The sequence below is a fragment of the Hetaerina americana genome, unplaced genomic scaffold (assembly GCF_022747635.1).
Source record: "Hetaerina americana unplaced genomic scaffold, ioHetAmer1.1.p SCAF_5, whole genome shotgun sequence".
In the NCBI taxonomy this organism is placed as follows: domain Eukaryota; kingdom Metazoa; phylum Arthropoda; class Insecta; order Odonata; family Calopterygidae; genus Hetaerina; species Hetaerina americana.
The window spans coordinates 70,134,981-70,237,764 of NW_027287095.1; the positions used below are offsets into that span (position 1 = coordinate 70,134,981).

A 102,784-nucleotide genomic window follows, 5' to 3' on the forward strand; every position below is an offset into this window, starting at 1 on the left:
TGGGTAACAGAAAATTCTGTTTAAACAGGAAATTTGTCCTTGTAAGATGATTCTTAACACGAAATAAGGGAGCTGCTGATAGCAAACTCAATATTAATTGATTCTGTAAAATATAATATTGCTAAGTAGTCTATTTATATCAATAAATACTTGTGCATTAAGTCACTCCTTTGATCGTTTAAGAACATTGAGAATACCTATTGGCATTCATTACTGGAGGCATCCTTCAGTTTTTAGGAGCTGAAAGTGTGCAAAGGATTTGGATTTACTACAAAATGGGAATACAGGAAAGCTTTATTTAATTACATTCGTGTTGTTGAACAAAATGATGTGACATAATTTACCAAGGGGGTATTTTATGCAACTGATTTTAAAGTCCAGTATCAATATTTCTGATACATTATTGTTTGTAAGAGTACAATAAAAAAGGATAAAAATGATTATATTTACATCGGTAATTCATGAATAGGTACTGTAGCATAACATGAAAATCACACTTACACAAACATTCACAAGATATTCATGTATTTGGAATATTAACATGAGATATCCCTTAATTCAAAATAGCAATTTTAGCATCTAACATCTCTCATCCCCACAATGTGTTGAAATACATTATTTCCTTGTGGAATAATCATTCCAAAGCTTGAAAACACACATCACAGTTACCCTATCACATATTCAAGCAGGAAAAAAATCCCAAAAGCTTAAAATATTTGTTTGGCAGGAGGCTCCACAAAGAATGCAATGCATGGGAAAAACAGTGTGTTAGTACCTTACCTTTCATATGCCAAGCTTACTATCTCTTGTCCTTACTCCTGCATACTTTCAGAAAGTATGGTTTTTGTTTATTTGCCTCAGCATAGACTGTACAAAAAAAGTATTACACAAAACGTGTCCATGCATTTAAGGAAGCACGAGGCTGAGGCCAATCATGTAAAATTTTCTATCTGCATGACCATTAACAGTTCTTGACTTCCATGATGAATGATTGATTCAAGCTGTAATCATTTGGAACACTCCAATTGTTTCTATTGGCTGACGGTGGCCAGGCATACATTGTCATCTCTCAACTTAAACCCACAAAATTCAGTATTGGTCATTTGGAAGGATATAATTGTTTTATGTAGGTGGAGAACTGATGCCACTGAGGTTGATGAAAAATCAAAGCAGGCTAGTAGGATTGTGGTTGTTGAAGAAGGGAATCAGATTAGAAATGAGGATACACCACCCACTCCAACAATATATGTAGGCCTGGAATAATTTTGCCCACCCCTTTGTCGAAAATGTGATTGCCAATAATTTCAAACCTCCCTATTAAAGTGTTGCAAGTCAATAGCATGATAGAAGCATCAAATGATGGTCATAACCGCAATTTGTATTTTTTAGGATGGTGGGGAAATGGTCCCATGTAGCCCAACACTAAATATTTATGCTCATCATGTCTTGCAACTTGCCTCTCTTTAGGAGGTAGCAAGGAAGGTGCTTCAGAGGACTGCTGACTCCCTTAAAATTCTTAAATGCTGATAAAAGCCAATATATGATAAAGAGTGTCAGAATTTACCATATTTGATGGCATATAAGACACTTTCCAAAATATGTGCGCAGAATCTTATTTTTCATGCACAGTCTAAAGGCTTTTCCGTGAACATACCCTATGGAAATGGGGATATATCTTAAATGCTGTCAAATATGGTAACGCTGTAAAATAAGTCGCCCTATTTGTTTTAAGGTATCCATTTTAAACAATAAAATAGCCCATTGATATATTTGATCACCTAATGTCCCATATTCAACCTTCATAAATGTTTCATTATCACATTCCTTGCTACCACCCTTAACAGTTTAGATGCTATTCATACCTTAAGATAGAACCTGGTTTTAGATTCTCAGATTCCAGGTTTATAGTTACTTATTATGAGGGAGGAGGGTAGGGAGGGGTGTGATCGATCCATCAACCTTAGGAACACCATCACCATCCACCACAGTATTTCCTCACACTTCAACCAAGTTCTGCGAGGACAGAGTTGAGGTCCTCCTGTAGCGTGACATACATTTCCTTCTGCTTTTCCAGCTCATCCTTTAGTCGGTCAATGTTGGCTTTTAACATGTAGTTCCCCTTCTTCAGGGCTGCTAGAGAGCTCTCATGCCTCTTAATCATCTGCTCAAAGCGGAAGGTCTTCTTCTCTGGTGGAGCCTTGGGGTCATCCTGCGGAATGGCTACGTCATCCTCCTCTTCGCTGGATTCCTCCTCACTAGATTCTTCCTCACTTGACTCCTCCTCTTCCTCCTCCACCTCCTCCTCCTCCTCTTCTTCCTCATCATCATCTCCCTCCTTCATCAGTTTTGCCATCTTGTCTACTTCCTTCTGGAGCTTCTTGTACTTGGTCTTCTCTGTTTTGAGTGTCTTTGTGAGCCGGCCATGCTGCTCCTTGAGGGCCTTCCTCTCTTTCTTGGCAGAGCCCTCCTTTTCCCTGTATGACTTTAGCTTTGACGCAAGCATCTTCATCTCCCTCTGATGCCTCCTCTCCTCCTTTGCCTCCTCATCCTCACTCTCCTCTTCACTGCCCGAGTAGCTCTCTTCTGTGTACTCCGACTCCTCATCCCCATCTTCCTTCTTCCCATCCTGCTGCTGCTGCTTGGGCAGCTGCTGGGCTGCTGCAGCTGCAACGGCTCTCGCAATTTCTTTCCTTGATGGTTGCTTTGTCAGTGGGATTACTTCACTCCCAACCACCACCACAGGATCTGTCTGGACGGCAATGGTACAGGATGGAGCCAAGGAACCACCCCCTCCCTTGCCCTTTGTTGCAGCCTCCAGTTTTTTCTCCAGCAACAGAGTCTTGTGCTCTTCATCTTCAAGGGTAGCCTTGGTCAGCTCCAGCCGCCTGCATACATCTTGGTACTTTTGCTGGTAGTCATAGGCAGTCTTTCCTGCGAGAGCCACCTGAGCCCTGAGGATGAAGCAGAATCAATATGTGATATGGGGTGTTGGTGCTAATATGTGTCATGATATCCAGCCATTGTTGCCTATCCCAGAGTTTGGTGTGATGAATGAGGGTGGATTCCACCTTATAGCTAAACTCAATGATGTACCAATTCAAACCTTCATTATTGGTTCCACTACCTTGACCACTGATGTTTTCCTTTGTTAAATCTGGCTCCCAGAAAAATCCATAAGGGCTTATAATTGGGGAGTCCAGAACAGATTCACTAGTTGGATTAAAACCCTCATTAATTACAAAGTTCTCCACACATTAGGATATACACAGCCACATTTGATATATTCCACATTTAAAAATTGCCATAAAGCAGCACTATGACCATGATACACTACATAATGTATTGACAGTGATACTTATTTTGTTTAGGCATACACTAAAGATGATGACATGTTTGTTTTACTAAGCTTTTTTAATTTCTATTTTGATTCAAATGTCATTTGAGGTTACTTGATGGCTGATCAATCTTGGACCACTTTGTTCAATTTTTTTAATGTCTTAATATTATTTATCTGCCCATCGTTAAAGATTTGAACTCACTTGCATCTCTCAAATAGCAGCAAGAAAAGAAAAGGTATTATCATCAACATTTTGAGATTGAATGCTAATTTAAAGAGGAAAAGTGCTCTACAATACTGTGGCTACTTCACTTAAAGAGCTTAATAATTTTACATATGTACAGGTGTTTTGTTGTGAAAAAATTCATGTCAAAATAGTGAAGTTAGTTAAGTGACAGGTTAATATCTAATTTTTGAATGAATAGATGTTTGAATATTAAAGCACATAAATGATGGAAATAAATTATGGATTCTGATGGAGGGTGAGGGACCAAAACAAAGGCATTTGTTAAAAAAAAGTAAAAGTAGATGTGAAAACAAAATATTCTTAGAAACCTGGAGATAATATACACTTATATTACAATGCCCTACAATTTTTAACCAGGATGGGTTTCAAAGGTGGGAATCGGGGATCTGTTGCCCTTGAAAGTGGTCCATGGGGAACCCTTCCTTCTTTCGGACCCTATAAAAATGTCCTGGTCCAGGGACTATTGACCACTTGGTCTGCAATGGATTTGGATAGGCATGTGCTCACTGATATTAATTTTGGAATGGTAATTGTATGTGAATCAGGTACAAAGGAAAGAGGAATGATAAAGGGAAGTCCACATTGACATTTGCCTACCATGGGTGAAAACACTGGAGAGATATTTTTCTATGTATATGTATTACTCTTCAAGTAAATATTGGATTGCTATTTGAAGAATATTTTATTATTAATAATGAAATTCTTGTTCACATTGTGGAATTATGTCACAATTCATCCCCATGCATATTCATATATTCTATGATATTGTCTGGAGACAACTGATATACAGATAAAATGTGGCATAATAGTTATTGTAATCTTTTCCTAGGACTCTCCTCTATGGTAAACATCTATCTTTCAGGTTAAAGCTGGTACCCTTTGACTTTGTCCATTCCATTTTTGTATCCGTTCATAATTCATTTTTAGACATTGATCCTTAAAATTGTCTGACTCTTCTCATCTCCAATTTCACAAAGCCTCCTCTCCCATTTCTCCCATTTCATCGCCTATTCACAAAGAAAAAGATTCAGTGCCCTTACTGCTCTATCCAAATATTATTCATCCCTATTCCTAAATATTACCCGTAATGTTGATCATAAAACATATTTCACTAACTAAAAGTGATTTAAATTGTAATAAATACAAAATTTAATATGGAACCAAATTGATTGTTAGTATGAGTGGTCAAGGGTAAGCTTATTTTTAAAGTAATTTGAGTGTTGGTGTTTCTAGGGTTCACCTGAGTGCATCAAGGGGATCTCCAATGCCTGGGATGCCACAGTCTGTTGCCTCCTTGAGTCGGTCTCGCTCCTCTTCAGCCTTCTTTGCCCTCTCCCTCTCCTTCTCCAGTTGCTCCTCAATGGCAAACACCTTTGCCTGAAGAAGCCGGTTCTCCCTCTCGGCTTGCGCCTTGTTTGCCAATTCCAGGGCAAGCATCTGCTTTGTGGACTGCAGGTCATCACGGACTTTATCAATGTCATCAAGCTCATCAGGCTCCACTACAGCTTCCTCCTCTGCCTGTTGGATTTGTTCCTCAATTGTCAACTGTCTTCGGAACTTGCGGAGACCTTAATGGGGAAATTCAAAGAATGACCAGTGAACCACAGCCCTTTTGGTAAGTGGTGCTTGGTATCTTGCCTACTATTTGTAAAGATTTAAATTACCTAATTTGCTTTCAAGGAAAAGAATTTGATTGTTTTTTCCTTAACAAACTTCACAGAGGGGAACAATGCAAGGATGACTTGCTTTTTAATTGAGTATTAAATAGTGTCCTATTTTTTTTGGCTATTATCCTTCCATATTTTTGGGGCATTATCTGTCAACTGTAGTTGACTTTTAATTCATCTTCTTCATGTAAAATAATTGTGACAGGAGCACCCAGAAACTTTATTAAGAGAACAATTTTTAAAATTATGGGTTTGAGAGCATGAAAAATGATTGAAGAAATGCCAAAAATGGTTATACATGATAAAAAAATATTTGTTTCACATAAATAAATAAATTTGTGTGTGTGTGCAATTTTAAAGGTTGATATTAAGTAATACATACTAATAACGAACTACTTAAACAGAAAAAGTTTTAATAGTAGTATTTGTGATTGGAAACACATTGTAGTGCCCTGGGTATTTATTTGGGCAAAATTGGCTAAATGTATTTCAATTATAACAAACCGAACGGTATTAGGGTTAACCCTGTGAAATTTATCCATGATGGAAAGGAAACAAACTATGCAAATTTCACTTGAATAGAGATTTATTCACACTGTGAAATCTCACGGTGAATAAATCTCTATTCAAGTGAAATTTGCATAGTTTGTTTCCTTTCCATCATTTCAATTATAGTTTAGTTATTTATATTTGGTGCTCTGTTATATGAATAATTTCTCACCAAATGCACTGGAAGGATTTAAACCACATTATTGTAACAAAAAAGTATTCTTTATGGAACAGATCAGGAACAATAGAATCAATCTATGAATACATATGATTTGGCCCACTCATCAATAAAATTGTTTTGTTGTCAAGTAGGTAGATCCATAGTTTCTGTAGTAATTTTAACGTAATACATACCATCCAGTACAGGTTTGCTTCGGTCATTTGTAACTGTTCTCTTGAGTTTTACTCCCTGTTGGATTTGGTTAAGCAGCTGATTGTGTATGTTCTTTTGCTCGGTCTCATAAACAAACTGGAATATTAAAACAATTTGATCAATTCCCACTAGCCATCCTTTCAGAAGTATGATATTGTACTCTTATAATTGTAGTTAATTTTTGTAACAAATAAGTTGAAACATATTAAAGTGTTCATTCATTTAGTTAATGGCAATATTTTTGACAAGATCTTTAGCATTAACAGATGCTCATTTATTGAAACACTCAATGTATTAGCCGATGGGAGGGAGCAGAGTATTTGAGATATGACTCAATAATATAATTTTATACTATTATGCAATTTTCTAAGAGCATTCATTAAATTCTCCAAAGATGTGAAACAACCATAAACAATTTGGTGAATGGAAGTCATCCATGCCATATAGTATATTGAAATTAAAAAAAGCAGGGAATTTAAATGTTATCTACAGTTCATAGAAAATGTGGTATATTATGTATGATATTTGCATGTGGTTTGAATACATCATTGTGTTATGGTATAGAGTCATTGATTTAACAGCAGATTCCAAAGTGTTTTAAGGTTCTGAGAATCTTTATTTAAATAATTTGTTTTTAATGCAGAATATTCTTTATTCTATAAAATAGCTATAATTGTTTACACACTCTTAATAGCATAAATAATAAAATGGGTAGATTCATGTGTTCCTTTGAGGTAACTATCCATACTGAGTAAACTGAGTAAAAACTATATTTCCATATAAAAGGGTGAAGAAAGTGTTTATACTTTGACACAGTAATAATGATTGCTCATTTATCATAGTTTTTCCAAGTTAGAGAGCCATAGGAGTGAAACTTGGTCATATTTTTAAGCCCATTCAAATAAGTAGCCTCTTTTCTGCAAATAAATTTGAAAAACATGCTGCATTTAAAACTAATTGCACTGATTTAGAGGCCACAATTCACTATTTAGTAGATAATATAATGCTTGGTGGACAGCAAATATTCAGAGAATGTGCCGGGCATATGAATAATATTAATTTTGAAATGTATTAAATACAAAAATATTGGTAAACAGAAACCTTGATGCTTCAGTATTTGTTTAACACCTAAGTGCTTCTAATGTTGAAAACTAAAACCATGTGCAATTTGTGAATGCACATGATAATGAAGTAGTATGTAGGTGACTCTTAATGTTCAATGAGGATAGATTAAGCCATGGGTAATTCTTGTTTGAGGTAATGTAAAACATGCATGTACATGGTAAGTGGGATTATTATTACCGGACAACTTTACTGCCTGTTTTTAATGTCTCATAAACAGGAAAATGTACCTCCATCATTGTCCCATTTCAGACTTGTGTAAAACAGTTTTGAGGTTCTTTATTGGATGGAATTTGATCAGAATATAGAAAAAAAGATTTATGAGGATCAGACAAAATTTGGTAAATTGAACTTCTGTCGTTTATACTCAAGAAACATTCCTCAAAGCCTCAAATCGTAGTAATGCAGCCATATTCTGCTTAAAGTTATGAATATGAAATGCCTGGAAAACAGTGGTGGGAATTGATTTTCTGTGTTATATTGTTTAGGATAAACATGAAAGGAAAAAATACCTTGGTGACAAAACAGCTAAAAAAGGAAAAAAGATAGGAATATGAAGATTTGAACATATATATTTTTATATGGAGTTCCATGTTTCCATGCATCCTTCATTAGTTGGTGTTAGTTCAGATTAAATGTAACCTATCTTAAAGTTGGACATGCATTAGATACCATAGCCAGTACATTGAAATAGCATACAGCCCTGGTGTAGGCATACTGCCAGCATAAACTTCAATAGAGCTATAATATGTACTGTAAAAGAAAATAAATTGGTAAGTGATGGGAGAAGAACATTTGAAGGGCGGTGTGGAGATGAGTATGTAAAGTAAAATGAAACGATGAAGGGAGAAATGTGAAGTGGTGCAGTAAAAGTGAGGGGAAAGAACTATAGAAATAATGTGGAAGAAAGCTGATATATTGGGAACATCATTAGACGTTAGTAATGACTTTAATTGAAGGAAAAATTAAGGGCAAGAGGAAGGCTAATGAAAGAGAACTGAGGAATATTTCCTGCTGACAACAGAAAATCGAAATATTCGAGAGTGGACTGAAAAAGGGCAACAGAGGGGCAAATTATAATTTCAAGTGTGAGAGATTAGAGAGATTTTTATGAGACGAGTGGTAATGAGGAAAGAGTAAGTGGCCATTGGGAAGAACAGAGAGTTGCAAGAGCCAATTTTCTGAGTGAAAAATAATGATATTTGTGAAATGCCGACACGTATCAGGAGTTGAACTTGTTTATGCCTCATACCTGTACATAATATTTCTCACTAAACTTTTGATAGGCAGTTTAGAGTCTTTGTAATAATATTTTCACGACAAAACATTGAACTCTGGGAATGAGTTTAATAGCCCAGGGCAGTGAGTCCAATCTAGAAAGGATTCCTTCTAGAATCCCCTCTGATATCTCCGACGCGTTCGTTTTGAAGCGTCAATTCGACAGCTCACCTTGTCGAATTGTTCGTCGTCCATGCACGGTACTGTCTCCTGGCCCTCCTCACATTCTGTCAAAAGCACGTCGCCGGAGTCCATGGCCGCGAGGGTGGGTGACCCAGAGGGCAAAACTTTCCCCGGAGAGAGGGCGGCCGGAGGCTATCGAGTTCAAGTCTTTGGCGTGGCGCATGAGGTACAACTGCCAACTTTTCGCGCGAAAAAATACGGGCGACTGCCAACTTTTCGTTCGAAAAATACAGAGGTTTGCCTATTTTTGTAGCGAACAATAAGGATAAAGAATAGTCACTAAAGCATGATCTGCTGTTTGGGTTTAAAGCACCTCTGGTTCAGCGGGGTTTAAGGAGGGGGAGATTTAAAACACACGGCTACGTTTTGTCCCTCCAAAGTTCCGAAGCGATTCGATTTTGCTGCCTCGAAATTCATTGAAAAAGGAAATAATTAAGAGGAGAAATTTGAGGATTATCAAGGGTTTACTATTTTTTTGGTGCTGAAAATAGTGTAAATGAAACTTAAATAACCCGATATTTGTAGTTTAAAATGTATTTAGAACTACATCAAGATAAGAGTCGCAGATGCTAACTCGTATTAATTAAATCCTCGGCTTGAATTGAGAAAAAAATTATTTTCTCGCTATTAACTGGCTTGACTCATATGAAAAAGTCATAACTGTTATTGTAAAACGCTATTATTACATTTCACATTTCTTAGTGCTTACTATAAAGAAAAGAGTACCATATTCGCTATGTGCACTGGAGATCATGGTTCACATCTTGTATAGTGTGGAGAGGCATTAGATGGCTAACCACGCAGAAGCAGCACTGAACCTTCATTGAAGAAAGAAATGTTTATTCTTTTCACTTATTTCTAGCTCGTATTCAGATATCGCTAAAAATAATGAAATTTTGTTTAACTCTTTTATTTCTCGCAACATCGACTTACGTAATTTTAAGTGCTGTTTGCCTGGAGTTAAGCAGGTTTATGCCCATAAACGCAGGACTATGAATGGACTTTGACTAAGACATCTAATGGTTTGTCATTATCAGTAACCAACAGCCGTATTTACCTCGGTTTTGGTTAGATACGTGCATAATAATTGTGGCATGCAGTGAAACGGGCAAAATTAGCTGTCTTTATTGCTCCTCCGAGGTGCTGCACGCGGAAAACCACAAGGAAACGCTCACAATTTCACTCGACAACCAACACAGTTAAAACCCTTTGATGAATATGATCGGTTCAACATGTGATGTTCAAACACCTACGACAAATTGCGAAAATAAAATCACTGGTTAACTGTCGAGAAGGTGGTCAATGATTTTGTCTCGCTGTACGTTTGATCTGTGTGTCTTTGTAGGCCATCATTTCGATCAATGTTTTCTAATTTCGAAGATCTTAGTTTGAATATGATGAAATAAATGTGCGAGCAAAGAGATGGTGTCGCAGAAAGGAATCATATTTCAGAATTTATTTCATTGGGTAATTATAATCACATCTGTTGAAGACAAAATTCCATTATGACGAAGAGGTAATTTCGTACGTGTCTGTGAACATAATTGCGTGCAAATTACCTTGGGATTGCAAACAAAGATGTTTTGAAGGACTGTTTTTTGTTATAAACTTTTCCATATGACAATGAAAGAGTAGCATCGGCGTAGTCTTTCGAGAATTTAAAATTGATTGCTCTTTTTCCGAGCGCTGCCACCGTGCCTACCTGTCCTTTGGCCTTCACTTGGGGCAAAAGTGGTTTGCTGCGGTCGTTGCATTGGACGTGCTTCAACTTGATTCCGTCCTCCACCTCCTTCATCATCTCCGCCCAGTCGGGTCTCCGCCTCGGCCGACTCCGCAGGGCCTCCAGCCGGGCCTTCGCCTCCGCAGTATTTGCCACCCGCTCTGAGGTTCCGGGGAATCGAACGATAAAATGCATTACCATCAAAATATAACGCGCTCGTTTTTATAACAGAAGAAGACGAGTAAAATAACGCCATTTGTTTTTTACCTTATTTAGAGAATTTATCCGATAGTAGAATTTCTGGGGCCGTCGACTCGACGGAAGCAAGGAAATTGCTTCTAAATCATGTTTGGGCGCCTCAAGATTTCGTAGAGAAGATTTGAGAACATTTTGGCAAAAATGAGTATTGAGATTTTTCGTCTTATTTTAATTCAAGTTAGAAGCAAGTACAAAAAGCAGTTATTTCTTAATTTATCGGGTGAAAGAAATCACAATATGGGAAAGTTTTTTCTCGATGAGCATGTTAGAATTTTTTTTATAAATTGTTAGTTCGTTTTTTATATGCATGATTTCACACAAATGGTATTGAACTTTTATCCAATAATTTGACACTCGTAATTTCTTATTACGTTTTATGATAAACATGTTTAGTAACGATCAGCCCATCATGGGCAGTGCGTGACCACAACTCTTTACATATTGTGGATACGTACTTTATGTGGATGCAAGCCCTGCCACACACCTTGCTGTTGTATCGCAAGTTATCGTGTCATTGTAGATATGTGCGCTTCTTTACCGCCAGTTGATCATACGGACCTGCATGCGAGTCTTTGATTGAGGATATTAATGGAATGATTGCACAATTTTATGCCTATAATGAGCATGAAAAGCATAGTGTTCAATTATGAAGGGCATTATTTCAAAGATGTTTTGCATCCGTTTTAAGGTAGTTCTCTTCTGGATTATGACATTCATCATAAAAATAATCAACCTTATTTTAATAGGTGAGGTTACAACTCACCCCAAAGCTAGCTTTAAGGTGTGAGAAATGCACACAATCAGGGAGGGGGGCAGAGTTCCTTTTCCAAGTGGCAAAAATCGGTTTCGCAAGAAATAATGGTAACCAGAAATTCTGATCGCTTGGATGTCTTATATGGGATTGTCAAAGGGATCACCCGGGATTTGAAACCGGTAACCTATCGTTAGAGGCCGACTGTACCATCTATTGGCCAACAGCGCCTCCTCGGAATACGAGGTAATTGGAACAAAATATAAAAGTGACGAACAATTCGCCGGGATCTTTTGGAGCTTTAAATGTCTTCAAATTTCTCTGGGGATATAATCAGATCATCAGCGAGCACCTCTTCATACCCGTCGATTAGCATAGAAAAATCAATGCCATTTTATTGCGAATGGCAATACTAAACGAACATTTTCGAAGAACAGCCTATGGCCAAATGGTTTATGGGTTCCAAAGATATGTCATTTATTTTCCACATCGTTTCCTCTACATTTTAGGCGGGATCTTCTGGTAGTGAAATGGGAAAGATAACGAAGTTTATGGGGTTGAATTCAAGGCTGCGGCCAACACGAGCGGCTGAGAAAGCCGTCGACGATGATACTTGCACTGAAAATTCGTTAGATCTGCAAGTATAGAAATGTCCTTCCTCTTTATAATAAAATGATATGTGCAGTGTATAATGGAATATAAATGTTGCATATCACGTGCAGAAAATGGAAAAATTGAATCTTTAGGATGACTTAAAGTACCCTACATAAGGTTTTATTTCGATTTTATATTAAAGACGTGTATTTTAGGGTGAAGATTTTGATTTTTCTGTTAAAATTTACTTACCAAATAATGTTTTCGTCGAATTCTATTAAAATCATGGAAATTAAGGGAAATATTCAGAGGCTATGTTAATAAAAATAAGGGTTTCCACAATATATAATTTAGATAGTGTTAGAACTATAATTAGGCAAGTAGTCTGAGTTCAGGAAGAAGATGGATGATCTTTCTGAACTCATTTATATATGCACACCCCTACTAAAAATATTTGGATCTTATCCAACTCTTTTGGCTTCCTTTCAGGCCTTGATCGGCTTTCTTTTAATTTATTTTGCTCATACAAATTTTCTGTTTGAATTTGAAGAAGTGGGTGTTTTCCAGTCTTTAGTAGCAGAAAATAGGTATATGAAAATACGTTCAAGGACAAAAATCAAGGTTATGGGTCCCAAATTTTAACAGTGTTGTTCTTTAAGGGTTATGCCATATATCAATTTTTTATTTATGTAAAGCTGTCAAACTAGTTCTCGGCGGATGTAATTACGAATCCAAGGAGGGAAGTGTTCGTACTATCTGTAGGAAACGATCACGATTATAAGGTTTCGTTTGAGAAGGTAACAAAAGAAGGGAGATTAGTAGCAAATATTTACGCTCATTTTACTGCTTGAGTGTGTATTGGATTTGTGTTCGGGTCTCCTCATTTGCGAAAGCAGCTGCTACATTGATTAATCTCCTCACCAACCAATTATTTTGGTGAACTGCGGAGTTTTTTCTCGTTAGACGCAAAAGAAAGTGGTGAAACTATTTTTGTTAGAAGTATTAATATAATTTGAGATCTATTTGGTAACTTCCTTGATACGAGATTCAAAACCTCTACAAAATTCTTTAAAATTTAATTTTAAGATGTTAAATTTCGTTTACTGTTAAGAGAATCAGCAGTTGTTTTCGTAAGGTAACTTAGCACTGAAGCAATGCCATACGACAAATGTTTAATATCGGCGTTATTATATAAAATCATTAAAAAAAATTAGTTAAATACGTTTTTAGCAAAGATTAGTCAAAGGATTAGCATGGATTATGACAACAAAGTTTTTTCAGTAAATACTTATTTCAGAGGGTGGAAATGTGGGTAATCAAACTCATTATCCTGTGCAATTACGTTGAAAGCAATTGCGATTATCCATATATTGAATTTAAAAAAATTGGATACGTCTATACGTTTCTTAATATTGAAAATTAGAAGAAATAATAGTTTCCGTCTGAACAATGTGGGACGTGGTAGTGTAGTGGGTAAAGCGTTGAGATACTGACTGGAGGATTCGATACGGGTTGGCCCCTTTGGGCACCCTCAGCTTCCCGGTAGTATAGTTTTAAGATAGCGCTAACCTCATTTATAAAACCAATGATTGGCAAAATGAAAGGTGTAGATTGATACAGGATATCATTTAAGGTTTAGTGATCATTTTAAAGCTGATCGTGGAAGCATTTTTAATCAGCTAAAATAACTATTAATGGAACTCCTTATCAAGTTACGTTACCTTGCAAACGAGAGGGTCTTTAAATGTTACCGGATAAATAATCATTATTTTTACAGAAATGCAAAACTATTTATTTAAAATTTTAAAAGTTATTATCTGCTTTACTATTGTCCCATATTACCAAGCTGACAGTGAAATCATCATTAATGAGTTCGGATGAGCTGATTCCCTTAATATATTTGCCCTGTAAGTACAATGAAATGTTTTGTTTTTAAAGTGATGCATGTATATATTCTTGCTTTATTCATCTTTGCTCAGTGGTTTTTATTTCATACGAACTCTCCAAAATACTTCTAAATGTATGATAACAGGATAGCTTATGTTCTGTAGCATGTCCCTGAATTTTAAGGGTGGAAAGTTTCCCTTCGTCATTCCGAGTCTCCAAATGTGAGACTGATATATGGGAGACGAATGGATTGCTATTTTTCAACGCCACCGAAGTCGGACGCATGCATTCCTTTAAGTATCCTGTTGGAATGTTATTCGTTTAACGTGCACCTAATTTGTTGTTTCATTTAGTTTCGCCTTACATGTGAATTATAAATCTCATTAATTCAGCGTTCGATGGAATACTCGCGAAGCGGTTTACAGCCGTTGGTGTTCAACAAAATGTCTTTTATCGATGGTGAAACAATAAGCCCTTGACGGTCAATTAATCTCAGAATTTCGATTTATTTAGGGGAAAACAGTCCTCATTTAGATAAATCACAGCCGCGTGCCGATTTCATTGAAGGTCTCGCACTCACTCGCCGCGGCGGACTCATGAATGAGCGAGCCCCTTGGAGAGGTATCTTCCCACCAAATTGCGAAAAGTCTTCCTCCTTTAAATCCACTCGTGATTCTTTATCTCCTTCCCTCTCTCGGCCACGCTCGCCTTCCATTCCGATTCCTCCAATGTTCTCGCGGCATTCTCTGCGCGGCGCTGATGCTCATTTATTTCGGGAAGAACTGCTGCAGCGACCGATGAAATCCCCCGCCTCGTCCTCGTTCCTCCTCCGTGTTCCAATTTCAACACCCCGCCCCTTCCCATCCCCTTCCTCTGTGATCTATCCATGGGACTCCCTCTCCTACGCGTTCGTTTCCCTTATTCCTCGCCACGATTTCCTCCGTCTTTCTAGTTCTTCATGCCTGCACGACTGCTTCTTTAACATGTTTCTTACGTAATTTTGAGAAAATTCTGTTGAAATATACGTATGGATTGAGTTGAGGCTGTTTTATCTATTGAGGAAAGGTGGGTAATACGGACGGTGTACTCCATTTGAAGTGTTCACAACATACAGTAACTGTAACACTCAAGTAGGGATCTGGATAACTCTGAATGATGATGCTACTTCCAGGATACGAACCCGTACTCTTAGGGCGATAAAATAGGGCACACAAACAAACGCAACCACCCGATACCCTATTTGGAATTGACTTTGTGATTCAGATCTGGAAATTCCCGTGCATCCCATGTGTCCACGAAAGAAAATCTGCTACAGCATATTTGTATTCAGTTCCTGAATTGCGAGTTTTGGAATTTTCATTCCTATCGTCGCTCTTTGCCAATGCAAATTCTTTGAAGCTATCAAACGCTTTTTCCTGGTTCTGATGAACTTTTAATATTAAATGTACGCCTTTTTACATCTTTGATTATCTTGAATTTTATCGGTACCGTTGAATAAGTATTCCAACAAAATATTGTTGGAAGAGATTAGTTATTAATGAGTGTAATTTGCCGTCAACTCAATTCCATGAGGAAGCCTGTAACATCTACCCACCCTTTCCTCATGCGGTGACTTTAGGTTGTGCCGAAAATGTTTCGAACACTATGGGAATTGATTTGATATATTTTAGTGCTTTTGCTCACCTCTCGGGTGTTCACGCAAGTGAAACGGGCATCTTGCGATCTTTGTTATGAGAGGGACCATTAGTAAATGGGGAGTGGTGTCGTGCAATACCACCGTGATCAACCCGAAGGATGGTTTGATAGGCGAGGGTAGAGCTCATCTAATAATATATGGCAAGTGAAAGCCACACATTAGGGTTCAATTTCCTTTGCCACATGTGGTTTTCCGTCAAAATATGACCTCCAGAAAACAACTCACAGCTTGGGCGAAGCAGAGGGTGCGTCGCGCGCTTGAGTGGCGTAGTTGCATTTGTTAGCGTTTCGAGATATACTATCGTCGTTGTCACAAAGTAATTAACATCATCTCGAAATTTTCGAAAGAGCGTGCAATACATTGGTAATGGATGAAGTAATGGATGAGGTTCTAAGCGACGGATGGAATTCGCTGTCACAACATCATGGAAGAAATTGGTCTAATCCTTTTCCTTGTACTTAAAGATTTCGTTAAGAATTCGACTAGCTTCAATATAATTATTCTTCTTAGTCATTAAAATGATCATTAGAATTGATTGGAAGTTGAGAAAGTTAGTATCAATTACATTAACGTAAGACAATACAGAAAATTAATTTTTATCCAAATGATTCTACATAATCTTTACTTATAGGCTTACGTTTTAAGTCACACCAAAAGGAGGGAAGGTGTCCATTAAAGTGCGGCATTGTAGGAGCAAGGATCACAGGAAGTGTTACATTTAACGGATAGTGTCCGATTTTGCACGGTTAACTTGACAATTCCAAATAAAATTATGTCTTTTTGCACTCGTCGTGGTTGTTTCGATATTCAATTTTACCCTTGACGAGAACTGATTGATGCATAATAGTACAGGGGTGGTTAAATGAGCAGGAGTAACGTAATATTATTGAGACGTGTACATATCTGACTTTACGTGATTGATGACTGATAGGAAAATACTAAAACCATGTGCTGTTATACCTGGACGTGCCACTAACATAGTTTTTCATCGTAGTATCACCTTGATTAGGTAATCTCGCTCTTCTGAATATCTTATTTCATCGCGGTTACCTCCTCTCATTAAGTTATAGTTTTTAGGTTGTGGGCTACAGGTTGCTTACCTACAACTAAAGAACGTTTGGCAGTTCAAAATGAAAAGAATACATTCAAATGTAGTTCTTTCAATTTAGCTTCTAAAGAACTCGATAAATTTTCTGAAATGGGTCTCATTCTTAAAACTGAATATTATCCTTTATTTCCATGGTAGTTTTTATCTAATCGTTATTTAAATTCAATTGGACCATCAAGATTGTTGTACGACTTCTTTTTTCATATATATGTATATTGCACGTAGTTTTGCGTAATAATATTTACCAACTTCGTACAGGTGAACTACGATACGTTTGAGTTGTCTGAACATTCAAAGCAGTTGTGCCCCTGATATATAGGCATAATTCGAACACATATGATATTCCTTAGCCTAAACTTCAGGATACTACTATCCACGCCTATTGCCTATTTGATAATTGCTGCGAGTGTGCATTGGCGATTCGAAAAGTAAGGTCCCCTATTTTATTTTCATAAAAAATCAAATTTATTCTCAACTTTGCGTACACCGTTGGAAAGTTTGAGAATTTAGCTATTTTTCTACATAGTCGCCTCGATGACCATCACTTTTTGCATCCTTGTAACCAGCTTTTTAACACCGGCTTCGTGACGCGGCGGGAGAAAGGTACGACGCCGGTATTAAAAAGCTGCTTACAGGGATGCAAAAAGTGATTGATCGTCAAGGCAACTATGTAAAAAAATAGCTAAATGCTCAGCCTTTCCTGCAATGTACACAAAGTTGAGATTAAATTTGATTTTTCATGAAAAAAATAGGAGACCTTACTTTTCGAATCGCCCTCGTACATACTCGTAAATGTCATGTTAGACCCTGAGGATTGCAGTGGGTGAAAATTGAATAGCATAAAGGATAGATAAATTGAGTTTTTTAAATGAACGAAATCAAATCAATGTTGCAATCTCAATTCACCTTAATTCATCATCGTATCATCGTAATTCATATTTACTTTCGGCCAGGGTGATTTGAAGATATTTTTGTGGCTAAAATAATTGCAACTTGCCTCATCACACTTATCGGATTCATGAGGACGACATCGATTAGGTATATAGGATATTTATGACATAAATATTTATAAATATATCCGTTAGTATACCCATCACCCCAATTTTATATCGAAGGTGCTGATAATCGAATATTAGTAAACCTATTTTTTCATTCCTACGCGGCATGTTTTGACATATACATATATGACGCAGCGCAATCTGCATAACGTAGTACCGCACATCTATGCACGCGTCCTCACGATGTCATATCCACATGAATGTTGGCTTGAGATCGCAATGGTTATCCAAGGATTGGGCATTAGTTTTAAAATCTTCAGTGGTGAATTTTGGTAATTGTTGATGTAACGAGCATTACACCAATACGCAGTGTGCATATTTAATGAGCGTCATTAAATTTTAAGTAATATCTATCTTCAAAATGAATGTTGGTTTAAATAACAGTCATTTCAGCCGGCAAAAAGCTGCAGTCAAAAGCAAAATTTTCGAAGGTTATGGTTTCTAGCCCAATGAAAATGAAAAAAAAACAAACTGCTGTTGTTTTTATAGTAATATTAATGCAGTAATTAATCAAAAATATGGCAACAAGCGATGGTAATCATCCAATAGGAAAATGAGAATCATGCCAAACCTCATTCTCGGAGGCACAACGCACATACATCTTACTTCAGTTTTAAGTTAAATGTATTTTGTAAATTTTAAGTTGTGGTAAATTATAAAGTTCGATAGTCCTGCAGTTATATTCGTACGCTCTCAGCTAGTAAATATATGTTTTCATCCGAATAAGGCAACAAATTTTTCTTAGGTTTAGTTATGTTTATTTGGCTTTCGCCTCTTTCGTTGGGTCTCCATGGACTCTTATCTTCCATCTCCAACCTTCTCCCATATCCGTCTCTCCCGTCTTCTTTCTTTTCATTTCTGCTCTTGACCGCTCTCGCAGATGTCTTCCGCGTGTTTGTTTGTGTGAGTTCGGCGAGGCGGTTTGCTAACAGAGGTTTCCTCGCGCCGAAGTGGGGGGGGGGAGAAATAGGAGGGGCGTGTGGATTGCAGCCTCAACGCTGTTGTTTCTCCCCCAGTCTTGTCTTTCTTCGATGACTCACAGTCCCAGAATAGGGTGGGGACACTGCGTCACAGGTCTCGATAACATGCCCCGCCATCAACACCAAACTACTTCCGAAAACCCTCCTCTCCCGCTCTACCCCCCTACCCACCCCCGCTCATCCACCCTCCTTGCAAATCCTTAAAACTAATCCTGAGAGAACAAGATTGGGCCTATTCATATCATCGTGTATAATCTTTATCAAGGAATCGATTGCGATGGAAGCAAAGCAGATCCGAGTATCTTCTTTGGTGAATCGATTGGATTGGTACGACGGGATTTATCATACGGAAATCCTTATCAAATTTGATTCTCGTGCTTCCGTTACTGATGAAAATCGCGTGCTATCACTTCCTTTCTTTCTCACACCAACATTGAGTCCTCTGAGATTGAATATGGAAGGTAAAACAACATCGACAAGAGAAAACTACGTCGCTAAAGTGATGCTAACTCGCATTTTCTTATTATTATTGAGAAGATACAAAAAATGTATAAAAAATTTTTTCATTAAAATAAAAAAATTCAATTGCTTTAAATTAATAGAACAAAATCTAGATTTTTAGGTTTAGGATTATTATTTCTCATAACAACTGATTGTTTATACTCAAATTTAGATCCAATTCATGCACGATCATTCCTTATGAATTCGTAACATGCTTCCAGGGTAGAGTAATTGTGGATTTTTCTACCGTGCGTACTGATATTATTAGAGATGCTGGCGTTTGATATTTAGTGACACTTTTATATTTTTGATGGAAGCCATCAATCATAAAATGTTTGACCTTCAGGAATCATATTTGGCGAAGGAATCATATTTGAACAGAATTGAATCAAAGCCGAGTTCGAATGAAAATCAATTATGTTTGATTGCCAAATTCCAATTGGAACTTTTAACTACCAGACGAAGAATTCGCCAGCGATGGTATTATGCGAGTCAATCAAATCTCACGCCCTCAATAGGGCCCGTCTCCTCCCTCCCACCTAGCCGCATTTGACGATTCCTCCTCCCGGCCGAATCACCCCTCTCTCCCTATTCTCCGTCGTCCTCTCCACCCTCTGCCGGAGACTGCCTCCCGCGCCGCCTCCCCGCCGGCCAACCAGCCGACTGCCCCACATATTACTCGGCCGCGCGCATTCTCGAGCGACCTTACGGCCGCGCGTCGGGAATAGAGGCAGGCCGCCCTCGGCGCCTGGCCTTCGGCGTGGAGTGGATTGGTCAGACGGGAGAGGGGGGGGGGTGAGCCTCCCCCTCTCCATACACCCCACCTGTCTCGCCTCCACCGACCGCCCTCCCCTTCCGCAACCCATAGAGTCGGCCGCCTCACAGCCCCACGCATTCTAGTCGAGCTCGACTATCGAGGAAGATACACATTATCAAAGACCATTTGCGCCTCCAGGAGTATCTCGATTCATTCCGGATCGTGGGACGAGTAGACCGCATGTGGCTAGTCATTGTGGTATCCAGGCTCTACATCGGAAAATTACGTTCTGTGTTCATTAAAATTGGTGGCCCTTCGGATGAATTGGCGGCTTTTATCATTCAGTAAATTTGATAAAGTTTTATGACTTAACTGTTACGATAATTAGGGTTTTATTCTGCGTCCCTTGACAAGGTTCGCTCAAGAAAAATATTGATCATAGCCTACTCCATAGCGTTTGGATAACATAACTTGCACTTCTCAACTTAAAGGCTCGGTCCTTGAGAAATAGTGCGATCAGAGAATAGCATGGGCAAAGCCTCAAGAAGGACGTATTTCAATAGATGCAACGTAAACGTTCAAGCCTTTGTGATACATTTTTTAATTGACGAAACAAAAAACTGAATAGTTCATTCTTAAGGAGCTTAAAGATTCTCGTATTTGATGGATACAAAGTTGATGCATGGGAAAAATGTATGGAAGAAAATATCAATATTTGTTTTCTGTCTCTTTAAGCAGGGGTTCTACTCGACCATGCCAAATATCAGGAAGCTTATTAAATGACCAATGTGCCGTAAAGCGGTTAAATGCTTAGGTGTTACCCTTACTCACGACTTCTCCTGAGTGAATTATACGAGGAATATCTAGACAAATTGGCAAAAAATTCGGATTTATTGGAAGAATGTTGGGAAACAGTGACGAGAAGGATTAAAGATCAATGTAATTTAAGTTTTTCACTAGTTAAGCTCATATAGAATATGATGCTAGTATATCAAAGCGAATTAGATGAGTGTTGAGGAGCTAAATTTGTAAAACCTTGTTATGATAAATTGAGTAGTGCATCAAGATCTTTGGAGGAGCTAGGTTGGAAATCACTCAATGGGCGAAGGTTAAAGTACAGATTTAATCTCTTGCATACATCGGAAACAGCTCTATTTGGTAATGATGTCGTAAATATATTATTTTCCCCATCTTTATTCGGTATTAGAGGGAATGCCAATACAATTAGAGAGATTAAGTGTAGAACAGATTGATTTAAGATTTAATTTTTCACACTAGCGATAAGGGATGAAAATAACTGTATCTGACCACGTTAAGGGGGAAAGAATTTTTCTTTTTTCATTCTAAGTAGCCTAGAATGTTGTGATTATATCTTCTAACCGTAGTTGTTGTCCTTCATCTATTATATTTTTTTGTACCATTCCTTGAAGTGTATTTCACTTAGATACCGTAATGCTTTTACCTGGTATCATAATCTACATCATTTGAATTATTTTACATGTTCATACTATTTTAACCAAAAATAAAAATAAACAGTATTTTTGATGTTGTTTGCCTAGGGGTTGAGACACCCTCTGCCATTCTAGCGGTGACTTGCAGGGTACCATGTACGAACCAAAAATAAATATGAATAGTGAGGTTTCTGCAAATAAATTACGCTCACCAAATTTGTTTTTTTTGCTAGAGAGAGCTTTGAAAGCAATTTTACGACTCCTGATGCCAGAGACCCTATTCCAAGGAGGCACGGAATATGGGAAGTGCTTTTTTTTGGGGATTTTTCACCCTAAATACGGCGTGATGTCAAATGTGGCTCATAATCGCGTTCCGTCCATATATTATTTTTTCTCCACCTTCTGCGACTCTCAGCCCTTGAGGCAGCGCCAGCGTAAACGAAATGAAAGACTTCTACCAATTACCTCCCCTATTGAAGTTCTGGCTTGACAAATCAGTACTCTGCTATGCTCTTGAGAGTCTATATAATGTCAAGAAGGAAGTGAGTTTTGGAACATATCAATCTTTCAAAGGTTATCATTAAAGTCAGTTTTTATCCAGTCTCAAACAGCTGTTAATGTACTGCGCATCGTGTAAACTTCCTCCTGTTTGCATTAAATTCTTTCCTTCTTTAGGTCTTCATCCATCTACCAGTCTTCATGTCGTTTAAAAAGCCTATTCCTCTCCGGCCTTCGAACTCCGAACCCCTTGGACGGATGTCTGGTGTGAGTACTGCTTTATATAATTTTTAATCGATAATTTGTTTATTTAATCCGAGTTGGATTAGACGGTGGTGTCCACTATTCTCCCGACTGAGGGGTCGAAAACTAGCCGAGGGCACTTGACAACGATACAACGATGCGCATCTGACCGTGCGGAAGGAATTGGTCTCCTCCTCCCGAGGGAACTCCCAGGAAGCTCGGGGGGGGGGGGGGCTCAATTTCAAGGCCACTCGCTCGTGTCGTTGAATAGGTGCACCGACGGAGGAGAGCACAGCTCAGTTAACGGCGTATTGATTCCTTTGAGATAAGGGAGCGAGTCCCCGATCGGCTTATTGCAATCTGATTCGTGTCCCCCTGAGGCCTTTGCAACCTCACGGTTCCACTGCTTCATCACCCGCAAGACGCTCACAAGTCAGCCGCGGGAAGATCAGGTTAGCTCACGTACGCAAATCTCTAGCGTGCTGTTCTTGTGGTGACCCGAGTCAGCTGACTAAACGGACACAGTGGGGGGAGGAGAGCCAAGGGACGGGAGGGAGGAAAATAATCCGTCAAGTATTACTCAAACCTCCATTTGGATATTTTAATTAGATACATGCGCGAAATCTAATAATTAGCTCAATATTCTTGCTTCCCGATCGCTAAATCTACTCTCCGTACGTTGCAATTTTTGCCCTCTAACCTCTCGTTTGATAGCGAAGGCTATCTAATATGCATATTTATATTCAATGCATTGAGGACAATTGCTTGGTTGTGATGGTTTCAACAAGTTGAATATATTATAAGAAAAGTGATTCTCGAGTCAAAAAGATGATGAAAAAGAGCTTGGTTGGTTGACAAAACAGCGATCGCGTGCCTAATCAACTTAGGAGGTTCCGCCGCCGAAAGAGTGTATTCTCATGCTTGAATGTAATCTTGGTGTGTTTGTGTTTACATTTGAGAGCTTGGATGTGTTCCATATAGATGTTCCTATACAGGAGTTTAAGTGTAAAAATCATTCACATTGACCCGGATTTTGCCTCAAAGAGCTGGTCTTGCATACAAAAAATCTCTCTGTACTGAAGTCTTTACAAATTATTTATTGGCATATTTACGTAGTGAAACTGTCATCGAATCTCTTTTTCTTTCAAAGCCTCTTTCGCCATCATAATTTTTCTCCTAATGTCCACATTAATATGCCCTTTTGATGTAGCGTGTTTTTTGAAGACTTAAAAAAATTAAATGCTTATGTTTTAATGTGTTCCTTATATTATTTCCACTTTTATTCAACTAGAAACCACTTAATCTATTGAGCGCTTTCTCACATGAATAAATATGTACCTATTGCCATGGGGGGTCAAATTTAAATCTATCAGTTATCGAATTAGGAAATATTGAGCGTACAATCTTAGATCTTCGAAATCATTTATTGCTTCGTCCCAAAGGAATGGAAATCCATTTTATTTAGTTTGTTTTTTGTTACAAGAATCAAAATTTTAACATTTGGCCTGCTTAATGATAAGATTTATTACTTTGGTGAAATATTTTGACTGAGGAGTACTAGGGATGCAAATATTTTTTATAAAATTTGAATTTACAAACCAAATGGAATTGCTATGGATATCATGGATTTTATTGAGAGAATAAAAAAAGTAACATTCCATATTCTCAGACAGGAAATGAATCAAGTGACGTATTACGAAAAAGTAAAAAAGAAGAAAGCAGTGCAGAGCACCACATGAAAATATGATGATCAGAATGGCGCCGTCCACAAATTATTGCTCCGAATAACTTGACAGTTTTCAGTTTTCGGTGACGTTTGTTCTATGTTATGCTATTGAGTCAAGTGTGATACATATTGCATCTGAGAAGATATTTCCGGAAATACTGTGTGTTGTTTAATTGATTTTCAGACCGCGACGACTATTCTGGCGGCATCAAGAGACAAAAATGGAAGATTTTAATCGGTCATCTCCTCCAAATGGAGCCTGATGGCCATTTTTGCTATTGAGATGTTTTGGTATTTTATTATTCCTTATTGATTCCCTGATGACTAATATTTATTAGTCATAGGACCTCATGAATGTTATGGTTATATAGGAGTGAAGATGACCAAATGAAGTATTTCATTCATAAATTATCGGCAAGAGATTGTACAATACTGAAGCTACACAAAGCATCAGAGAAAAAAACTCCTTAATTATAATTTAAACTTCAAAATTTAACATTAAGAGCTATGATTCACGTTACTGTTTCTTAGATAACTCTGTATGCATTTAATCCGCGAATCACAAGTATAGCCACACAATCAGTAACGCGATAATGGTACGTCCGTATGATCAAAAAACGTGGATCGAGAATTAAGTAGGTACTCACTGATGTCGCCAGTCGGCATGGGTGGCGGTGGAGGACCCATGGGGCCCATCGGGGGCGGTGGCGGGGGCGGAGGTGGCGGTGGGCCCGCCGGGGGCCCCTTCTCCGGCCTCCCCCTCTGCTGACTCAGCTGCCTCTGGAGCGGCGGTTCGGCTTTCGGTGGCGGCTTCGCCTGCTGGCTGGTCCGCCTCTCCTTATTCCCAGGGAAGCCGTTCTCGACAGGCGCGTCCTCTCGCACTCCCGAGGATCTCCTGTCGGTCTCCTGGCGCTGGAACTTCCCCCTCTGAGGTGCCTCGCTTGCCTCCGTGGGTCTCGACCGGGTGCTCTTGGGTGGGTCCTCTCGCGCATTGCTGTCCACTCTCTGTATCGGTATGACCTTCGCCTTCTTGTCCCCTTGAGGAGTCGCAATGGAGGAGATCAATTCAGTGAGAATGCACCATGCTCGATACGTTTAGTGTAAATAGAGTACGCCCAGAGAATACATCCGTATGTTAGGGAACGGGGATGAGAGGGTGGTGAAACTGAGAGGATTCTGACGGGTGGGAGCGCGGGAGATCCCAATGGCGTAATGTTAAACGCAAAGACTTATCACCACTTAGTTGCCATAATATGAAGGCTCTTTGTGATAATTGGGAAGAAACCTTTTATAATTTAGTATAAAAATAGAGATGCATTGTTTATTCCTCACGGAATGTACATATAGTCTTCATTTATTGACGTCCGATGAGATTGTTGCTGAATTAAAAATGGAGGTCCATGGTAAAAAATGACTTTTACTGGCAATTTTATTCAAATGTTCCGTCTTTTTGAGGCGGGGGTGGATGTTAATATTTTGTTAGCCCTTATAAGGTTGAATACATTTGAGTTTGGACAAAGGTAGAACAAAAGTAGTTGTGGCCATTATTTCACCTAAAGCCTCGGAGTCTTTTCTTGGTGACACCGAAGAACGAAGGGAATCATAGGAAAAAAATGATTTTCACTTTAATGTACGTGGAAGTATTCGATGATTTCTACAGAGAAAAACAGAAAAATGAAGTTCACTTAATGGGTGTTCGGAGACTTGGTTGGATTGCGAGCATGCAAGAGGAAATAGACTAGGTAGAGAAGAAGTATTTGGCAGCGCAGAGAAGTAATTCCAGTGTTATTACCAAATTAAAATGTATTTTTCGAAAAATCAACGACTTGGAAACACTACGCTTCAGCCAAATGGGAGCGTTCGCCAAAAGGAAGTAAAGAGCCGTGTCCGAGGGTACTATTGCCAGGGGAACTATTGCCTTGGAACCCTCCAGATGTTACAACACCAGTCTTGAGAATGTAGTCGCACATTAACACTTATCACTTGAAAGTGTAGTTAGTACGTATTGTGTAACTGGAAACGGTATCAAGACGGTATTTCCGCTGCGATCTGCCCTTATACACCGATAGTTCGTTTGCGCAACAGATGACTGTCTTAAGTATACGTTGGAGAGCGGTGGAGGAATTGGAATAAAAATTCGAATCGGCATAACCGTATAAAATGACTCCATTGTATTTCTCTAGAGAATTTCCTGCATGAAAATGTTTGGCCACTTTCTTGTTTCTATTTTTAATTCATTATATTTTCGGAATTCATATATAACTCTTTCGGTTTAGGGACATCACGTGATGAAAATTTCCACTTCGTAAGTCATATGGGAACTAATAACTTTTTCGATTGAACACAAAAAATCGAAACCATTCATAGTCTCGTATTTCGAGTAATGATTGAATCTTGGAATGCCTGACGTTATTTTCTTGCGTCACATTTTATTGTGCTAATTTTTTTTGGAGTTGCATATTATATCAATGGAAAATAAGTGTTTAGTTCCAACTTATTAAGATTCTAACGTAAAAATTGGACTCCCTACTCTTTGTAATTGTGGCTAAGCATTACCTAATTCATTCTTTCTTTTCAATGCCGTAGAAGGAACAACTTTTCAGTGGTTCATCGTTTAAGAAATGTTCTTGTCAACTACTCTCAGCTATGGAAAAGCAGAAAACTATTCAGCTGGAAAGGTGTTTGATTAATTGAAAGATGAGGTTTTGCTTCCGAATTGGAGCTTGATAGAGTCGGAGATGATCTTCAATAGTATTAGTAGGAGTCTACCCGGTTAGGATAGGTTTTTGATGGACCCAGGCTCTATACACTACTGTATTTCTTAGCCCTATCTAACAATACAAAAAATATTTTCCAATCCAATTCTACATATTAAAATTACTGATAATTTAGCTTTGTATGTATACTTTCTAATTCCCTTCATTCAATCCAAAATTATTATTCTTTTCCTTCTCCTACCTCGCTTTCCTAACATTCTCCCGTCATTTATCGTCTTCAGCATCCCATTGCTTTTCGGTATCTCCTGAATCCACATGTCCTGCCTTCTTCGAATTTCCCAAAACAGCCACCTCTCTTCTTCTACCACACATATAGCCTCAGCATTGGTTTTCCTTTCCATTCATTTTATTTTCCCCGTTTTTCCCCGCACAGGTCTCCCACAAAGGCCTCCAACCCACGCATATCCTCTCAGCTCAACTATCACGTTTCCGAGCCATACAAAACTACGCTCCATATTAAAGTTTTCACCAATCTTCTCTGTATATCATAATTAAAGGTGGCTTTCATAAACTCCCTCCTTTTTGTAAAAACTTCTTCATCTAACACAATCGTTCTTGTGATCACCGCACTAATTTTCCCACCTTTTTCTGAAACCCTGACCAGATAGGTGAGCTATTTCATCTGTTCTAGTTTATGTCCCCTGACTTCAATTTTTACCATAAATTTCCCATTTCCTGAAAACCTAATTATCTTTGTTTCTAATAATTGACTCTCGTTCGATGCCTACCAAACTTATTCTTTAAAAGGATACTTATAAAATGGGCGATTGTGGAACAACAGAACATTCTATCTGATATGGCCAGAATAAGAACTTATTTTTCCTGCAAGAAAAATTGCAGATATAAGCTTAACAGTAGTGTACGAGAGTTGTTTGAATAGTTCTAAGAATCACCACCAGATGTCAGCGCTAGCGCAACGAGTTTCCCGCGTAATAGTAGGTAATCCTTTATGAGTAAACACGTAGCGCGTGAGTACTTCGTACTTCTGTCTTTACTCAGCAGTAATCTATTGATTTTCATTCCATATACAATATCTAAGGTCTAGGAGAATGTTTCGAATTATACAATCATGAAATGTATTTCTATACTTTGTGAAATTTAGATTCCCAAGTGCTCCAGGAGCACATGCGAGTGTCATCATTCGATATGAATAATACTGCGTTAAATATTATCTATGTTCAATACAATAGAGTCACCAATTTTATACATTATGCATGGTGCAGTTTAATCATCTTCATTTCATACTAATTTAAATATTTATTGCCATTTTGCTTGCCATTACATGACTCCAAATGTGTTCTTAAAACGTTAATCATTTTCAAATATTGGTATATGTTTCATATGTATCCCTCTTATCTGTAATCCTTTCCAACAGTATGTGAAGGAATGATAGAAATAGGAAGGAAGACAACGCAAACAAGGAAACAGAGTCAAACAAGGAATCAAAAATATGCCATCCTATCTTATGCCTAAAAGCAATTTAATAGAATCGTGATATAATCGTGAAGACTATACAAGTATCTGAGGCATTACATTAGTTGATATTTATAATGTAACTTTCTCCATTTCTCAAGATATATTTCTAGTATGCTCTTCTCTTACAGTCTTCATGAAAATAACGTGGAAGAACAGGATATTTTGTTTCATGATGATTGTAGAAATGAATTTTTTTTAAGATTTAGAAACGTTGTTGAAAATCGTTATCATGCTTAGAATATTTTCATGTGGAGAATTTATTGCACATGATTGTCAAAAATATTGGGTAATGCATAATAAAAACCAAAAAATATTTTTGAACGTTTAGTGTGAAGGTATTAATAATTGATCCTGATTGGTGTTCAATTTGAAAACTGATTCTATATTTGGAGTTGATAGATAATAATATTAAAATCTTTTCTCTCGATTATGTGAATATTGAGTAAGTCTTCGAATATGAATGTATGCCCCCGCGAAATTCTTCGTAGAATTGATGAAATAAATTCTGAGGACATTAAGTGCTCACCATTTAACGTTAAATATCAAGGACATGACACGTTAGATCTCTGCCAACCATTCGGGGCACCCCGTGACTCTTACCGGGCGAAGCGCTGTCGTCAGCCATCCTGATGGGTATCACTTTGGCTTCTGGCGCGGAAGGTTTCCCGGAGGCCCTCGTCCGCTTCCCATCGCTCTCCGCCGCTGCCTTTCCCTCATCTGGCCTCGCTATTGGGACCACCTTCACCTTCTTCTCGACCCCTGGGGCGGTGGCCTCGGCGCCCTTCGCCGGGGTGCTGTTGTTGGTCGCGCTGCTTCCGGCGGAGGCTTCATCGGCTGCCACCCGGCTCTGCCGCCTCCAAGGCGGGCCCGTGGGCGGGGGTGGAGCCGCGGCATCCGTGTTGTCCTTGACCCAGGGTGGCCGGAAGACGGTGCGCTGGCCGGTGGCCGCGCCTCCGCCACCACCGGCTCCACCTCCCCGTCCGGCGTTCGCGGCGGGCATCTGGTAGATGAAGACCCTGTCGGAGGCAGAGGGGGAGTTGAATGAGTGGGCCTTCCTATTTTTTGCGTGGACGCGGGTCGGAAATAGATACCGTTTCGGATTATGGAATTTGTGACCGCCGCATTACCCTCATACTCCCTTTCCTCACACCTTCGTCCTTTCGCACGTTTCACAAACTTAGCGAAATACTAATATTCATGTAATTCACACATCACCGCGTGGGCTTGCTTTTCAGCCATTAGCCATGCATCCCAGTATCGGCGAAGTTCGATTTATATGCATTAAACTATTATTTGAAGTAATATTCACTTTGAGGATGGTGTGCAAGGAGAAAGTTTACTACACGAGAATAAGACGAAGTATTATATCGTGTCATTCGAAAAAGATAAATATTTACTGGCTATTTTTTGTCATAGTATATTCATTATTTTGTAAAAAAATTGAAAAAGGATAATTATTGTCATCTTGATTGGCCAAGCATTAATTACTCATGTTAAGTTAAAGGAACAATAAACGTGATGATCGCGTAGTAAATGCCTTTAGATGTACTTCCTCGAAAAGCAAGCTATTAAATTTATATGAGAATTAGAATTATTCACAGTAGTTCTCGGATTTAAACATGCATTCAATTGTAAAGATTTTCATCGCCATGTGGTGAATTGATAACAGGAAGGATATAACGATTTTTCATGGTTTTAAGTTTTACAGGATTGGAGCTAGGTGAGAGTTACGGGCAATTTAATTGACTAATTAAAAAAAAAACAAATGGTAATATGTCAAACATTTCGAGGGATTGAAATTATTAAATATTACGAAGAAAATAAATTTTCCTAGCAAATTATATCAACCGTTAAACGTTACAGGAATAGAAAAGTAAATACTTTCATCCTTAAGTTGATACCTTCGATACTAGTAAAAAAACATTGGTGTCGAGGGCAATTGGAGATTAGCGCAAGTTAACAATCTGTAGCTGGATAAAATTGTAATATAATAAACTTTTGGATAAAGTTTAGTATAACGGAGAATCAAAAACATTTCTTGTGTTCAGTCAATTCGATGTTTACCAAAATCGCCGAAATTTCAACTGACGATGTTATTTTAAAGTTACTCTTGCATCATTCAAACTGAAACACTTCAACAATTATTTCATAACTCTTTTAAAATCTTCTTTTAGGATTTCTTTTACTAAAACAGGCTAAATTAGGGTAGTTTCCACGTTTTCAGCTAGGCGAAACGGTGAAGGTTCTTTCATACCGATGAACATTTATGAGAGATGGGGCAAGACCTGGTCAGTATCTGATTTTTACCCAAAATCCTCGACCATTTTTGCAGCAGAAAAGCCGTTTTATTACTCAATTCAGGCTCAGCAACATAAATTAGGTTGAATCAAAATAATATCCTTGCATGTCAAAATTTACGCTCCAAGTTTTCCGCAAGTTCCACAGCCACCTTAAATTGAGACAGTCAAAGAAAATCACGAAAAAAGAACACGCGATTTCATTCATTTATATTTATGAAGATACGTCAATTCTGTATCTAAATAACTTTTATTTTCTAATCTGTAATGTTGGAAACATTGGCAAGGTTTTTCTCCATCGCATTCGATAAATGTACAACACAACAAGCATTTTTGTTACCTTCTACGACAAGAGTGATCAAACCGAAGTTTGCTTTAATACGTGTAAGTTGAGCTAACCTCGTTCTAAGCTCTATGCGTATAAAATGTAAATTAAAAAATTGGAACTAATGCCGTCTATTCTCTAGAAAATTTCTCCCATGATCCGAACTTTGGGGTGACTGATTAATTTTCAAAGGATTAAGAAATATCCAAATCCGAGGGAAAAAGAGAGAGGTTGGGCAATGTGGCGTGTGTCTTAAAATAGTGCCTAAGACTTCCCCCTTCCGCTAGATATTGGGTTTTTCACAAGCTCTTCATTTCTTTCCGTCAGAGGAGGCGAGAAGTTTGAATGAGTGTTTTACTTTGTTAAAGTATGGTGCAACCATTTCCAGAACTGAAAGTGCTTTGAGTTTTGGCTAGTGTGAGATGAATGGATCTAATTATATAAATAGACGGACTGTGAGAAGACATTTTTGGCAAACACTTGGTATCTGGGTTGATCCGGAGACACGTAAATTTGTATTTTGTTAGAGATCTCTCATTCATTAGCCACGAATCATTTGCTCCATTTTTCAAACTGAAGTAAACAATATTAAGACACACAGCTGAGTCTTTGAATGCTGAAAACCAACTCTTTCAAATGATCTTTTGCCCTGGCTGTAAAATATTTATTTTTTCTTTTAAAACATTATGCCGAACAGGTTTAAGTGGGAGTGCGATTAACTCACAGATTTTAAAACATTATGATAAAAATATTTCTTCAGTAGTTGTATAGTATGATGATTCCATTATCATTTTGTTTGTTAGAATTGGATCAATTTTTTCCTAGCTGAATAAATTTCCAATAAGTTCAACAATCGATGAGCAGTGTTTCTTTTAAAATAGTCATTGAAAGAAAGGAGTGATATTTTCACCTTAAAAAAGCAGCTGACTCATATAATAACTTTTCACGTAACCTCATCAATGATAGGCAATGCTGAGCTGAATTCTTTTTTCTTTTGTGAAATCGTGGTGAGTTGATGGGTTTAAGCTCAATGGAAATGCTAAACACTGAGGTAAAGAAAAAGAAAAAGTCGAAGACTCACAGTTATCCATACTACGCTATGAAAACGTGAACCGCAACCCCGAATGATAAGGAATATATAAACAGCTGAATAAATTGAACATTTTATTGCTAATTTTTACCGTACGTTGCTTGAATTTATAATTTTCTTGATGAATGCATGCGAAATGAGACTGAGTTTTATGTGCCTATTTATATAAATTGTGTTATCCGCGGCATTGTTTGTCATAATTAAGTATCTACGTTGAGGGAATAATCTCCTGCTGCGTATAAATTTTGCAAATGGATCGATCGAACAACGATGAGTATTAACCAGTAATTAGCACATATTAATCTCCCTTATAAAATATTACGGTTCCTTTGGAGAGTAAAAAGTAATAAGATTAATAATAGGCCACGGTGACCTTCAATAATATAAAAAATAAAAAGCGAAAATTGCATAAGGTGAAGTAAATCTGACGACGTAACATTTCCTTAGTCTGGTAATTGTAATATTTTCTTCCTCAATGGTATTGATGTGTTGGTGTTGAGACAATAATATCCTCTCTCTTCTTAAGCAATTGCATTATGTCGTATTAACCTTGAATCGATACCTCTTCCCTTTGTGAAAAACAGCATGCGACCATTGGCAAAAGACTTTTCATTCGCGTGACAGTAACCCCTGAGAAATTCTCAGTATGATTACCAAGTATTTTGGACGAGCAAGCTGAATGGTTATTTCATAATATCAACGAGGAATATTACTTTGACTAAAACTGGAAAAGTATTCGACATTTCATGTTGAGTAATTATTGGCAATATCAGTAAATATAGCCAATTAGATATATCAGTTATAAAATTGACTATGTATGAGCATATTTTAAACTATCCTTTCGTTTTCAGGTGAATGTGTGTATATGGTGAAAATCATGGCGATTATAAGTCAATAAAACATGAAAGGATTAATTCTTCTAATCCGCCTTGAACTAGCAATGAAATCAGCACCTAATTAGTGACTATCAATTTCCTCCTTCAATTTAATTTCTATTTTTACAGCCGTGAAGCTTAGCTTTGCTACAGAGTGTGAAAGTCTCCTTTCCTTTCTGTAGTTAATTCAAGACTAAAAGATGTTAAACGATTAAACAGAGGTTTCGGTTTGAAAGTCTGTTTAAGACGCTAATTGTATAACATGCTCACCATTTTCAGCCTATTATTCTTCATCGATAGCTTCAACATAGATATAGTTAAAAAATATAAAAGCGTAAGATATGCATGCACTCATTTACAAGACGAAAATAAAGACGATTTGGTCTGAAAGACGACGCTGCAGTCGATCATATCGGCGGGAACCCAATTGTTGGCCTTCCCGCGCGCGAACCAGTCTGTAACCCAACCCCTTGCTCACTCATGGCGGTAGAGAGAGGCTCGATTCTTGTGTTTCTCGCAGAAGCGCTCTCTCGCGCAATGCCGGTCTATGCAAGGCAAGGGACGCGGTATTTTTGGGCTCTGGCGTGGGGAGCGAAGGAATTCCTCGCGGGATCGCCTCCGTCATCAAATGCGTTTCTCTTATTTCCTCCCCCCACCCGAACGGGGTTGGGGTGGGGGGTTAGTGTTAGGGAGAGGATGGCGAAGTAGGGAAGGGGGACGGGCTGGATGGAGGGTGGTGCTCGAGATGGAGTCTTCCCTCGTCAGTTTCCACCGCGAGGCAAGCAAAGCGGCTGGGGAGAGTGCTTGGCCTGGCATTCGCCCTTCGCCCTCGTTAGAAACAGGAATCCCGCCCGCCCCTGGTGACGCAACGCCGTTGGCCCGACAGTTGATTTCCCTCGAATTTCCATGGTAGAGTTAGATGCCCAAGCCTTTACCTTGGAGCAGAATGGAGGGTAATGTACAATCGGTTGTCGCTTCAAATCTATGTATTCAGGTCCCGCGGTACTGTTTTCAGCCAATCGGCGAGTTGGTTGTTGTAACTTACTTTCCTTCTACCCCGAGAAAACCTTATCGCATATCGCCCATATGGTGGAAAGAGAAATGAAGCGGGTTTTTATGTCATGAGTTAATGCCAAATTACGTATACGTTGGCTCAGTAATTCCTCACCTATTAAATCCGAGACCACAACGGGGCTAAGGTCATCCATTAAAAGATTAAGAAGATTTAATGGCACAAATGAAGCTCTATTTGGTGCCAAAATATCCCGCGCTTCTTTGAATCGGATTATTTTTCGAATGCAATATTATTTTTCCTCTAGATATTCCTTTCAAAGCCGCAAAGGACATTGTTAGCAATTTTTTTACATTTTCGCAAGCATTTCCTAAATGATGAAAACACAGTCGCTCCCGTGCATTAAAATACTTGGCGGGTCTAATTTGGCAAATTATATTATAGAATGCAGTTCAGAAAATAGCTGATTTTTCAATCAATTTTATGCAAAAGAAAACTGATTGATAGACTGTGCGTTGACACCCAGCAGAATGGCGATTTAAGCATTCTCACAGGAGGCGTGATAATTATGTATTCAGATCCTTATATTTCAGATAGTCCATTCGGCCTAGATCCTCCGTAATGAGCATGTAATGTGTTGTTTTATCGACTCGGCGAGGTTTTTTCCTGTCTCCCAAGACTGATCTGTGCTTCCTAATATTCTCCCGTCTATGTGGACCTTTTTTCCAATATAATATAATGGGTGAAATATATTATTGCTCTAATTTGCCTAACTCTTTGATTCGGCCGTCAAAATATTTGGTTGCGGAAATATGAAGATAGGTCAGGGGCTTGTTGATAGAAGAGTAAGGTCAAACAAAAATGTTTATTTTCTGGTTGCATGAACACATTTTCTTTACAGTAGACCTCCGTACGTCGATGGGGATGAATACGCACATTCTATGAATGTAACATTCGTGTATCAATGTATCTCTTTGGAAAGCATCATAAATAGTGAATATGGTAAACGAAGTATTTTATATTTTCATATCATTTTATACTATTTGCGCTCTTAAATTCGGAATCATTTTGCACCTCATAAAACTTTTCCAAGAACAACAAAAAATCCGTTTTCTTGCATTAAGAATACGCATTTGACTTAATTCCTCGCGAATGTTTCGTGCATGCGTCTCGAGTTATTCTAGTCTGTCGTGGGCGGTGCTTTGGAAGTGGGCGAGATAACGTAGGTACCACTGGGAGGGGAGGGAGGGAAGGAGGGGAACTAGGATGGGGCGATCGTCATTTGTCCGTTCCTTGCCAAGCCGAGGGACCGCCAAAAGTGTAGGTTTTTTTAAGGGCAGTAAATATTCATACGCAGCCACAAGCCGTGCCACAAATTTTATAACTAAATGTGTGAAGAGTCTGACGGTTTCCAAAATACCACCGTCTCTTCGATTTGCGATTTCTTCTTTTTTGTGTGTGTGGCCGTTTGCCGAAAAGGGGGGAGGGGACGAAATCATTGCGACGATGACGGGGAGTGAGGATGTCGTCAACGAATTTTTTTCTGCTTTGCAATATCAAACTTCCTCCGATTGAAGGATATGAAATGATGTTCAACGGAGTTAACCGCCACTGTGCTTTTATTCTCACCTCGCACAGAGGGGATGAGGGTAAGCATTTTCGTAACAGCGCTTCATATCCACGGAGAAAGACATCCGTTTGGTATTATTCTATTCGGTTTTTGATTGGACCACTGTTCATGTTTAACTGTTTGACAAATGCCGTCATAATTCTTCAAATGTTTGATGTAATGGACATTTATTTAACAAAATAATGATTTAGGTCTCTTTTTCGTACTGGTATATTTTAAATCATTATGCTATTAAATACATTTGCGTTACAAATTCCAAAGAAACTGCGGGAGATGCCGCAACAGTAACTTATAACGGAGTTATCCGCTAATGTGCATTTCAATGCAACAATTTCAGAGTGTAAAAATCATTCACCTTGACTGGGATCTAGTTCCTGACATCTTGTTCCTTTAAAATCCCCAAATTTTCAGAGTTTAAGTGGACGCCTCGATAGCTTAAGTGGCCAAAGCACTTGACCGGATATTGAGGGATCTGGGTTCGGATCCCAGTCAAGGTGAAGGATTTTTACACTCTGAAATTGTTGCATTGACATTTGCGTTACATCTGGATCCTTCATGGCACCCGTTACGTGCCTATACCCAATCGCTGTGTGACGTCGTTTCTGATTTTAAGGATACCAATAATCAAAGAGTCGTTTTTATTATTATGGGGTAACTTGTCTAAAACTATTCCACTATAGTAATATGTAACATATTTGATAGTACACCATGCTGAAAAAATGTTCTTTTCCAAAAATCCATGGGAGTAACTCAAGAGTAAATATTAATCCCCATCCTAGTATTATTAAGAGTCTGCTGTTATTTACGCGGTTTCCGGACATATTGTAATGATGACAATTGCATCCTATAAGAATTTATTCTGATCGACTAGATTCGACATTTGGTTCCATAATAAATTGATAGTGCGTTATCCAACTATGAATGTCTAATGAGCTTTCTATGTTCCTGGGAGAGTCTCTAAATGAAATTATGATGTGCTGCGTCAGAAAAAAGTTCTTATAATTAACGATTTTCTGGTTTTAAAATAAATACATGTGGCTCTTGAATGGGCTGCTTTCGTTGCGAGTTAAATGGGGGAATTCAATGGATACCAATTTTACTGCGGGGCATTTGATTACGAATCGAGATAAGTACACTCAAAGCGCGACGTACTTAGATACGACAACTGATATTTTCGCGTGAAATTGGGGCGAGAGAGTTTTAGCAGTGTTTGTAGAAGGGGTTGAATGAGGGCCACCTGTGAGCCCTCCTAGCACGGGGGCTAACAGAGTGTGGGGGGGAGGGGCGACGACTACCATTCCGGACGACTTGGACAGACGAGTGGGGGGCTCAGAGGGAGAAAATGAATGGCCGTTAGGGGCTGCGTTAACACCATTATGATACGTGAACTGCGCGTGCGCGTGTTTTCTTGCGTGTCCAACGGAGACGTGCGTAAAATGGGATGAGGGGCAGACGCGGCTGGGCTTTCTCAAATTTTGTGGGCAATTGAATGTCGTAACATTCCACGGTCGACGCCCTCTTGCGATGCTAGATGTGAACGCGGTTTCCAAATGTTTGTAGTCACATACCGAAAAATATTTGGTTTCCACGCGTACAGAAGACTTTTTTTTCTTGCGAAACCAATCCAACCTGGTTCACGTACTGGTATTTACTAATGCCACCGTACGAAGAGATGACGACGAATATCGAATATATTTATTCGATTTTATATTCTATCATTGTATTTCACTGCTTGTTTCAATACTTTAAACTTTGTAGCCTCCGCCATTGAAAAATGGCGGCAAAATGTTTGCGAGAGTAACCAAGTTATTTTTGCCCGTGAAAATCAACACAGCAATTCTTGGTAGTGACTGAAGGAATGGTCGAAGGCGCGGAAGCATCCTGGATCTTTCCGTTTTCGCAGTGGCCTGCAGCCAACTGGCTCTATCGGTTTTTTATCAATTTTGTCTCATATATGCCAACACGGATTAATATTTTTATAGGCACCCTCGCTAAAAGCACTGCAGACCCTAATTTTGTGAATAACTTCCTTCATGCCAATAAAGGACCTCAAATGATGCAGACATGTATACAGCTTTTATTATATGTATGTATTTTTATCTCTTAGAAATTTGAACAAAGTAACCTAAATCGCTTGTCGGATTGCAATTTCTAGTGAGCATAGGAAAAATTTGATTTCTGAATGTCAGGAGAACATCATAAGGGGAAGGTTATGGGCTTTTGTCACCAAATATCTCGTCTTAATCTGAATTAAGGCACTTGCGGTTGGTTGATATGAACACTGGGCTTCTGAGGTACCCAGTCCCCAACATTTAACAGTTTACGGTCGATATCTACTCGAGACTTGGAGCACAAAGATACTTGCAACATGGATAATTTTAGCCTGCGTTATGGGGCAACAAAGGTTTAAGTAGGATAATCGGGTAACCGGATTAACAGCATGCTCATACGTGTTGCCCAAAACGAGTTTCCCAAACCCAAACGAGCCCCACCATTGACAGTTACTTCAATATCAATGAAAAATATTCAGTTCTAAACAATTTGGCACTAAGAGCTTCTCCTTAGATAGCAATTTACCCACTTGTCTTGAGATGGCTGATGGCATTTTTATAATATGCGTGAACATATTAAACAGTGATAAGATATCTAGTGCAAGGAATTCACACCGGTAAAATTGAATACAAGTATTGAACCTGAAGAATATAAGAGAGAGCTATTGAATTTGGAAATAAGTTTATTCAAGGCAGCTTTTGCGTGAAATATATTGTGTACTGGGACACTTCTAATGATAAACCCCTTATGTACCAGAAAATATGTATTTATAAATATCTCCGAGAATGGGATACAGAGAAAGTGCTTAATCCTCTTTATAGAGGCATTTGGACGTAATCGGAACACACCAGTAAGGGGAATTCCCATTCGTTCGCTTCCTGCGCACTGTTTTGAAACTTGCTTCGGGCGAGCCAAATAACCCCATTTCCGAGGGAAAAGAAAATAAAAAGACGATCAAATAGTGGTGAACTTAATTTCTTGTGTAAGAAATGTCTGAACGGGAATGGGAGATCTAAATCTGGTTTGTGTGCCACCGAAAGACATCAGGAGACGATCTCTTTTATTTTCTGCGATGAAAACTTTCCTGGATTCAGTATTCAGCCATATTTCGAGGCTTCTCTTCGCCATTAGAGGAGAGTACTGACTATGTAGGGAAACCGCTAAAGAATAATCCGCAAATAACTATGGCAGGGATGCTCAGACTTAGTGCGGGAATCGTCGTCAATTTTTTATGCAATGTGGATATCTGCAAAGTTGATTGCGATAAGGAACGACCAATTTGGAGAAAATATAAAAACAATTTTATGGCGATTGCCCTCAAATGTCATCATATGAGATAGCGATAGAAACCTGGAGCAACCCTGTTTCAGTGTTTTAATGCAGTTATTATATTTTATAGAGGGATGAGAGCGATGAAAATCACCACCCAAATTTAATTTCAAGGATATGCTGGTCAATGAACGTATTCTTTCTCCAAAAATAAATTCGTCTTGTATCGCAGATTGATGCATCAAAAAGAACTATTATATAGCTCACATCCTGCAAGCCAATATTATAGTTTTATTTGTTTCTTTATTATAAATATATATATATATATATATGCATCTGTATGACATACATATATATATATATAGAAAATATATGAATATATATTCATATTCAACACTCTACGCTCATTCAACGCTCTACTCACTGGACTACCGCGACCGGTAGTCCAGTGAGTAGAGCGTTGGACTGCTGACCGGAGGGTCCCGGGTGCGATTCCCGGGCAAGGCACTCTGGGCACCTGCAGCTCCACCCAAGCTAAGTGATTTTTCGGGTACCAGATCTTCCTGGGAAACCATAACCGGCACAGCGAAAGGAACTGACCCCCCTACCCTGATGTGTGACTTTCACACGCCGTCGGGCTTAGTACTGGGTGAACTCTACCATCAGCTACTAAACCGACCTTCGGGTTGATTACTGTGTTTATGGTTTTATATATATATATATATATATATATATATATATATATACATATATATAATATATATGTATATGTATATATATATATGTATATATATATATATATATATATATATATATACATATATATATATATATATATATATATATATATATATATATATATATATAATATATATGTATGTGTGTGTGTACACATTAGTTTAATTGCAAATTAGTACTGGCTTGCAGAATGTGAACTGATTAATAGTCTTACATCATGTATATTAGTATGACAGTACACTTACACATACATTATACATATATATATATTTGTATAATGTATGTGTAAATGTACTGTCATACTATATATATATTATATATATATATATTATATACTGTATATACCTGAAGATTTTGCGCTGTGTGTTATATATATATATATATATATATATATATATATATATATATATATATATATATATATATATATATATATATGCATACATTCAAACACGAAATCCCGCCAAACGGCGAACAAATACTCATTTACATAGAAACAGATTGATTATTTTCTAAGATAATTTTTACGAATGCTAGTATCGCAAAAAAAGTGGCTCGGATAGGTCACCGAAAATTTATCTTCGTCTATTCAGCATTTACATGAATGTTTTCCATGGAATCGAGATTTTTAACGAAGATATGTGTGTGATCCATGTCCATTAATATGAATTATATGGAATTTTATTGTATAAGCCATTTCAAATTTCTAATAATCAATTTTCAGGCAAAAATTAATAATATTTTCATTCTAGAAGTGTGCGTTGTGCCGCGTTGACTCTTTTCTCCTAAGAATTGAACTTTAAAAACTGTAGTTGTCTCTATGCATGGTATTCGTTAATTCGTTTTTATAATATCCAATTAAACAATATTTTTACACTGCGGTAACATTTTTGGCAAGAAATAAACGCAACAATTTTTTCATACTCTTTTTATTGATAAAAAATATTCCAAATCACGTTCAAATAGGACATTTAAGTATGACTTGGAAAAGAGCTGGTTGCCCTTTTTGCGTTCCCTGAAAATCTCTGAGAATTATTATGACTAATAGTATCATATGGAAATCATAACTCACTCTTACCATGGCGTGGGACAACTGTGGATACAGCAATCACTGAACGAAAAACATGTCTTTGGTAGCTTGAATCTTTCTTCCAGATCATCATTCCATTCATACTAGTATTTCCAGTATTTGAGCCAAGCATCACGTATAAAGCTAACAAATCTCTTATAAATGTCCGCAACTGCTTTACCAGACTAATTGTGACTCGGCAAATTCGTATTTTATGGATGCATTCATCGGAAAAAAATGTAAGGACCGCGGCGTGTCAATGAGGGAGCCCACCCCGCATCAAACCGTCACCTTTGGCAAAAGTTTTCCCCTTCGTCTTGCCCTACTCCCCCACGCCGATGAAAGTTTCCAAATTGGCTCCGCTCCAGAAAAAAAATATCCGTTTTGTTTATCCCGACATTTACGCCACAGTGATAGTCGTATCCAGGGAGGACTTGAGAAAGATTCGTCGATGCTTGGGCGCTGATGCATCCTGTAGGCTATCGAAGAATTGGGTTTTGCGATTTTCTTAATGGTTGATGAGTGATGCGGAAATAGACTTGAAAAAATATTTGCATTCGAATTAGCAACAGCTATCTCCCGTCAGAACCTACCCCAACAGAAAAATGTAGCATGGTTCAAATAGATGATTCTGGTTTTTCGTTTATCTTGAGAAAAAATATATTCCATCAGGGAATTATCTACTCGACGACTAATATTTATACTCTATTGCTCACTCCTCTTCGTATATTTCTTCCACAAGAAAGACTATCCTTTTGGCCGGCTCAAGGGCTAACATCTCGATAAGTATTCACTCGGAGTAAAAACAACTCTTTTCCTTTCATTTGATCACAAAAGAAACTAAAAGATATCAATTTCATTTCCACATTCCATATACAACAGGGAACTGGCCCCCCCCCTACTCTGATGTGTGAATTTCACACGCCGTCGGGCTTAGTACTGGGTGGTCTACTACGATCACCTTCCAAACCGACCTTCGGGTTGATTGCTACGTTTATGGTTTATTCCATATCCAGGTTGGGCTATTCATATTCAGGTTTATTCCATCTAGATATCTTGGTTAGATTAAAAAAAATTAATTTCCGTTTTTATTCTGCTTATTTAGGATTCTCTTAATTCTGTATTCAGGGCAATTGAAAAATACACATTTCCTTAAACATGGAGTCGTCGAAATTTCAAAGTTTGATAATTCAAGAGATTTTAATTTTCGATTGAAAATAAATATACTTGATTGGATTTTGAGCTCTTGGATGGCAGTTTGTGTATGATTACAAACTGAACTTATTAATGACTCAGAAATATTGAATGGATATTTTTGTTCTATTATAGAAATTTTTACGTTCTGCTATTACTGGAGCAAGAACATGATCGAACAAAATAATGGATTTATATTATGATACAAAGAATTGGAGACGAATTATGAATGGTAAGAATAATTGGAAGATAGCCGAAAAATGAAATTGCGTTCTGGATTGGTGTACTCAGTGATTAAGGTCTTGTTGACATCACTCACCAATTAAAAGTGAAGCAAACAAATTTATACTGAGGGTATGGATAGTTTTGGAACAGAATGACTTAAAATGTTAACGCAACCACGACTAAAGGGATCATATTAAAATCCGAATGATATTTTTATAATTCAATATTCCCGATGTGCCAATTTTCCCCGCCCTTTTTTCGAAAATGGACCGAAGAAAGTTGGGGCTATTTTATTTCCGACTTCTTGATGATTCCCGTTCAGAAATGACGAGGCTGCCGTCTCGTTCACGCCTGTTTTGCCAGCGCCTGAGTGGTCTGCGGGTGGGTGTGGGAAAAAACTACTTTGGGCGAATGACGAAGAGCTTGTGGGCTTGCGTTCTTGAAGAGAAGAGACTGCCTCGCGCGCCAGGAAGGGCGCAGATCGTTTAGCGGATAATATGGGAATGTTTGAAGTCTTGTGCCATGAATTTGAGGTACATTTAGTTTGTTTGCCAAATGTAAAAAAAACAGCAGGTGCTATTAAAAGAAAGAATAAACCAAATTGAAAATAGACTTTTCAACACATTTTGACAAATGATCTATCCAAAAACTGTCGGAGCATATTAATATCCCTGTTATGTAGGATAAGAACCGGTGCAAGTTTTCACTAAAATTTTAGTTGGATTAGTTTCATATTCGCATTTAAGTAAGTCGTCGAAATGAAAAATGGAGATGAAATAAATCCATTAAGAGACACATTGAGACAGTAATTTAATTTTAACTCTGTTTTAACAGCGTATTGATTCTCTGTTCACCTTAACGCAAATGTAATTGAGATTTACGGAATCTTATCTAATGAATTTGACCGCACTTCGTTTTAAAAGTAATGTCTATTCTCATTATAATTCATTTGCACGAGTACCGTTATTTCATCTTTACGGAGAATTGTTTCGCATTCTATTTAAAAGTTTTCTGAATCTTTAAAAAATATACTGCAAGGTTTCTGGTAAAATTGAGTTCATTTTTACGTAGCTATTGTGAATGACTGAAGCACACACAAGCCACAAAACACCGAAAACAAAACCTTGTCTATTGCACGTGGAAATAAGTTTGGTATCTAAGATTAAAATCTATTAACGCCTGTTATGCCTCGAACCTTGGGCTTGTTTCTCATAATTTGCGCGTAAAATTCACAAGTTTTCATAGTTTGATCTCCCAAATATTTCTGTTAACTACGATTATTTGATATCACTTCCACTTGTTGTGCAACAGATGTCAACATTCATAAATTGGAGATCACATTTGTAAGAGAATATTTAAATTAAATTTATCTTAGAGAAGCAGCTCATATAATAACATTCCATCAAGTTCAAATCGTAGTAGAGTAATGATGTATGAATAAATATATTTGTATATGTTATAAACATACACACACGTGTATATATATATATGTATGTATATATATATATATATATATATATATATATATATATATATATATATATATATATATATATATACACATATATATTCGAAATGGAACGCTCTTCGGTGACGAACAAATACATAAAAACACAGATGTAGATTTTTAAAACATAGAAACACAGAGGAAGGACAATCACATATGTCGATTCTGATGACGACGGTCGTGCTGTCGAAACGTCAAAACTACACATGTGAGTGTCCTTTCTCTGTGTTTCTATGTTTTAAAAATCTACATCTATGTTTTTATATATTTATATGTATGTATGTATGTATGTATGTATATATATATATATATATATATATATATATATATATATATATATATATATATATATATATATATATATATATATGCACACCCGCACTCTTAGTTTTTCTCTTCATGAAAAAAACTTCTTCACAGGTATTATGGAAGGGATTAACTAAAGAGTGAACATACCAGACCTCGTATGGGCAGGTTTCATTGATTTGACTTCAGTATTGCGTCAGAAGGAGTTGTGGCAATTTTAAACTTATTCAGCTCACATGCGCCTGCTTCCGATGACGAAAAACGCTTTTCGCAAAGGTTTTTCTCTACGCTGGAGAACATGAAAATGACACATGGGGCACACTAGATCTGGGCTATTAGGAGGAGGAGAAAAGCTCTTTTATTGATTTTCGCGAGATATTCAGCAACAAATTTTGCGATGCATGGCCGTGCTTTAAGGTAGTGTAGCATCAAGCCAGTTACTTTGAAAGGGGGTCGTATTTGGCGATCGAATTGTCCTTAGAGAATATTCATTACATCCTTATAGTGCGCTCCATTTACATTTTTGCGTGCTGGTTCTACATACTTATACAAGGGTCATCCCAGAAGTACCCGATCCAACAAAGAAAACACAAAAGTTTTGGAAAAAAATGTATTTATTTTTCAACATAATCTCCTTTCAGTTCTATAAACTTTTCCCAGAAATGTTCAATAAGTTCGATACCCTTAGTTTCATAAGAACTGTCTTGATCCTCAAAATAGCCATTAACTGCCGGCATCACTTCTTTCGGTTGTGTTTCATTACGGTTGGAAAATCTTTGACCACCGAGCCATTTATTCAAGTTTGCGAACTGAAAATAATCCGAGGGGGCTCAATCTGGCGAATAGGGCGCATAAGGTAGCAATTCAAACTTTCATGAAATACTATGGCCATTGCAATAACGGATTTGTGAGCTGGAGCATTGTCTTGATGAAACAACGCCGCTTTTGCTTCATTTCTTCGTTCAAACGCTGCAATGAGTTCGCATTATACTCTCCGTTGATAGCTTTTCCTTTTTCAAGATAGTCAAGGAAAATTATCCCACGCAAATCCCAAAAAACCGACGCCATGACCTTTCCTGCAGATGAATCGGTCTTTGCCTTCTTTGGAGCCAGTTTTCCTTTTGAATCCATTGTTCGGATTGTTATTTTGTATCGGGTGTGAAGTAATGGACCCATGTTTCATCAATGGTTATGAAACGGCGCAAAAATTCTGCTTTGTTGCTGTGAAACTTGGCTGAGCACCCAATTGAAGCATCTTCATGTCACTGGTTTTGCTTGAGTGTCACTAATATAGACACTGGTTTTGCACCCATCATGCACACAGCTTTCTCATGTCCAAATTTTCTGCTAATCTAAATGTACCACACTTTTTGAAATGCCTACTATATCTACTGGCTCGCGCACTTTCAATCGACGATCACCCAGTATCACTTAGTGGGTTTTCTTCACCATTTCTGGAGTTTTCACCTCATTTGGTCGACCAATGCGAGGCTCGTCTTGACAGCTCGTACGGAATCGTTTAAATTATGCTACCAAATATGTTACTGTTGTAAACAAAGGAGCAGAATCACCCAGGATAGAATCCAGTTCAGCCTTTTATGTTGGTTTGGCTGAGGCCTTTCAAATAAAAGTATTGTATCACATAATGATGACCAATGTTCTCCATTTTTACAAATTCACTGAAAACTTTCAATACTGATGGTTGCCAAACAAATACTAAACAACGTGGCGCCTTCAAACTTGAAGCATATGCTTAATAGATAGCATAATTTCTAATACAGTGATATTTTTCAAACAACTACCGCCATGTCTAGGTAAGACCGGGTACTTCTGGGTATACCCATGTACACCATTTCCTGAATATCTAAAATTGATATGGCCTAATAGAAGCTAACAATTTAGATTTTTTGAAGTCGGATCTTTGCTGTTTACTCGCTGGATCAAAATGATGTAGCCCAAGTTTCAATTACAGTGATACTCTTTGAGTGAAACTCCTCATCTTCCGGGGATGTCAACTAAATTAGAGCAAACCTTCATGCGAATCTTCTGTCGTCCGGGATGAGCAGTTCCGGAACTCACCGCGCATTCATAAGTCTCATGTGCAATTTTTCCGACAGCATAGGGTGAGGCACCCAATAAAAATACCAATATTTATTTATTTAGCACCTATCCAAAATAGCCTTTTTGACATTTACATCGGATTTTTTTTCATGGAATTGGGAAAAACAAATTCAAACACCCTCCGAGGTGGGAATCGAACCCGTAACCTACAGGAAGGGAATCGAACCCGTAGCTTGTATAAGCATTTCTGATAGTGCTCTTAATGTTATTCGACGATATTCACTCAAAATTACAGCAGCGGTGTTAATATTAATTTCCATAAGAGAATTGATATGGAGCTTCAAGGTCACCTCCCTCTGAAATTATCTTTCATCTTTAAACATTTTAAATCACTTTCCTATGCTACGGGAAAGGAAGTACTCTCAACATGCCTCCTGTAGCATTGCATTAGCAGCATTAAGCTGACGATTTGAGCAGGTGGTAAAAAATTTCAAGACTGCGCATTACTCTTCACGTGATAATCGTTGCCTTTGGCCAACTGAACAAGCTTCTACTTGCAACAGCCTCCGTTTACCCGATAGTAGAGTCAAATCATTAATGAAACTTGTACTACCTAATCGTGGTGCATTTAGATTACGATATAACATAAGAATACTTGCGCGATACATCATGTGAATTCAAATTTATGATCCTTCCTAATCGCTCAGCCATCATATTTAAATATTCTGTCAGAGATAAAAATTAAGTGAATTGTAAATATTCCAACAACCGAACGGAAATCGAAGGGTGGTTGAATTCAATTACGTACAATATATCTTCATCAACAAATATCACCCTTGTTACAAAATATTCCCATTAAAATCGAGAAGAACATGCATATAACTTATTGAAATGTTAAAAATACAGAGAAAATGTAGATTATTAATAAGTCTCATGCACATATTTTTTCTTGTTTTAGTTCACTTACATGGTGATTCAGCAGTAAAGCAAGGAAAAGCGGTTGGATATATTATATGAATAGGGACGGAGTAAGCACAGTTGAACTATTATTTATTTATCCGTTGTTGGCTGCGACGTCCACTTCCCAAAACCACAACAGCAACGACCAATTGAAAAGTAGAATCCTGTCGTCACTAATGCACTTCCAATGCGGCAAGTTATAAAACCTGGAAAATGTTAATAAAATCCAAAAACCTGAATTCCCATCAAGCCTTTTGGCAATAACATAGATACAGATAATATCAATAAATTTCCTTAATATTAAAAGCACGTAACAATTTAAAAATCATCTCGTTGCGTGCAGTTACAATTAATCATATATTCATGGTATAATTCAAAATATTTTGTTATTCTATATAAATATTTTCAATCATCAAACTACTTGGGCATGAAACTAATTCCAAAATGGAAAATATACAAGAAATGCATTTTTTACAACAAGCCGTTTATCTTTGTTATATACCCCTGAAGTACACCTAAATCTTTCAGTGATTATTTATGTTGTTTAAAATCAGAGTGCTTTTACAGAGGAATTTGATAGTATTTACGGATATGCTGACAATGTATGGATAAATCCTCGACTATTTCAGTTAAATTGCAAATATTTTTGTTTCGCTTGAACTATTTTCACTAATATGTACTGTTGTTGAATTTGGGGAAACTACGAGAGAAAGATTTGAAGACTGACTAAAAGTACGTAAATATTATAATTTTTTAGGTTAGTCACTCACTTAAAAAGATTAAAATATCAAAACTATATACACGCATAGATATGCAGTTCTTTCATAACAAAATATCATACACAAGTCATAAGACTGGCTTTATCGCTCAGATTTTAATTTGTTTTACATATCAATCATTTCCACTGTGAATCATAAAAAAATGACCGGAGTGAAGAGTGAGACTGTTTTTTAATTAAATCTATTTGTAAATAGGCGTTAATATGTATGTGAGCTTTCATTTTATGTTAGTGAGCTGGCCACAATATTGTTTAAATTATAAAATTTTGTTATGCTTGTAGCGTTTGGTGTGAGAGCAAAAATATTAGGTGAGACTGGAGCGTTCGCGCATGCAAACTATCAACCTTAAGTTCAGAGCTAGGTGCTGAAAAGAAAGATACGTACCCAGGGTGTATTTTGTTGATGGTGCATGTAAATGAAACCCCTCGCTCTGGTCGCGAATAGCACTAGAGTAGTATTCTCTGAGTTAGACCAACAGTGTTTTGATGAGCGTATTTCGTTAAAATACTTAAGTATTCTCCTATACATTTCTATTAATTAAGTTGTGTTTAAACTTGCCATGACATAATTAATGATGAATAGTAAGGCACAGCATTCATACGCTAGCGTGTGCACAGTTATATGTATATTTTCGGAATATACTATAAAAACCTTCCAGAAAGCCGTAACTCATAGCAGTTGTCGCAGATCGAGCCCCTACGGCGAGCATTCGCCTTCAAGCACTAAAAAAATTATGCGCTCGACAAGCTCAAGATTTGGAAAAATTAATGTTGCCAAAGTTAGATGCTTTTTGTTGATAAATATAAACGTAGGCATTTATACATTTCTTGCCAATATCACACGTAAATTCACATGACTTTGGACATGAGTGTTTTTGATGGTGCTGTTGTTGTTTTAAAAATGGAGGGAGATATTTGTTTGAGTGAAATTCACTTCTCCATAGGAAATACATCACATGATGCCGAAAACACTTACAATCTACAGGGAACCAACATAACGTACGTAGAATTGATAAAATACTTAGATGTAACGATGACTATGGATATGTCTTGGAGAAAACATATTCATGAAATTTGCGGAATGGTAAATGAAAGGTTAAGATGCATACGAAGCACACTTGGGAATTGTAATGAGAGGATTATCGAACTTTGATATTTCAACTTAGTTAGATGTTAACCTCCTCCATATGCATGTTATTCTTTTTATTAAATTGACATATCTTTTTGACAGTTCTACTGCATGCTTTGAATATATGTATCCTATTATTGAATATTGCTGCACGTAAGTACTTTCTTTCATGTGATTAAAATTTATCGAGGGCATGATCAAACTAATATTTGTGCAGAGGTAACATGATTGCGATTGTGCATGCATGGCTGGTAACACGCCCTTGTGGTAACTTGCGGGGTATTGTGTAAATTTCATGTCGATGTAGATGTTTACTGCGCCATAATTTTTATAAGAATAGAAATTTTATTTTTGCTGGAAAATTTTACGTTACGTTGAAATCTTATTCCAGCACGTGAATATTTTATACATGTTTATCTTTTCAAATACCGAGGGACACAAAAGTTTAACCAGCTCTATATTCACTTCAGGCGCTACCTGTTAAAGAGAGTTATTTCGAGCATAATTTTTTGAAGATGAAAAATACGACAATGAACAAATGAAATAAATTTAACCTGAGCGAGAAAGAACATACCAAAGTTATCCACCCAAAAATCGGTTTCATAGATTTGGGTATAGTTCACCAGTTCGCCCAACGTCGGCGAAATTTACGAATTAGGGTTGGGGGGTGGTGGCCAGTACCTCTCGCTGCGTCGCCTCATGTTTTCCAGGAAGATCTGGTACCCGAAAAAATCCATAGAGCTTGGGGGAAGTGGAGGTGTCCTCAGACGCGTCCCCGGGAATCGAACCTCCCCCGGTTGCTTAGTCCAACAGTCTACCCACTGGCCTACTATGTCTATATAAAGAGCGATATTACCGGATAATGATAAAATCCATCCCCTAACCGAAGAAAAGAAACACCGGGTAAATTTGAATTTCCCTGTGATCTTTGTGAGTAACTCATATTAATCAAACCTAGTTTCGTTGAGAAATACTCAGCGCATTGCCTGTGCTGCGATGTAATGGCAAGATCTTACCGTCCTCCCTGCCGTATCAAAAGACCCGGCTGGAGTTAATTGAAGGGCTTTGCGTCAAATGTGATAAATACCACATTGTTCCATTCACCATTCAGGTTCTCTCTTACTCGGTTCAATTTCGCTCAATTTGAACAATTGATCAAGGCCCCTAAGCAGGATCTAATGCAAATCTCAAGTTCTCGACTGAAAATTATTCCGACGAGCTCTCCCTTCATGAGTCTCCCTCCTCCGTTCGGGAAAGAGGAATGCGAGGATGGGCCTACATGGTCCAATCCAGACGAAACCGTTTTGCTCATTTCACGCGTGCCTATTCTTAGCTTTTTATTCCACCCCCCCAAACCCCTCCCCCTCCCCAATGCTTACATGCGCTCTCACCTCAGCGGAACACAAAAAAGGAACCAGGAGACAAAAGGGCACGTGACCTGATTCCAATCTCCTCGACGGACGGCCCCTGGCATCCTTCCCCCTCCCTCCGCCGTAATGGACCCGAATCTTCCACGTGCCCTTCCGTGTTGCGTCCTCTGTTACCTCAGTCTAATGGAGCAGGGCAAAACATCCCCCTCTCCCCATCACAATCCTTCCCCTTGTCCTCCGCACCCCTCGCCAATTCCTCGCGTATCTCCTCCTCCGCCCCCCCCTCGTATCTCGGGAGATTAGCGCGCGAATACCAGGTCACGGAGATGCCTTCGTGTTAATAGTGCACTACAAAGAACATCTCAGGGATTTATTCGACTTGACCTCGCGAATGAAAAGAGAAGAGTGAAGGACTCGGCATGAATGGAATAGTTCGTTTTGCATACCTTTTCCTCCTTCCCGCCGTCTTTAATTCCTCCTTCTCCCCGACGACGTCGTCCCAATCAGAGTGTAGCGTAATCTATTACGCGCCAAGTATTTCATATCTTCTTTAGTGTTTTTCCATTTGAGCGTGGCAACATTTTAAGCGATCTCATGAAAAATAATCATCATGGTGGTCTAAGAGGGTTTAAGACAGTGCCGCAAATGGAGCACCCATTTCTCGTACTGATGAAAGCGGGGACCGAATTGCCGTCGATTATTTTGACCGCTAGTTGATTACCACGTGTGCGAAACTCCATCCTTCGAATGTGATGCTCGAATGTTGACATTTCGGTACCTTTATTTCAAAGCAGGCTAATGGAAGCACTTTAGCGTCTTACGAAACATTTTCGATAAATATCGAGGGAAATAGCAACGCATTGTTGTCGCATTTAACTGGTAAGCATGTGCAATTCGACAGAAATGGACGAATTTCAACTAGAATTTTATAGGATCAAGCAAAAAATTACTTTTATCTCGAATTTCACTTTAAATTAAATATTACTTTAACGTTCAAGTTTAATAATATAATCTTCTCCATAATTATCGTGCTCCATCAAAGTTCTATCCAGAATAAATTGTCCACCTATTCCTAAAGGGGCTGATTACCTAATTTGTCATCCGCGTCGCCAAATGACAACCACGCAACACAATATATGTAAGCTCACTAATAAATATTTGTTTATTATAGCAATGGACAGGTTTGAAACAAATAGCGTGTCGTCGTGGTTTTTCATGGGGAATTCTTTTGATATGGTGTAATTCCAGAGGAAATACTAGTTGAGATTGCTTAGCACGTCCTGTATGAAACGTAAGAGGGAGAAAAATCAAGAATAATTTTACCGGTGGAAAAAAATGAAGATCGAGGCTTGTTGAGGGATAGGAGATGAGATGAATCAAATGTGACAATGGTCGAAGCGCGTGCCAAAATCTTTCGATTTCCTTCTATATTTCGCGAAGTTATTTAAATTACCTTATGTTTCCCGACTTCGAGGCAGATTTTACGTAAATATCTTAAATTTGACTTCTTCGTTTACCATGGTAATGTGAAGATAAAAATAAGGATCGAAATCGGTGTAAATACATTTGCACCTGTCCACATAGATATAAAAAATATCTTAAGCGTGTTGTGAATAAAGAAGTAAGATTTTTCTGCTAATTGACCCCGAGAAAGTGAAGACAAAATTTCATCAGGATGTTTAAAGGTCCGGCGTGAATTCTAATAACGGAAGGAAAAACACGAAGAAGGAGAGATGAATGTTCATAAAATAAGCACAAGTAAGGAGTGCAATATTTCATTAAAATGAAAATATTGAACTTTATGAAAAAAGCTAAAATTTTGCGTGGAAAAAATCAATGAAGAACCCCAGTAAATATTTCCCAAGTTCCTCTATATGGATGAAAATAATTTGAGGCATAGATATAAAAATTTTTAATCGGTATTAGTCACTCCAAACAGTAGTAGAAACTTCAGTCAATAGTTCATTTCAATTATTCATTAATGGCATTTATATTTTTATTGCCCATGAGAAAACACCTGAAACTGACTTAATGTTTAAAATCAGCCTCGACTGGTTAACCCATCTACTATTAAGTTTTTTCAAGTATAATCAAATCGCATTTACAAACTTTCTCTCTTTTCCGTTACTCTTCTTCCTGTGCATTTTAAAATCCTTCACCAGCTACAATATCGAAGATTTAAATTTATGGTTAATAACGGGCAATCGTTGCAAATGATTTGCATGTGGGGGCAATGCATTGGGGATCACGGAAAGATGGACACAAAGTAAACCGCTTCAGCGTCTATGTTTACTTAGCTACAAAAATAAACAAGAGCAATATAATATTTTTGCAGTATTTTATAGCTATCAAAAGTACGGTTTTTCTATTCAGAGCAGTTCGCCATCGTATGGAACAGGAATCGCATTACGCAAAGAGAACTTTGAAGAACTGTCGCACCTTTTGCTCACCCACTGTATTAATAAACACGCGTTATGAAGGTTATAACGAAGTCCGTCGAATGAAACCGCCCTCTCGTTCACGCGTGACGAATTAAAGAGCAATGCTTGGCCTCCATTGTGCTGTTTATAACATTTTATACAGACTGAAGTTTGTCGTACAACATTATGAAAACTACCGTTTGTTTTGGTGTCTTTGACGTAGCATTCCCGTTCGCCAAGACTGTAGCCAAACGTCCTCCACGCATCTTACTACTTTCTGGCCTCTCGTCCGTCTTACGAGAATTTACGCTGCCCGACTTCCATCCTGTCACGATGAGGTGCGGCCTCATTCCAAATTCGTCCTTCGTGCAAGGGAGGGGTAAGGAAAACAAGCGAGGGACCGCGGGTGCACCAGGCCGTTTCGGTGGCACCCAAACCCGTTTCCCACGTGCCTCCCGAAATATTTATCTTTAATCCCTGCTGTTTTTGCTTATCTGGAGCCTCCCCGGTAGCCTCCGCTTCACAGGTCTTCGTTTTTTGCCTTTTCCGAGCCTGTCACTCCCACTCTTCGCCCTCTCTCACTCTCTCGCTTCATCTCTGATCCATCCAACTCCTCGAGGCTCAAGTGTGACTGTCCATTATTCACCTTGAAAACGAGTGAATATTTTTAGGACATAATTTAGAGATGAGCTCTAACCTAGGGCCTTTCGCCGGTCTTGCTTTTCCCAACGATTTCCCTTTTCTACCAGACAGAATAATTCACCCGTCATCTTTTCGGGCGTTCTACTTTACACTAGAATATTTTGTTTTGCCATTCCTCGGGGGCGTGGTTGACTAGTTGGTAGGACAGTCCAGTATAAACCGTAAAGACCTGGATTTTTAATACCTGCTCATGTTAAGCATCGCCAGCTTTAGATAAGTTGTCTGTCTGATTGTTTGGGTACCAGAAACTCTCCCTGGAAAACCACAGACGGGACAGGGAACTGCTTCCCCTACCCTGATGAAGAAATTTCACACACTGTAGTGCTTATTACGAGGTGAGCTCCTCCTTTATCTATCAAAACAACCTTCAGGTTATTTACTGAAGCAGCCGAGGAACAAATATTTGGGCTGCTCATGGCAGAAGTAAAAATTAGAAGCTTCCAGAAGTAAAAAGTATTAATGCGAAAAAGAAAGAATGGATGGTTTCTATTGGGAAGGAATCGGGAAGATTGAACGGATCCACTTACTAATATTTGACTATGAAATAATAAGTCATTCGTCATTAATACAACTGATTTTTTAGGATCACGGATATAACTATGGGGTTTAAGATATCGTAGAAGACCTAGATATATACGATTGAATTTCATTTGATCTACCGCTTCAGTATTTATAAGTAGTCATGGCTTCGGAATTAGATTTTATCAGAAATCCTTGGAAACCCTCGCAGTGGAACGCTGAGATTACCGTAAAAATAGGAAATAGGATATTTCTTTCGCCATTGTATTTCATATATACCGCTGCAATATATCTCTGCTTATTCCGCCTTAATATAGGTTTCATAGTTGGCAGGTTATAAGAAAATAAGTACACTAAGCTAAATTCTATTTTAAGTGCACTCCCCATGTTTATGCACTCTACATGCATCATAAAATATATTTTTTCTCATCCCTAATTTTCCAAACAAACATTTCCTCTCTCTTGCTGAATATTTCATAACACCGTAAGCTTCCTGTATTTATTATAGTGCTCAAAGTCATTGGACCACACAGCAATACAAACAAAGTAATTAATTACTGTTGCGCTTGATGGGCCTGTCTTAGGGAGCTTAGAGAGCGTTAATTGTATTTAATGAATAAAGAGAACGAAATAACTTTAGCATATTCACTAAACCAGACTAGGAAGGAACGACTGGAAAATGAAAAGTTAACGCTACACTTCAAATGTCTATCGTATTCTGATATTCATTTTTACGCGTCAAAATATATTTAAAAGGGAACTGAATTTAATGAAACTATTATAAAGAAATAATTATTCTCTTGATTTTTAAATGTCAGCGTCACTCATGCTTGTTCCAAGAATTCATTTTAAACAGGAAACATCGCAAAAATTAAAATATTTTGTCGGATTTCCGTAGAAACAAACTGCTTTGAAAAAAGTGGAAACGGAATAATTTTCGAGAAACACTCTACAGTGAAGTCCTCTTCTTATACGATGATGAATGCTTTAAAATTTGTTCGTGGCACATATACTATTACTATTGCCGTTAAGTGAAGATAAATGTATAGTTATTTATTTATAATAGTCCATATTTGTTAATTACTTTTTATCAACGCGGATGGATGGTATATTAATCGTGTTCAAATTATCCTATTCCTTAAATATCTTTGACGGAATTCCGCGCTCTTTAAGTTCTTTCAAACTGCACGTAAATGAAGAAATGGAGTATAAAGCAAGGCCACTAATTTTATTGTAAATCACGTAAGCACGTTTATACGCACGCACGCATTGTAAGCACGTGTCCTGTTGCTTTTCACGCCCACAAGGATCCAAAACTCCCATTCGCCGAGGTTGAGAAATAAAGACGTGATGGGTTGACGTCGTAGGCTCAATAAGATTCGAGGGAACCTCTTCCATTGCGAAAGAAATCGACCTTATTTCAGAAGATTGACTTGAATATGCACTTCATTACCAAGGCTGCTCCCAATGCACTGACCCTGAGCGCAATTGTTCACCTGAAAGGGACGAACGTGCCGAAGTCAAACCCATTCGTCCTCTTCACCTCGTCTCTGAAATCATTTGGCGAAAGCATAGAGAAAGGGCTGCAAGCACTCTTTTAACGACGACATAATTCATCGGCGCGGTTCAGAAATATCGTGACATGATTGATGAGGTAGTGCGCGAGTGCTGTCTGTGTGTTTAGTAAGGTAGTGGGCGAGTGTGTTTAGTTTAGGAAGGTTTTTCTATTTGATACAAATGCTTTGGTGTTTGTTTACGTGAAATGAGCGTTTTTATTTATTTTATTCAAGTGCACGTTTCTTTTACACGTGGCCTTGGTGGAATAACGCCAACGGTTGAAAACCTCTCACTAAATGTGTTGATACTCTTTCGCCTCCTTAATAACGATGGTTGCGTATGCGAATGAGGTTTCGAATCGTTGGTTTTCATGAAATTATCATATTTAAATAAGTAATATTTAAAAATATGAACATTTCCACATTTGATACGCACTTTAGATTCATTTATTAATTTTATCATTGGGTATTAAAGACTGTATAAAGACGGAGGTGGATGAAAATCTGATGGAAAAACCGGTATCTTCTATTAAGAATTAGGAAACGGTAATTATTTTTTCCCATAAATCAATATAGTAACTCAATACTAATAAATAATACCAATACCAATAATAATAAACTACTCTGACTAATATTGATAAGCTTAATATCGAGGGAGTTTCATTTAGACGACATCTTTAACGAAAATATATTTCGTGTAGTCCTTACTTTCTTTTTATTGCTGTGCAACGTGTTTCATGACGCCCAAGCACTATATAGCGTCGCACAGAAATCGGAGAAGTGGAGAGAACTATATTTGTTTTGTTTCATAATCATATACTTTAAACATATATTTCTCATATCGTATAAATGGAGTACCAGTCTGGGGACCTGTACATTCAATAAGAGCCTAAACCCTTGAATCGAATTTAAATTCACGATGCCAATTGGAAGGATGGCATATAAATAGCGATGCTAGGTGGGTCAAAATTTATGCGTTAGGCTTGAAATCAAATTTAATTGATGTGCTATGTGTTTACTTGTCTCAACTGGAGTGCATGGAGAAGTTGGCTTGGCTCCTCAGGCTTGCGGAGATACCTGGGTTTCTTTGCAATTTGCGATGCAGCCCAATTATTCGACGCAAAACTCTTGAATGCATTTTGTGAAGGGTAAACTTGTGCTCTCGAGAATTTCGACGCTTTCCGTCTTCGAATTCCTCCCACATCCATGGTCGCCGGAATGCTTCCCCGTAGCGGGGTTGATTCCTTACTCAGAGACATCTAGAAAACCCCCGCACGACTCCTTGAGAAATTTATCCCTTCGTTTGGTCCCACACCAGAGTTCTGAAACAGCCATGTAACCATGGTTGCTGCTTAAGAATACTTGCCGCTTAAAAAGAAATTTAACTTTCCCTGCATAATTTTTAGTACTATTCGGATGACTTAAATATATTTTAAATAAGGCACTTTACCCAAAATAACCTGCTTAAACGAACTAGCCTTTCAGAAAATTATCTCGACTCAAAATTGACTTCAAAGTGCAAAGCACGGTCGGAAAAAGTTGCATTACCTCCCAAACAAGTTGGTATTTTATGCAAGATGAGCACTTATATTCGTTGACGTCATTCTTATTTTGGTCCGGTGAATGTTTACTTTGAGTTTACTTTTATTACTGGAGACCGCTATTTATTGCTGGAGCATTGACCCTCACGTACTGCTTAATGACTTCAAACTGTCGCGCCTGGCTCTTATTTTATTCTGAGGGGCGCCATGCTGTCAAGGGTGAGGATTCCGGATGAGTTTAGTCGTCGAGTCATTTTCATCCTTAACTTCCTTTTGTTACGAGTGATTTTTTTCCCCGAGCAGTTATTTCATCGTAACTATTTCGAGTCACTTTAGAATTGCCTTAACATCCTGTCTTCATTAAGAGTTCTTCCGACAGTGATGTTTCATCTCTTCTTCAAACGTAAACTCGGCCGTAATATTTCTTTCAGACTTGGTCTAATTGGTCCGAGTTTTTAATAAGCACCCCCAGAATTCGTCGTGTTATCTCCGTTTGGTACTTCATTTTTCAAAAAAACATTCGCCGTAAATGTTTGTGACGAGGTTATTTACATTTTAACATTTGGTTTATGATTGCATATTTTCCAGTTATATGAAGTGGAATATGCAAGCAATCTTTGGCAATATTTTGCCGATTTTTAACATATTTTTTATTGATTTTAATGACGGTAAACAAGTGAAATGTTGGTTATTCATGACCAATATTTATTATGGCCATCATGAGGACAGGTAAATGTTTGCTTTTACGATAACAAATATTAATGAATAAAAAGCGCACATGGTGGTTCCGCAGTCGCGGGAATAGCGATACATGATTTTTTGGCTAAATATGCGTCAAAAGCAAGATTTTTAAAAACTGTATCGAGGACGCATTTTTTATTAAATAATTCCTAGGTAGTAGTTCCCATTGTCGCAACGCTGCACGTTGAATTCCACGGTTTAATATCTTAACGCTTACGATGGTCCTTAAAGTACTCGTAAGCTTGATGAATTTTTGCTATTTCTTGTGGCCAAGCTATGGTTTAACCCATCGATCGTCATCTTGATTGCCTTGTGTAGTTTCTTTAAATTATAACTATGGGTTCTCTCTCTTTCTCTGTATTATGCGTTTTATGGCCGTGCTTTCGTGCTAAAGTCGCTGCTCTCCAATTTTGACAATTTGTGTTTTGCGATTAGCAAATGGGATTCCATATCAGTGTTGCTACATCCCTTCTAGAGTGGAATCATTAATTTCAAATAGTATTCTATTAACACTATGTCGCTTGACTATTTCGAATCTATTGTTTGACATTTATTTTGTGTGTTTAATGATACTTTTTTCTTATTGTCTCGGAATATTCCTCAGGACGAGGCATTTCCACCAAAATTATTAGCAAATTGTCTGTGTTGACTGCAATGAGCATTTTGATATATAGACTTTCTACTTTGATTTACAACAATCATTAAATTCCCACGCTGTTTGAAATTGCTGGGGGCCATTTCACGATGAGATGGGAGTTAAAATATCTTCAGCTAGTGCGCAGTAAGCACCCATTTTCGGGAAGGAATTGATAGCGATGATGAACACGAGATATTGGTACGATGTGAGATGCGAACCCTTAAGTTTTTTCCCTTGATACCTCCTAGTACGGGTGGTTATTCCTAACGACTTAGGGTATTATAGATTCCTGGCGAGCGCAGCCATTATTACCATCTTGGAATGTTTCTCGGTGAGCAAGATGTAAATACGGATATGCTAGTGTATGAATTAACTTCTTTTGTGAAAATAAAGAGCACCACTTAAAATTTTAGCCTATAGTTGATGAATCATCTCTGTGTATCCGTGTTAAATAATTTGTTGGCTCTGAGTCACTGATTCGATTGTTTTAGCTAAGGACGCCACCGTAAGGCCAAACAAAATAATTTCTTTTTTATTTTCGTCTGCAAATTCCTCGGTGACTCAAAGCGCCTGACTTGAGCGGCATGGAGCCACTCCTAGAAACTAAATCCAATTCTACAAGTTAATTGGCTCAACTTAAATGTTTTCAGTGCTTTCAGATGTTTATGTCTACAACTTCAACCTGGAATTAATTTTCTCATTAATCGCTTTAAAAATATGGCAAAGGTGAAGCTTTGATTGATAGATTATTTATTTTTAAAATTTTCCCAAAAGATAGGGTTCCTGTAGGTAGTAGATAAAATATTTGTACTTTCACCATCAAGCGTTTTATTTACACATTGCTGTAGCACATGAAGCAAGAGGAAATAGTTGAGATAAGTCGTTGCGTACGTCGCGCTTGGACATTATACTTCAATGGCGCAAGAAATTATTGCATCAATCCCGGGGTTGAGTCCTTCAGCTGTGAATGTCTCCTCTACAAACTGCTTCGCACACTATCACTCCTTAAATAAGCAAGTGAACATTCTATTTGTGATTAATATTTTACTGAATTTATGGCTTTTTTCTTCTATTTGATATTATTTTCGCTCACTTAAATTATCTTCTAAATATTGCAAAGGGTGAATAATGATTGTTTGTGATCACAAAAAGCGCTTCAAATAATGAAAAAATATATAATATATATATACTTATTATTAATATATACATATATTTATTTATCTAACCTGGTAATAATTCATTAGGAGTGTTACTGTTTTACTATGAGAAAGAAGTCATGTGCCATTTCCATGTCGTTCGTCTAATGTATTTTGAGCTGTGATGTTTGCATATGCATATATTTTAGTCAATAGATATGATTCATTTCATATTTACCTATACTCAATAAGTAAAGGGGAAAGTTTCTCTATGTCTACTGTAACTATTTAAATGACAGTGAATCATTAGATTAATTATGTATCGAATTACCCTCGATGTAATTTTACTGGTAAATATTATGCAACACTTGAAATAATCAAAACAATTAAAGATTTTATTCTCAGATGTAGTAATTTCGAAGGTAATTTACCTTATTGAACAATACAATCTGCTCTCTCTGTTGATGATTTTTAAACCCGTGGAAAAATACTTTTCCGGCCATGAAATTAGCGATCATTCATCGCACAAAAGTAAGGAATTCTCTTCCGATCGAGTATTTTGTTTTGGCGAGTATTCATACGGTACTCAAGGGGTTCTGTTGGATCGGCAAGACTTCGCGTGGATGGCGTACTTACTTGTCGTTAGGCTCCCGAAAATTTCCAAACAAAATAAATTGCGCTCTCCTCCGGATTCTATATCCCGCTCTCTTTCTCTCTCTCCCTTTCTCTCTTCGGTCCTCTTTTAACACTCTCTCTTGCGAACTTCTTTTTTACTCCGTTTCTTCCTCCACTCTCCAAAACGGCTGCACTAACACTCAACCGCCGCCGTAGCCAGTACGTGGATCTTTGTGGACCATCCCCCTCCTAGAGAGGTTTCCTTCCCCTCCATTGCCTCCCCTCGCCCGTCCACTCCTCCCTCTCCCTTTGCTCTTCACCCACCGCCTTACTCACCCTCCCCGGAGCTCCCTTCCTTCCTCTTCGCACCTCTCCCCTTCTCGCCGCCCCATCCCCCTCCCTCCCTTCCCTCCGATAAATATGGAACGTCCTGCCCGCCCCTTGTCTCTATTTCGAGACGATCCCTTTTGGACGGGGTTGCCTCTGGTAGGCGGAGGGCACGCAGAATGAGAGATAGGGGGATTGGGAGGGGGGCAAGAACGTGGTTTGAGGATGAAACATCACGGGCGACGTCACATGGGGGTGGCGCCGACCGGTCCCGGATCTCGGGGGTGCAGGGATGACGGCGGAAGTGCCTAGGGGGAATACGCAGGGAATGGGTGCGCAGGGGTCCAAAGGGAAGGGAACCCGGACGGCGAACGCCCGGGACCATGTTCCTGGAACCCTCTACGTTTTTTCCGTGATTTCATCTCCACTTCCGGTGTTTACAATTTAGCAAACTGTACGGGAAACACCAAAGACTATTCTGGGTGTCGAATGTGCTATGTCAAGGGCGCGAATGGTAACAGTTCGTTTTTACTTTCCTCTTTAAAAATATCAGAGGTATTACGGTAAAATATATTGAAGTAAAGCAAAGGTTGACTCATCATACATATCTATATTGAAGATGCCCAACATGTAACCATTCTAATCCAGATACGTTTTAACCGGTGGAAGATAAAATTGGTCCTAATTTCGGATGTAAAACGTTGATCCCTAATAATCGACATAGGCGGGTAGTATAGGATAAATCTATCGTTATCTATACTTCTTTAAATTCCAAATATAAAATAAAAATAAATCTATAAATTCAATACATTCGACGACCAATCACGGCTAATTTGTGAGAGTGCGAAAGAATATCAAACGATATTTACATCGGCATATTTTTAGATATTCCTTACATTTTACATGTCTTTAGAAAACGCTCTTTACACGATTTTTCACGTGGCGTAACTAGAAACTAAGTAATTGAGAAATTTTGGCTGAATGTCGTTGCAAGAATAATTTTAATCCCAATTTAAAAAATTAAATTTTGATATAATGTGCTGGGTCAGCAGCATGACGTATTTAGCCCATGAACGTTACCCGAATGGCGTTGTGGTCTTTGGTGACAATGAACCAAACAAATTTAAAGACATTTGTATAGTCTTTCTGTCCTTAAGTCTTGAAATTGTCTATGCATATTGTCGTTGTACCTTCAAATACTCATGTTTTAGTAAATATGCTCGCAAATCATACTATTAGCACGTTTCAGCGTTAAAGTGAACTTTGATAAGTGTGGGAAAAGGTGTATGAGTATTGAGGCATTATGATGTGCTGATGATATACTAAATGAGTATTCAGGCATTATTTTAATGAATCACTTTACACGACTGTGAAGTTTTTTGGAGCTTGTATGTTTTGATAGTAATAATCAATTTAGTCTCTTATTTTATGTGCGTGGTAGTTTATAAAACAGATAGAAACTGCTAAGGGCATCCTTCTTCCCAAAGTTCAACTAATATTTTAGTACAGCTCTAAAGAAAGCCGTGATTCAATGTTACTTTATTCTGTATGGTTTCAAAGCGTACATAGACTGAATTCTTGTTATTAAAATAGAACCAGTCTTTCATTTCATGTAATAATGTGAGTTTATGTTGCAGTAACACTTTTGTAAATTGCTAACGATATTCGAATATTAAATTTAATGCAAATATGTTTTCCACTGTATTTTCTGTGCTGATGCGAATAGTCGCTCGAAAATTTTCATGTTAACTAATAATAATATGAATCCATAAAAATAAGAGAAATTTAAAACCAGAACTAAGCTTCAATTTTATCTTTTGTAATATTTACTTTCATGGGAATTTCAATAAGAAGATTGGTGGTTGTCTACAGCCCTCAACTCTTCTCTTCCCAAAGCTATCTCCCGTACACTCTGAGAGATCTTCCTTATAGCCTCTCCTACGTCTTCACCTGACCTTCCTCGCGGGCTTTCCCTTCTATATTCACTTAATAATGGTTTTAAGAAATCCATTATGTTCCAAAGTTTCCCAAGACTGGCGTTCCTTTAACTTGTAGTGGGCCATGCTGATTCTTCTATCTTCCGTATACTTCCTCATTTCATTCCTTCTCTGCCTATTTGATCTTAGAATCCGCTTTCAGAATCAGGTTTCGAAGGCCTCTATTCTTGTCTGGCCTGCTTTTCCAACGGTCCGTATCTCCGATCCGTGTTCTAATATTACTCAACGCTAATCCCAAAAAAGAAAAACTTATAGATCAAATACCGAATAGGCTCGATAGATAAAATTTGGAAAAAAGCTAATATAATAATTTATACTCATCGATTCAATCTTGAACATTTTTTATTATCGCTAAACTAACTCTTGCAGCTATTCGTGCATGAATGACTAACCGGAGCACGAACTTAGCATTCGGTTGCTTTTCTGTCAGCTTCTTCTTCGAGAAGTATGGAAAACTTACTTCCGAACAAATTGGTAGAGATTTCTACAAACAAGATCTGCACTACAGTTGCACCAACAGCAGTACCGTAGAGCAGTTATCCCTGACATCCAAAATCCTAAACGATTTTGAGGGGTGATGAGATTCAGAATAGAGCTGAACTGAATGTGCATTACATACCCACCGTCGAGACTGAAAAACATGCCCGTAAACTTGCTGCATCTATTCGGATGCTCTTTCTTTCCGCTATTGGTCAATGTCTAGCGCAATATTGTAAATTGGAAAATTGATGTTTTGGTTTCAGCTTTGCCAAGACATTGTTTAGGGCGCAAAAACCATTTTTTAAAGAATCCATTGCGTTTGGTGCAGTACAATTGTTTCAAATCCATTCGATAATCTTTCATAGTTATATGTAAAAGTAAATTTGCCTTTTCTTTTATAAGTATTGATTTTTCAAAACTATGATTATGTTCCATTCTCATTCTATATGTACGAGTATCGAGGGATGACAAGAGGGAGGAGAACCGTTTAAAATTCCCTGCGCCTTTTGCTCAGAAGAATAACGAGGCCCGATTGTTCCATAACTACGTGTTTTATCTTACCCGGATGATATTTTTATTTTCATCGAATTAAGAATTTGGTGGTCCTAAGCTTAGAAAAAATCTTGAAAGCCGAAATTCTCGTTTAATGGCACTCTCGATTATTTCCCGATGCCATATCTCGATTATTTACTGATTAAAGGAGAACTTTTTATGACTTTTATGGACTGATTAACTGTGACCACAAACATAGATCGGCCAATCAAATTAATCCTACAATCAAGTGAAGGAAACCGTTCTGCTACTCTCTTGCAGGGTAAAAACGTTTATCAAAAATATTTTAAGCTGTCAAAATAATTATTAGTTCTTATATAACCGATATTAGTTCTTGCCTTAAAATATAATGTCAGACAGTCGGGTTAGACTCTGCGGTATTATTAGCTTGGTGGGCCTGCCAAATAGAAAATACAAGGCCATGCTCGAAGCCTTTGGACGTCGAGTTTGGTTTGATGCGTTAAATTAAGGATGTACATCAAGAATAGTTATGACGCAAAATTTTATTTTACCATGTACAACTGCAGTTTAGTTTTCTTGGAGCATAGCTTGCGTGGAAATGCACTAATTTCATTTGCTCAATCTGTACGCTTAAATGTCAACCTACCAATTTTGATTGTTAAATTTTAGATAAAATATCTCCTATGATCCCGATCGCGTATATACTATCCCGTTTCTCGAAAAGATTAGACTTTTGCGCGTCCATTTAAGACTGAGTTTCTTTTTTGATATATAAATGGAGAAATTGATGAGAGTACGAAGTTGGGTGTGTGCCAATAGTGATTTCATGCGAAATACTGGAGAAGGTTGTCTGATATTGCTGAAAATATGAAAAAAAAACATATCGTACGACAACGTCTGGGTTATTTCAGAACATTCGAGTTGAAAAATAATGTTTCAAATTGATAGATAAGTATCTTATCATTTGCATACATGGACCTTAAAAACTGGAACATTTACTTTCAAGGATTCAAACCAATATGCCGATTATATGACGTGGTTAGGTGGGCTACGGGTATGAGCCGTGAAGGATCTTTATACTATATCTGGTAGCAGTAAGTTGTTTCTTCTAAAGTGTGTACCAAGATCCGTTCAATTCTCTGTAAATACTACATTCTTTAAGTGCAGCGTGTGTTTGGGCGCATTAGTCCGTCGTATCCGATGCCGAACTGTCAAGCCTTTTATTAAGTGGGCTATAGCGAGTTTAATCATCTCTTTCCCTCCTACGCTTTGTCGTAATCACCCACAATCGAATAACTTTATATCTAGAGGAAGATTCGTTCTAATTAGAAATTCATATTTTTTCCAATCAGAAGGGTAAAAAATTTCATAAAGAGTATTTCATTCTGTTCGAGAAGCAGATGGACGCATTGAACCCTTGGACGATAATTTTAATGTAGAATGAGGGGCCGTTGAGAGAGATGGATTTAAAAGTTCTATTGGAACGTGAACTTTCATGTGGACCATAATAGATAAGGAAGTATTTCTCTATTAGATGATTTTTCTATTGAATTTAACGATAACCCCAATTATGCAAAGTGATTCTCTGCTCAAGTTTACCAGAAGGTTCTTTCCCGCAATCGTCACGTTTGCCACTAGGCTAGCAAATAGCCTGCGCCGACGTATTCAATGATGGATGAATATTGCGTTTATTTTATAATATATTTAGGCACTATGCAATGCGATATCTTAGAAAGAGTCTATGTATTTTATGGGTTAAGAGGTTGAATTGAATTGTATATAAACGTTTTTGCAAAAGATGGGGGACGGATATTTTTGCCCTGCCCTGGAGTTGGATATTTCTGAGTAGAACCGCTAATTCATTTGTTTAGAGGTAGGATGCTTCTTAATGAAAATCTTGTTAGATTTTTTATTATGCCAGACAAGTTACACTTTTCGTAATAGTAATATCATTTTTGAAAACAATGAACAGGTGTATCTATGTATACAGTGTGTGCCACTCAAGTCCTCTCGATATTTTCTGCCTACAAATAAGTTGAAAATATGGCTAATGCTATTTCTTTATTGCAATTATTGCTGGAAAAAAGTTTGGATGTAAAAGGAGTTATGTAAGAATAGACTATCCATCCGTAAAATGTAGATTGATTTTAGTAAATTAGAACTTTGCAGCTTCATCTTGCCATTGCATTACTAATTAATGTGCAAGTGCATTTTGAAGCATTGATCAGCTAATGGCAGAAGAGTAATGTTCTGTAACGGAGGCCATATGTGGCGGGGGAGTGAAATAGATGAAGTTGATATGAAGGGATGAATATTTAATCTCAGAAATGGTGTTCCTCGTGTAAAATTCAGGCTCATGGCTAAGTGCCATGAATTTTCACTATACCTGCTAATCCATTGCCGCTGAAAACATAATATAATCTGATTTAAATTTAAGCACCCCAAAAATAGAGTCCAATGCCAATGTAATGGTAGTGGCACTTTGCTTTAGTAGGTACCACCCAATCACTTTATGATTATTCTATCCATATTTGCAAAGTTATACCCTATGACTTCACTGATTTTTCAATTTTCACTCCGGTTGATGGATAAAAACAATCAATTTGGATAAATGAATGTTATAGCAAGGACATTTTCAAAATAGGCACCTGAACAAGATGGTGAGGCATGCTATAGTATTAAGGGATCTGTTGGCCCTACTCTATTAATCAGAGAAGACTGTGACCTCATGTTTTTTATCCCATAAAAATAACCTGAGTACAAAATAATGTCAAAAGAAGTAAAAGATATTGTTCTTTTCCATAGTATTTTTTTGCTTTTTTTATTATGTTAAAATGTAGATTTTTAGAAAAAAATTACATACATCTGTATGACACCCCTGCACTTAGGGCTTACATGGATCACAAGTGCTTACTTTTAACTAATAATCTTAGAGTAAGTTAATAGTAAGCCCTAGTACTTACTATTAACTTAAAACTGAAGGTGATATTCATATTAACCAAGTGTAGGTTTTATGTAGCCTTATTCTGTACATATTCAATACATGTAGTGGAAATTCATTCAAAAGAATGTAAAAATATCTTTTATTACTAGCACAGGAAAAATGAGCTTAGTAGTAAGTTTACAATAAAATCATAACCTAATTTATTCATATTAGCAATGCAACAAGTAATGATATTATCTTCCATTAGGGTAAAGAATACAAATGTATTGCCAGTTTTGAAATCAATTCATTTGGTTGCAATGCCGGAATAAGTTTTGTATAAAATGAATAATGTGAATTCATAAATGAGGAAATGGATAGTATTGGAAAGTAATCCAGTTATAGCTATGTATAACAAAATACAGGTAAGTCTAGCAATTTCATTTGAGTGTAAATTATCAATAAATTCACCTCTTTATACTCAATAAATTTTAAACTTTGCATAGGTTAATAATTGTTGTTTGTTGAAATAAATACCAAAATTAAGAGTGCAAAATACATATTGACTGCAATAAAAAATATTAAACAATCAATTAATATACATTCATGCCAGAAATGTGCTTTTTTTGTTTTATCCAGTTTACAATCATGGAATGAATTGTTACTTTTAGGTTAAAAATTATTAAACAATTGTGTTAGAAAACCAAAAGCACTATTTTCTGAGGAATTTCTGAATAATGACCATACTCATAATATCCTCATTCAGATAAAACATCTTCCTTCATTAATTTGCCAAAAGTCAACCATACAGAGCAATTTTGTTGGAGTATATTTGTACAGAGTGTATTACAAATATGTTACCTAAACATTTTTAGAACAGTATCATTATTATGTCACAATAACATATTTAGGGTGCAGTCAACTGCTCCCATAAATCCCTTGCAAGTATTTGCTATGGGAAAAACAATAAATATAATTATCACTGTCAGCCATTTACAAATTGCATTTCATATGCTTGATTACTGAATAGAATATACACAGTATACAGCCAGATTATTGATTACTGGAAGTTAATCATGGTACTAATAACATCTCCTTTGGTTATATCATAATGCCCTCAATGCCCTTCTCCTTCCTTCATGTCGTCTCAATTCTCCTGAAGGGCTTTAAACTCAGCTTTCCCATTTGGAAAGGGAAGAGTTAAATCAAAAAGAGGCATTAACCTAAGTTGTTTTTCACTTCCGAAAATCTGCCTTACTGAAATAACATATTGCAGTTTGTACAGGAGAACTGGCAATATTTCCTAAATTTTGACTCCTAGCAATCTGGCTGAAAATTTCCAGGCTCTTTTTAATAATTTTCAGGTTCGTGAAGATGTAAATCTCACATTAAACTTATTGGTATAGTAGGGGGTAAACTTTGGAGTGTCATATGTTTCATGATACATTGTACAGTGCATCCAATTCAAGAGTTCCTGAAATTATTTTCTGGAACCTCCCAATAAAATCCAACAGTTTCATTCCAGATAATCAAATTTTGGCTATTCAAATATTTTTTAGATTTTGTTCCTTGCCAAGAGATTACAGAGCACATATTACATAGATAATGATTAAAATCCTACAAAAGTAGATCAACAGTTTGTTTTTTAAAGAAGAAGGCTTTGCTTTAATGTGCAACTTATACACAAATGTATGACTTACTCAGATTCTCTAAGATGCGTAACTTTCTGAGAGCATTTAAAGGTACATTGAAATTTTTGTAATCATATTTCATCATACCAAAAACAAAATTAGGGCAACACAGTTTGGTTTGTGTCCATCTAAACCAGCTATTCATTTCTCTCATGTTTTAAATAAGTGAACTGATTCAACAAAATAAAATAGTGGCCTAGTCACATCCATTCAGTGAGAAATTGATACCATTCAGACACCCTTAGAACTAATAAAACTCAGGAAAAAGATTCTCTCATTGCTATGCTAGGCAACCTAATATGTGAGAGGAGAAGCATATGTATATGGACATCGACAAAAATGTATTTATTCCTATACCTACCAAAAAAGCAAAAGGCAGACCAATGTGAAAACATCAAAACAACCTACTGAATTGAGAAGGAAGAGGATGAATGCGTAAGTGAGGACCAATTCAGATTCAGAAGAAGTGGAGGAACAAGAGTGGCTATTCTCGCTCTCAGACCCAATGCAGAGAAGAGGATATAGAAAAATCAACAGACGTATATTGCATTCATTGATCTGGATAAAGCCCCTTTAACAACATGAACTGGAATATGATACTATGCATCCTAACAGAAATTGCAATTAGCTGCAATAACTGAAGACTGATACACCCTCTATGGGTAGAGTAGGTAGCAGTAGTTAGATGTGTTGAAAGCAGGGAATAAGCTGTAATGAAGGAAGTAGTAAGTTAGAGATGCTTATTATGTAATTAATATTTAATGTGCATATTAAGAAGACAATTAACAAGGCCAAAGAAAAGAGAAGAGGTGACATACTAATTCAAGGAGAAATAATGAGTATGCAATGATTTTTAGATGGCATAGATATGCTTGCTTAGTAGAAATACGACATTACAAGGAAACTAAATGATGTGGGGAAGGAGATGAAAAACTACTATTTCCAGATGAACAAGATTAAAACTAAGGTAATGTTCTACATTTGAAGTCAGAGGAATAATCTTCAAGTTAAACTAGGGAAAGAAGCTTGAACAAGTGGAAAAATTTTGACTGTTTAGGAAGCAAGATCACTAGCAGTGGAAAAGGCAATAAGGATATAGCAAGCAGAATAGGAATGGCAAAGAATTCTTTATAGCAGAAGAAATAACCAATAATGATACATAGTACTATCCTAGACATAAGGAATCATTTCATTAAAACTTGTATGTGCAGTCTCCTATTTAACGGATGTGAGACATGGACATTGGGGACAGCAGAGAAAAGAAAATTGGAGACAGTGAAAATGTGTTGTTACTGAAGTGATGAATATAAAATAACCTAACAGGGCAGTGTGTGAAGAGATGCTTCAAAAAGTGTGGATGGAGTGTGAAAGAAGCTTATAGGAGACAGAAGAGGGAAACTAATCAGATACACCCTTAGGCACACTAGTTCAGAGAAGAACGTAATTGAAGAAAGAATTACTGAGTAAGGCCAAGGTTGACCATGAGCAGCAAGTTATGGAAAATGTTGGCGCAAGGAGCTATGAGAAAATGAAGATATTGGCAGGAAATAGGATGGTTTGGAGGACTGCTACAAACAAATCCAAGGAGTCATAGCCCATGATGATTAGCATGCTGTCACTAAATCCTGTAAATTCCCTGCTGAAGAAACATATTCTGTACTGACACTTGAGGATGAAATCAATGATTTTTGCTGAAAGAGATCCGTGAAGTGAGTTGCCCAGCATGATGGGCAAACAGATGTATATAGTTCTAACATTTAGTACTTATTTCAGCTAATTTTTTTACTGTAAACACGTAGGTAATTTATGAATGCTATAGAACATTTACTCAAATTAGAAGGCAACCGATTTTATCAAGTCTATATAATTGGAGGATTCCTTTAGTTGCAAGGGAGAAATTTGTCAGGGGCTGGACCAAATCTCTTGGTGTCATGCTATATCACTTTGATATTAAAATTTAAGGTTTTCTATCCTGTCCAATGAATGTTTAATGGTAAAATGTAATGCTTTCAATATAGATACTCTATATACGCATTCAACACCTTATATCCATTCTACTTTAACCATCTTGTTCCAAAATTTTGCCAAGATAGGTAAACTGCAACACCTGGTCTTGTTTTTTTTCCCTTCTATTTCATTATTCAACTTTGCCTTCCTCTTCCTCATAATCTCTGTGTTGTTTGCTCTGAGTCCATCTTTCCTACCTCTTTTGGATTTATCCCAACGATCCCCTCTTCTGCCCCATCATGCCCAATACTTCCTTGTTTGTTTTTCCCTCTGTTCATTTTACCTTTTCAATCCTCCTCCACACCACATTCCAAAAGCTTCCAAATCCATGCCTATCATCTTACTTCAGTGGCCATGTTTCTGCACCATCCAAAACCATGCTCCATATCAAAGTTTTGACAAGCCAATTTTTAACATCCTTAATCAACCAGTCCTTGATTGCCTCCTCCTTGTGAAAGTTTCTGTGTCTAAAACTTTTCTTCTTCTTATGTTACGACTACTTTGATCATATTGGACCAAAATACTTCTGAGAGAGGAACCCTGTTCCACCTACTACTCCCATTTATGAACTCCTATTTGAATATTTAGTTCTTCTCTTTATTAAAACTGCATAACCTTTGTTATGTTTACATTGATTCTCATCCAATAATCCAATGCCTAACTGACTGATTTTCTATTGTGGCCAGCAATGCTTTTAACTCCTTGGCTGGTTTTTAATTTAATCTTCATTATCCAAACACCTAATTTATTTTATTAATGCCCTACTGATTTTCGTTCCCAAATCAAGTTCTTCCTATGCCTCTTTTAACATTTCCTCAATGTATACACTGACTGAAAAAGCATAGGTGTTAATGGACACAACTAACACTACCAACCCATTTGCCATTCATTCTCACCTGAACTGTATTGGAGGGGGAATTGGGATAGTGCAGTAGCTAACGTGCTGGCTTCTCAACCAGAGGGCCTGGATTCACATCCCAGATATTTTTTTCAGTAGTATCCCGATCCCTACTTGAAGTGCTTTGTGGAGGGCACTTAAAATGAGCATGCTATCTGACAGCTGGGACATTAAGCTATAGACCCCTTGATGCCTTTTACGAAGAGTAGGCTAATGCCAATGCTGGGTTTTTCTCCACTGTTCATCCTTCCTGTCCATTCCTAATGGCACAAATGACCTTAGCTGTCAGTTGCCTTCCCCTAAAACTAATTTATAGATAGGGCATGATTATATTGCATGTACCTCCAATCTTCTTCTGCAATGCATTAATTAATTCTACCTAATTTACTTAAAGAAATGACTTCTTGGAATGCCCAGAACAGATAATTACACCTTGATTATATTAAATGATGCTCTCTCGTAGTGACTTCATCACCATTATGTCATAGAATTATGTCTCCATTGTCAGTCAAAATACTTTGTCTTTATTTATGCTAAATTCAAACGGTTTAAATTGAAGTTGGATGTGTTATTATGTCTTTTCCCCACATTACATTGATATAGTGAATTTATTTAGGCAGCAGAATGCCTCAATGAGATTTCTTGAGATTACAACATATTGGTCAAATGATTCAATTTTTTATCATCAGATGTAATTTTAAATAAATATCTATTGGGATCCATAACTTTTCAATTTTTATGGGGAGTTTGTTATTTGTGAGGTTCTTTTCATCTTTTCCCTCTTCATTCAATCACTTCTTTCTCCCTGAAATCAGATCAGCCACCAGAAATATTCTACCACAAAACTACTATTTAAATTTATAAGCTGAAATATATGTACGTGGTGCAAATGCAGAAGATTCGCCACATTTAGAGGTGATATAATTTTAGATACTGAGCCATAACATTGGGTTTGATAAACGCATTGTTGTCATGCTGCATTTTAGGTATCCTTATGGTATGATCAGATGGATAATGAAGAATTATCCATTATATATTAATAATAATGACAATAATACAGTCTTTGTCTTGGAACAAAATGTCATTTGAAGAAGTGAGAAACTGGTATATCAGTGAACCATTTAAACTATCAATTTTTGGCTTGCAAGTTATTTATCTGTATTTCTAATCTACTGTTATTTTATATCAAAGGGGATGATTAAATTTACTGTATTATTTATAAAAATTTTAAGTAGGCCTTAAGGAACAGACAGTTACTCATAGGCTATGTATATAAGGGGTGTAATGCATCAGTCGTGTGAGATTTGTGGACAAAGTTGTTCCAATTATATCCTGCCTAATAGTTTCATTCTATCATGAATGACTGTGTTATTCATCCAAGAGATGTTATATGAGATGAATATAAGCATTTATAGTGCACAGTGTAAGCAAGTTTGCATAAATCAAACCCATCAGGTCTCACTGGAGAAAAAAATTATTAATTAAAATGAAAGAGGTGTGGTAAGGAATCAACAATTTGTTCTTAAAAATAAAGTGCATTATTAATTTGAGAATTACAATTTTCCTGCATCATTTAATGGAGGGTAATGATGATATACTTGAGAAGGCAATAACTGAATGAAGATGCCAATGCAAATGCATAGAATAAGGAGATAACGGAAAGATGTAGGCTGGCTATATGAAGTCAATGTATAATTAATATACTGTCATTCATGGCATATTAGATGCAGCTTTTTTTTTCAAAATTATGGTTAAAGAAATCACCTGCATCTTATTGGGACTCGATGGCTTGACATTCAATACTGAATGTTATTTTTACCCAAGATGGTCAGTACTGTCTACTTTGACTCCATTATATTTACTTATGTATATTTTTTTTAATTATTTAATTGAAGAATTTTGTTGCTGGAATTGTTATGATAAAGCTGCTTGCTATTATGCAATGTGAACTTCATGTTGTTCACTTCTGTGATGTTGAAAGAGGTGTCAGTGTGCCATCAAATGACTGGATCATATTTTATCACAGTTGATCATAACAAAACAATGTGCTCTTCTTACTAAGTGGAAATATTTGTTAAATGAAAAATACCCTTATTAATTACAAATGTTTTTGTTTGGATTGTCAATACTATTTTCTTGTGTGGGCTCTATTGAAACGCAGCTTATATACCAATAAATATGGTAATTATTAAACTTTGCTGAAGCTATTGTGAACATCCACATGCATTAGCAAGGTAGAGCTCACTGTGGTTATTAGAGGAGCACTGATTTCAAAGCAAGCATCTTATAAAGTGCTGTCACAGCATAAATGCCTTGATCAGGGAATTACCATTCAAATTATCCCTTTAAATTTTTCAGCTATGACTAAAATCTTCTATTTAAGTGATTACATTGCCCCTAGGCCCCTAAGTGAGTTGAAATATTTCCTGATCAGTTTCACCAAATGTTTTGTTTGTGTAAATAAGTTTTTGGTTCATAGATTCACAGATATCATTTCTTGGGAATCTATCTTCATGGCCTTCATGCTACATGCAGTATTTTCTAAAAAAATCGTGTAATTTACATTAAACCACATAAGAAAGGTCAGGTGATTTATCAGAGCAAGAGGAAATATTCTCATCAATATTTTATATTGTATACATTATATACGTACTTATCTTTTTAAACTCATTAGCTACTTTTTTTGCAGCATTACCAATTTTCTGGGAAAGCTCTACTTTGGAGAGGGATTTTTCAGATACTCGTAAACATTTTATCTTGTAACATGATGACCGTTGCATTAGTTGACACTCTTTTTATTACCCAATTATATCCTCGACTATGCTGACTGCAAATCGTTTATGTGACACTGTATTGGTAGGTGGGAAGGGAAGTACTGAACAAGGATAGCATTTTCTAAGGAAATTTTATGGGTCGATAAAATAGCATGTACATGAGGCTAATTAAAAATCCTTCCACCCCCTCATTCATTTAAAGCTCTTCTCTTTTTCTCTGGATGACTCGTGGTCACCGACATTTACTCTTGATCGAGTTACATGAAAATCATACAATTAATCATCTTTCATTCATACTAGGAATCGGATTATTTTACGCACAACCTCAGTTTCATCCAGCTGCAGGACGCTAGGGTTGAGGTACTCATGAAATCTCAGTTCTAAAAAGACACCGGCTATGTTGAATGTATCAACAGAAATAATATATTGAACACAAAATAGTTGTTTGCATGAGTACTGTATCTGGGAAATTTTGTGGTGAATGATGTCTTTTGCTGTGGGGAAAACTCGCATCGAATATTTGTTGGCTTCAAATCCCTACTGATAACGCGAAACTCAGCCCTCCGAGGCACCTAACTAGATGCGGCGTAAAACACGTGAATTGGCGAAAGAGGAGGATTTCACATGAAATGCCACTTCATATGTCCAACGCGGGATACCCAAAAGCACCAGAGAATACTTTGATTTAAAGAGGATCAAACTTTGTTTTTCAGCCGACTTTTAAACCATTTCCATGGAGCTTCATGTACTAACATAAAAATATTATTGAACATATTTTTAAAATCGATAAAAATATTTACCTTCGTATCCCATTTTTAACATTCCTTGACTTCAAACCAAAGGGTAAATCAAATCTCAAGTACTCGTTTGTAGTGAAGTAAACTTTGGAGATATTCATACTGTATTTTTTCACATTGTTTATGTATCATCGGAAGCGTGTGCCTTTGCATACTCTTTCGAAGTGTTTCGTTTTCAGACTACGTATCTAACTCTTGTGTTTGTCGTGACAGAATATTTTATATCGATCTACCGTAATTATAATCATTGTCTTAATTCTTCTACAATCCTTAGGATTTCATTTGTTTAGAAGACTAATGCATCCACGGAGGAAATACTATATGCTAGAATTCCGAAGTTCACCGCCAGTGCTGTCTCAATTTGGAACGCAAAATCTGTCACCGTAGCATTAACCAGATATTTCCGAAAGTTTGGCGGGAGAGTACGGTGTTACTAATTACATTTCCGCGGGTAATCGACAATGGTCTGTTTTAATGCGCGTGAAAAATGAGTTAAATTGATATAAACGAGATATCCGAGACCGTAAACTTGAAATATACTAGAATTAATCATCAAGTTTACGGTCTCGGCTATCTCGTTTTTATTGCTTCACGACCGTAGGCACGTTAATTTTATATTTACAGAGTTAAATTAATTTTGACAGCGTGTAAGATAAAAATCAAATCCGTGTGCTTTCTACTTCCATTCATTCCGTCCAAAATAGAGGAACCTGTGCCAGTTCTTATCCCCTTATCTCGTCTGCCTAATTTTCTACCCCTATCAATTTCTACTGTCTTCAGCATTCTATCCCTAGTTAAAATGCTCTTCATATAACTCTCCTGCCTTCTTTGGATTTCTCCGAGCAACCACTCCTCTCTCTCCTCCCCCGCCAGGCCTAAGACCTTGTTTGTTTTACTCTCCGTCCATTTTACCTTTTCCAACCTTCTCCACTCCCACATCTCGAAGCCTATGTATGAATGTACGCCTATCTTGCCTGTATCTTGCTTTAATGACCAAGTTTCCGTGCCGTAGAAAACCACGATCCATATCAAAAGCTGTAACGAGCCTTTTTTTGATAGCCTTACTCAACGTCCCAGTCATCAAATCCCTCCTTGTGGAAGCTTCTTTGCGTATTGCAATTCTTCTTTTTTGTTTCTCTGCTGCTTCGACCGTTTTGATCCAAAACACTGCCAAGGTAGGAAAACTGTTCCATCTCCTCTATTTTTCGCCTTCCTACTTAAACGTTTGTCATAGCCTTTCTCATTGTCGAAAATTTCATATTATATTATCTATGTTTGTATTTCGTGTGTAGTTTTATTGTTAACAATTTGATTTTCCTATACATAGACATTTCCGTTGGGGTCCGATTACATGTATTATAGCATGGGAAATTATTTTTATGTTTATGCTGTTCCCTCCGTTCAATGAGTGCGATAAATTTTGTCCTTATCCAAATAATTCATAAGATAAACGTTATCGGTTTCTGCCGTAAACTACTTCGACAAGGAACAGGTCTGATGCCGATAAAATGTATTACTTTGTTCCAATTCTGAGTGATTCATCTCGATTTGGGGATGTAAAGACGCGAACATATTTTGTGCACCGGCATGCAACAGGTTTCAGGACGAGTACATTACGCTCACATTTCAGCCATGGATTTCTGTCGCACTCTTTTATATTATACTCGGTAAACCGGAACAGAATCGTGTTGCGTTTTGAAGGAAAAAAAATCATAAATCAGAATATTTTAACAGGAGTCGAAATATTTTTAGATTTGAAATCCGGAAAATGATATATCACCCCTGGATGGGTGGCGGCTGACAATGAGACCACCTGCCGCGCATAGAACGCTAGGAGTGGGGAGAGTTTGGAGGGCCAATTTGGTCCCTCCAATGGCCGCTGGCGCTGGGGATGGTGCAATGGATCAGAATATCGTTATGGTCCATGGAGAGGCGAAACATACCGAGAGCCTCCTTTAGAGGGCATCATTAATGGTATTATATCAGATTTTTTTCAGAGACGCATCAAATCTAATTATATACCTAATGTTTATACATTTAGTGATGATATGCTCCAAATTTTTCCTCCTTAGTGATTTTGATGTTTTTGTGTTTCAATGTTTTTTACAGTTGATATTTTCCGTTTGATAATTATAAACGTTTATTAATTCATTATTGATCTCATTAATTTATTATTGATTATTATTGATCTCATTAAGTTATTAAAATATCCAGTAATTATAAATGAATGGACTCTAAAAACTGCAAATGACCGAAATGACTATGAGTGGCGAGAATGGCGAACGATGGAACTATAAAATATGGGATGTATCGTGAAGTAATATGACATGCCACGTTTCCCACTCCCTTCCCTTAAACTCGTAACGAAGTAGATGAAACGAGTTTTTTCAGCAGGAGTGTTAAAACCAAATGTGCGTTGGTCCGGAAATTCGCCCTTCGAAATTTTTCCGATTCGACGTGCCAGTGTATTTACTTAGAATGGATGCCTTCAACGGCATATTTAAGGTTTATTCTTCCCATTTTCGATGTAACCTATGTTGAACATTTATTTTCTATCTTTAGGGTGTTAGATACCAGAGCGCCAGAATTCTATTACCAAGTTTCCTCTTTGTTCCTTGGGGGATGGAGCCTGGAAAGTTTCGGTTGGATTGTTTCAAAGGTGAAGAAACACATTGAGAATATTCTCGAAAACGCGCCTCAATATAATCGCGGATATTCATAGGTAACTGGCTCTTTATTTTTACGATAAAAATCATTTTAATCTATGTTTTTTTGGAATTAATATCATTATTTAAAATTTTGAGAGAAAAAAAATCGAAAATCGACTCCTACGTTGGTGCATACGTAACACTTTTTGTGCTTTACGCAATGTTAAAATTTCCTTATACGATTACGCAGGCATCTATTGCATTAGTCGGAGAATAAGGACGAGTTCAATATATTGATAATAAATGAAAGATACAATTAATGAAGAAGGGAGGTACCGTAGGCAGAGCTGACAGGGAAGAGAAACTTGGAAACGAGGTAGCCATTAGGCGAACAGACTTAGGCCTGCAACTCTAAATAATCGGCAAATATGAGAGGTGGAATCAGGATTATATTTCTTTTCGCGAATAAAACCAGAATATTCTACCGGAAGGTCGATTTGATAGGTTATAGGATAGGCTCATTAAGCCTTACATGGCGTGCGAAATTCACGCATTAGGGTTGGAGGGACCATCTTCAATCCCTGTGCGTCTGTAGTCTCCCAGAAAGATCTGGTAGCCATAAAATTCCACAGCTCGGGCGAAGCTGAGGGGGTCCAAAGTCGAACCTGGGCCTTTAGAGCGCTCTATCAAGTGGGTTACAGCGTCCTACTTTTGTTGACCAAGGGAGCTTACAAATTCAACGGTCCTGGATGATCATATCACTTGAAGTTTTCCAACATCTCTCAAGACGATATCTCCTTTAGGCTCCCATGGACTGGAAAAATTTCTGCCAATTCTTAGGTACTGTTCGCCGTTTTAAAAATGTTTTCCGCTGTTCCCAGATCTCGGTTATGTGTTCAGGAGGAGAACGCTGGCGCAAGGCTGCGGAACTTTTAATAATTGTCTTTTTGGAAATCTACCTTGTCGATGAGAAAGATTTACGACTCTGCGAAATGCTCCTTTCTCTCTAAGCCGAGATCGACAACCCGATTTTGTCTGATATAATATATCATGGATAGATTTTATTCATTCCTAAGGTTCGTTTTAAATTACTTCCACGCCTCCATCGCTAATTTCCTTCCCCTCGACGGAAATCCTTAAAGTAATATTTCGAAAATTATTTAATTTTTTTAATCCTATGCCAAAGCGGCTCTAGAGCCGCGATTTTCAAATGTCGATTCCCATTAGCTCTTACTATTTGAATAGTTTGACGAAACGATAATATCTCTAATGTTTTATGCTTATATCATTTCACCGCTGTGAACCATTTGATAGATCGTCAAGTAATATCATCGCATGGGTGCTTAGGCATAGGGGGCATTAGAGCACGGTGGTACAATTAAGTTTGAACATATTTAACATTGCCAAAATAATAAGTATTTGTGTTACTAAAGGATTTATTTAACTGGAAACAGAGTATGCAAATGTTGATCTTTTGTATTCAATAATTTTGATAAAATGGGTTTGACACTATTTTTATTTATTTGCATCATTGTAGCTTATTAAGATGAAAATTTTTCTTGTTCTTGGACTACCATGACTTTTTAAATAAATAGGGTTTTCATTCCTTCCAGAATCTTATCCTTGATTTCTGATCATTCTATTAGGGTAATAATGTTTTTAAAATGCTTATAAACATTGATGTGAAATCGTTACGTGCGGGGCGCAGTGGAACATGCGTCCCAGTGAGTCTCAATGCCTCACGCGTCATCTATTTGTTATTTTTAAGGGTTAAACTGGACTATAGTATGACAATATTCGGTCTAAAATAAATCATTGCATGATTCTAGTCTTAATGTAAAACATGAATTACTACCTGCGGAGGACATGCACAATCTTGATTAAAGTGGATTCACCACCGTTCAATTCTCGGAAAATATTCCAAGGGAGAAGAGCACAAGTGGGTGAAGTCACGTCTTCACGTCTCAATTGTGACTTTTTGCTGCACCATAAACGCGCTGAGCAATCCAATTCCTCCATTTTTGAACTACCTAGAGTTAGATTTCAGCCGATGAAATTCTGATGAAATTCCCCTAATGATTAGTTAGCCTTGTAAACCATCCCAATAGGATGACTGAAAATTTATGTTTGCATTTACCGGATGTAACATATTTTATTGAACATATTAAATGTTGTGAATAAAAGCCTGTAGGGTTAATTTTGGTCACGAGTCTCACATTTCCTTGGGGGAAAATGATTTTGAAAATACAAATTAAGCTACTTCTGTTTTTATTACCTCCTCACTCCAGTCAAAAATCTTTTGAAATTAGTGTATTTATCCCAATGAAAAAATAGGTGTTGGCTAAGGAGAAAGAATTAACATTCATAATTTCGCTGAAATTGTAGAAATTGCTTACCATCAGACTTTTACATCATTAAATATTATTTCTTGATTTAGATCAACAGAGATATGGCCACATACTAATAATCCAAAAAATCCTACTAGTAATCCAAAAGTGTTTTATCGAATCGACTTAGCACCAGCTACCATCACTAATCGCTTCATTACCTTTGATATAACTTCTCCTTTAGAGCCCTTAGTAACATCCAACACTCCAGGACCCTTTAGAACTGAAAACTTTGAAATAGAAGAAAGAGCTGGCACACCAAAACCTATCGTCCTTATCACGAATCTGAGGTCATTGCCCGATAAAGTTAGGCGAAAGAATAAGGAAGAAATCTTAACTAATACGCCAGTTCAATGGAGTTTGGAAAATAAAAACAATGTGTATAGAGGCTAAGAGAAAAATCAAAACCAAACAGATGACGATATCATAATAATAGGAAGTAAAGAAAAATGGCAGAAATAATAATATGCCTATCGAAGAAATCACTAAATATCGTATTAGCGGGAAATGCAAGGGACTAAAATTTCCCAGGTGTAGATTGAGCATGTACTTTTTATCCATTAAACTGATTTTGAACTGATGGAAAAACTTGGTATCTACATATACTACCTTTGCATTGAAATTAGTTTTATTGAATTCAATTGCATTTTCATGAATTCCATGGGTAATTCCGATTATATGTTTTACAACTTATTTTATCAAAAGGATGACTTAAAACCTTTGGTTTATTTCCATTCAAATAAATATAGCATTAATGCCACTAAATTAATTCCTGCCTCTCGGAGATCAATGCAATGTTCCACTGAATCCCAGATCGAGTTTGAGTATTACACTGCCATGCGAAGTATGTCATTATGTTTCAAATGCCGAAAACCCTTTCTGAATATTAGTGAATTTAGGACGCGTTAAAGAACATACACTTTAGGTAACTATGCCAAAGTTAACCAATTGAATTTGTTGGAAGTAAAAATAAAAATTCAAATGTTTTCCCACTTTGCCCCAGTTTCCTCTTCATTACATTTTCCGTTGAGTTTCTTCTTCAAAACTGCAAACACAAATCAACTCAATGTGCCACAAGAACCTACTATGATATGCTATGAAATTTTAATATTTATCGAAAGTTAAAAGTTTCATTTAAGTCACATCATTACATTTAAATTGATAATGATTCCGTTAAGTTATTGTCATTATATGTATGACTGTATGGTTTTTTTTAATTGGCCGTTTTCTTTAGAAACTTTTGATGATCCCAACCTAAAGATTCACGTGAATCACTGAAGGATCTTTCTATGGAGAATCTCGAGGTTAAAGCTGCCGCATGCGGATACACCTCATGATTAGATAATTTGGCCAAGGGGAATCTTCCTTGGAGATTATTTGACTCTCAGTAGGAAATCTTTGAGGGGATCTTCTTCCCCATACACCGTCCCGCCAATGAGCGCGCCATCGGGCGAATCCCGACAGGGACGCGAGTGCCAAAGGGGAAGTCAGCCGTGGGAATAAAAATCGGGGTAGGATGAAGCTGTGAGGCTGCCGTCGACTCTCTCAATATCCGCTCTCAACGGATGATACTTTTTCCACTTTGATCAAGTTTTAGCTTTGCCTCTCAAGTTCAACCTTCTCAAGCTGCATAGAGCGAGCATCGTCAGTCCCGACAACGACGCAAAATGGTGAAGGGAAATGATGAGAAGAAAGTAAAGTTTAGTTTGTTTGAAATTAAGCTGAGTGGAACGGAGCCGGTGAATTATAAGTTTCAAACAGGGGAAGTCATTTATCGTATCCCATCCCTAGGATAAGGTACCCTCAAGAAAGGAATTTTGAAAGTTTTTCTCTACCCTAATGGGCCAAATTACCATCCACTTTCTGCTATACTTTTCTCCCAATTGACCTATCTGGCAGCTGGCGGAAGATAAATCCGAATGTGCATAAAGCACGGAGACGTTAAAATTCTTAAATATCACGATCACTCTACGGTTCTACCTATACTCTGGAGTTATTCTTTCTCCAAGATGGTTACACAAAATTTACATGCTACCTAATATATACGATTAATTAAGGCGGACAGTGTGGCGGCGTTTTGTGAGACACATTGATTAAAAAAATCTAAATCAGGGATCAATGGAAGGGGAGGAGAGGGCAATCGTGCATAATTATAACAATCTGTATTACTAATATCTCAATCGATATATGTACGACATGAAAAGGTTTCAGGCAGAGTGTGGAACAAGAACAACATTTTGTTTTATATAAACGCTTGGATGAAATAGAATTTAGAATTAAATTAAGCGACATTCAATTTGTTCCAGAGTGAAAAGTACTTATATTAAATATGCAGTGATAATACGACACTTTCCTGCAAAAAATTGTGCATGTATGTAAATAAAATTAGCTGCAAACTCTCTTTTCAAAGTAGAAAAAAACACATCTCCGATTGTAAAACGCATCGTTTTAGTAATTGATAATACGATATAGGTAACGGGTTTTTTTCTTTATTCTGTTGGATTATTCGTTTAACTTTTAGGAGGAAGCGCCATTTTATTTAGTACTTCACTAAGTCACCGTTATACTCCTTCCATATTTCTTCTTCCTAATATTGAACATTTTATCGGCGGCAGTTAATTTAGTGTTTTGCGGTCATAGTGACTGTGTATTTCGGGATTGTGCTTAGGCGTATAGACTTTTTGATTTCGATAACTCTTTGTCCCGTACTGATGGCAAGAGGCGTTGTCTTACTGAAAATGGTCATCTGGTGGCCAAAATACTACTGTGTGAGCATTTCTGGATCGGGAATATCTTTGAATAATGCAGATTTCGAGTAATATTCAGCCAACGTCAAATGCAGTTACATGCTACTACTGTACTCCAGTGGCGAAAAATGATGCCAAAATGCAGTCATTTGGTAAAATTGTGTGGTCTAGTTAGAGAGAAGTTATAAAATGCCAGAAGGAATTCCATTAAAAATTTTAAATCGTTGACATATTTTTGATTCTTGTTGATTTTATTTCTTGTGATGAACGATGTAAGTACGTTCAATTGCGGCGGCTGTTATCATTTAAGCCAATTTTCGAACTTAGTTTGTGTGTGTGTGTGTCTATTTTGCAGTATTCTAAATGATTTTTGTTTTCCTCAATTTAAATGGCGCGTAATTATCCCCCGCCCATCTCTGCCCCGAAATCCTCTCCAACTTATCATAAAAATTCTAGCCTTCAGTGAGACAGAATGGAAATCCTCGATAATGGCGTTCGCACTTGAGTAGGGTTCCCATTCCTAATCTTTTTATTTTCGCATTTTCTTCACCTTCTGTAAATGAATCTTTGCGTTGTGTGTGTGTGTTTGTGTGCGAGTGAAAGAAAGAGAGTTTGCTGGAAATGGAAATTTCCGCGATCCGACGATTCCGAAGGAAGAAAATAATCAATTCGCTGAAGGACCGCTACGAGATAAGTAATCGGGTCTGCGTTGGAGGAACACTGCAGAATTTAAAGGGCACAGTCGAAAGATATCTAGACGATCGTGGGGCGAGACAGACGGAGAGAGAAAGAGGGAAAGAAAGAGTGAGAGAGAAAGCATTGGGAACACGAGTAACGGGAGGAGGGACGGGGTGGGCATGTGGTGAAGGGGCGTGCGGCGCTGGGAGTTTAAGGGGGACATTTCTAGGACCCTGCGGCAGCTTAAGGGTAGAAAGGTCTCTCCCCTCACCCGATGAAAGCTCCCCCCCCACTCATCCCTCAGCGGCTCCCCGTTCCTTCTCGCCCTTAGATTGGTTTCGTTGGGGTCCGCCGCGACTGTCTACGGCCGCTCTCTCTCTCTCTCTCTCTCTCTCTCTCTCTCTCTCTCTCTCTCTCTCTCGAGAGAGAGAGAGAGAGAGAGAGAGAGAGAGAGAAAGAGAGAGCGAGAGAGGGAGAGCGCAGTGCGTGATTCATGGCCCTTGCCCCACATGACGCGAGGTGAGTGTGTGGGTGGGTGGACTGGGAGAAAGACCCCGAAATTCTAGCCATAAATCCGACCCGGCGTATAAAAAGCATTCCGTTTAAAACTTCCGAGTCATTTCTCCTCCTCCTTTCATAAACGGTTATTTTTCCCGAAGCAACTCCCGTCGGAGGGTAGTGGGTTAGGGCGGGTGGGAAAGGCCGAGTTATTATCATCGCCATCATCACCGTCGCGGCCTTCGTCGTCTTCGGTCCCCGGAGAACGTTCGGCCGACTCCCCACCCTTGATTTATTTAGTTTTAGAGATTTACGACACATTTTTAAGTGCGCCATAAAGCGTAAAGGCAGTGTGTGTGTAAGAGGGAGAGAGAGAGAGAGAGAGAAAAGGAGGCTGTGGGAGATTGGGGAAGGTTCCGCTCAGAGATGGAGATTGAAGATGGACGGTGGTGTAAGAGAGAGAGAGAGGAGGGGGAAAGGGAACAACGCTGCAATCTTCACCTTTTTTTATGATTATTCCAAAAATGAGCCGAATTTTTATGAGTGTCGCGAAGGGACCTAAGAAGGAACGAGACGTTTCTTTTCGGGGGGAAATAATCGGCGTGCTTAATTGATAGGTTTTATCCGACTCCGTAGATGTTATCCCGAAATAAGACGTCCGCGGGTTTTATGACGCTCGCGAACTGAGGCCTCGCCACTCCACACACACCCCCCCCCCCGCCCCCGCCCCCCGTAGCGGATTAATCGATGCCCCCAACGTGCCTTTGGCACTTGATTCCGAACGCCCTCGCTGCGCCACCAAATAAATCTTCATCAACAGTTTTAGGAGCGCGCTTCGCTGGAGAAGAAATTATAAATGTGTAAATGACGCCGCTCCGGTTGAATATGAATGTGTTCCTCATGAAAGTGAAACAGATTTTTTAAGGAAGCGAGGGAAATCTCGGATTGTATTCCTCGAAATGGCGCCATTATCTCCTATCGCGCACTCCAACCTTGAATTGCTTATGGCGAAATGAGGGATAGCGTTGGGGAAGCAGCTTAAAAAAGTTGATAAATATTTAACACAGAGGTGAAATTAAAATTTAATCGGTTTAATAAATAATAAAATCATAGCTGTATTTAACGAGTATTTTAAACATTTAAAGAGTTTTACATCCTACGAGTATATATATGTATGTATGTGTGTAGGGAAGGTATAAATTTGTAGTGCATGGTAATACGTATTTGTTGATATTGAATATTTAGATGACGGAATTTCATGTGATTTCGTACAGTTTATACAAACGTCGTGCAGAAAAGTAGCGCAAAAACACAGATATCCCTGATATTCACCCTAAAGTGTGAACTTGGAACTCACAGTCCAAGGGATCAGTATTGAGTGCACTGGTCACTTGACGGCCTGAGCAGTTCTACTGAAATTATAGGGAAAAATGATCGCAAATTTAAGGTAAAATGCCAGGCACAAAGAACGAATAAAAAAAATTTTCTTTTCCAAAGAAAACAATTGTTGATTGGAACACCTCACCTGCAAAACTATTCGAGCCCTTTCCAAACAGAGTGCATACTTTTAAGAAAATATGTAAGAAATATATGTAATAATTTGATTGATGTGTGGTGTCAAATTATATGTAACAGCTTAATTTTTTTTTAATTTATCTTTTATCCTTGCTGATTAATTGATGTTAATGAGATGGGGATTTTCTTGCTTTGTGAAAGAGATTTATGTTTTGAAGTTCCCTTTAACTGTACATTTGTTAAATGACTGATTTTACATTTGTGATTATTTGGGACTAGTGTGCCACCTGACACTGTCTATCAGCACATGTGAATTTTAATTTTTAAAAATCGAAGCAATCCATAAAATACGTCAACGTGTGTCAACTTGGTCACTCTTCTTGGTTATTCTCAGGTAAAGCTTATTCTCATTCTCCTGCAGTTTTTTTTCGATCAGGAAGACTATTGGAAGAAAGTAATTTAAAAGATATATCGTTGTCATTAGAGCACAGAAAGTACCCAATGCACCTAGTGTCGGTGCTTGACGATTTTGCTGCCCGACTATCCCAAAAGCTTTGAAAACGTGTCAAATATTCCACAGAGAGTGGTCAAAATGTGTTAAAAATGAATTATTTATGATCATTAAGGGTAATTAGCGCTATGACCTCAATTCGTAAGTTCTGCTATCCACGTTCCATACACGAGTGACAAATGAATTCATAAGCCGTTCACGAAATATTTTCCTCGCATAATCATATCTCCTTGCTTTATTGCGCGAAAGTTATGGGCGATTCAATTTTAAATTACCCATTTGATTTTTACACCCCAGTTACGACCCTACCGAGAGTGAATACGTGTACTAAATTTCCCATCTATTTCGTACGCACATTACCTTCTCTCATAAAATGCTCTGCAACAACATTTGTACGATTAATTCAGAATGCATAATTTTGCTATCACGAGAAAAATGTTTTTAAATTTGATTACTTCAATAATTTGTACTCGTTAAATATGCATTGGAGCCTGAGCGAGAAGCGTAACTCTAGTGTAAAAAAAATTGTTTCGGTAAAATTTTCCGTGCCATATTTTCACTATCTATGACCCGAAGTCGTCATAAGACTTGCAAATGAGAGAAGTGGATAGTTGTTAATATCAATTAAAATTTGATAAATTGCATTTTCATGCGGAGAAAATTATTTTTTTACGAAATTTTATGTCTCTTTGGGAATTTCTACCAACACCCGACGCAAACGTCAAAACCGATAACCGATGGCTCATCTGTAATCTCTTTTTTCTCCTTTCTACCCTCAGAACATCCACAATATTGAAAACTGTACCATACAGGACAACTAAGCTAACTTTGGGGAAATCCGAAGAAGTTTATTAATGTAGTTCTAAATTAGAAACCCTCGGATTGGCATGTGATCTTTACAGCTGGGTGTGCATCTAGGTATTTTAATGCAGATGTCATTAGTATTCGCTCAGAATAACGCTTTTATTAAAAGTGAGAGAAGCCAAGTGCCATGTCGTAACCTTATTCATCTTTTGAGACTCAATCTTCTTTCCTCCTCTCGTCACATGCGATATTATTTTCCTTCTCGTTATGGCTGTGCAATTATTTATCCTCCTCTCATTTATATCCTAAATTCCGGGACGAGGTTTATCGTCTCGGATCCTCCTGCACGGCGTCTGTGAAATGAAACCACCGCCGCTTGCAGTTTTAAATGAGAAATTATATTGGGATCTTCCCAGAGGCACTCTGGCGTTCACTTCTTTCCTTCCAGTACGTCCTTTCTACTCTTCCCCACCTCCCCAGCCCTTTGCGGTTGCGATATTACGCAGCCCAGCTTAAATTACTGCAATCGGATCCCAGAGTTCGGGAAACTTCTTCACTCAATATATCAGCCGTGGCCAAGCATGCAATATTGGATAAAATTGGGTTCCTCTCTCGCAGCAGCCGTTTTTAAAAAAATGTGCTGGTGTGGATCTAATGAGACAGAAAGAGGGAAATAAAAATCTGTTGAGCTATATATATATGAAAATATAACTTTGTATTCACGCGGATAAAAGCATGGGGAAAAGAGATGGAAACACACATGAAGGGCAAACATTTGGCTACGCATGCCTTTAAACGCACTGTGCCTACTCTTGATTACTTGATGATTTCCTTATTATCCTTTCCACTTGTATGTTCGTCCATTCCTCTGGCACTGGGTGAAATACTTCCCGAGCGCCATCTCTTTGCCAAAGAATCGGGGTGCTTAATTGCCTCTGGTAAAACCCCGCTGATTTCAGCGGTAATTTTTTCTTCCTTGATAGCATAGTTGGTTGAGGATCGGTCGGGAAAGTCTAATATTCGTTTTTTCAAATCCCGTTCAAGGAAACATTTCTTTGCTTGGAACCCGCATCTTCTACCTTCCTATCTTACCAGTTCGTTCGTACTGTACGTTTATTTTTATCCTTTTTCCCTATATCTATATCCGTATCATTTAGTTTTCGCCTTTTGACAGGTTTTCGTTTTTGAATATGTTTATAATTATATGTGTACACGATATATTTAATTATAAAACACACACGTGCATATATATATATATATATATATATATATATATATATATATATATATATATATATATATATAGATAATTTCAAGTCCCGGCCAAGGAAATATTTTTGCGCTTGTGGTTTGCTCGATTCCGCCTTCCCCACCTTTCCTGTGTTCGTCCTTTATAAGTGTTCCTTCCCTTTTCCTTATATCAATTTCCATGTGAATTAACATATTTCTATATATATATATATATATATATATATATATATATTTACAAATACCTGCATGTATACTATATATAAAGAAATAAGTGTCCTGAAGTAAAAGTTCCGTCACAGATATCGTCTTGAGAGGCATTTCACTAGCTCTCTCCAATGCTGTCGGTATCGGAGGAATCTAGCACTCTTTCCACAGAGAAGCAATTGAGCGAGATTTACGATTTTCCTCGCTTATGAAACTTCCCAGGGTGTGTATTCTTCCCTCACTCGAAGAAACCCCTCGTACGTTATGGTGATCACCAAAAGTTGTATAGGACGTATTACTTTGCATCTCCTTTCAACGAGGATCTTCGTTCCCTAGGATTTAGGCTTGGAGTTAACAGGGAGGACTAGTTATATTTTCGATTCATGTCAAAGCATCGTGTTTTGTATACATTTCTCTATTAACAGGTGCAGTGGAGATTCCATGGAGGAAAAATGGTTGAAAATATTAGTTTTTGTCGATGACGAGGTTAAATTTCTCGCCAGGTTGATTCAATTAGGCAAATCAGGCAAACGAAACTAGCATTGCTTTCCCAATTATTTTTTTGCTCACCGGACGTCTCTGGTGTTTCATGTGGCCCCGGAGATCTTGCTATCAAATTTTCCAGGAGTCGAACCGCCATTATTACCACAAAACCAATACTAGAGACGAGACTCGAGCCCATGGCCATTGGGTAAGCGTTACTTGACTGAAACAACGATATTAAACCCTACGAAATAGAGCTAACTTTGAAAGTTTGGGCGTAATCATATAATGTCAAACAAATTATTGAATTTAGACAATTTCGATACAGCAAACCTAGTATTTATTATAGGAGAACCTAGTGTCACTAATTTTTGGACCCACCATGCGTATTTTATGAAGCCGCTGAAACAAATAAATTTTTTTTTCTGGAATCCATTCTATTTTTTCTTCGTCTTTAATATACTAAATTAGCTATTTTAAGAAGTTAAATGTGTACCCGTAAGTTCCAGTGCTCACTCTTCATAATCTAAATGCTTCGTAAAAAAATCAGGTCCGGGCAAAATTTTTGTGGGGATGTAAAATAAAAGGAGACAATTTTCGACGGGAAATAGAATTTTTGACGATATTTTATTGCTCAGATAATCAAAATTCCGTCCCTGAATGTACACAGATGTTGCAAGACCAAATCCAGCGAAAAAAAATGCATGTCCAACAAGAAACCTTCTATTAAATTGTGCTGAAAGAGCAATAAAATTCATACTAATAAGTTGTTCCTACTACTCCCTCATATTTCTCCAAGTGGAGTGAAATATGTTTTTTATGCTGGGTCATTAAAAATCTAGTTGACACATCAAACGATTTCTTCGTAGAAAAGCTCGCTTTTACAATAAAATGAAGCGAATGGATAGTCACAAGTGACATGAAAGCCACATGAATCATAGGCATCCTTCTATTTTGCGATTCATTGTGCCCGACTCAAATACGATTAGGGTTGAGCCATTTAGTCTTGAGTCACATATAATCGAGCTAAATTGAATTGAACTATATGATTCGGGTAAATTTCGAGAGGTGATCGCTCACGTTTTGATTCAATAAAAATGATCATCAATATCCATTTAGGATAGATTTTTAAGGTATAGATGTAAATAGCCGGACAAAGGGTCCGCAAGGCATATCTGAGATCTCTTTAGGCAAATGGGCATTCACTAAAACATCAATCTGGTTCCGAAAATGTACCCACAAGACGTCAAAAGTTCTAATAAGGGACATGAGGATATAAATTCCCTTAGCATGATTCAGACCTTAAAATTGATGTAGGTCGCTGAATAGGCTGTCTACTATGAGTTCAAAATCCTAGTTATGAAGTTGCAAAATAAGAAACTAAGGGGCTAGTAATTGAATCTCAAGTAATTTATTATTTTCATAAATTACCAATTTTTTTATTTCCACGATAGTTGTTAAAACTGGTTGAACTAACCACATTCTTTTAAAATTAATCATGAGCGAGGTCAAATTGACTCCGAACAAATGAATAAGAACAGTTAATTAAAAATTAATTTATGTGATATACGAGAAATTCCTCAGTTTGATAAATAAAATACTCCTTATAGTTGGCTCTTCTCAGTTTGCGCTAATTAAAGCAGAGCTGAAGACTACTACAATTTTCCACTAAACAAAAATTCACGACCAGTTTCAATGTACTACATCATTTTAACCAGGGTGTCCCCCAGTGCTGGGAAGGGTTAGGCGAGTGGAAAAAACCGAAGCTCTGGGGATGGGAGAAAAAGCGGGTAAAAGTGGGGGTGGAGGTTGAGGGTTCGTAGTGGAAGAGGGAGAGACAACGGAATACGAAGACTGTAGTTGGTTGCGATGAGGTCGTCTTTTCTTCTTATCTACATTCCTAATGGCGTCCATCGTTCCGTCTCCCCTCGGTGTGCGGGGAAGGAGTGGTGGCGGTGTCCTGTGGTGTCGGATGGGGTCCATTGGCCGATCGGTCTCTTTCGTTGAGAATCATCCGGGTGCCGAGAGTCGATTCACTCCGCGGTTGCAGTAAATGGGAGGTCGGTGTCTTTCTGCGTCGGGTGGGGACTAAGCGTGAACGGCTGGTCTCAAGGAAGTGTCTGTTCGTGGGGGGGGGAGGGGAAGGGGGAAGAAAAGTCCGTCCTCCGCCAAGGTAAACCCCGGTTGTTCAATGGTTAGTTTTGTATGGCACGCTTTGTTTTGGGATGTGGTGAGGTAAGAAGATAGAGGGGGGATATAGGTTCCTTGTGGCGACAGGTGAGATATAGCTTAATTGAATTTTATTGCAAGTAAAGGGGAGAGAGACTGAAATAAATTTTCATTCAACAACAGGTCATTTTGGATCTTGTGTTGAATAATTTCTAATTGTTCTAGGGCGTCTAGTTTCTTCACTTTCCCTTCAACGTGTAGAATTTTCGGTTTGAAGTTGTATTTGTGATCGGATTCATTTATTAGTTTCGCGACCATTGAAGAGTCATCTCCTTTCTGTAGACACTTCTGGTGACTGTTTGCTCTTGTTTTGAAGTCTCCGCTTGTTTGGACTATGCAATTAGTGGGGCAAGAGATACACGGCAGTTCATATACTCAACTTTCCGAATTTTATCCACTTCGTCTTTTGGATTGCTCAATAGTTTGAATAGGTTTAAAGGGGAAATAGGAAACTTCGTATTTACCTTCGGGGAATCTATTGATTATTTTATTTGACAGGTGGCCGTTACAGGGGATCCTGCACCAACGTTGTGAGTTTCGGGTGGAGAGAGATGCTTTCAGGGTTAAATAGGTTATGCTCTGTAATTCTTTCATTTTCCTATTCTTGTGCATTAGGATTTCTATTAGGTTTATACTGCATCCGTTGTTAATGGCTATAGTTTTAATGGTGTTTAGTTCTTTTTCGTAGTGGGAGTTTTTAAGTGGGATGTTAGGGGGTCTGTGTAGCATTGAGTAAAAGCTGGATAGTTTGTTTGCGGTAGGGTGTAGGGAGTCATGTGGTATAATTTGGTCTATGGATGTGGACTTACTGCAAATTAAGAATTGATATTTCGAGCCCTCTCTTCTGATAATCAGATATATTAAGTTTATCAACTGATTCTGTTCTGGTTCCATAGTAAACATTATCCTTATGTGTGCGGAGTTTAGAAATGAAGCAAAGGTGTCTAGTTGTCTATTGGTTCCTTTCCAACGGCAAAGAATGTCATCAACGTAACGGAACCAGTGGATAACATTTCCGGTTAAGTTTTTGGCTGAGTTTAAGATTGTGTGGAATGCAGATAACAAGAAAAGACCATCTCATCGCAACCAATTAGTCTTCGTATTCCTTTCTCTTTCCTTCTTCCATTACAAACCCTCAACCTCCACCCCCACTTTTTCTCCCATCCCCAGAGCTTTAGTTTTCCCCACTCGCCTAATCCATCCCAGCAGGTGGAGACACCCTGATTTACCCACTTCCTATATTATATATAATTATATATATGTATGTATGTATATATATATATATATATAAATAAATATAAATATATAAAAACACAGATGTAGATTTTTAGAATATAGAGACACGAAGAAAGGACACTCACAATTTGTTATTTGACGTTTCGACAGCTTGGCTGTCGTCTTCAGAATGGCGTTCTCGGGGGAGAGCGGAGAGGACATGTGCGGGGGAGAAGTGGGGGAAGGGGAGGTAGGGGACCAATAGGAAATGAACAAGGGGGTGGGGGGGATATGTAGGCAGCCATATGATGCATTCAGTGGGCTTGGTTCAGCCCGGGCGGTTTAAATGATTGGGCCACCCAGATATGCGCCATCTCGCGGGTTCTCACCTCTATTATACTCGCAGAATTGGGAAGGATTTCAATCACCGAAACGGAGAAGCAGTCGTCAAAAGATTGATTGTGGGAAGCAGTGTGAGTAGGGATGGGATAATTAGGAAAGGTGGGAGATTTGGTGGAATATCGGTGGTTATTCATGCGGAGGGAAAGTGCGGTCGTGCATTCGCCCACGTAGAAGGCAGGGCAGAAGTTACAGGAGAGGCGATATATAATATTTTTTGAGGTACAGGTGGCGAGTGGTTGGGAGTTGGTACTGAGTGAGGGGGAGGGTCTTAAAAGATGACAGCATTTGCAGCGTGGGCGGTTGCATGGTGCGGATAGGGGCGGGGGAAAGACGGGGGTGCTTGAAGATGGTTTTGTGGACTTGAAGATGTCTCGCAAGTTCGACGGGCGTTTAAACGAAACAGAGGGACAGTGTGAAAAGTGATGTGGACTGAGTTTTATTGATAATTGGGAAGAGGTCACGGATTAGATGTTTAATTTTGTGTGTTCCGGGGAAGAAAGTGGTGATAAGATTAGGGAATTTTGGGCGGTTTGGTTTGGGGAGGGGAGTGTATTGGGTTGACGGTTTGAGGATTTTACTATTTAGTAGTTTTTCAGGGTACCGTCCTCCTTGATCATTTCCTATTGGTCCCCTACCTCCCCTTCCCCCACTTCTCCCCCGCACATGTCCTCTCCGATCTCCCCCGAGAACGCCATTCTGAAGACGACAGCCAAGCTGTCGAAACGTCAAATAACAAATTGTGAGTGTCCTTTCTTTGTGTCTCTATATTCTAAAAATCTACATCTGTGTTTTTATATATTTGTGCGTCGCCGAAGAGCGTTCCATTTCGAAGATATTTTTTTATAAATAAATAAATATATATATATATATATATATATATATATATATATATATAAAGCACTCACGAAAACAATAACACGGCACCATATATTTACATACCACGACCATATATTTACACTATTTATATATGCCACGACCAGTTTCGATGCATTACATAATTTTCAAGTGAAGCTCTCACAGTACAGGTCCCATATATATATATATATATATATATATATATATATATATATATATATATACATAGTATATATATATACATATACATATATATATGTATATATATATATATATATATATATATATATATATATATATATACTATATATTGGACAGTATGCGTTTTCTCTGTGTTACTCGTTTTTTTGGGTTATATAGTGCCGTGTTATTGTTCTCGTGAGTGCGGTGCGTATATATATATGGGACCTGTACTGTGAGAGCTTCACTTGAAAATTATGTAATGCATCGAAACTGGTCGTAAATACATTTTTATTTGGTGTAAAATTTTAGTAGTCTTCATCTATGATATCATAGAACAGTTGCACCACATCAAACCTCAGTCTGTTTTTATATTGTGCTAATTACATACGATACGAAGCCACAAAATCCTTTTGGGTATTTTCTGGAGCCCACTTGAAATAAATCTATTGACCAATAAATGAATCCCTGTCTGGTAAATTAGTTAATTCCACGCGTGGACATAAGTGCAAATACGTAAATTCCTCTCGGGTTCTCCACCGGGTTATATCGCCCATATTGGCCGACGTTTCGATGTCCGACTCGGTCATCGTCTTCAGGGCTTCTGAATGTCGTTTGCTCCTCGCCCTATGTGACTACCTCTTTGTGGAGGCGTCCCATTCGTCCTACCAGTCCTTGGGACTATGAAGACGTTTTGTGTTCTTCTGCGTTGTCTCTTGGCGGCTTTATTACTTCAGGGAATATTCTTAGCACTTCCTTGGCTTGTTCCCTAGCGGAAGTGATCCAGGGGTGTCCAGGCTAGCGATGGCTCGTTTGTGAAGATCCCACGGCCAGACCTGTGCCTCGCAGATTCTTCGGATAACAGCAAAATCCGACTCCGCTGCTTTTCTGAAGAAATCCTGCGCTGCCTTCGGAAGTAGAACGTCTAGCGGTTCCAAATTCCCGTCGCGGTGCATGCTTGAGGCGTGTTCGTAGCGACCCCGCCCCAATATACACCGAAGTGCAGCAGTCTGAACTACCTGGACTCGAGCAAGTGGCGGAACATTGCATTACTAAGGACCATAAGATAAGGTGGGAGGGGACCAAAATTTTATGCCGATTCAACGGACACTGGGACCGGCTCACTAAGGAGGCCATCGAGATCCGCCTCCAAAAACATAATTTTAACAGGGACTCGGGATTTTACCTGAGCCACACGTGGAAATCGATCCTTAGAGTAATGGGTGAAAACAGGGACGACGGGCGGCAAATGGGAAGGCGCACTGATACGGACCAATGAAATGACACCTGATTGGGGGGAAAACCATATATATACGGGAAAAAAGAGGCAAACGGCATTCAGAAGCCCTGAAGACGATGACCGAGTCGGACATCGAAACGTCGGCCAATATGGACGGAATAACCCCGGAGGACCCGAGAGGAATTTACGCAGCTGATACGCCGGGAAAACACCAAATCTTTTATAAGTGCAAATAGTTTCAGGGCGCGTGTTTTCTAAGACATTGTGCTATTTCAAATTTTTCCATGTATCTAAGGTATCATAAATTTCTACAATTAGATACGGGATACTTGATGAGAACTAATAACAGATTTTCATTCATGTCATCATTAGTTACCCATTTTGTACCAAATCCTTCCAGGATTACAGGCGTGTGCCATTCAAAGTGTTAAAAAAATGCTTATAAATGAGGAAATAATCTTCTGGCCAATTTAGTTATCTGTAATTTTCTTATTTCATTTCGGCAGTTTCTATTGGTGACTGATAATTCCGATTAAGAAATGAAGTTTGAGTACATCGGTTATCTGTGGTTTATTGTTTTAAGCATATCGTTGAGCGCGTTAATCGTTTTCATTTCTGCCAAGATATGTATCATTTCTCTTTGATAACTTTCGTGTATGGACGATCTCAGCCATAAGAAGAGTAAAAAGTTCCCACTAACAAACCACTTGCCACACGTTTTTAAATGCACAAATCATGCCAGCTTTAAAAATTCTATCCTAGTAAAATTTTAAAGATTTTTATTGCTTATTGTACATCCATCAATCATTTATGGTAATCTCTCAGCTCACGAGACTTCCCTTTGAGCTTCTTTAAGGTATATGAAGGGTTGCAAAATCACTGAGTTATATATTTTACTGTGACCATAACGAAGTGGAGTGTCAAGAGAGTAAAAATAAAACATGTGAGCACATGTAAGTAGGAAATTTTAAGATTACCACAATTCCGTCTCCATCCCTCATTAGTCTGTTCGTCTCCGCTTCCCAAGTTTAATAAAACAGTCATTTTTTTTCTCCTTACCACTAGTCATTACTCGAGCGTTGAAAGAAGTTGGAAAAGAAGGAATGAATGAGTCCTTTTATCGCTCCCGTCGTTCACCAAAAAACTCCTCTTGGGGGAAATCGAACTTAAGCGACTCCGCAGAAAATCCTGAAGTGAATTAATTTTTCCCTCTCCCGCTCCCGTGAGCTTTTCGCAGTCGGATTAACTTCATTAACTGATTACATCTAGTTATAGGATGGAATACGTTATCTCGTAACGCTTTCGACGTCATAAGAATTCTTCCTTCCGATTCCTGATATCTTGAGCCCTTTTCTAGTTTTCGCGTCCCGTTCAATCGGGATTTCAGAATTGGAAAAAAGATTATTTTTTTATAGTAAAATGAGATAATAATGACCACATCAATTTTTTAGAGATTAGGAAATGCAAGTTTCAAGAAATATTAAATTAATTGCCCATTATAATTAGGCAAAATTGAGAAAAACATATTGTGTAAAAGTTTAATCTATTGTAAAATAACATTGAAAATATGACGAAAGGAGAAGGGTTTTTCTCTTTTAAATTTGAACTAAGTATTACCACGGAAATCATCCTCTTTCAAAAGTAAGCATGGATATGTATTGGAAACAATTTCAAGTAGAATGTTTTATTGGGTTTGTCAAAGTATTTTTATCGTACCTACTTCATAATTTTTATGATGAAAAGTATATGTATGTAGATAAAAACTTAACACAAATTAAATCATATAATATAGTAAATCGAACCATGAATATATACATATACGTAAAATTTAAAAATAAATGATAACAAGACAACAGCTTTTTCGTTGCATGGGCGCTAAGTCTGACAGTATTGAAAGCTCTCCATGAAATTCCTTCGTCATAATTAAATTTAATATCAAGTTGTAACTAGCCTAAAGAGAACCCGAGTAAAATCTTTTGCGCCCCTTCGATCAGCTTTAGTTAAAAACTCTAACTCCATTAATGTACGTTTCCTTTGTCTAGTTAGGCCTTGAATATTCGCAAGAATAATTCCACCTGTCTCCGTATATTTTCTTTCAAAAATGTATTCTTAAATTTTTTTCGCAGTCTATATCTCATCGAGTGAGAAATTCTTTCTTTCCTCTTTTACCCCTTAACCCAGGCAATTTAGTTTTGAATGATACCTTACTTAATAAAACGTGATCTCACTTTTAAAGTATTTTTTCCTCGTATTAATTCCGTGGAAGAAGACGCATCCTTTTATTGAACTTGCATGCATTTTTAATTGAGTCGAGGTCCCAAAACGCAAAAACAGTTTCGATAACGTGGCTCATAAAAATTAGAAACTTTGCCCTAAAAGAGAACTCAAAGAATCAGAATTAAAATGCTACTCAATAATTCACTAATGAGACACTTGCCTCCAAAATTGAATCACTCTCATATAGATTAAACTTTTAAAATTTGTCTCAAGCATTTATTTTGGAAATGTGTGTGGTTATATTTGAAATGTTCTAATTTAGAGATATTTCATTATGCCTGGATTGGTAATCGAAATGCACTCAAAAACAGATGGTATCAAGTGTTTAATTTCAGTGTCGCATAAGTACGTATCAATTTACCCTCAAATTGAAGTGGAAAATATTTAGGCAAAAGGCAGTAGAACATGTTATGAACGAACCACATAACCATTCGTTCTTTTTTTCTTATTCCTATTCACTGACGAATAACAAGGCCATTAGTTAGTCGTGCAAGATTGTTTGTTTAACTTTTAATATTTCTCATTTTGTGAATAGAAATAATTAGGCACTGAGGATTATCAAATCATTCTTTACTAATCATAGCGAATTATTATTACATCCCGTTATAAAATCATTAGAGGTCGGATCATCAGAATGCTTTCACGCGTAGCTCATTTTACATTCGCGTCCCGGGTATTTCAACTGTATAGATCGCAACACGGCAGCACAGATAGGTGTGGTACATAAAGAGTCAGTGCAGAGACCAGTAAGACAGAAAGAAGGAGCAGTTGATTACCTTAGCTCTTATTTCCAAATTATTAGCCTAAATTGAATGATTTTCATCAATTCCTTCTCCCAGCGGGACCAACTGGCAGAGCATAATTAAATATCCTTAGGAGACATAAGGTGGTTTCCCGTTTCCTTCAGCATTTGAAAAAAGCGTAAAAGTTACAATTATTAAAGGTTAAAGGTCACAAATACTGATTTTTAAAAGCGTTTCTGCTCAGCATGGATGCGTTGTCACAACAGTTTCCTTCTCCAGCTCCTCCTAGTCGTCGAATATACCATCCTCTTAGTACCATCGTAAACCAGTCTATTTCCTTTTTCCCCACTTAATTAAGCCTCCATTTAGAAGCCTTCACTACCTATCAATACCTTCCATCCACGTTTTCTACCGTTCCCAATTCCCCAAATTTTACCGTAGCAGATTTTATTTTTCTCCTAAAAGGTCCTAAACATACTTATTTTATTATTCCAGCTTTTTACTCTGTCTTTAGTCAATTTACTCTATATCCACCTCTCCAAGGTTTTCTTTGTCATCCTCTTTTCAAGAGGACCAACCTTTGGAATCATACGGCGCGATTCCCCATCCAAACGTTTTTCCATATTTACATTTCTAATAGTCCCAGTCATAAATTCTTTCCTATTTTAAAGTGCCTTCTCAGTGTACACAAATTTCGTCTGACGCTAATCTTTACATTAAATATTTTGCGCATTTTCATCAAAAATGCGTCAACTGTTCAAAGTAGCCCAATGCATTTCTCAAATCTTTCGTCCTCTCATGATTTGTCTTTACCCTAAACAATTCATATTCATTCTGTAATTAACTAAGTATTAACTGTAATCCCATTAGCTGACCTAAGCTTCATCATTTCCCTAATGCTGAAAAAATGCCTCAATGGCATAGTGGTAAAGCGATTTAAGAGTCTCCCTTCCAAAATAGAAATACCATGACCATCTGTTTTTGAATGTATTTAACATGATGAGCAAACTTTTAAATTTAGTTCATTTAAAAGCGTTATACCAGCATAAAATGTATATCATCATCAATATCATTTCAATCCTAGGATTTGTGTACTGCAACCCTCCATTCTACTCTATTCAATGCCATATTTGAATGCAAGACTGCATATTATTGGAAGAATATTGTGGTGGTTTCCCGTGGCCTTCCACATTACAATAATTTCTGAGTGTAAAAATTTTCATTAAAAATAATTTCATTCACCTTGAGCGGGATTCGAACCCGAATCCTTCGAGGTCAGATCGAGTGGTTGAGCCAGTTAAGTTACCGAGGCGTGCTCGAACAATTCGAAATTGTAATGCGCACTTGACTGCGTTAACAGTTACTGTCGCGGCATCTTCCGCAGTTTCTATGAATTGATAACTGGCGTAATTAGCTTGAAGTATGTCTTCTGTGCTAGCAGGTAATTTCCATGGAGTTGTAAATATCTGTACAGCATTAATTATTACTTAATGATTGGATGGTGTTGCATATGATCTTATTTTTCAGATGATTAGTTTTTAGTAAATTTTTCGGGTAAATCATATAACTCTCCTTTTTTATTGACCTACCTAAGTGAGAGCATTGCGTCAGCTGCTTAAAATATTCACAGGAACTGTAAGTTAATTCATTCTTATATTTATGGGAATTTTACTCTATCTCAATGTGCTGGCGATAGTCCTCCTTTTCTTCAGAGTTTGTTTAAACTAAGGAGAAGTAATTTTGATGTTTGAATGCATGATTATAAATTTTGAAAATCAATCGAAGAAGTTCAGCTTTTAAAATTAAAATTAATAAGAAATATATGGTAGGCAACGTTTCAATGAAATAACACTTTATGGGAAAAAATCTATAGAAAGTAAAATTTTTATACTTTAAAGAATGAAAAGGAAAATGTTTATTTTGGTAGGTGGTCACAACACCTCAAATGCTCGAATGTAAGTAATAACCTTTGTTAATTGGATTTTTAATGAAAAAGAGTCGCTCGGGAGTATTATTCTCCGTGATAACTGTCTATAACATACACCAAAACCACAAAATGAAAAGTGTTTCTAGGACCAAGAAAGAGGGACTAGAGAATGCTTTACCACGCAAATTATATTTAATTGGAATAGGGAAAGTGGAAAGGGTTCGCCTATTTTCTCCACCGACCTTAGCTATAATTATAAGTGGGAACAATTTTTTCATTATTACTATCGTACTTATACTTGGTAGAGCTAGTCAAAGAGTTGCATGACGCTTGCATTTTTATTCGCTCGACTGAATTTCTTATTGCCAACGTGCGCGTCTGCAAGTTACGATGCTCGTACAACGCCGACTTCCTATTTCAGAGATATTTATTTCATCGCTATAAATTTCGCTATGTAATGATTAACCTATTTTAAATATTTTATCTCCCTTACATTTACCTGCGTATTTTTGTCAATCTGACCTCATCTAAATCTATTGTGGTTTTCTGTTTTCTCTCTTGATATTTATACATTGTTTTAAGTTTGACTCAATATTCTCAGTAACTTATAATTTCAGTCACACTTTAACAGGGAGACGTCAAAATAATTTTGATATTAATGATCCCCGCGAAGGTGCTTTTTAAGTTAAGATAAATTGGTAAATTTTTAATTAATACTGGTGACGGAAATTTTGGGTAAACGGGACTTAATTCGTGATAATACTCCCACCCCTGAAGACAGTTTCTCTGTGGTTTAAGACTGAGAGCGCCAGTCTCTTCGTATTCATTGATCCGGTACAGAAGAGATCCAGTTTCTCGGATAAAGGGACTAATCCATGCCGGTCTCCACTTTCCACAGACGATTCCCCATCCAAGGACGGATTGTCTCGGTTGAGTTCATTCTCTCAAGGATCGCTTTCCACATTTGACCACTCTTCGTGAAGTAGGTAGGGGAAGAAGAAATCAATGGTTTGTTCTAATCTATTTTTTCCAAGGGTGAACAGACGTAATATTTATTACATATTTCCTAAACATTCCAAAGAAACTGCGGGAGATGCCGCAACAGTAACTTTTCACGGAGTCATCCGCTAATATGCATTTCAATGCAATAATTTCAGAGTGTAAAAATCATTCGCCTTGACCGGGGCTCGAACCCATAACAATTTCCGGTCGAGTGCTTTGGCCGTTAAGCTATCGATGCGTCCTAAAAATTTCAGAGGCCAATAGAAATTTCCTGAACATATTTTCTAGACTATATTTTAAATAATTTCAGCTTCTTTCTGCAATTCTGGAATAAGTTCCTCGCTTGGCTTTTAATTTGGGACATTAAGGGAAAGGCTCATTAATGAGTGGCAGGCAGCGACATGGATCATCCTTTAGTCGAGGACGCGCTGCGCGCGTGGCCTATTTATTAGTTTTCTGTCCACATTAACGTGGTGGTATCGTGTTTAAGTAAAATTATACATAATATCGTGTTTTATACATAATATTGTGAATTACAGTTATAAATTTTGATTTGTTTTGTTTGAGAAAACCGTAAATTGAAGTGACTGACAGCATGGAGAAGATAAAGATACGCAGTTTGATTAAGTTCCTTCATTGGGAAGACTACAGTACCCGGAAAATCCACAATGAAATAATGGCTGTTCATGGAAATGATAGCCCGTTATAAAACACAGTCGTGAGGTGTGTAAGGAATTTGAAAACGGACCACATGTCCCTCACAGACGATCCAAGAAGTTGAAGAAAATCACTCACGGACGGTGCTGCCACAGTGAAGAAAGTGGAGGACTTTATCCTATTAGACCGAAGAGCAACCATCAAAATGATCACGAATGAGACTGATCTTAGTAACGGCAGTGTGCGGAAAATTATTGACGAAGAACTGCGCATGTCATAGGTGTCAACACGCTGGCAACTATGTATGCATGTACTATATGTTTGCTTCTGAAAAGGAAGCAGTAGTCGAGAAGACTATGGACTCCTTTTCAAACACAAATAGATGAGCAACGAGTGGAAGAACAGTGACTCACCTCCCCCCCAAGAAGACTTTCTTACTAAGACTGCTGCCTATGACTGCACACTGCTGAACATACTGCGTGATTTTCTGAAAAAGAAACGGCGCTGTGTGATCACCAAAGGCATCCGTATTCTTGCCGACAATGCACCTGCTCACGTATCTCGAAGTACAGTTGAGGAATTAAAGAATATGGATTTGAAATTTTTCCACATCCACCCTAATCTCCTAATCCCGCCCCAAGGAAATTTTTGTTATTCCCAGAACTCAAAAAACGATTATAGGGTTGGAGATTTGATAACACAAATAATGTCTTGAATAAATGAAAAACTCCAATAGCCATAAACAGTTTACGGCTATTGGAGTTTTTCATTTATTCAATACTACTAGACGTAAGAGCTCAATTCTATCAATACATATAATGTCATTTGAGAGGTGGACAAATGGTTTTTGACGCAATTTGCTGAGATTCACAATGACGGCCATCAGAAGCCAAGAAACACTGGGAGAAGAGCATAACTCTGGATGGTGGCTATGTTTCAAGAGGTTTCAAGAATAAAAAATAAAAATTATATTTCTATCTCGATTATTTTTTAGTAATATCTACTTAAAATGACACCACCACGTATTCATGAGAGACAAAAGTTGTGTGTCTGGGCACTCCTCATATCACGTAGAATCCTGTGTTGAGGCGGTACCTCGAGAGTTCTGACTCTTCAAGGCGTTGAAAAGTCGGTAATTGAAGAGTTTTATGCTAGAAATGTCTTCTGGTTCAAATGTCGCAGGGTTGTAAATCCCTGTAAAAGACCTCGTAAAATACCTGTTCTTTGGAGCTGGAATGAGTACGGTGCTGCGGAGGTGAGAGCCTTGGCAACGACTCTTGCAACGAGATGACCAGAATACGAGTAGTCGAAAATTCTCTCGCCTTTTACCTCCAGCTCGTTGTCCTTTCAGGTAACCTTTATATTTCTTCATAAATCCCTTCACAAATCTGCAGCTTCATCGAGCACTCTTCAAATGTTTTCGGTCTGCTTTAAACTACCTTTTAAATCTTTACATGATAATCCACTTCTCATATATATGATATATAATTTATTTGCTATTAAGATTATTGAAGCTATAGAGAAGCAGTAGATAATAGTTTTGTGATTAAGACAACTATTCAATATTTGTAACTTACCTTTCATCGTTTCCATCTACTTAAATGTATTTTAAGTAAATATCTATTTGTACTGTGTATAATTGAATTTTTTGCTATTCTATTGAGCCTTTCTCCCCCACGCTCGAATTTGTAGGTGACTGGCTTCATATTCTTTTAGCACTCATTATTTAGATCTCTTTTGAATCTCGAATCCTATATTATCTCAGCGAAATTTCTACATTTTGGCATGAAAAATTATTTATGATATTTTTTTGTCATTCAATGTGCTGAAAATGCATTTCTTTACTGATTTAGGGATTGGAGTATTTCGGGTTCTGTCGAAATTAGTTATTTTAAGACTGATACTCAATTGCCGTTTGCCTGAATCCTTGTTG

The 102,784-nt window shown here is 37.6% G+C and overlaps 1 protein-coding gene across 2 annotated transcripts; it reads right to left on the reverse strand.

The window, feature by feature from the left end:
- Positions 1–280: 280 nt before the first annotated feature.
- On the reverse strand, positions 281–60,219 carry LOC139694450 (calponin homology domain-containing protein DDB_G0272472-like). Of its 2 annotated transcripts, XM_071593041.1 has the most exons (8): positions 60,013–60,219; positions 46,855–47,053; positions 28,838–29,253; positions 24,632–25,021; positions 10,459–10,637; positions 6,155–6,269; positions 4,825–5,152; positions 281–2,951 (listed from the first exon to the last, which is right to left on the reverse strand). In XM_071593041.1, coding segments are annotated over exons 2-8 (2,379 nt in total). In that variant the 5' UTR covers positions 46,857–47,053; positions 60,013–60,219; the 3' UTR covers positions 281–2,002. The 2 variants fall into 2 exon arrangements, with proteins under 2 accessions (XP_071449142.1, XP_071449143.1); XM_071593042.1 differs by lacking the exon at positions 46,855–47,053.
- Between the last annotated feature and the right edge of the window lie 42,565 nt (positions 60,220–102,784).

Excerpts from the sequence above, each read along its gene's own strand:
- LOC139694450 (XM_071593041.1), bottom strand. Across the intron at positions 10,638-24,631 it reads CATGCCGACTGGCGACATCA|AGCGGGTGGCAAATACTGCG; the intron begins GTGAGTACCTAC and ends CCGGAACCTCAG. Across the intron at positions 5,153-6,154 it reads AAGCAAACCTGTACTGGATG|GTCTCCGCAAGTTCCGAAGA; the intron begins GTATGTATTACG and ends TTCCCCATTAAG.